General features: G+C 58.8%; 8 protein-coding genes across 9 annotated transcripts in view; 4 read left to right on the plus strand and 4 right to left on the minus strand.

Annotated features, from left to right (window-relative positions):
- Positions 1-2,419, plus strand: part of CRYBB1 (crystallin beta B1) — a 2,648-nt gene extending 229 nt beyond the window's left edge. The window contains exons 1-6 of one of the 2 annotated variants that reach the window (XM_088525047.1): positions 1-56; positions 654-813; positions 1,034-1,152; positions 1,471-1,603; positions 1,676-1,818; positions 2,239-2,419. The exon at positions 1-56 is cut by the window's left edge and continues 229 nt beyond it. In XM_088525047.1, coding sequence (XP_088381173.1) covers positions 1-56; positions 654-813; positions 1,034-1,152; positions 1,471-1,603; positions 1,676-1,818; positions 2,239-2,419 — 792 coding nt within the window. Of the gene's footprint in view, positions 57-653; positions 814-1,033; positions 1,153-1,470; positions 1,819-2,238 lie in introns of both variants that reach the window. The other variant, XM_088525046.1, reaches the window with a different exon arrangement.
- A 7,230-nt stretch (positions 2,420-9,649) lies between these two features.
- TPST2 (tyrosylprotein sulfotransferase 2) lies at positions 9,650-14,791 on the plus strand. The gene is made up of 5 exons (XM_010225610.2): positions 9,650-10,487; positions 11,735-11,933; positions 12,777-12,827; positions 13,815-13,862; positions 14,628-14,791. The coding sequence occupies exons 1-4, from the start codon at positions 9,652-9,654 to the stop codon at positions 13,842-13,844; spliced, it is 1,116 nt and encodes a 371-aa protein (XP_010223912.2). The 5' UTR covers positions 9,650-9,651; the 3' UTR covers positions 13,845-13,862; positions 14,628-14,791.
- A 467-nt stretch (positions 14,792-15,258) lies between these two features.
- On the plus strand, positions 15,259-22,740 carry TFIP11 (tuftelin interacting protein 11). The gene is made up of 12 exons (XM_010225611.2): positions 15,259-15,463; positions 15,586-15,739; positions 16,395-16,551; positions 17,045-17,172; positions 17,499-17,651; positions 18,076-18,585; positions 19,064-19,170; positions 19,395-19,563; positions 19,768-20,011; positions 20,510-20,652; positions 20,935-21,100; positions 22,299-22,740. Exons 1-12 carry the CDS (start codon positions 15,267-15,269, stop codon positions 22,652-22,654), a joined length of 2,484 nt encoding a protein of 827 aa, XP_010223913.2. The 5' UTR covers positions 15,259-15,266; the 3' UTR covers positions 22,655-22,740.
- Positions 22,741-23,713: 973 nt separating this feature from the next.
- Positions 23,714-25,963, minus strand: SRRD (SRR1 domain containing). The gene is made up of 6 exons (XM_088525130.1): positions 25,915-25,963; positions 24,909-25,117; positions 24,728-24,826; positions 24,477-24,631; positions 24,203-24,248; positions 23,714-23,938 (listed from the first exon to the last, which is right to left on the minus strand). Exons 1-6 carry the CDS (start codon positions 25,961-25,963, stop codon positions 23,714-23,716), a joined length of 783 nt encoding a protein of 260 aa, XP_088381256.1.
- An 11-nt stretch (positions 25,964-25,974) lies between these two features.
- On the plus strand, positions 25,975-37,648 carry HPS4 (HPS4 biogenesis of lysosomal organelles complex 3 subunit 2). The gene is made up of 13 exons (XM_010225613.2): positions 25,975-25,982; positions 26,111-26,201; positions 26,692-26,835; positions 27,823-27,930; positions 28,385-28,501; positions 28,627-28,721; positions 29,933-30,005; positions 30,714-30,747; positions 31,372-31,468; positions 31,902-32,793; positions 35,175-35,307; positions 35,915-36,023; positions 37,477-37,648. The coding sequence occupies exons 1-13, from the start codon at positions 25,975-25,977 to the stop codon at positions 37,646-37,648; spliced, it is 2,073 nt and encodes a 690-aa protein (XP_010223915.2).
- A 3,257-nt stretch (positions 37,649-40,905) lies between these two features.
- ASPHD2 (aspartate beta-hydroxylase domain containing 2) lies at positions 40,906-44,918 on the minus strand. The gene is made up of 3 exons (XM_088525049.1): positions 44,084-44,918; positions 42,028-42,141; positions 40,906-41,267 (listed from the first exon to the last, which is right to left on the minus strand). The coding sequence occupies exons 1-3, from the start codon at positions 44,892-44,894 to the stop codon at positions 41,158-41,160; spliced, it is 1,035 nt and encodes a 344-aa protein (XP_088381175.1). The 5' UTR covers positions 44,895-44,918; the 3' UTR covers positions 40,906-41,157.
- A 5,470-nt stretch (positions 44,919-50,388) lies between these two features.
- Positions 50,389-74,376, minus strand: SEZ6L (seizure related 6 homolog like). The gene is made up of 17 exons (XM_088525132.1): positions 74,310-74,376; positions 59,777-60,343; positions 59,320-59,453; positions 57,277-57,469; positions 56,839-57,024; positions 56,246-56,411; positions 55,745-55,911; positions 55,076-55,270; positions 54,711-54,849; positions 53,283-53,479; positions 52,662-52,856; positions 52,377-52,568; positions 52,016-52,210; positions 51,714-51,746; positions 51,213-51,327; positions 51,027-51,129; positions 50,389-50,736 (listed from the first exon to the last, which is right to left on the minus strand). Exons 1-17 carry the CDS (start codon positions 74,374-74,376, stop codon positions 50,707-50,709), a joined length of 2,874 nt encoding a protein of 957 aa, XP_088381258.1. The 3' UTR covers positions 50,389-50,706.
- Positions 74,377-89,821: 15,445 nt separating this feature from the next.
- Positions 89,822-135,019, minus strand: part of MYO18B (myosin XVIIIB) — a 51,072-nt gene continuing 5,874 nt past the window's right edge. The window contains exons 4-36 of the mRNA XM_088525050.1: positions 135,000-135,019; positions 129,323-129,493; positions 127,607-127,697; positions 124,812-125,004; positions 123,392-123,472; positions 122,494-122,641; positions 122,159-122,318; positions 121,241-121,424; positions 120,552-120,720; positions 120,341-120,450; positions 118,209-118,274; positions 116,627-116,755; positions 116,242-116,385; positions 115,013-115,102; positions 112,818-112,937; positions 112,633-112,741; positions 112,321-112,445; positions 111,490-111,644; positions 111,193-111,316; positions 110,496-110,696; positions 110,289-110,399; positions 109,451-109,555; positions 107,013-107,165; positions 103,193-103,306; positions 102,648-102,764; positions 101,869-101,952; positions 101,091-101,228; positions 100,691-100,876; positions 95,364-95,497; positions 95,086-95,127; positions 94,593-94,754; positions 90,752-92,022; positions 89,822-89,874 (exon numbers count right to left, since the gene is read on the minus strand). The exon at positions 135,000-135,019 is cut by the window's right edge and continues 125 nt beyond it. Coding sequence (XP_088381176.1) covers positions 90,753-92,022; positions 94,593-94,754; positions 95,086-95,127; positions 95,364-95,497; positions 100,691-100,876; positions 101,091-101,228; positions 101,869-101,952; positions 102,648-102,764; positions 103,193-103,306; positions 107,013-107,165; positions 109,451-109,555; positions 110,289-110,399; positions 110,496-110,696; positions 111,193-111,316; positions 111,490-111,644; positions 112,321-112,445; positions 112,633-112,741; positions 112,818-112,937; positions 115,013-115,102; positions 116,242-116,385; positions 116,627-116,755; positions 118,209-118,274; positions 120,341-120,450; positions 120,552-120,720; positions 121,241-121,424; positions 122,159-122,318; positions 122,494-122,641; positions 123,392-123,472; positions 124,812-125,004; positions 127,607-127,697; positions 129,323-129,493; positions 135,000-135,019 — 5,206 coding nt within the window. The 3' untranslated portion in view covers positions 89,822-89,874; position 90,752. The remainder of the gene's footprint in view (positions 89,875-90,751; positions 92,023-94,592; positions 94,755-95,085; positions 95,128-95,363; positions 95,498-100,690; positions 100,877-101,090; positions 101,229-101,868; positions 101,953-102,647; positions 102,765-103,192; positions 103,307-107,012; positions 107,166-109,450; positions 109,556-110,288; positions 110,400-110,495; positions 110,697-111,192; positions 111,317-111,489; positions 111,645-112,320; positions 112,446-112,632; positions 112,742-112,817; positions 112,938-115,012; positions 115,103-116,241; positions 116,386-116,626; positions 116,756-118,208; positions 118,275-120,340; positions 120,451-120,551; positions 120,721-121,240; positions 121,425-122,158; positions 122,319-122,493; positions 122,642-123,391; positions 123,473-124,811; positions 125,005-127,606; positions 127,698-129,322; positions 129,494-134,999) is intronic.

The raw sequence follows: 135,019 nt of genomic DNA on the forward strand, positions 1-135,019 counted from the left end.
CGCGGGGCCCCCAAACACAAGCCCGCTCCCTCCAACAAGAAGCAGCAGCTGCCCAGGTAAGAGCACGGAGCCCCCGGGCTGTGCCAAGGGCCGTGCCGAGCCCTGCTGAGCCTTGGCACGAGCCGTGCCAGGCCCCGTGCCCAGCCCTGCACCGAGGGCTGTGCGGAGCCCCACAGAGGGGCCGTGCTGAGCTCTGCCGGGCACCGCGCCGGGGTGCCGAGTCCACCAGGTGCCGGCGATGGGAGCAGGAGGTGCCACGCGATGGCACAGCTGAGCCGGGGTCCAGGGCAGGGGAAACGTGAGGGTGCTCTGTGCTGCCACGTTGCGGGGCAGCCGGGGGGCTGGCGCGGTGCTCCTGCATCCCGCATCCTGCATCCTGCATCCCGCATCCTGCATCCCCCTTCTCGGGGCGGCTGCTGCAAGCAGAGCTGGGCACCCAGCGAGGCGCCTCCTGCCCGGCTCCACGCACGCCAGGGCAGGCACCCTGGATCCCCTCCATGTCCCCATCCGGGCAGCGGTGCCCAGCGCTGGGAGCATCCCTGTGCCAGCGGGAGCATCCGCGCCGAGAGCCGGGGTGGCAGCAGCCCTCACCCCGGACACCCCGCTCTCATCCCGGGATTCGGTTTCACCTCTCGGCTCGGTGCCTTTTCCAGACCTGAGCTGACCACCGCGATGTCTGAGACCATGAAAACCGCTGCTGCCGGCCAGGCCGCCGAGGACAAGGAGAAAGCGGCCGCGGTGCCGGCCCCGGGCCCCGACCCGGCTCCTGTGGCCAACAGCAAAGGCGAGGAGCCCTCGGCGGAGGCCTACCGGGTGAGCGCGGCCCTGGGCAGCCCTTCCCGCTGCGATGCGGGACCAGGGATGCGGGACGAGGGGTGCGGGATGCGGGATGTGGGACAAGGGATGCAAGATGTGGGATGAGGGATGCGGGACCAGGGATGAGAGATGCAGGATGTGGGATGAGGATGCCGGATTTGGGATGCATGCAGCAGGTGGGAGCCCGCATCCCTCCTGAGCCGCCCCGTGCCCACAGGTGGTCGTCTTCGATCAGGAGAACTTCCAGGGCCGGCAGATGGAGTTCACCGGCGAGTGCCTCAACCTGGCCGACCGCGGCTTCGAGCGCGTGCGCAGCGTCATCGTCACCTCCGGGCCGTGAGTGCCGCGCGGGCCGGGCGGGCGCGCGGGGTGCCCTGGGCACGGGGCCCTGCGGGAGCCGCCCCGGCGGGCGATCCCTGCTCTTGGTTACCAGATGAGAGCACCCAGCCGTCCCCACGCACAAGGGTTCATTGGTCACTGTCACTGCGCTCGCGGGGCTCTTGCACGAGCTGCGATCGCCCTGCGCCGGGAAGCGGCACCGCTGCTGGCGCGGGAGCCGGAGCCGCGTGCGGCTGAGCGCAAACGCGGCGCCCGGAGCCGCGGCCGTGCCGAGCCCGTCTGGGGCCGCCGCTCACGCGCGCCCTCCGCCCGCAGCTGGGTGGCCTACGAGCAGGCCAACCTGCGCGGGGAGATGTTCATCCTGGAGAAGGGCGAGTACCCGCGCTGGGACACCTGGTCCAGCAGCTACCGGAGCGACTGCCTCATGTCCCTGCGCCCCATCCGCATGGTGAGCGGCCGCGCGGCCCCGCCGGCCCCGCTGCCGCGTGCCGCGCTCAGCCGCGCTCTGCTGCGTCCCCAGGAGGCCGAGGAGCACAAGATCTCGCTGTTCGACTCCGCCGACTTCAAGGGCAACAAGATGGAGATCCAGGAGGACGACGTGCCCAGCCTGTGGGCCTACGGCTTCTGCGACCGCGTGGGCAGCGTGAAGGTGCCCAACGGGACGTAAGCGGATGGAGCAGGGGATGGGGCCGCGCGTGGGACCGGGGCAGTGGGGAGGACACACGGGGGCACCGTGCACGGGGCACGTGCTCCAGTGCGAGACCTGCGGGGAGCTGCATGCCGGGGCATTGTGCACAGGGCATGTGCACGGGTGCAAGGTCCATGGAGCTGCACGCCGGGGCACCGTGCACGGGGCACATGCGCCAGTGCGAGGCCCATAGAGCCGCACGCCGGGGCACCGTGGGCAGTTCCAAGCCCCCGGGCAGCAGGAACTCCCTGTGCAGGGCCCTGTTCTGCAGCAGGGAGCTCAGTGCCCACCAGGCAGCCCCGGCCCGAGGCTGGTGGCCGCAGGGTGGCAGCGCTGGAGCCCTGCACCCTGCCTGGCCCCGGGCACGTCCCTCACGTGCCCTGCTCTGCCCACAGCTGGGTGGGCTACCAGTACCCCGGCTACAGAGGCTACCAGTACCTGTTTGAGGCCGGCGACTTCCGACACTGGAATGAGTGGTCCGCCTACCAGCCCCAGATCCAGTCCCTGCGGCGCATCAGGGACATGCAGTGGGACCAGCGAGGCGCCTTCGTCACCCCCGAGGCGCCCTCCGACTGAGCGCGCGGCCGCGGCCCGCCGCGCTGCTCCCGGCACAGCTCCGTGTACTTGGCAGGGTTTGCGCATTAAAAGCTATCGGAAGAGCGGTGCAGCCGGGCGTGCGCGGGGCTCCCGGGGACGGGTCCTGCGCCCGGGCGGCCACGGGGGGTCAGCCGGGGACGGGCGGGATCCGCGCCTGGCCCAAAGTGCCCCCTCGGAGCGCGGTGTCCCCAGCACGGCCCGCACGGGTCCCCGGCACGCACACAGATGTGGGTGCGCATCCCCGTGCAGATGCCCCGTGGCACACGGTGCATGTGCCCCACTGCGCACACAGCCTGGTGACACATCGTGCATGGACCCCGAGCGCACCTCCTCCGTGCAGACACCAATGTCACTGTGTGCACAGACCCCCGGTGCAGACCCCCCAGTGCAGGCACCCCATCTGGTGCAGACCCCGGTGTCACTCTGTGCACGCACTCCCGTGCAGCCCCCCCCCGGTGTCACCCTGCGCATGGACCCCCCATGCAGTGCAGACCCCGGTGTCACCCTGTGCACGGACCCCCCGTGCAGCCCCCCGGTGTCACCCTGTGCACGGACCCCCCGTGCAGACCCCCGTGTCACTCCGTGCAGTGCCCGGTGTCACCCTGTGCACAGAACCCTGGTGCTGTTACCCTCCGGTGTCACCCAGTGCATGGACCCCCAGTGCAGCCCCCCAGTGTCACCCTGTGCACGGACCCCCCGTGCAGACCCCAGTGTCACTCCGTGCGGTGCCCGGTGTCACCATGTGCACAGAACCCCGGTGCTGTTACCCCCTGGTGTCACCCTGTGCATGGACCCCCCGTGCAGCCCCCCCGCTGTCACTCCGTGCCCCCCATCCACAGCGAACCCCCCCCCCCCGGGTCACACGGTGCCCCCTCCGCCCCCCTCCCAGCGCGGCGGGCAGGCGCATGCGCGGCGGTGGCGCGGGGCGGGGCCGGCGGGCGGGGCGGGGCTCGGCGCCCTCGTGCGCGTGACGTCGGCGCGTCCCGCGCGCTCCGCTGCGCTGCGCTCGGGCCGGCGGCGGCGGCTCCGCTGCGGCCCCGCTCCGGTGAGTGCGGGGAGGGGGCGGCGGGGCCGGGCACGGGCACGGGCACGGGCACGGGCACGGGCACGGGCACGAGCACGAGCACGGGCACGGGCACGAGCACGAGCACGGGCACGAGCACGAGGCGGCACTGGCACCGCCCGGTGGGTCGCGGCGGCGCTCGGTGCGGGCGGGGGTGCCCGGCGCAAGGTGCCCGGTGCGGGAGTGCAGGGTGCCCGGTGCTCGGTGCCCCGCGTGGGGGGTGTTCCGTGCCCGGCGGGGAGAGCCCGGTGCGCAGTGTCCAGTGCGGGGGGTACTCGGTGCCCCGGCGGTGCCCGGTGCGAGGTGCCCGTCGGGGGTTGCCCGGGGCCCGGCGCGAGGTCCTTGGCGGCGCTCGGTGCTCGGGCGCTGGTGCCCGGTGCCTGCCGGGGGGTGCCCGGTGCGGCGGGCGGCAGGAGCGGCCCGGAGCGGGGCGCAGGGAGCCGCGCGGTGGCCGGGCTGGCAGCGCCCGGCAGCTCGTGCGTGGGCACAGGGGACCCCGTGGGCAGCGCCGGGACGTGGGGCAGTGCCGAGCGCTCGGGATGCGCGGGGCTCTGCAGAGCGGCCGCAGCCCCCGTGGGCGCCCCGCGCCCGTCTCCGCTCGCCCTTCCCGCACTGCCCCGCGCTGCTCGGGGACCCCGGCACACCCGGTACCGGCCCCCGCGCGGGCGCAGCGTGCGGCGTCGCGGCCCTTGGGGACCCCGGCACACCCGGTACCGGCACCCGCGCGGGCGCAGCGTGCGGCGTCGCGGCCCTTGGGGACCCCGGCACACCCGGCAGTGGCACCGGTCCCCGCGCGGGCGCAGCGTGCGGCGTCGCGGCCCTCGGGCGCTCGCTGGCCTCTGCCTCGCGGCGCTGCGGGGCGAAGCGGCGACTTTGGGGTCGTTTCCACAGCAGCTTCCGACTCTTTGGGAGCAGAGGCCGGAGCCCCCGTGTGAGCCGGGCTGTGACCTTGCGCGGGACGAGCCTGGTTCACGCGGCCGGGCCCTTCCCTGGGCCACTTGCCGCGTCCCCTCACGCGCTCGGCCTCCATCCGCAGCCCTCCTTGCAGCCTGGAGCCCGGGCGCGCTCCGGGGCTTTGCCAAGTGCGGGACAGGGCCCTTCCCGCAGCGCCCGGAGCGACGCTTCGCAGCTTCTCCCCAAAGCAGCCCCCTTTGAAGGCAGATGATGCTTTTTCTCTTTTTTCCCTTTATTTTCTCCGTGGCCGGTCTGCAGGGAGCGCGCAGGCGTCGCGCTCAGCCACCCTCCCCTCCTGCGGGTGCCCAGGCTGCTTTGCTGGGAAACGCAGATATTTTTTTCTTTATTTTTTAAACAAACTTGAGGTTTGGGGTTTCTCTTGTAGCAACAACCTCTTGCTCGTGGGCAGGAGCGGAGCCGCCCGGTGTGAGGTTTGCCGTGCGCGTTGGCAAAATATTTTGTTATTTGAAGATGCCAAATATTTTCTTAGCAATTCTGTGATTTCCTGTGGTGTGGCAGGCTCTGGCCACCCGCGCCAGCGGGAGCAGTGTGTGCAGGAGGAAGTGTGGGCGCTGCTGTTCTGTTTTGTCTTTTTTACTCCTTTTTTGGGGTTGCGGGAGCAGAGGCCCGAGCTCTTGCAGCGAGGTGGCTCGGGTAGCTTCGTGCCCCTCGCGCCGTCTCTGTTTTTGGCCTTTTTGTTAAGGTGCTGGCGCAGGAGGGGCTGCGCAGACCCCGGCCCTCGCGAGGCTGGCGGGGACGGGCGCTGAGCGACAAAACGGCCCCAGCGGGAGGCGAAGAGCGGGAAGGGGCTGAGAGCTGCTGGGATTTCCCTTATTTTGGGTATGGAGCAGGATAATAAAATACTAACAGCCCTGAGGCTGTAAAGAGGCAGCCTGTTGGTGCTATAAAGTCCTCGGTGGTGGATGCCCTGCTGTGCTGCTGGGACGGTGCCAGGTGTGAAAAGGGCTGTTGGCGCTCCCATAATTGCAGTATTTTGGCTGTTTTTCAGGCATGGGAAGGGTTTCCGCGGCAGGTGGCAGGGCAGAGGTGACGCCGCAGGGTAGAGGCCGGCTGGGTGCTGCTCGGAGGTATCTGCAGCACCCGCTTGACCCCCGAGTTGCGTTTTCGCAGGGGTTGGTTCCAGTTCTCATGCTTTCCTCTGGGTCCATGTCCTGCAGCGCATCCAGCTCTAATAACCGCGACCTGCTCTGCGGTAGGCGCTGCCATAGCCTGGAGGTGCCCCCGGCCCGGGCGCTGTCCCCTCCGCAGGCCGGTTCCGTGCGCAGGGACAGGGACGCCCTGGGACGCGCTGTGGGCTCCGGCGCGCGGGACGCTCGGGGCTGTGCAGGGCTCCTTTGGAAGCCGCCGCGATCCAGGTGAGCAGCTCCCCGTGGTCCCGTTAAGCACCGTGGTGGGAGCTCGTGGTTTCGGTGCTGCACCTGGGCCCTTAGGGGAAGCTGCAGTTAACAACGACCGTTTTGGGCCATGACTTAAGGAAAACAGACTTGTATTATTTATTCTTTTTTATCATAGTAAGCCTCTGTAAGCTCTGTGCTGTGTGCGCGTGCTGCTTCCCTGCTTGCAGAATCACCCGCCGACCTGCCCTCGCTGCGGACTCTCTGCAGGAGGCCGGGGCTGCTGCTCGCGGTGCCGCGCGGCAGCTGGGCCAGCGCGAGCTGGACACGATGGTCGTGTCCCAGCGTCCCGCCGCAGGTGACAGCAGTGCCAGGTGCCAAGCTCAGGACAGGAGGCGTCTCTGGGTCCCATGCTGCAGCAGAGGGAAGCAGCGCGAGGAGCAGGCGCGCATGGACGGCACGCGTGGCCCCGTGGCACTTGCGTGCGCGCTGGCCCTTCGTCCTGGCGTCGCAGCGCGTCGCTGTCCGGGCAGCCGCAGGCGTCAGGAAGGAAGTCTGCAAGCGCGCGCCGTGCGCAGGGGCGAGCGCGGAGCCGCTTCCGGAGCGCTGTGAGCAGCGGCAGCCCCTGCGCGCGGGGGCGCGGACGGAACCGGGCAGCCCGAAGGCCTCCTCGGGTGCTGCCCCGGCGAGGGCAGGCGGGAGCTCCGGGGGGCGCGCGGCTGGAGCTGCCCCAGGGGCCGGGTGACGTTCGGGCCCGCGGGGCGGGAGAGGAGGCGCCGACCTGCGGAGCTGCAGAATCCATCAGCGCTGGGGACCGGTGACGACGTCCGCGGGGACAGGACGGCCCCGCGCGTGGCTGCGTCGCGGGCGCCGGCGCGACCAACCCCGCGCTCTGTCTCGCCCGCCAGGTGCTGGCGGCCGCCCCGGTTTGGGCCTGCAGCTGGGCTAGCGGCAGGATGAGCTTCCGCGCACGGGGTAAGTGGCCAGAGCGCGCGGCTCCCCGGGGCCTGCCAGTATTTCACACACCTCCGCGGCGCTCTATTAACACCGCACGGCTCCCAGCAAGGCGCAGTTTAACCCTGCTGGTAGCGATGCGCTGAGCGTGCCGCACGGCGAGGGCTCTGCAGCGCCTCGAGGCCCCCGTTCGCCGCCGCTTTGCGCTCGCCTCCCCTCCGGGCCACGTCATCCCTCGCTCGGCTCCGTTCCCGGGCGCAGGATGCGGTTCCCGTCACCGCTGCCGCGGTGCCCTGGTCGGTGCCGCAGCCCCGGCGCGCTCGGGGCTCCCTCCTTGCTGCCGGGGCTTCCGCGGCCTGGCAATGACGGCCCTGCTTTTAAGTGCATGGAGTTGTGTGTAGGAAAAGCCACCAAACTCCCTAATTCTTACTTGAGTTGAAAACTCCTGGAGTCAGTTTGTGCATCCGGAGGGCTAGAAGATGGTTTCTGTTCAGCAAGTCGTTCTGCCTCATTATGTCATGATATTTTACATCAAAATAGCTGCTGTGGAAGAAATTACTTATCCTTGTTCTCTCCCAGACTAATAAGCCCCATAAATTTTGGAAAATTCTTAGTGGAGCTTATACAAAACACCTAAAAATAAGCTGAAGCTGCTCGCAGTTGCTCAGCAGAGCGTTGCCGAGCAGCTCGTGGGCGTCTGCGTCGGGAGCAGCGGGGCTGCCGCCGGCCGCTCGGGCCCCGTTGCTGCCCCGTGGCCGGGAGGGCGCGCGGGGAAGCGGGAGAGTCCGAATCGCAGCAGCGATGGAGAAGCTGCTCCCGCCGCAGCCGCCGGCACCTGCGTTTTGGGTTCTTGTTGCCCTGGGGCTGGCTGAGCTCAGCTGAACGACTTCCCCATATTCGAGGTGTTTTGCAGCTTCTGCTGGTGGCCGCCTGGACAGCGCAAGTAGCCCCCGGCCCCGCAGCGATTCCCGCGGGCGCCTGCGCGCTGCCCGGGCAGACGGGAGCTCGGAGCGCTGCTCCGCGCGCACCCGGTCCTGGGCCAGGGATGGTCCCTGCGAGGGACGGCACCGTCCCCGTCGCAGCAGCTCGCGGCGCACCAGAACAGGCAATTTCCCTTTTCGCCGCCCTTTTTGCTGTTCCCTGGGCGCGGAGCGCTGCGAGCAGCGTTGCTGCGGGAAGTGCTCCCTGGAGCGGTCTTTGCAGCGTGGGTCGTCCTGCGCCTGCAGCTTCCTCTTGCAGAGCTGTCCTGCGAGCCGGCCCGCCCGGCGCTGCGTGTCCGCGGCTCCTCCAGCTGCCCTCGCGTCCTGCTGCCCGCTCCATCGCAGCGCATGGAAACAGCTTCCCACAGCCTGCGGGGCGCACGCTGGAGCCCACGCGTGACGAGCGGCCCGGGACGGCAGCAGCGCTTGTTTAATGGCTCCGTGCTCAGCGCTCCACAAACGCCGCAGAGCCGTTTCTTGTTCCGAGTGATTAATGATCCAATCAAACTCCCTCGCGCTTGACTTTTAGGCAGCGCATGGGCGTGCGTGAGGCTGTTTCACCGTGGTGAGGCGCTTGGCCAAGGCGTTAACCGTGTTGCTAAACCCCGCGGAGGCAGGTTTGCTGGCTGCGCTAGCGTTGGGCTGGCAAAGCCGCGCCTGGCTGGTCCCAGCAGCGGGGCAGGTGCCGCGTGTGACAGCAGAACCGCGTCAAGCGAGGTGGCCTCGCGGTGCCGGGACGCGGAGGGCGCTCGGCCCGGGGAGCCGCGGCTCTTGCTAATGGCTTCAAAGGGCTTTTTGCATGGGCCACTGCTAAGCACGGCCTTTCAGCAGGGCAGCTTGGAGGAGAAACCGCCTTCCTGGAGCAGTTCCTTTGGTTGCCCGTGAAATGAAGCGCACGGACATCCAGTTCCTGCTGCTCTCATTCAGCTCCCGCCCAGGCCACATAATCACAAAGGACTCCAAATCCCTCGGTGACCCAAGGGGAGGATTGCAAAACCTGTGCTCCAAGTGCCGCGAGCAAGGGGGAGGGCGCGGAGCTGTGCCAGCCTCCCCGGGAGCCTTGTGCAAAGAGCAGGCTTCCTGCTGGAACATCCCACCGGGGAGCGGAAAGCCCATCCCAGCGCCAGATGAGGTCTCCAGGGAGCTTTGTGCAAGGTCAGGCCCTCGGAGGAGGGGACTTTGCATTGGCTGCATTTGTTGCTGTTATTTTTCTTACGCTTCAGATGGGTTTAGTTTCTCAAACAGCCTGTTTCATCCTAGCTGGTGATTGCTTCTCCTGGCTCAGACCTTTGACATTTGCATGAAATGCTGCTGTTTTTTCCCTTCAGCTCCTCCTCCCGGCTTTCCTCCCCAGCAGCATATGTAAAACTAAAGCAAAAGCAGAAAGGAAGCAGGCGGCCGTGGCTGCCAAGCAGCGCAGCGGGCAGGGGCAGGAGGGCTTGGGCTTCAGCTGGGACACAGCAAGCTCTTGAAATACTCGTTCCTGGTTCGGAGGAGGTAAAGCTGGGGTGTTTTTCTCCTAGTTTAATATATGCGTGATCCAAAGGAGCGACTGGATGAGGGCAAAACCAGAGCGTGCGTTAGGGACACGACTTGCCTGGCTTCTCCTGAAGTTTTGTGGAGCTTTGCTGGAGCTGAGAACCTGTGATTCCGGGAATGCAAACAATGAAGAACTAATCTCCCTGGGCGTGCTCGGAGCCGGGCTCTAATTACCTGGTGGGTAGAAGGCGCCCAGGCTGCAAGTTGCTGATAAGCAGGAGCGAGGAGGAGGCTGGAGCGGGGCCGCGTGCCGGGAGGAGCCGGGAGCCTCCCGGCGCCGCCCTCACGGGATCTGCTTCTCCCGCAGGCGCACGTGGGCCGGAGCGCTCGCCGGGCCGCCGCTGAGCCGGCGCCACGCGGGGCACCATGCGCGTCACCGTGCGGCGGGCGCTGCTGGCGCTCGGCTCCGTGGCCGCCCTCGTGGTCACGCTGCACCTCGGGCAGCAGGTCCTGGAGTGCCAGCAGGTCCTGAGCGAGCGGCGGCACCGGCTCATGAGGCCCGAGAACGAGGAGCTGGTCATGGTGGACGCCAACCGCGTGGAGTACCGCTACAGCAAGGAGATGCCTCTGATATTCGTCGGCGGGGTCCCGCGGAGCGGCACGACGCTCATGAGGGCCATGCTGGACGCGCACCCCGAGGTGCGCTGCGGCGAGGAGACCCGCATCATCCCCCGCGTGCTGGCCATGCGCCAGGCCTGGTCCAAGTCGGGCCGCGAGAAGATGCGGCTGGACGAGGCCGGCGTGACGGACCAGGTCCTGGACGCTGCCATGCAGGCCTTCATACTGGAGGTCATCGCCAAGCACGGCGAGCCCGCCCGCTACCTGTGCAACAAGGACCCTTTCACCTTGAAGTCGTCCGTCTACCTGTCCAGACTGTTTCCCAACTCCAAATTCCTCCTCATGGTCCGAGACGGCCGCGCGTCCGTCCACTCCATGATCACGAGGAAGGTGACGATCGCGGGCTTTGACCTGAACAGCTACCGCGACTGCCTCACCAAGTGGAACAAGGCCATCGAGGTGATGTACGCGCAGTGCCTGGAGGTGGGGCGCTCCCGCTGCCTGCCCGTGTACTACGAGCAGCTGGTGCTGCACCCCGAGCAGTCCATGCACGCCATCATGCAGTTCCTGGGCATCTCCTGGAGCGACGCCGTGCTGCACCACGAGGAGCTCATCGGCAAGCCCGGCGGGGTGTCTCTGTCCAAGTGAGTGTTGCTGCTTTGCAAACAGTATTTTCATTAGACAAAGCGGGGCAAGGCCAAAGCTGGGGGGCAAGGATTTGTTGCTAATGTTTGGGCGTAGTTTTCAGGGTAGCGCATCCCCATTTGTTGCACTGGCTTTGCTTTCTTAGTAAAACACAGCTTGAGTATTAGCAACATGTTGTATCCAACAGAACAGCTTGTTAGGGGAGGATTATAAGAGCAGGTGACAGTGTTTTATTCATCTGCTGTTGACAGTGTGGAAACAATTTTGGTGTCTAATTTGAAAAGAACTGCTTGCTCAGAAACATGAGCTTTTTAGTAGCTCTTTTTTTCCACCTGTCCTCAAATATCTGCTCAGAGGATTGCAGTTCTGCTGTTAATGAATCGTTTTCAGCAGTTAGCACTAGTTCTTGCCACATTTGGTGCTCATATTGCAGCATAAAAGAGCTGCCTCCTCCCATGGCGACGTGCGCCGCGGCTCCCCGGCTCTCCCGCTGCCTCCGCTCGCGTTGCAGCCGGCGCTTCCTTCACGCAGCTTCTCGTGGCCATTTCATGCTGCGTTATCTTTCTGGTTGGAGGCTTAAGTCTAAGCTTGCACTAAATGGTCGGGCGCTGCGTGGAGGCAGCGGAGCGGCCTTGGCCACGTTCCGCCCGCCGGGTGTGCGCAGGGGGACGTCCTGGTGCCGCCTTTCCTGCGGGGCCGCGCAGGGCTGCGCTCCGGAGCGCTTCCCGCAGCCGGCGGCGGCAGGGCCGTTCGCTGCCGCTGTCCCGGGACAGCCCCGCGCAGGCCGCTGGCCTCGGCTCTGCTGCTGGGCGCTGCTTTGGGCCTTGCGTGGCCTTCTCGGTGGCCAGCGGCAAGACAAGGGGTCATGGTACAAACTGGAACACAGGCAGTTCCACCTCCATGTGAGGAAGAACTCCTTTGCTGTGAGGGTGCCAGAGCCCTGGCACAGGCTGCCCAGAGAGGCTGTGGAGTCTCCTTCTCTGGAGATCTTCAAACCCGCCTGGATCCCACCCTGTGCTCCCGGTGTCCCTGCTGGAGCAGGGGCTGGGCTAGTTGCTCTCCAGAGCCCTTCCAACCCCAACCATTCTGGGATTCTGTGGACGCAGCAGCACTTGATCCATGCGTGCATCTTGGGCATCCTGCGGGTTGTTAACTGAGCTGAACGTTTCTCTGAGCATAACACACATGTGAAATCCAGCTGACAGCAACTGCAGTGTCTTGTGTCTATTTTATGTTTTTTTTGCAGGATAGAAAGATCGACAGACCAGGTGATCAAGCCTGTGAACCTGGAGGCGTTATCCAAATGGATCGGCCACATCCCGGGGGACGTTCTGCAGGACATGGCCCACATAGCGCCGATGCTTGCCCGGCTGGGCTACGACCCGTACGCCAACCCGCCCAACTACGGCAACCCGGACCCCTTGGTGGTCAACAACACGCACAGGGTGAGCGGCCGCGCTGGAGCAGAGACCCCCGCGGCCGCAGCGGGGCTGAACCGAGCCCAGGGAGCACGGGCGAGACGAGCCCTCTTTGGGGAGGCACTGCGTGACCGACAGTCCCGCTGAGGTTACTTTAAAACAGAGATAGTGCAGTGCCTGGGCGGCTCGAGCCCGGGGTGTTCCCTGTGCTTTGTGGTGGCATTCGTGTCTCCTCCTGTGGCCTGTCCCTCCCGGACCCGGCCCGCTCTCGGCACCGGCCGCGGGCGCTGGGTTGTCTCCATGCACAGCCGCTGGCTCTGGAAGGCCAGCCTGGCCGCGGGAGAAGGGCTGGGGTCGGGACGGCTCCGTGCGGAGCTCCGCGCGCTCCCGCTGCGCTAGGGCAGACCCGGCACGGCTTCCCGGGCGCCCTGCGCTCCCAGGCTCTGCTCTCCGCAGCTCCTCCTCGCTCCGTGCGTGCGCAGAGCTCCTTCAGGACACATGTTTTGGATGAACATCTTCTCCCAGAGGGCTAAGGGACTCGTGGAGTCTCTGCTCTCCTCTCTCCAGTACTTCTTGGCACAAAATTAGTGTGATGCTAAAGGCCTAAATACTGCCCTTTTCCATATTAAGGAGGAATCTGGAGAACCTGCTTTTGTCAGGCCTTTGCACTCCTGTCTTTGCTTAGAAAGCCATTACAGAGGAAACCTCCAGCTCTTTCCCCACTGTCAGTGCGATGCAGAGCACGTGCCCATCGGGGGTCTCCGCTGGTTCAGATGCACTGGGACAATTCCCGCAGGTAGTGAGGGGACGTACGGATATCCCTGCAGCCACTGCTCAAGAAGGGTCACTCTCGTTTTGCCTTTTCCGTAGGTTCTGAAGGGGGATTATAAAACACCAGCCAATTTGAAAGGCCACCTTCAGGTAAGAGCGTGCCGCTCCCTGGGGCTTTTTGCTGGTCCCCTGCTCCCACCATGGGCAGACGCCGCCCGGGCAGCCCTCCCGCAGGGAAATCTCCCACCCTGCTCCCCTCATCAGCCCGTCCAGGCCCCTTCCCTCGTGCTCTGCACCGCTCCCTCCCTCCACGCTCTGTTTTTTTTGTGTCGTATCTTGTCCCACAACATCCTGATGGTATCTGGCGTTGCTCAGAGCCTGCTTGACGTGTCCATCACCTCTCCTGGCCTGCTCCTGCTTATGGTTTCTTGCTGTGGGGCTCTGTGTTCACTCATGGGACTCATGCACTTTCTTCTGTTGCTTTAAAACCCTTCCCACCTGCTGGCTGTCCCTTAGCTCAAGGCTTTCACCATCCTGGGCCTGGGCCTGTTTAGGGAGGCCATAGCTTATCTAAGGCAGAAATCATAAATACTTCTTCTGGTTCTTGAACTTGTGTGACTGTTTTCAAGTGTTGAACGTATGAGACTCCCTCCTCATGTACCATGTTTGAAAACAGTTGATAACGCTCTTTTAGAAGGCAGAGCAATCCAACAGCCATTGCACTAACACTCCCCAAAACAGGATTCCTCACTCGTGCAGAAAGTGCTGCCCCTGTGGACAGCAGTGGCAGTAGGTTGGTGGTGGGTGCACTGCTGCAAAGGCCCCGGCTTTACCCGCTCAACGTGCAGGATTCCAAGGAAAGCAGCGGCTGATCTGTGCTGAGGCCCGAGTGTCACACGGGAAGATGCACAGCCAAAACCCGGGATGAGCAAACGGGGCCGCTGGTGGAGCGAGCGCCTTGGTTCAGGCCCCGGAGCCGGGAAGGCACTCGGGATCCAGGGATCCGCCGGCTCGCTCGCAGCTGCCTGGTCTTCTCCGCCCGGAACGTTTCCCTTTCCTGCTTCTTTGCATGCTGGGGATGTTCAGAGTAAAACCTGGTAATGGAGCCTGATCCTTCTCTCCTCTTGCTTGTTCTAGGTGACTCAGAATACATCGTCCTTTCACTAAAAAATTAATGATTTCCAGGTAAGTCCTTGCATCCTAATTTGGGACTTGTGCAAACCTGCCTGCCTTGCTCCAGAGTTTGCTTGTGTTTTGTTTGCTCTAGCGTTTTGCTTGTAAAACTTCTGTTGCCTCCTGGGGCTGCTGCAGGCACGCTGCGTGCGTGCATGATCCTTCACGACCGCTTGAGGTTTTCAGGGCGGTACCATGAGATCATTTGTGAGAAGACGTTTTTCTGAGCTCCGAGAGCGGGCTTACTTCAGCAAAGTGGCAGCCAGGCGTTTGGGGGAGTTACTGCTGCACCGCCCCGCTGGGAGCGCCGGGACGGAGCACGGAAACGCGCAGCGGTGCCGAGCAGCTCCGCCGGAGCCTGCCGGGATGTGCCCCGGCATCCGGAGGGGGATCCCGCGTGCGCCGTCTGTGCGCTCGGGAAAACACGGCTGCAGCCCTGGATTTCCGCTCCACAACCTCTGTTAGGATCTCGGGTGTTTTTCTGTTTCTCTCCTCGGGTAGCATCTCTGCTAAACCGTAAATGAAATAATTTCTTTCTAAAAATGAAAAAATGAACTTTAAAGATTGCTTTCTATTTACAAACAGTATCTTGTGCTAAAGCTGAAGCCTTGGGTAAGGATGGATGGTGCATGACCAATATCCTGGAGCTGGGACTTAGATACCCATCACTTTTATTTATTTATGTATTTAACGTAGCTGCTGGTTTAGGGCCCAGCCGCGTGTTTGCTGCGTTCATTCTGTGTGCTCTTCTCAGGCTGTGTGTTTCTTGCCTTCCAGAAAGCTGCAAAGGGCCTTACATTGTCCGGCAAGGAAGAGTTTGCAGCCGCAGAAGCGGAAATCTGTTCTCCAAGCATATTGCTTGCTAATACTATTGCCAAAAGGACTGCTCCACGAGGAATGTATTTGCATTTATTTGCAAAGGCCAAACGTTTTACACTTCCAGCACCAGTGCCCACCCTTTCCCGAATGCTCCGTGGTGAAGAACATCTGTGGACCCCGCTTTTCCCCCGGACTCTCCCAAGTGCCACGGGAGGGGGTTCCGTGCCGGGCTCCATCCCGTGTCCTGTGAGGCTGCTCCCCGTGCCCGGGGCTCTCGTGCCCGGTTCTTGTACGAGCCCTGCCCCGTTCGCGTGTAACTTACAGAATCTATTTAAGAATTAATATATGCTGCCCCGGTTGTGCCTGGCTCCCGTGCGGTTACGGCGGCGTTTAACGAGGCCGGGGGCGGGCGGGGAGGGAGCCCGGGGCGGCCCGGGCCCGGTCGGTCCTCCAGACCATAGAGGAGCGGCAGCTGCGGCGCCGGCGCGGCCCCGCCCTGCCGCCGACCGGAAGAGGAGGGCTGTTTTCCGGGCGGCGGGCTGTGGCGCCGGGCCGTGTCGCCGCGGAGGGGCCGGGGCCCGCAGCGACGCCGCCGCCATGTCCATGTCGCACCTGTACGGGGCGGAGGGCGACGATGGCGTGGAGATGGAGAGCTTCGAGGTGTCCGAGTGGGACCTGCACAACGAGTTCAACCCGCACCGCCAGCGCCACCGGCAGAGCAAGGAGGAGGCCACCTACGGCGTGTGGGCCGAGCGCGACTCGGACGACGAGCGGCCCAGCTTCGGCGGCAAGCGGTGCGCGGGGCCCGGCCGGCCGGGCCGGCACGGCACGCAGCCGCGTGCAGCTACACGCGTGGCCGTGCGTGCGCACACGCGTGCGCGCGGCGCGGAGCTACATGTGTGCCCTGTCCCTGCAGCTCCAGGGACTACTCGGCCCCCGTGAACTTCATCAGCGCCGGGCTGAAGAAATCGGCAGCCGAGGAGATGTCGGAGGAAGACTCCGACGAGGACGAGAAGCCCGCGAAGCAGGAGGAGGCCCCCAAGGAGTTTGTGCCGAAGAAGTTAAAAACGGTGAGTTTGCCAGGGTTCTTCTTTCAATTCTGTTTTGGGCGTTTATGAAGTGACAATAGCAGCAAAGCTCCTGAAGGAATAATGGAGTATTTGAGAGAGGGAGAAGTGACCGTAGACCAGGGAAGTGGCGCTGGGGGCGGTTAAAGGACGTGTTTGCTGTGTTTTTATAGCTGTGCTGGTGTAGTGTTCCGCGTCCTTGGGAATATCGCTCCTTTGGGAGCGCTTCTATTCTAGTCTCATTCATTTTGACTACCTGAGGTTACGCATGAAAGCAGCTCCTGTTTTACTTCCTTTCTTTCAATTATTAAAGCCCCAAAGGTTGATTTCTTTCTGCAGAACGAGATGATTGCTGTGTTACAGATTAAAAACCAGCCCCTGCTTAGGCCCTTCTGTGCCGTGGAGCACAGAAAGGATCGGTAGCAGTCGCGGCTACGGTCACTGATAAAGCCTAATACTTGGCATCTTATCTGAAAAGCTCTTAAGTGACAGGCTGTTCAACTGTGCACAAAGGTGGTGCTCTGCCATCGTGAGCCAGAGAAACAGCAGTGCCCTGTGCTGGCAGCTGAGACTTCTCAGGAGGCTGCCTTCGTTTTGGGCTGATACATGCCAGACTTGGTTATTGTGTTGCCTTACAATGATTGTTGTGTTTTAATAGGGGGGTAATTTCAAGCCCAGTCAGAAAGGCTTTGTAGGGGGCACCAAGTCTTTCATGGATTTTGGAAGCTGGGAGAGACACACGAAGGGAATTGGGCAGAAGCTCCTCCAGAAGATGGGTTATGTCCCCGGAAGAGGCCTTGGGAAGAACGCACAAGGTACCGTGCTCGCCTGTCTGGGTGTGTTAGCTCGGAGCTCAGGGCTGGGTCCGACAGGGATCTGTAATCCTCAGGGGACCCAAAGCTTCGTTCTCACTTGCTGACATCTCTTGCAAATGATGAATCCTTATGATAAAATGCAATTGTGTTTAACTTGCTGTTTTCATTATTTTGTATGCGAAGAAGAAGGGAGATAAAATTTCAGGCGTGGCCAGTGCAGAATTGAAGGAGATATTAATTTATGTGGTGGAATGAGAAGGCAGTGGATATGTGTGTGAATGGTTTTCTGCCTTTTGTCACTCTCTGCACAAATTAATTATTTTTATAGTCACTAAAAATTAATATATTTGTAATAGACGCTCTAGTGCAAAAAGTGGAACGTGAGGCCAGGTGACTATCTGATAGCTTGCTAAAGTTCCAGTAAGAACAGCACTTTCATACTTTCCCAGTAACTAAACCATGACCTTTGTGCCCTGTCTCCTGTCCTGTGCAGGGATTATCAATCCAATTGAGGCCAAACAAAGAAAAGGCAAAGGAGCCGTGGGGGCCTACGGCTCCGAGAGAACCGCCCAGTCCCTGCAAGACTTCCCCGTCGTGGACTCGGAAGAAGAGGCTGAAGAGGTGTGTGTGACTCCTGCTCTAGCTCTTCTCGCTGTTCTGTTGCTTTTTATGAAACTTAGATCTAGTATCAGATTCTGTGCTAGAGAAACCTTTCAGGCCAGTTTTAGGTAAGATGCTAGAGACATAACGCTGCTTCATGTAGATTGATTTCCCCTTTTAACGTAATGTTCTTTTCATAAATTCTGGCTCATTTTAGTCAAGTAGTTTTGCTAGAAGTCCCCCAAAATAAATGCTGTTTGTGTCATTCCTTTTTCTGTAGAAGATAGATCAATTTGTGTCATGACAGAGAAGCAATCTGCAACCTCCTACTTGTTTTTTTTATTTAGGAATTTCAAAAAGAGCTCAGTCAGTGGAGGAAGGATCCTAATGGAGGAAAGAAAAAACCCAAATACAACTATAAGACAGTAGAAGAATTGAAAGCCAGGGGTAGGATCAGCAAACAGCTCTCAGCACCTCAAAAGGAGCTGTCTCAGGTCAAGGTAAGGCTGACAGCCTAAGTGATGGTATCTCTGGAAGGTCCATATTAGTACTGTGAGTGCTTTCTAGCTGCTGGTACTCTTGGTGGTTATGAGAGTGAGCTGTCCACAACCTCATGAAAATCAAAGGCCTCAGACTTATCACCAAATTCACCAAATCATTTAACACTCCACTGTGGCACTTGGGCTGTGGCGCTCGCTCACAAGCAACCTTTTGCCCTCAGGAAAATGTAAATTAACTCAGAAGTATTTCAGTGTGAGTCAAGTTTAATTGTCTCACACTTGTCCTAAATTAAATATGTGTCCACTTCTGAAAGCCCAACTGTGCATATTATGATTAAGGTACTTGAAGATCTCAGAAATCCTAATTTTCAATTTAAACTTGAAGTAAGTTTTTTAAGACTTGCTTGTTCTTGTTTGTTGGAAGGTTATAGATATGACAGGCCGTGAACAGAAAGTATATTACAGCTACAGTCAAATTAGCCACAAGCACAATATTCCAGATGACAGCCCTCAGCAGCCACTGGGCAAAGACTTGAAGCCCCAAGGATTTGCCCTGCCCGAGCTGGAGCACAACCTGCAGCTCCTCATTGACATCACGGAGCAGGAGATCATCCAGAACGACCGGCAGCTGCAGTACGAGAGAGACATGGTTGTCAACCTGACCCACGAGATACAGAAGATGTCCGAAGTCCTTTCCCATGAGGAGAGGGCAATTAACAATCTCAGCAAAGTCCTGGAGATGGTGGAGGAGTGCGAGAGACGGATGCAGCCCAGTTGTGAAAATCCCCTGACCCTGGATGAGTGTGCAAAGATTTTTGAGACGCTCCAGGACAAGTACTATGAAGAGTACCGGATGTCTGATAGGGTGGACTTGGCAGTAGCAATAGTTTATCCTCTCATGAAAGATTACTTCAAGAACTGGGATCCCCTCAAGGTGTGTATTAGTTTGATTTCTTCATGGTTTTGAGTTGATGGCTGGGCTGCCTTTATTGTTTTGACTCCCTCCGCTTCTTGCCCCATGTTCTGATCAGAATCTTACGGTAGAGTGAAGTAAATGTGTCCAAAAGGTTGATCCACTCTCCACCACTGCCCCAATACTGCTTTACTTTTTGGCAAAGGCTGGAAGGCCTGTCTTTGAAGTAGTCATATATGTGTTGTCTGTGCTTTGTGCCATTTAGCCTGTGATGAGTGAAAGAACCTGGGCTCTCTACACTTGTAGAGAGTGTTATTATAATTCCATAAAGTGGGATTTTCCTCCTGTGGGATTACTGGTAACTGCTACAAGTGTCTGGCTTGCCTTTTGGTGGCAGATGAGTTGGGTGGAAAGCCCTGTCTCGTGAAGCACGCCAGCAGCCTGCTCTTTCTGGATACCAGCTGAAATTAAAGAGGTCCCTGCCTTATATCATTTCCAGGACTGTACATATGGCACAGAGATTATAGCCAAGTGGAAGAGCCTTTTGGAGAACGATCAGCTGTTGTCACACAGCGGGCAGGATCTTTCAACAGATGCTTTTCACAGGTAAATAACATGAACTGTACTTGGTGCAGCCTCCCCAATGCTGCTTCCTTGGAGATGGAGGAAAAATAGATGGGTGTGTGCTTTCTAAATTATTCTCTCAATGTGACAATTAAAATGCAGCTGTCAGCTGTATAAAAGAAAACAGCTTTTAAATAGCTATTACCCATTTGGTTTATTTAGGCCTGAGGCTATAGTTTTAAGCTCAACTTTGCTTTTTTTCCCAGACTCATGTGGGAAATCTGGATGCCGTATGTCAGAAACATAGTGACACAGTGGCAACCTAGGAACTGCGGATCGATGGTGGACTTCCTGGACAGCTGGGTGCACGTTGTTCCTGTGTGGATACTGGATAACATTCTGGATCAGCTCATCTTCCCCAAGCTACAGAAAGAGGTGAGATGAGGGGGCTGCTTTAGGATGCAGCGGTGCTCTGGGCCAGTATTTCAGCTTAGCTGACCAAAGCTTACAAACTTCTGCTGTGTTGCGCCTGACGATATATTTAGCAGTCAGTGGGTTGCATTGCACTTCTTTCTGCGTCTGGCAAAGGTTATTGGTGAAGGGATAGACTTACTTTTATCTTTTCTGTTTTGCCTCAAGGTTGAAAGCTGGAATCCTCTGACAGACACAGTCCCAATCCACTCTTGGATTCACCCCTGGCTCCCCCTGATGCAGGCGCGATTGGAACCTCTCTACTCGCCCATCCGCAACAAGCTGGCGAACGCGCTGCAGAAGTGGCATCCCAGCGACTCCTCAGCCAAGCTCATCCTGCAGCCCTGGAAGGATGTCTTCACACCAGGGTCGTGGGAGGCTTTCATGGTCAAAAACATCGTGCCTAAGCTAGGTGAGACAAGCCAAACAGTGTGAATTTCTTGAATCAGCTGGTTGCCAACTTCCCCTTTACTTCTGGCAAAGATACATATTAACCAAGTTGCTGGTATTTTTTTGAAAGAATATTATTAATTAGTTTAAAGCAAGTTTGCACCTGTGTTGCTATTATCGTGTTTTTTCTTTTTTCTTTCTCAAGACAGGCATTTTCGAAAAGGCCAAGTACTCTGGTGATTCTCAGGAGTTTTTGTCTTATTTCTGCAAGTCAGTTGAGAACAGGAATAAGATGAGAATGAATAATGTCTGGTAGCTGTTACTATTCTAAGTTTCTCAATGCTGGCAGCAAATTGCTTCCATTTCCAGCAATTCCATATTGTTTGGAGGCAGGGATTGGCTAAACAGTTCCAAAATCTTGAAGGTCTTTTTATGTAATATTCGGTACAACTGCTCCTCAAGTCATGTGTGTTGCCAGTTACAGTGCTTTGAGCTCTAACTGCCCTCCCTCTTTTCCCAGGGATGTGTTTGAATGAGCTCATCATAAACCCCCACCAGCAGCACATGGATGCATTCTACTGGGTCATCGACTGGGAGGGAATGATTTCTGTCTCCAGCCTTGTTGGGCTGCTGGAGAAGCACTTCTTCCCTAAGTGGCTGCAGGTGAGAAACAATCAACTGTGAGTAACTTTTAATAGGCTTGTTTCACAGCAGAGTCTTTTAGTGACTTCTGCTCAGTAATTGTTGCCCCAGTACTGGAATTCTGCTGTAAAATGTAATGATTGCCACATAGCTTCATACCCATCATATTTCAGACTGCTTCCTAAGGCTGGCACAGTCCTTTTCTCAGTACTGAGAGCTTGTTAGTAGGCACACTAAATGATAACGAGGGCTTTCTCCCCCTTCTCCGTCCTGTTGAATTTGATCTTTCATACCGTTTTGCAGGTGCTCTGCTCTTGGCTAAGTAACAGCCCCAATTACGAAGAGATCACAAAGTGGTACCTGGGTTGGAAATCCATGTTCTCAGACCAGGTGTTGGCGCATCCCTCGATCAAAGACAAATTTAATGAAGCTCTTGATATCATGAACCGGGCTGTCTCTTCTAGTGTTGGTAGGTGGCTTATTGTTGCTTCTCCCTCTAAAGCAGCGTTTGGTTCCTGTGAGTCTGTCTGTGTGTGTGTGTGTATATGTATGTATAGACTTGCTAATCAACATTTCATCAGCTCCAATGAGCAGGAAAATTGTAAATGCTTTTTACCTTGTTCTGTCCATAAGTAGCACCTGCAAGGTGTTGTTAGTAATTGTCTGCACTTCACTGAAGCAGAAACAGATTTAACAGAGTCCTGGGGATTGGTTGCCTCTCTCATTAAGCAACTGATTCTCTATCTGTATAGTCTGAATACAGTATATTTTATCACCGAGTCAATCACTGACACCACCGGAGACCATCATTTAAAATGCTAGGTTCTGAAGTTCTCTTTTTTTTTTTTTTTTTCCCTCCTTTTGGGTGAGATACTGGTTCTTCTCCTTAACTTCAGGGCATTGCCCACCCTTCCACAGGCCTCTCTCTGTGACTTAAAAGATCACTGGGAGTTTGCTGGGAATTGAACTGTATAAAAAGGGGGAGAAATGCCTGAAGGAGAAGAAGTATCTAAAATGTGTTATGCCCTCAATGAATGATTTGAATGTTCTTCTAGGAATTTGTTGTATAGTGTGATGGAGAATCCAAATCAGAAGCATAGACTTGAGGCAATCCTTTTTTTAAGGTGTTAGTTGTTTTTCTCTAGTAAAAGGATGCAATCGCAGGCAAGCATTGCTCAAAGAGGAAATTATCCGTTACAAAATTTCTGGCATGGCCCTCAGGGCAGCCACAGAGTGAACGGAAAGTGAAACACTTTTTGATGAATTGCTTCCTCTTGCCATATGCTTTGTTTTGGTAGCAGCCCCTGTTTGTAACTCAGAGGTGGTGTGTGGAGACCTCAGGTCAGGTTTTGTCTTTAAAAGGTGGGTTTTGTTCTTTCTGTTGTTCACATGTGCCCTTTGTAAGCAGCAGCACACAGCTCCTCCTCTGCTGTGCATCTCAGAGACAGATTGGGGGTCTATCAAATCCTGTTGCTCCTTACCTAACGAGTCTACACCCTGTCAGTGCTAACACTGTAAAGCTAAAGGAGCAAGAATGTCTGAAAGGAGCCTTCGAATCCGAATGTACTTCACGGGATTTGAATCTTCCCCTGGGCCTGGCGTGTTCTCGCACCCCTTGCCCAGGGCCTGGTGGGGGGCCCCGTTTTCACCCGTCTTCTCTCCCAAAGGCGGCTACATGCAGCCGGGCGCGCGGGAGAACATCGCCTACCTGACGCACACGGAGCGCCGCAAGGACTTCCAGTACGAGGCCATGCAGGAGCGGCGGGAGGCCGAGAACATGGCGCAGCGCGGCATCGGCGCCGCCGCCAGCTCCGTGCCCATGAACTTCAAGGACCTCATTCAGACCAAGGCGGAGGAGCACAACATTGTTTTCATGCCTGTGATTGGGAAGCGGCACGAAGGGAAGCAGCTCTATACGTTTGGACGGATTGTGATTTACATTGACAGAGGAGTTGTATTTGTACAGGGAGAAAAGACTTGGGTGCCAACCTCCCTCCAGAGTCTCATTGATATGGCTAAATAAGGGCCCTGCTTTGAACTGTGAAGGTTATCTTGTTTTAATGTAACTCTCTTAGAATAAAGAAGTTACAAATTTGTAAATAGATGAAAGCTCAGCTGTGTGCCAGGGTTTTTCCTTAAAGCTGTTCAGATGGCACCAACAGGTAAAACTGCCTGTGGAAGTTGGTGCCAAGGAGAAAGGAGCAGGTCTGACACGAGTGTAATTGCCAGCACGGATACGGATCCAGTGGGCGTCCGCTCACCTCATCAGGCAGGTGAGGGTTGAAGGCCCCCTGGAGTCACTCTCTGCTCGAGCAGGGCTCTTGCCGAGCCCACCTGGGCAAGGGCTTTGTCACGCTGAGCATTTCACAGCCTGCTGCCCCCGAAAACCCTTACCCTGGTAAGGTCCCTCACCCGCAAACAGGGAGAGGCCACGCGGTGCCGCTGGCACCGTCGGGCTGTTCTAAACCCTGCGCAAGTCTGGGCCCTGCCCCTAACAGCAGCTGGAAGGGAGGTGATTTTTCAGTATATTCATGGAACATGAACTGTGGGAAATGCAGTAGTGAGGAATCATAGCAGAGATGTTTTTTTTTTAAAAAAAAAGGCTTTTTTCCCATTTTCTTCCTTCCCTCAACTTCTGTGAAGAATTGGGCCTTTCCCTTCTAGAAGAGCTGTTTTCAGTAGCATTGGACAGTTAAAGTTCTATCTTGGCCTCACATGAGGTGTTTTAAGCCTGCATTTCAAACTGGGTATTATCACCTCAAACTATAACTCCCTCACAAACAAATATCCCCTTTTGGTTACTTCAGACTGTAAGAAGTACAGACAAAGGCACTGAATTGTACAAAAGAATGATCATTAAGTGACATGAGTGGTTTAAAACAGTCTTTAACTGAGCTTGCTGACATTTCGAGTGAGCGTAAGCCCAGAAGCTCCCAAACACTGCAGTTAAGTGTACTGCATAATCGCTTTACAGACAAACCTGCCCCCGAAGGTCGGTTTTCGGGTGCCGAGGCCGGTGCCAGCGCTGGAGCTCAGCCCGGCGCGCGGAGCCGCGGAGGGAGCGGGGACGGCGGCCGCGGGGCTAAGGCTGCGGCGCGGCGGGACGCGGGCGGCTGCCGCCCTCCTCCCTCCTGATGATCTCCAGGTCCTCGCAGTCCTCGTACGTAGGCTCCTGCACGAACTCCCAAACCTCACCGGAGAGTTCCTTCAGTTTTTGCAAGGGGAACCAGTGGATGGAGGTGTCGTTAAATGTGTCTGTGTACTGAGGGTGAGTTGGAAACGCAATTTCCTCTGTCCCTTTTAAGACCTAGGAGTAGTTGAAGACAACAGTTAGTTACTGGGTGTGTTTCTGGAAAGTTAAGATCCAGAGAAGATGAGAACAGTACTAAGCTAACCAAAACCCATGTTTGCAGAGTTATGTGGATAGAAAGATGAGCATAGAGAGATTCATCGCTGTACGAGAGCAGTGAAGAAATGAGTTTTTTAAGATTTTTAATTATAATTCTTGTTTTTTTCCTCATCAATAGGTGTTTTGTCACTGTGAAATATTAGCATTTATAAAGCTTCTTACCTTTGCTATGTAAGAATAATCTCTCTCCAGGATTCTTGACAACAGCCTACCACAAAAAAAAAGTAAACTTGATATTCTTATAAGACGGCTTCCCTCTAAACAGGAGTAGGGGGTAGAAAAGAGTGTTGATGGCTACTTCGTAGTGAGGTGAAACTAAGCAAAAGCTCAAGCACTGTGTGAAAATCGAGGTCGGGCACCAGAGCGGAAGGCAGCTGGGAGCGGGCGGGCGGCGGAGCGCGCCGGGCGCAGCCCTCGTCCCCCAACACGCGCCTACCTCTCCTCGATGCCGCGGAAGCTGTTGCCGATGATGACCACCCTGGAGAGCGCGCCCAGCGCCCAGTTGCTCCAGAGCAGGTTGTTGTAGAGCGCCTTCCCGCAGTGGATCATGTAGAAGAGCGTGGCAGCCTCCCCGACGCGGTGCTTCCCCTCCTGCGCGGCCAGGGGCTGTGGCTCGCACCTCGCGCCCGCCCTTGCCCTCCCGGGCGCGGGGACGCAGGGGACACGGGGGACACGGGCCGCGCTCACCTCGTTCTCGGGGAGCAGGCGCAGCCCCAGCTCCCCCAGCAGCGCCAGCTCCTGCTCGGAGAACGCGGGGTCGAACACGAAGCACTGGCTGGGCGGCACCTGCGGGGCGGAGCGGGGGTCAGCGCGGGCCGGCCCGGCCCGGCCCGGCTCGGTTCGGCTCGGCGGGCAGGGGGCTCCTTACCCCGAGCTCGTCCAGCAGCAGCAGCAGCAGCGCGAGCTGGCGGCGGGCGATGGGGCACGAGCAGAAGCGGCCCAGGCCGTAGCCCACGCAGCGCGAGGGCAGCTCCGCGCCCAGCGCGTCCCGCACGGCGCCTGCGGGCAGCGGCAGCGTGAGCGCCCGGCCCGGCCCGGCCCGGCTCGGCTCGGCCCGACCCGCCGCTTTCCCCGCCACTCACCGGCACAGGCCGCCCAGAAGCCGGAGTGCAGCAGCTCGTCCCTGAGGGGGCAAAGGCGGCGGTGAGCGGGGCCCGGGTGCGGCGCGGGATGGACCGGACCGGAACGGAACGGAACGGAACTCACTGCGCCTCCCGCAGCCGCCGCGCGGGCGCGTCCTGCCCCGCCGCCCGCCGCCGCCGCCGCGCGCCCGCCGCCGCCATGGCCCCGCGCGGCCGCCGTAGCGACTGCTCGGGGAGGCGCCTCGCACCTGGGCCCTCCCGCCCCGCATGTCCCTGCGCGGCCGCCGTAGAGCGCGCGGCGCCGTGACGGGAGCCGAGCGGGGCCGCGGGCGGGAGCGGCCGGTACCGCGGAGCCCCCCGGAGCCGGTCCCGGTCCCGGCCCCCTCCATGGGCAGCCCCGCGGCGCCGCGGCCCGCGCCGTGGTGAGCAGCGCCCGGGCCCGCCCCGCTCCCCTTCCCCGGCCCCCACGAAGCCCCGGGCCGAGCCGCGGCCTCCTGCCGGGCCGGGCAGCGGCTCGTGCTCGCGGCCCGCCCCGAGCTGTGCCCTGTTCCCCCGGCTCCCTGCGGGGGGGATCGGTGCAGGAGCGCGGCCGCCGCGCGGGGGCCCGTCCCGCGCTCGGGCCCGTCTGGCCCGGTTACCGTTTAGTAAAAGCCCGAGGGCTGCGGCCGTTCGGGCTGCACGGAGGTAACGAGCAGCGACCCTGTGTGCTCAGGATAGGGGCAATCTTACAAACCCCCATTTTCTTCCCCTCTTTTTTCAGGTGTGGAATCAGAGGGATTATTTTAAACATACAAAAGAGGCCAAGTTTATTAGCATGGGACCCCGTTAAAGCCCCTTTCATGTCTGAGGGAAATGGCTATGTGGGAACAATGCTTTTGTTCTCTTTTAACCTGTATTTTTTGGTATTTCTCTACCTGCAATAATAAAAGAGAAAGAAGTGTAGTGGTTCCCCAACATGAACATTTCTGCCCTTGCTTTGCTTTTATAGGTGGAATTACTTTTTCCTTTACGATGGTTCAAAGGTTAAGGAAGAGGGAGATCCCACAAGTGCTGGTATTTGTTATTTTTATCCTTCTCAGGTAATTCCTGCTTTTATTCTAGCACCTGTATTGCTTGTACTGATAATCCCTTTGATGGTTCCAGGCTGTGCCTGGGATAAACATGTATCCTTAAAAGCTTTAAGCAAAGTCCTGCAGCGAGAAGCAGGTGGAGCGAGGCCCCTTTCCCAGGCTGGACGGGGCTGTGTTGTCCTCCCTCGTGTTTGTGAGCGCTGCTCCCTCGGATCCCTGTCCGTGGAATCACCCAGCAGTGTCCAGCCCGATCCGTGTTGTGAATCCACCCCAGCGGTGACAGGCTGCTCTGGGCTGCTCTGGGCCCTTGTCCTCCTGCAGAATAAACAGTCCGGTTATTTTTTTTCCACACAAATTTCCTGTTCTGCTGCATTTGATTTACGATTGACGTGTTTTTGTAATCATTTTTAAGTGAGTGCAGTAGTGATATTTTTCAAGTCCTTAAAAAAATAAATAAATGAGCGGTTCTCCCGTGCCTTTTCTCCCCGGTGTTCAGCAGACTCTCCCCGAGCAGCAGGAGCTGCTGTGCGGGCAGATCGCAGGAGTGGTGCGCTGCATCACGGAGATTTCCGGAGCTCCTCCCAGGCTCGTTCGGCTGAGAAAGCTCAAGTTTGCAGTCATCGTGGATGGAGACTATCTGTGGGTGAGTGCCAGAGCTCCGGAGGCGGCGGAGGAACTAAAACAATGAGAAATCCCAACTATTTTGTTAAACTAAGAGGGCTTTTTTTTCCAGGGTATGGGCCTGCACACAAGTAGACCTGGGGAGAGCTAGGGTGTGAACTTGCAATGCACAGCTTTTCATTGCAAGGTAACTTGGATTTTGTTTACCACAGTGTACAAGCATGTGTAGTGGCAGTTATTTCAGCTGTTCTGTGAAAAATAGCTTGGTGTCCCTCACTTATGTGTCCACACCAAACATATTTTCTTAAAATGTACTTGGCAATGGCTACAAAATGTTGAGATCTACCTAACTATAAATGTCTCTGTGGGCTCTTGGCAATGACTGGAAACAAGTCCGTGTACCATAGTTTAAAATAAGGACTCAGACTGCAGTTTTGTAGCCTGACTGCTCTTCCCCTCTAACCCTCAGTATCCCCTGCTGCAGACTTTATCAGTGTTAATAAACACGTAGCCCGTAAAGACCAGTGCGCAGCATAGTCTTGCCAAAAAGCCCAAACCATCCCCTGGAAACTAGACCTGTTCTGTGCTGTTTGGGCTTGCTTAGTTCTCAGGAGCAGAAGGCTCTTGAACTTCTGTTTCTTCCTGGCAACTCAAAAGCTAAATGAGGCATCCTGGCCTCTGTAGATAGCAGATTAATTTGAATACTTACTTTCAGGAAAATGCTTTTAGCTTCTAGAGCACTAAGCTAGGTCTCTAACATCTGTGATGGGAAGGGAGTGTATCTAAAACTCTGGATTTCCACTATCATTTATTTTTCCTGTTTGTGACAAAGCTCCTCCATGGATATTTTTGAATTTGCTTTTTTGTTATGTTTGTGAATATGGGTGACATTTGCCTGCCATAGAACTGTTTGTTTGTCTTTTAATATCAATTTGAAAGAATTGTTCTCACCTGCTGGCCCTGAGTTGTGCCTGTAAACGTTCTTCATTCCTGGTTTTCTGTATTGAAGGTTCTGGGCTGTGCTGTTGAGCTCCCCGATATCAGCTGTAGGCGGTTTCTGGAGCAGCTCATCAGCCTCTTCAGGTTTTACAATGGACCCGTGTGCCACGCTTACATGGTAAGGAAGGATCCACACTGTGATGCTTCAGGCCAGGAAGAGCTCTTGTCACCACCCGTGTTGGCCAGGCTTTGTCCAGGAACACGTGTGCTGGCTTGTTGCCTTGTGCTCTGTCTTTCTACTCACAAGGGTCAGAGCAAACTCACATTTCAAAAACTGGGACCAGGCCCATCCTCCTGTTACACTGAGGCACTGCAGTCATTTGCTGTCTCCCTTCTGTGCTGCTGTTCTCAATCTCAGGTGATGAAGTTCTCCTGGTCCACCCTTCAGCTGGCAAGTCCCATAACACAGAAGTTTCTGAGATGTTCAGTCTGAAGACGTTCTGTGTCCTCTTTCTCCTTATCCTCATACGAGTTTCCACTTACAATTAATGTCCCAGATTGATTGTGTCTAATCATCCTGAATGCATTAGGGACTGTGGTGTGACAGCCATATGGATTTTTCTTGTCCCCAGGCATTTTCTCAGGAAGAGCTGAGCAAGCAGTGGGACAAGTATATCGAACATATCCAAAAAAACACTAATGACCTCCACAAGGTTTTCAATTCTCTTTGGAATCTGGACAAAACCAAGGTAAAAGCCTGTCCTCTGTTGCATCTAACTCTAGGCTTGCCACAGGGCTAGTGTTCTTGCTTTTATTTGTTGCTTGGAGCATTTCCAAGGACTCTCTGGCTTAACTTCTGTTTCTCCCTACCCAGGTGGATCCCCTGCTCTTACTGAAAGCCGCTCTCATCTTACAGACCTGCCAGCGCTCCCCCCATGTCTTGGCAGGCTGCATTCTCTACAAAGGCCTGTAAGTGACCAGGCATTGCCCGGAGGGTCACAGAGGGCTGTGATCCCAGAGAGGGAGCAGAGCAGGGGCACTTGCTGTGCAGGCAGGGCTGTTCACAACTGGTGGGAACACTGATGAGTCAGGCAGTGCAGACAGACCCTGTCTGCTGGTGTATTCCAAAGAGGGTGGATGTTATCTCTGTTCATCAGCAGGAGAAACTGAAGCATGAAGAAATGTAAGATTTAGGTTTTAGTAGGTATTCTGCTATCTTTGGCGTTCAGTAGGACAAGAAGACCTATCTACTTAGGCCCTTTAGATGGAGGTAACCAAGAAAATTAAGTTTAGAGTACACATGAGCAAGTTATTCAGGCACTAACTTTGTTTCTCTTGAAAGGTTGAAGGGTGCTCAGCAGAAATGCTGGCTCCTGAGCTTCCAGTGTGCCAGTGTTTACATCAGTAGTAACATAACTAAGAATGCAGGGACCCGATCCTGGCAGATTCTAGTGCTTTAGACACCTTTCACATTTTACTTTAGACTCCCCAGAGTTGGGATCATCCTTGGCTTGTGAAATACAACCCAGGCACGTTTTGGTGTTGCCAGGTGCTTCTGCCCTTTTTAGGGAATGGAAGTCTCTGAGCTGCAGAGCTTTCCAAATGCTGGGAAGTACAAAGTGCTGCTGCAAAAGCTCTCTGCAAATCAGGATAAAACGTGTGAACATTACTCTTTTCTCCTCCTTGTGTTTTCTTTTCTGTCTTGCAAATTCAGTGCCTGTGGTTGTGTGTGTGTATGTGTGTATTTTTTTACTGACATGTTGGCCAGGACGGCTATCTATGCTGACAGAAGTGATGTAGAAGAGTGAGCCAGGATTTCCCACAAGAAATGTTGACTTTATTCAACACAAAGATTGATCCTAGGCAGCTGAAGACGCTGCAGATGTGGCATTGCACCACAGCAAGGAGGGCCTTCAAGAAAGGCGAGAAATGGGAGATTCTGAGAATTTCTTGGCAATAGCACTCCTGAGAGCCTTTCAGGGAATCTACAGAATATGGAGCTCAGCAGGATGTAAACGAAAAGACCCAAGAACTCCTTTGCATCTCCTTTGCTCAGGGTGCTTGGAGCTGTGCAGTTGGAGCAGCCCTGCTGCCCGGGCCTGTCCTGAGTGATGATAGTCTACAGCTGAGCTTAAAAAAATGATACTGTGCTCATGAATTGCTTTATTTTACTCTTTCAGGATTGTGAGTACCCAGCTGCCACCTCCTCTTACTGCCCAAGTTCTCCTCCAGGGCAGTGAATCCTCAGGCGAGGTATGGTGCTAAGCAAATTCACTGCACACAGATGCACACTGTGCGAGGGGCTGTTCACACATACAGCGTTTGCAGGCAGTTGCCAAGAACAAATATTGTTGCTGACACTAGAAGTTTTTATGAGCTCAGATTGAGTAAGGTTTCAAGACTTCTGCGCTAGGGATTTGCTCTTTTTTCCTCAGTCCTTCAACTACTGAATTCAGAAATTCTCTGTTTGATTATGTTCTTACTCAGATTTGCATGTTTAGTAGTAAATGTTTGTAAAAAAACATCTAAAAGTGACAGAGTGGATCAGTTCTCATTTCCATTAAAAGTCTTAAAATATATATATATATATATATGTGATTTGAGATCTTCTACCCCCCCCCAAAAAAAAAGCTGTTAAGATATAGGCATAAAAGTCTTGACACTGTCTGAGAGGAGAACGGTCTAAGCTTGTGTACCCTGAGTTGGCAGTCATGGCAGTTTGTGATATTTGTCCTTGAGTTGAGCTGTACTGGGAGAAGTCCCCTCGAGTGTGAGGGCTGCATGGAGAACAAGTCATCACACAACTCACTAAACCCACCACAGCATCTGCTCTTTGCTCTGGTGTCCCTGTGGTCCCTGGGAGAGCTCCTGTTGTTCCCTGTGCGGATAACGGGGGGAGACGTCGGGATAGCGGGAAGTGTTGGCTCGTGCTGCAAAGCTGATTCTTGGCTTTTCTTCCAGAGCGAGCCTGGAGGTGAGGAGCAGCAGAAGCCTGGTGAGCATCCAGCTGCAGAGCACTCACTGCCAGGAGCACAGCAGCAAGCACGGGCAGCTCTGGGGCTGAGTTCACTCTGCAGGGAGAGCATGAGCTGGTTTTCTGGGGCTGGTGTCAAATCTCTTGCTGAATGTGAAAATATATTTTTGAGGGCATTGCTGCCTCTGGCCAGAGAGTGCCAGGGGGTGTTGTGGTAGCCACAGCTAGTTCCTTCGAGCAAAGGGGTGTGTTCTTTGGGGCTTAATCATGAGTTTGCAGGTTATCAGTACACCTATTTTAACTCCAGTTCCCTGTGTGTTTCCTTGGCCACTGATGGCACCAAGAGGATGGGTGACTGGTGCTTTGACTCCAGATCTTCACTTGACATGTTTTAGCATCACTTTATAGGTATGCTGACAGGATGGTCAGCAAAAAACAAGCAAACAGACAGACAAAATTCTAAGGAAAAGTTGTTAAGTGGATGGAAAAATGCTGTCTAGTCAGATTTTGCTAGTTCCCAGAATGACCCAGGGTGCAGAATGAGAGTGTCTTCATTCAGGCGCCTTTGCACTGATGAAATTTGGCTTTTGTTTGTTATGCAGGGCCATGTTAATTTAATTCCTCCAACCTCCATTGCTCTTCCAGATTCTCCATTGCCGCCGGGAGTTCGTATCATTCCGGTTTTCCTAACAGAAGATGAAGTCTCAGTGCTCCGAGACTTTCCAGTAGAGTGGATGACTAGGTAGGAAATGAACTTGAGACGTGAAGAAGCAAGTGATCTAACATGTAGCAGTGTGTCCTCAATAGCTGTTGTTAATTGCTTACTCTAACACTAATTCACACTCTATTGCCTGGCTGTTAAGGCTGCCTGAGGCCTTTTAGGATGGACAAAATTGGTGGTATCTACTGTTGTGAAGCAGCCTAAAGCAAAACTGTGTCTCAAGACCAACTGAGATGTTCTGTTGTTGCTCAGTTCATTGTGCTCGGTTTAAAACCCTTGTGCGTTGTGAATAAGGGAGCAGTGTTGCAGGGGGTCCATGCATGAGGCTCAGGTTTTTCACGGGGTCAGAACTCAGCCCATTCTTTGTTGAGATAGTTGTGCATTGTAGCAGTGCTATTAGTGACTCCAAAGAGGAGCTAATCAGTAGTCTAATCAACTTTTCATCTCCTTCTAGGTCATCCGTGTCCCCAGCAAATCCTAAAGGAGGAAAGGACACTCTCTCCTCGCAGGTAGCCTCAGAAGCATCAGGGGTTCCCGAGTACCAAGACCTGAATAGTGCCTCTGTTCCGGGGTCCCCCGAGCAGGCTTCGAGCGCAGATGCGGCGCTGGCGGGCGGCCTTGCAAACACACATGCTGTGAAGGACTTCCCCGAGCCTGAAGCCAGCACCAAGAATTCCCCAAGTGCAGAACAGAGCCAAAGCCCAGAGCTGAGCAGAGGAGCATCCTTCTCATCAGAGACACACCTGGAAGAGCTGCCAAGCGCTTCCAAACTCCAGACTGCTGAGTATGCTCAGACTGCGGGTCCATCCCTGGAAGGCTTTTTCTTTCCAAACCCGTATGTCCAGGAGAGTCAGAGCACGGGGGAATCCCTTGTGGACTTTGCTATTAAAGAGCACAGTTTCCAAAGATGTCCTGCAGCCAGTGGCAGCCCGTCTATTTGCTCTCCTGTTCAAGAACCAAGCAGGAGGAAGTCAAGTGAACAAGACCAGCAAGAGACTGTCAGGCAAAATAGTATCCCTGGAAAGAGCAGCAGTGAAACTGGTGGTAACGTCTGGGGTTTGAATCATCCAGATTCTGTGCAAGCAGAGCACGAAAGCAGGATTCCGATGCCTGCCGCAGACGTCCAGGAGAGCCTGCCCAGGGACACAGCAGAGAGCTCGGGCGGCAGCGGGAAGCAGGACCCGGCTCCTCGGGTGGATGTCCCGGGAGCTCAGGGCAGCGGCGCCTCGGGCAGACAGAGCAAACCAGTCAGCATGAGCTTGTATGTTCACTGCATTAAGGGGCTGGTGCTCTCGCTGCTGGCTGAGGAGCAGCTCAGAGGGGACCGGAGCTCCATTGAAGATGTGGTAAGCAGGAACATCTTCCAAACCTGCAGATATTTCTCTGCTGCTTGTCTTGTGGCAGTGGTGTGCAACAGGGCTTAGGAGTGAGAAGTGAGCGTCGAAGCTTCCTTCCCATCCCTTTGCTTTGTGGTGTGAAAGGCAGGGCCATTTGGCTTAGGGGTAGCCTAAGACAAAAGATATCCTGGAAGTTGTTAGGAAACGTTAGGCAACAAGCCTCAGAGGTGAGAGCGTTATTGCAGATAACTCCCACAGCCTGTCTGTTAGTGCCAGTACTAAGCAGCACTCTCGAGCAGAACGTGTTGATGTGACCCTGAGACAGCCCCACAGGTTGCCACAGGCCTGTGTTGTATTGGGGATTTGCAGGGAAACCCTGTCAGTTTTACAGCGGCGTTCAGAAAACAAGGTTTGTTGTGTGTTGCTTAACCTCCGCGTTGTGTGTCGCAGCTTCTCACTCCGGAGGCATCGGTGAGATGTGTGTCTGGCAGCAAGCTGCCAAGTGTTTCCTTCCCAAACGCCTGTCTGGCTCTGTGAATCCCTATCCTGCCGCTCCTCGGCGGTGCTCCCCAGGGAAGCGTGTTAGGAACCAAGGTGCAGGGATGGGCCAGGACAAGGCAGGAGGGCTGCGGCTGCCGCTCGGTTTGCGCAGGCAGCGGCTGCCGCGCGGGGAGGCCGCCCGCCCCAGCCTCCCCTGCGGAGCCGCCGCCGCCGCTGCCTCAACCGCAGCTGAGTCAAAGCTGCAGAGGCCTCTCTGATGTGCCAGTTGCCATAGGAACAACCTCATTTCTTTAACCGTCAGGCTGGAAGGTGCAGGGAGGCTCCAGCTAATGCTGCCTCCCCGCATTAGCGAGGTTGCAGCTTTTCCCTCTGAGCTGGTGGTGCTGGTGTCCCCGTGCGCAGGGGGTGGCACTCGTGCCGTGCCGCTGCAGGGACAACCCCAGTTTGTGTGCCCGAGGGGGCCCCCGTGCCCCTTCTGCCCGTGTTAAATCAGCCGGTGACACTGGCACCATCTCAAGCGTCCCCTCTGGTGGGGAAGGAGAAGAAAGAACGTGCGTGGGTGGCAGTTGGCATTCCTGAGAGCTAAGGGTCATTTTTATTTTACACAGAAGCTCAGCTCCTCTCTTTTGGACAGAGCGGCCCTGGGGATGCCCGTCTTGGTTCAGCGTGGCTCCCTGCTCGCCGCAGGCACACGCTGCCCGGCCTTTCCTCCCGTTAAATCCGGGACTAAACCGTCTCGAGGCAGGGTGGGCCCATCCTGGCTCAGTTTGCCATTCAGAGCGTTAAGCCTTGAGATTCGCTGCATAACACTGGTACACTCTATTTCTGTTGTTAGAACAAAAATACAATCAAATTTCCTATTTATATTGCCCCAGTTTTCAAAAATCCTGTTCAATTCAGGCTTACATTTTTCCAAGCGTGCTGTCTTCGCTCGCACACAGCATTGCTTTTGATCTCGTTTTAGCAAACCTTCCTCGTACACAGTGTTGGCTGTGGCCCTGCCTCTGTTCCCGCGTGCTCTCTGTCCCCCAGGATGGCTGTTCGTGCTCTCCCGGGCGGCTGTTTGTGCTCTCCCGGACGGCTGTTGTTTGTGCTCTCCCGGGCGGCTGTTCGTGCTCTCCCGGACGGCTGTTGTTCGTGCTCTCCCGGACGGCTGTTCATGCTCTCCCGGACGGCTGTTCGTGCTCTCCCGGACGGCTGTTTGTGCTCTCCCGGACGGCTGTTGTTTGTGCTCTCCTGGCAGCAGCGGGCTGTGAGCTCCCAGGTGCTGCCGCTGGCGTCATGGTGCGTTTGCGGCAGGGCCTCAGCTTGTCTGTTCTTTTGTTTCTCTTTAGATTAAAAATGACCCTCAGCTCTCAGGGATGTCCAAGCTCAGTTATAAATGATGTTGGTCGAATGCTTTGAGGCCCCTAAATGACACCAAAGAAGGGTAAAATATGCTGCTTGCGCTGCTAAGAACAGCAAGAAGTACAGCTCGTCCCCCGGGAAAGCGGTTTCTAACACGGACTCTCACTGCAGAGCAGAAGGGCTTCCAGGCTCGCCCCGTGCCTGTCTTCAGGTCTTATCCCCTCATTACACTGCACAGGAAGAAAATCTGCTCTGTGGGCAGCAAGGTCGAGGGTAGGGGAGGTGATGCCGGTGTGCTGAGTTGAGGCTTGATCCTCTCCGGGGCTCGGGAAGGAGCGTGGACAGGCCGGGATTACGGAGCTAAGCTGCCTATTCCGTGGCCGGGCCAGCTGTCCTCAAAACTTTTCAGGCTGTATTACACTTTTCCGAACCCCCCTTACACTGACCCGTGCTTCTAGCCCAGCTCTCAGCCCTGAGAGCCCTCTGCAATTCCTTCTGGGAAGTATCTGCTCTGACGCTTGTCTTTTTTCCCCTGTTTGCAGTACCATAGCAGTCTGGCTTCTCTAAATGGCCTTGAGGTTCATCTAAGGGAAACTCTGCCCAAAGACTCCTCTTCTTCTGCCAAGACAACGTACAGTTTCACTCACTATGACTCCATTCAGAATGTGCTCACAGGTAAGTCTTCACCTCGCAGAAGAGCAGTCTTTTCAGAAGAGGGAATGGTCTGAGAACAGGGTTTGTTGTAACCTTCTCTCTTGATTCACACACTGTTTCTGAAACATTGCCTGTAAGTTAGTATAACTTATCCTTATGGAGTGGCCTGGGTAAAGGCCCTGCTGAGAAAGATTTGTCCTGTGTGAGTCCGTAATCTGCTCCAGACTGCTGATCACAGCTGTAGTTTGGACCGGAGCCAGAGGCTCTTTGGAGATGGAGTCTGGGCAGCTGCTGCTTCCATGGACACGTGTGTCCTGGGGCTCTGCTGCCGTGGCCCAACGCAGGGCGGCAGCGCTCCAGACCCCAGTGATTCCAGGCTACCCTGGGCCTCCCTTGTCACCCCGCTGGTCTGTGCACCGTGGGGAAGAGGACACCAGGCTTTTTGTTTGCACGTGGCTGAGCAAAATCCCAAATGTCATCCATGTCCCACTGCGGCTTAGGTACCGCCCGGGCTCTGTTTTCCTGCAGTTCCTGGACAGCCACAGCCTCGAACTTTCCCTCGACAACAAAAGAGGGCAGCTGTTTTGCAGAGGGCTTCTAACACCTCCTCTTTATTCCTGTTCTGCAGCCAACCTGCCTCCCACACCCGGCCCCATGGATCGACACTTCCTGAGAGCTGCTATGCTGATCCACTCGGACTTCAGCCGCTTTCCAGATGTTTCGGAAATGTTAATTAGGTAAAACCCTTTCATAACAACCCCCCTCTTCCAGGCACAGGAGTGTGCTGTACCCCACTGCACAGGCCGGGGGGAACCCCTTTCCTGAGGCTGGGGGGTCTGGCGTGTGCTGTCACCACGTGGCTGTCCTTGCCAAAGGCCGCTCATGTCCCGTGCTCCCTCGTGTTGCCCTGTGGAGATGGGCAGCGGGTGTTTGTCCTGCAGGCTCATCAGGGTGGCACCCACACCAGTGAGTGGAAGACGCAGCTCGGTTGTGCCAAGGGCTTGGATTAAGATATAATGTTAGAGCATTGCCAGTTCCTGGCACCATAAGGTTCTAAGATACAGTTTTAAATATAGCTGTTCCTAATAAATTTGTGTCTCGGCTGGGAGCCAAAGGCGCCCAGAATTGGCAACCTAGATTTTGTTTTCTTGCACGGCGTGTTGGGTTGGAAACACGCTGTAATGTGCATGGCAAACTCAATTGTACCGCGCCAAGCGAGATGGTCTTATCGCAGCCGGAGCCCTTGCACGCCCAGAGCTGAGGCTGGGCTGGTGCTGCTGCTGCCACCCGCTCTGCTGCGAGGCCTCCCACCGCCCGCGTGCTCCAGGCTCTGCTTGTTTGCCCACTGTGCGCTGAGATAAGGGCGACTCTGGAATTAATGTGTTTCACTTCGCTAACACTGCTTGCCAAGGGAGTGTGAATCATGCACTTCAATGCTGGAGAGCTCCTGGTTTAGTGTTAGATTCACTGGCTCTTTAAATTCAGGACTGGGTAAGCTGACATATTCTGTGTTGCCCCAAAAAAAGCAGCTTCGTGTGGGAATCAAACTGAGTAACAAGATGACTAAAACCGCTTTATTTTATGAAGAGTTGTCACAGAGGGTTGTTGGCAAACATATCAGTTCCTGCTTTCCTCTGTCAAGGAGAAATGCAGGGTCCTCCGCTTTGTTCCCTCCCCCTCTGCCCAGAGTGGTGATTTTTAGTAAGTGACTTCAGGCGTTTTGGTTACGGGATCTCACCCGTGTCTTGGGTTCGTTATCCATGAGGCTAAATAAGCTCGGCCCGTCCTGCTGCACGGCGCCGTGCCGGGCCTGGCTCGTGGGCAGAGCCGTGGGCGCCTTCCCTGCGGGAACGGGGGGCCGGTGCCTCCGAGGCTGCGGCGGTGCCGGGGCCCGGCCGCACACGGGGTGGTCACGCCGCGGAGCGGGTTGAGGAGGGTCATGGTTTCCCTCTTAGGATGCCAGGACTCCTGAGAAAAAGGGTCTGGGTCCCTTCTGGGAGCCCCTTCTGGCAGGGGGTTGCCCATTTCGGCTCTGTGTGTCTTTGCTCTGCCGAGGTAGTCCTGGAAGTCCCTCAAGCTCGTTGGGATGGCAGTGCCCAGCCCTGGGTCAGTGTGTGCTGTGAGTAGAAGGGGATCTTGCACAAAGGGATTTCTTGCTGCTGACTGTTCCTTTCTTTGCCGTCCTGCTAGGAACGCCTCCACCGCCGTGTACGCCTGCCGTAATCCCGTCCAGGAGACCTACTTCCAGCAGCTGGGCGCCCCGCTCCGCAACTCCGGCGTTCCCAACCCTCACGACAGCGCGTTCAGCTTACCCAGCAAGGCCAAGCAGAAGCTGCTGAAGCACGGGCTGAACCTGCTCTGAACTGCACTGAGGCCTGTGCTAAACGTTAGTGCATCTCTAGTAAGCAGAACCAGAGCTAGTTATCCCGTTGGAGGCTTTAGGCTCTCTGCCGAGTCCATGGGGTCTCCGCTCTGCCTTGCTTGGTGAGGGGACCCCCTCGCTGCCCTGTGCCTGCAGCACGGTTTGTGCTAGTGCAGAGTGGCTGTTAGCACTCACCAAAGAGCGAGGAGAGAAAGCAGCTGTGCTGGGACACTGGTTTGTACTCGCTGTGTGTCCCCGTTCAAGCTGCTCTGCCCTCACAGGCAGAGCCTCCTGCCTTAACCTGAAGGAAGCCCCTTTCCTTGCTCTAAGCCACCCCGCATGCTGGGGCACTGGGCAGTGTTTGCGTTCAGGGATGTCAGGCAGACACCAGTGCCTTCGCTTGCCCTGGCCTGACTCGGGCTTCATTTACACCTCTTAATCTACAGCAATGATCCCCTGCCACAGCCTAATTCCTTACCTTGAATTAACAGACTAACTGGAACAGAACAAGTGCTGCAGAACTAATCATCCTCTCTAGTAGCTCTCAATAGTTCTCTACTGTAGCTGAATCCGAGAGGTCCCTGTCCCTCTGTGCCTGCTCAGAGACTGTGTGGAGCCCTCCGGCCAGGGGCAGGAGGGTGCTGCTGCCAGGGGGGCCGGCACGGCATGGCCCTGCATCCCGCCCGCTCTTGGCCTCCTGCTCCCCCTGCTCACAGGGGTACTGGGCTGCTGAGGACCCTGTTTCACCTCCTTGCGCTCTCGCCGCTCTGTTTGTCTGTGCCGTGTTGGCAGAAAAGGCAGCCGGGGGCTCCCAAAGCCGATGGGATGAGAGAGGCTCCCCAGCTGCTCCGTGGCCGCTGTCTCTGTGTCCAGGGAGCGCGTCCCCTTTCCGCAGCGCGCCGTGGGGCGCTGAGGGCGGCTCAGGGGGGCTCATTTGCCATCTGGCAGCTCCGCGTGCCCCACAGGGGCTGCAGGTGCAAGCGCAGCCAGCGCCGCAGCTGCAGGATGCAGCGGAGTCCCCGGGACTCGCGTGTGCGAGGGCAGAGTCCCGCGTGCTGCTGCTGCCCTCAGCCGCGCTCCCTGCTGTGGGAGGTCGACCCACGCGCTGCTCCTCGGCTCCCCGGAGGGTTCCACGGGTTGGAGCACGCTGGAAGGAGCCCGTTCGCCGGGATTCCTGGGGGAGCTGCGGGCGGACGCGCTGCACGGGGCCGCTCTCCTCGGGCACGGGCAGCCCCGGTGCACGGGGTGTCCCGGGAGCAGCTCCAGGCTGCCCTGCTCTCCCAGGGGGGATCCCGCCGGCTCCTCCCTGCCTGTTGTGGGAAGCGGTCGTCTGCTCTACGAGGGAAAACCAAGAAGTTGAAAGAAAAGCCTGGAAGGGACAGGAGGGAGTTTTGGCACCGCAGCACAGCACAAAATAGATCATTTTGCCTGCTGTCTTCAGAAATCTCCTGCTGCAATCTGCTCTGCCGTCTGTCAGAGCGGAACTGCTGGGATGGCTTCGTTTTATTTTACTTCTTGAGCTACATCTGGTCACCAAGACCAGCTTCGGTGCTCCGAGTGTTGAGAATTGTTTTGCAGTAGCACAGCCAAGTGCTCCAGGCCCTCCACTTAATGGCTGTGCTTTGCAGAAAGGATGTTTAGATGCTGCTCCTGCTCGTGCCCAGGGAGGGGACGGGCGGCCGCGCTGGCCGCGCAGGAGGAGGCTGCCTGGGGCCGTCGTGCTGGGCGATTCCTCACGCTCCCAAACAGGCCCTGTGTTCTGGTGGGGCTGGGCACTGCTTTCAGGCAGCTGCTTTCAACAAGTCCTGGCCAATAGTGCATCCCCGATCACGAGCTCCAGAGCTCCCTGGGTGTCACTGCAGGGACCTGCACGCGTTTCCCAAAGCCAGTTTTGGGAAGAACGTCCTGTGGGCCCGGTAATGTGCTAACAAGCAGGCCCTTGTGCCAGGGTTATCGGGGATAGTCCCTGCTGCCCTGGGCACGGGCAGCGTTTCTGAAACCTGTAACTCGTGGCAAGTGGTGGGACTCGCAGCAAAGCACACGGACTAGAGGAACGTGATAAACACGGGCAGAATGAAAGCTGATATTCCCAACGGACTGCTGGGGAGGTCCCGGACAGAGAGGCTAAAAGCGGTCGGGACAGAAGGGGACGGAAGCGCCAAGGCCCAGATGTTTTGGAGCAATTGCCTGGCACGTCCCTCTGCTCGCCCTGCGCCGTGCTGGACAAGGGACGTGGAGCAGGGACCTCAGCAGCGTGGGGCGAGCGTGGCCCTGGGCAGGACAGGCCACATCCTTGGGCTCTGCTTCGTGCCCGGGTAGTTAAACATGCAGGCAGAGCCCACTCGGTTTTCAGCACAACTCTTTATTGGTAATCTTTGCTTATCCACTGTATGAATGTAACCAAACTGTAAGACAGTTAACAAGCCAGCCTGCCTCCCCAGATCCCGTAGTCAATGTGTAGAAATCATGCACTTCAGATATTCTGTAACAAGACAGGTGTAAAAAATATTTCAGATGTATTTGAAATCTCTGCCTTATCTTGCAATCTGATCACTGAAAAATCTGTATAGAAATCTGACGGGAAGGGCGGCGCGGGGCCGGGGGACGCGCGCCGGGGTGGCCCGTTGCAAAGCGGCCCCGCAGCCCCGGGGACGCCCGGTGGGAGCTGCTGCTCTGTGCTGTGAATGTCCCCGCCAACGAGCCCTCCCGTGCAGCGAGGGCCCAGGAGCTGCCCCTCTCCGAACGCCCGCTCCGCTGCGGGAAAGGAGAGGACCGGGAAGCAGAGGGACGCGCGGCCTCCTCCCTTCAACGTCCTCGTGTGCAGGCAAACCAAAGCCGCGCGCTGCGTTTCCAAACAGGCCTCCTGCCTCCGCAGGGGCTTCCCAGCCGCCAGGGGTGGAGATGGAAGGTTGCAGGTAAAGCGAGGGGGTTTGGGCGGATCGGAGAGGCCTTTGGTGAGGGTGCGGAGCAGGGCGCTCCCCGCTGCCCTGCTCCCGCTCCCGGCCGCAGGGAGAACGCGGGAAGCGGCATTTCGGGGTCTGGGATGGTTTGTGCAGGCAGAAGGGCCAGGGCTGGCGCGTGCGGGACGTCCCGGCAGCCCCGCGCATGCTGCAGAGGAGCAGCCCCGGCCCTGGGCACTGCGCTCGGAGCGCGGCCTCGCCGCGCTGCTCGCCTGCGCTGCGGTTTCTGCCCGTGCTGTTCGCTTGATGTCCACGAGAAATTTTACATTATTACATTCAAACATACGCCCTTGGATGGGTTAGTCTAAGTCTGAACACTGCAAAACACGGTAGCAACAAAACATGTACTGCAGTAGTACTGCATCTAACCACAGAGTGAAAATAATGCACCGTCATGGTGAGAGGAATCCCTGAAGCGGAGGATGGACAGAGAGAGATGGGGACTTGATACAACTGGAAGTTTCCATTTACAAGGGCGCAAGGGCCCGAGGCTGCCCGTGTGCGAGAGCTCTGCGTGCGGCGGGAGCCGGCGCGGCAGCGGCGCCGCGCTCATCGTCCCGGAGCAAAGATGAAATCGAGGGCCTGGCGCTCGGCCGCTGCCACGTTGGGGTGCCACAGATCCACCATGAAGACCACGCGGGGACCCTCCTCCGGGGGACCTGCGTGGGACACGACGAGCGCGGTGAGCCCCGGGACGGGAGCGCAGGTACGTGTGCTGGTGACGGGTGGCCGCGGGGGACGCGGGGCCACGCGGGACGTGGAGCCGCGCTGCTGGCGCGCACCCCACGGAGCGGGTCCCTCCTGCAGACCCATGCGCCCCGGCCCCGCGCTGCCTTTTGCAGCGCGTCCCCGAGGGTCCCCGGGCGGCTGCGCGGCGCCCCTGGGCTCATTGTCGGAGGGCAGCTCTCCCTGCAGCCCTGCATGGACAATGCAGCGGCTCCCCTGCAGCCCTCGTGGGCAATGCAGCAGCTCCGCTGCGTGCCGCGGCCTCCCCATCCGCACGCCTTCCCCAGATCCATGGCAGAGCCTACGTGGGAGCAGCAGCTTTTGTTCTCCCGCTCTCTTCCCGCGTTCCCGTGAGTAGAGCAGCTCCGCTGGGTGCTTTTATGGCAGCGGCAGCTAATGCCGGCTAATCCAGGCGCAGCAAAGCGCCGAGCTGCCCCTTCGCCCTGCAGCGCTGCACGCTGGGCCAGGAGCTGCCCCTGCCCGAGGTGGCCACGGGGACGTGGGGTGGCCCAAGCGGTAGGGAACGGGGTCCTCGTGGGAGCTGCGACCCCGCGCAGGGGGTGGCAGCGGGGAGCACTAGTGCTGCGGGGTGCCCGCCGCGCAGGAGCCGCCTTCCCCGCGCGCCGCAGCCCGCGCCGAGCCGAGGGCGCCGCGCTCCGACCCGCGGGACCGCGCGGAGCCGCCCGGACCCACCTTCGTGGAACGCCGTGTGCAGGAAGGAGTCGTCGAAGAGCAGGCAGCGGCCCTCGGCCCAGCACTGCGGCTCGCCGCCCACCACCAGCTCGCAGTTGCTGGGGGTCTTCAGACCTTGGGGAGCAGAGAGAGGGGCGCGAGGGGGTGAGGCGGTGCCAGGGGGGCCCCCTCCCAGCGCCCCAGCCCGGCCTCGCTGCCGACCTGCAGAGCCAGGGGCTGCTGCCGGGCACGAACCGGGGCGCAGAACCACGGGGCTGCCCTGCGAGCCGAGCCCGGAGCCGGAGCCCTGTGGCCAGCACGAGGACGGCGCCTTCCTGGTGCATTTTTCTGGCTCCAGGGCCAGGGGCGGAGGCAGCCGCGCTCTTATCTCTCCCCAGCGCTGCTGCAATCACGCTGCAAGGCTGCATTAGCAGGAAAACGCTGCACTGGCCCTAGAGAAATGTGCTCAATCCCTGGCTCTGCCACAAGCTCCCTGCTTGACCTTGCATCGCTCGCGTCGCCTGCCTTGTCACTTGGTCACCCACCCGGGACGCCGCACGTGCCCTGCCTGCCCCGCACCGCGCGCTCGGTCAGACTGCAGCAGCCTTGCAGGAGACGCTGCGGAGGGGGACTCCACCAGCAAGGAAACAGGGCCCTGCCAAGCCAGGCCAGGGGCAAGGGCGGATCCCAGCACCCTGCGCATCAGGAATGTCACCCACGGAGGACATCCAAGGCTGACGGAGAGCCCAGCTGCCCGGGGGATGCCCAGGTGGCTGAGGAGGGGTCGAGGCTCCCGTGCCAACGCTGGAGACACGACTGGGAGCAGCTTCCAAAGCGCTGCCCCAACCCCGCGAGCGCTGCAGGGGCTCCCGACTGCCCAGCAGAGCCGGGTGCCTCATGAGCTGCTCAGGTTAGAATTATAGAATCATAGAACCATAGAATCGTTCTGCCCACATGTGCCCTGAGACCTGCAGAACCCGAGCCCTGCAGGAGCCTCCCGGCCAGGGGAGCCCGGAGGAGGCAGCTCGCAGTGCCCAGCGGGTCCTCGCAGAGCCTGTGCCCTGTGGATGCCATCCTGGCCCTCGGAGATGCTCCATGCGGCGCCTGCGCTGACAGCAGGTGCCCGCAGCAAGGTCCCTGCTGGCCTGTCCAGGTGGGACCGGCTGTCACCTGCGTGCAGCTGCATCCTGCGGACACCAGCACCAAGCGGAGGGTGCGCTGAGCCCACGCACGGCCCTTGGCGTGTCCTGACACAGCACAGTGTCCTGGCAGGACGCGGAGCACGCAGCAGGGACACGAGAGGATGAGGGGCCGATCTGCACCGTGAGCGCCCTGTGCCGCGCGCTGCAGGCCGGGGAGCACCCTCTTCCCACGGCACCGCTGCGGGGAGGTCTCGGTCCAAGGCAGCCCCCATGCGCTGCGCTCCGGGGAGACGCGCTCTGCCCCTCGCACCCGCGCAAACCTCCCCGAATCGCTCCGCACGGACCCGCCGGCAGCTCCCCGGGCCGGGCAGCTCCCCGGGCAGGGGAGCTGCATCCATTCGGAAGCCCGCGAGTCGCTAATAATCAAATGGCAAGTCGAGGCGGGGTGTGTTTACCCGAGCGCAGTTGGCTGAACACTTGCTCGGTGTTTGCCAGCAGGGCCCGTGCGGTTCCTCCCCCGGCGCGAGCCGCGCTGCTTGCAGCGCCGCAGACTCGCGGCCATCTGTGCCGCGTGGGCACGGCCGGGCGGGCGCAGCGGCGGCTCCTGTGGAGGGGATGTCCCGGGAGCGACCGGGACACTTGGCACGGAGGTGGCACGAGGCCCCTCCGGGGCAGCGCTGCTCCCTGCTCCGTGTCACTAGCAAAGCACCTCAGCGCCCAGGTGAGCGGGACGAAGGCGCTGGGGGCACCTCAGAGCTGCAGCAGCGTCCCCGGCAGACCCCATCCCAGCACGGGCTGGCTGCAGAGACGGGGGGTTGTTCAGCGACTCTGCAGCAAAAGCAGCCGCGTCGCAGCCCCAGGACGAGCCGCTGGCACCGGGAAAGGGATCGCAGTGCCAGCAAGAACCCCCCGCGGCGCTGGGACCGGGCGCTTACCTAGGTGGCAGCGGATGCGGATGTTGGTGGGGCCGTAGTGCTCCGCGATGACGGTGCCGGGGCTCAGCATGGAGATGCAAGCGTTCCCAAAGACGTTGTTGCCAATGCAGGTGCGAAGGCTGCCGAGCAAGCGGTACGTCCGTGGGCATTTCCTGCAGTTCCTGGGCACGCACATGCCCTGGTTCACCAGGTAAAAGGTAAACCACTCGCCGCTGGGCGTGCTGTTCATTTTCCATCCTTGCGGGAGGCTGCAGTTTGAGAAAGCCTTGTAGAGGGTCTCAAACTCGCACAGGATGGTCTGGAAGTTGCGCTCCAGTAACTCCACGTCGTGCTTTTGAGCGTCCCGCGAGAAGTAGGGCACGGTGGGCAGGTCCGGCAGGAAGAAGACCTCGGGCTTCTGGATGGAGGGGCGGCTGCTCAGGTAGCGGCCCTGCTCGCGGATGCCCTTGTGGATGCGGCCCATGCCGGACCAGGAGTAGCGCTTGGCGTATTCCTGCAGGTTGTGGTAGAGCTTCTGGTTGAGGCCGTCGCTGTGCGCGCAGCGCACGCACTCGGGCGCCTGGCAGTACGCGTAGCCGTTCTGCAGCCCGTTGGCCTCGGCGCCCTGCATGAGCGCGTTGACGGCGGCGCCGTAGGCGCGCGGCTGCTCGCGGCCCACGTGGTAGCAGTACCAGACGAAGAGCAGCAGCAGGCAGGCGACGGCGGCCAGCGCCGTGGCGTCGCAGTCCCGGATCGACTGGATGCCGCTGGCGATGAGATCCCGCAGCCCGTCCAGGGAGCAGCTCCACTCCGTCAGCCACTCCAGGGACATGGTGGTGCGGCGGCGGCGGGCGGCGCGCGCGGGGGCCCGGCGCTCGTGGCTCTCAGGGGCACCCGCAGCATGCAGGGCCCGCGGCGCAGGGCTGCACGATGTGCCCAGGGGCCCCGTGGCCCCCGGCCCGCCCCGGCGATGCCCCGGGGCTGCTCATCCTGCGTCTGTGGGGGACAAAGGCAGAGGCGTGAGGGAGCGGGGACGGGACGGGCACCCCTGCGCCGCCAGCACCGTCCCGAGCAGAGCCAGGGCGCTGGCACCACATCCTGGGCAATATCCCGTGCAACGCGGGAGGCTGTGGGGCAGCCCGGCCCAGCGCACGCTCTCTGGTGCCTGTCGAGTAAACGGTGCCCGATCATTCCCGGAGCTAATCCCAATATTCCTGTGCCCCTGCAGAGGGGGAGGCTGGAGTGGCCACGGAGCAGAAGACTCTATGCAGGAGGGGCACAGGGAAGGATGCCCAGGGAAGGGGGCAGCTGCTCCATCATCTCTGTGCACTGGCTCGGAGCCACCGCAGGGGGATCCACTAGAGAAGGCGTCCACCCCCCTGCCCCCGGGCTCCTCATAAGGGCCCATTTCCTATCGATTGCAGTGGCGAGGTGCCCGAGCCGCCCGCGTGCCTGGGCAGAGCTGGGCACCGGCACGGGAGCCCCGGGAAGGAGCTCCAGCTGATAACAGGCAGCAGCATCAGTGCAAACTAGCGGGATCGCTCCGGGCCGGCGCTAAAGTTGTGCAGGATGTGGGAGCGAGCGGCAGCGCCAGGCAGCAGCTGCGTTACATAATGAAGCCCGAACGCCTCGATGCAGCACAAAGTTCTGGTGCTGCCTCTGAGCAGCGGCGCTCGCCGAACCGGGGGCTGCGGCCAGTGCGGCGGCCTCCCCGCGCGGCCCTCGCGCCCGCTCGCGTGCCCGGGCTCTCCTTGTGCCGGCAGGAGCGGCGCAAGGAACCTCCCCGGATAACCGAGCGCCGGGGTGAGGCACGAGGCGGCTGTTACTACAGCGCTGGAGCGCGGCCAGGCACGAGGGGCTCCCGCGCGGCCCGCGGCGGCTGTCACCGCGGCCGGGATGGTGGCACCCAGCGTGGCGGTGTCACCTGCTGCAGTGCTGTCGCCAGCGTGGCGGTGTCACTTGGCATGGTGGTGTCACCCCGCGTGGCAGCGTAACCCAGGATGATGGTGTCACCAGCGTGGCGGTGCCACCCAGCATGGTGGCAGCATGGTGGTGCCACCCGGTGCGGCGGTGTCACCTGGTGCGGCGGTGTCACCTGGTGCGGTGGTGTCACCCGGCAGGGCAGTGTCACCGGCGCGGTGCTGCCTGTCGCGGGGCCGATGCCGAGCCCCGCCTGACCCCGCCGGGCAGCACCGAGCTCCGATCCGCGCGGCCCCCGCCCCGGGACTCCTTCTCGTCCGCCGCCATCGCCCCACCGAGCCGAGCCGAGCCGAGCCGGGCCGAGCCGGGCCTGGCTCCCCCCCCGCCGCCGCGGTACCGACCTGCGCCCGGGCCGCTCCGCTCCGCTCCGCGCCGCTCGCCGCGGACCACAACTCCCAGCAGCCCGAGCAGGAGGGGCCGCCGCCGCCCCCGCCGCCGCAGCCCGAGCCCGAACCGGAGCCCGAACCGGAGCCGGAGCCGGGCCGGCCGCCTGCGGGCCCGGGCGAGGCGCCGCCGCCCCGCCCTCCGCTGCGGGCCCGGACCGCCCCCGCCGCCGCCCCTCGCCGCGGCCTCGGGGCGGCGCGCTGCGCCCGGGCGGGGGGGCGCTCGGCAGCGCTGCGGCTCCCGCCGGGCAGGGACGTTTGCTCGGGAATTCCGGTATCCCGGGAGGCAGGGAACGCTGGTTGGGGGTGCTGCGCCCGGCGGTGCTGAGCCCGGGGGTGCCGGTCCCGGCAGTGCCGGTCCCGAGGGTGCTGGTCCCGGGGGTCCCACACGGCAGCCCTTGGGGGCCGGAGGCGCTGCCCACCGGGATATGAGCACCCAAAGGTGCTGTGCAAGGTTCAGGCACTTAGGGATGCTTTGCCAAGGACGTGGGGGTGCTTGGGATGCAGCCCCAGGATGCGGGAGATGCCGGCCCCGGGCAGGCAGGGATGCAGCAGCTGGCATGCGGACACCTGCGGAATGCAGGTCCGAGGGCTGCGGGGGCTCTTGGTGGGGACAGAAAGGCAGGAGCCCCTGTGCTCACAGGCACCTCCTGCCCTTCTGGCTTGGAGGGCCCCTGCACAGGTAAATCAGGGCCTGTCCGCTGGCACGTTGTCCGGTCCCCTGCCGCTGCTGGAGGTGTCCCCTGCTCCAGCCAGGGGAAGATCAGGACGGAGGATCCCGGGAAGGGAGCAGAGGGGGGATGTTCAGCTGCCATCAGAGCATCACGAAGCCTCTTTGGGGAAACCCGTCACCCCACGAATCCCGTGGCCTGTGGGGAGCTGGTGGCAGAGCTGCCCAGGCCACGCTGCAGACCCGGCCATGGGGACGGTGCATGGGCTGCCTGTCCTGGGGGCTGGACAAACATCCCTGCCCGAGCGCTCCTGGATGCGCCGCACGTGTGAGCAGATGCAGGGCAGGCTGCACCAACTCCAAACATCCACGGCAGCCCCGATACCCGTGCTCTTCAGAAGGAGCCCGATGCTCCACACACAGACCCACGGGACCGCATGGAGCAGCCGCTGGCGCCAGGGTTTGCTGTGAGCCGCAGGGACAAGCGTGGGCGCTGCAGAGGCACCAGCTGCCACCAGCCCGTTTCTCCAGCGGGCAGGGCGCTCCTCTCTGGCTTGTCTGGCCCTCCCAAGGGCCCAGCACTGCTGTCTCCCCATATGGTCCCTTTCTAAATGGCTCCTGGATGCTGCCAGGCTTCGGCATGGTGGAAGAGGGGAAACCAGTGCTGCAGGTTGGCTGTAGAGCCGCTAGGATCTTGATCAGTTTGGGCGGCCCTTAACACCTCTTAAGGGCTGACAGAGAAGTAGTTTGTCTCGAGCCTTCCTGCTCCCTGTGTGCTTGCTGGTTCCCGGCCCATTCCCCCACTGGCACAGGCTGATGCCACCAGACCCAGGGGCCTGGCAGTGCCCGTGCACAGGTCCAGAGCCCCCTTCACCAGCCGGACCCATTGCCCTCGGTCTGTGCCCATGCTTGGTGCCGGGTGCCCAACGCGTTGCGCTCTGCCTGCCCCAGGCTCTGCGTGCTGGCTCCAGAGCAGCTTGTCCCAGCTGCTGCAGCCCTCAGCTCGCTCCCTGGTGCCTGCAGAGCTCGGCGCCCACCGCAAGGCTGCAGGACCATCCCACGCCGGGATGGCCTGGAGCAGCCCCGGGACGCGCTGGGCACGGTGCCGCCCTGGCAGGATCCCTGCTGCGCTCCGCAGGAATCCTCCCGAGGGGCTTCGCTTGCGTCTCGGCATTCGCCAGCCCCTGCGCTGTGTCCCGGGCTCTGGGGAGCCCTGGCCCTGCCGCCGTGCCGGGCACGGCGCGTCCATCGGCTACGTGACCACGCGACGGCTCCCGCGGGCAGCGGGCACCGAGCGCCGTCACCGCTGCGCCCGGCAGAGCCGCGCGCGCCTCCGAGTGGGAGCTGCGGATTGGCTCCTGCTCTGCGTCACCAAGGAGAAAAGGGAGCATTGAGGGTTTTTTTTTTTTTTCCCCCTTCATTTCTATTCTCTCGTAATCTCTGTCCAAAAATAACGTGAGCTCCCTCCCCAGGGAAGCTGCGCTCGAGCCTTGGCTCCCTCGCCCTGTGCATTAGCCTGACAGCTGCTAAATGAGGCGCTTATCTCATGTCACATCATAACCGTTTACCCAAGCGCGGCTGCAGAGCCCGCGACGCCTTCGCTGCTCTGGGGGGTGCCTGGATGCACCGGAGCTCCCAGGGTCCCTCAACAAGGTGGCAGCTTCGTGGGGACGGGCCCGTCCCCCAGCACGGTCCCGGTGGGGGACTGGGCGTCACTGTCCCTCCAGCCCCGGTGCTGGGCAGGTCCCTGGAGCGGTGCCTTGGTTCCTCGCGGAAAGGCGGGTCCGGGAGCAAAGTCCCGCAGCAGCAGCTCAACTCCTGCAGGCTCCTGGCGAGCAGTGTGGGGCGCGTGCACATCCCTGCGTGGGGATGCGCTATGGGGGTGCTGCATGGGGATCTGCATGGAGACCCTGCACAGGGACCCTGCATGAGGACCCTGTGCGAGGACCTTGCATGGGGACCTGCACAGGAGCCTTGTGTGGGGATGCTGCCTGGGGACCCTCCATGGGACCCCTCCATGGGGACCCTGCACAGGGAGCCTCCATGGGGACCCTGCGTGGGGTCCCTGTGGGGCTGGGCAGCCGCAGGGCCGCCTCGCAGCAGGGTTTGCTGCCCCGCTGTGGATCAGTCCTGAATAACCAGCGCCACGAGCGGCTGCTCCGGCTGCCGGGGAGCCGGGAAAGCCGCAGGGTCCATCCCGGCAGCGCTGCCTCTGCAGCGGGTGCTGCGGGCCCCGCCGGCCCCGAGCCTGGTGCATGCGCTGCAGGCCGGGCTGCCGCGGTTCCAAGGCTGGGAACGTCTTCCAGCAACCAGAGATACAGAGCGGTTCGCACTGAGCTTGCACCGAATGCTAGAGCTTCCCATGGAAGTACTTCATCATGTTCAAAAATATTTAATCCCAGCAATTTTCACATTGTTCTTATAAAAACAGACATGTATGAAGGGATGAAGGGAAATGAAATGCTTAGTACATTTTTGGCACACTTTTTTTCTGTTTTTTTTTTTTTTCTTTTTTCTTTAACCTTTACAAATTACAAACACACATTCGTTGTTTTTAAAGGAAAAAAAGAACTAAGTCTTGACCGTACACTGCAGAGATGCACTAACCATCCCTAAACTAAACTGGGCGCAGGACGTCGTGGTGCCAGGTGGCCTTTGCGAGCCGAGGGCGCAGGGAGCCGCGGGCTGTGGCCGCCTCGGCTTTGGGGCCCGTTTCTCCCGGTGCTGCTGCCCTGTGGCTGCTTCTCCTGCAGCCTTTGCCCGGACCAAGCAGAGCTGCAGGACTTTGCTCCTGCACCCCGGACTGCCGTGAGGCTGCAGGGGATGCGGCTGCGGAACAGCGGGCGCCGGGATGGGCCGAGGGCTGCAGGATGCACCAGCCAGAGGCTGTGGGATGCGCCGGGGCGCGCGCGGGTGCCGGCGCTGCGGAGCATCCGCATGCAGGGATGCGCAGGGGGTCCCGTTCCGTCCCGGTGCCTGGTGAGGCCAGCCCGGCTCTCGTGGCCGCAGTGATGCAGACGTGATGCAGGAGAAGCTCCGCACTCGTCCCGCTCCTGCAGCGCCGCTGGGTATCGCCTCTCCATGCAGGTCCACGTGCGTCCGCCCGCTCCAGCGCCGCGGGGAAAGGAAGCGGCTGGAGCTGGTGCCCGCCGCCCCTCTGGACACCGGCTCCGCGCTCTGCACTCCGGCAGCTTCCCTGAGACGCTCCCCTGGCCCCGGGTGCCCGGGCCGGGAAAAGGCGCTGGCAGCAGCGGGACACCCGGGAACAGCTCTTAGCAATCACTTGCAGGCGCTTGCAACGGAGACGTTTTTAATTCTTAACAACATAAAATCTGCAAAAATCCCTGTGCATGTGGGCAGCGGCGGGGATGTCTGGCCTGGCGCCGGCCACACTTGCCCCTCTGGCCCCGGCTCCCCCGCGCCGCACACCTCGCGCGATTTAAGTAGAATAAATACAGTGAAGAAAACAGTAAAACCTTCGGTAAAGAGGCAAAAGGAAAGACAAGAGGGTCCGGGATCCAACCAAACTCCACGCAGTCTCTGGGTTAGTTACGGAGGAACATCTTGAGAGCAGGTTAAGCTCACAGCCAGCGGCTCTCTCCTCGCTGCCGTTATATCGAAACCTCGTATTCCCGCGTTTCCTGAAAGTAAGGAAAGCCATTCTAGGGATGCAGCTGGGTGTTACCCTGGATGAAGGTGCAGCTCCAAGCACCTTCCCAATGCGCTCGCTCCCAGAATGTCTTTTCCCTGCTTTTCTCACGAAATGCGCTGTGCATTTGCAGCCTGCAGGCCGCATGCTCGTGCGCCTGGTGCCGCTGGGCAGCGGATAATGGGAGAACCCAGATAACTGGCACCACCTGGCAGTGCTGCCCTCACCAAGGCCCTCCACGGCCGGTGCTCAGATCTGGCTGGTCCCGGGGCCACCACTCACCCCTGTCTCGTAGATCGGGTTGTCGAACTCCGTTTCCACCGTGATCTGGCTGTACGGATGTGAGTACATGAGGGGCAAGCGGAGGCTGGAGTAGTACCTGCACCTGGGCGGGAGACGCCGGCGTCACCAGGGCCACCCCGGTCCCCCCCGCCCCGTCCCTGTCCCCGTCCTGGCGGCGGCTCCCACCTCGTCACGTAGATGTACGCGCCCCCCAGCAGCAGGGAGATGATGAGCACCGGGATGAAGATGGCTAAGGCCATGTTGCCCCCCTCCAGCGAGGTCTCTGCAGCGGCTTCTGCTACTGGAAGGACAAGGATGGTCCTGCTGGTGTTTGCAGAGCTCCCGCGATGCTCCTGCTTGTCCCTGTGGCCCCGCGCATGCTCAGGCTGCCCGTGCAGCCCGGCTGTCCCGCTCCGGCCCCAGGTGAGTGCGAGCGCTGGGGTGCGGGACGGACGGTGCAGAACACTGCAGTGTGAGCACTGAGCCAGCACCGCTGCTATGGCATGGCACAACACGGCACGACACGGCACGGCACAACACAGTATGGCATGGAAAGGCACGGCACAGCATGGGACGGCACAATATGACATGGCACAGCACGGCATGGCATGGTACGGCACCGGCACCGTGCACTCCTCGGCACTCTGGGCTGTGTGGGGACCTCAGCCGGGCTCTGCCCTCACTCACCTTCCAGAGCGTGCTCGAAACTGTCTTGGTTCACTGGAAGAGAAACAGGGAATTACCGGCAGCTCCAAGGCTGAGCAGCTCCGCGCTCAGCCCTGCTCAACACGGATTTGCTCTCCAGCCTCTGGCCACACGGGAATGGCCAGGCCCCGTGCCCTGTCCAGGGGGTTGTTGGGACACCAGGATGCAGCAATGCACAGATCTGGGGGCATGGGGATGAGGGGGGCTCAAGGATGCAGAGCAGTGGGTATGCAAGGACACAGGGATGCGAGGACGCAGGGATGTGGGGACGCAGGCAGCGGCACCTTTGCACAGCGGGAGCGGGCCGCTCCAGTGGGACGGCTGGCCCAGGATGCACTTGATGGTCACCTCCCCCATGAGCTCAAAGCCTTCGTAGCACATGAAGGTGAGCGACTCTCCCGGCAGGTAGAGGCGCTTGTAGAGGATTTGGTAGCCGTTCTCCGGCAGCCCCGGGTTGTCGCAGGCCAGGGACTCCTCGGCTGAAAAGGCAGATGCACCGCGGTGAGCCCAGGGGTCAATCCTGATCTTGGAGCCGCGCAGACCTTGTGCGCTGCACGGGGCTGGCCAAGGTCTTGGGAGAGCCCTGCGGCTCCGCACGGCAAGGCCGAAGCCGCGCAGCTCCACGCGGGAGCGATCCCAACTCACAGACACAGTGCGGGAGCCGCGAGGTCCAGATGGGCGTCCCGGTCTCGCGGCTGTAGCAGGTGAGCAGGGAGCTGCCCTCCAGCACGAAGCCCGGGTTGCACGTGTACTGGATGGTGGTGCCCACCAGCAGCACCGGGTCGGAGATGAGGCGCGTGGAGTGCTCCACCTCGCCGGGGTCCGTGCAGTACATGACTGCGGAGCGGAGCGGGCGCGTGAGCGGCGCCGGGACGCCGTGCGGAGCGGGGACGGGATGCGGCGGGCGCAGGGGCCGCAACCGTCACTTACTCTTCTCGCAGAAGGGAGGGTCGCTGCTCCAGCTGAGGTCCCACTGGCAGGTGAGCGTGTCGCTGCCCACGATGTCGTAGCCCGGGTCGCACTGGTAGGTGATCTTGGCGCCCCGCACCAGCTCCGTGTGCGACGTGGTCTTCCAGCCGTTCTGGATCTCCGGCAGGTCCGAGCAGGAGTCGTTGCGGGAAACCTCTGTGGCCAGGGAGAGACCCAACGCTGTCACCCATCGGAGTGCCCGGCACATGGCTCTTCCCTCCATGCCATCCCGGAGCAGGACTGGCAGCGGGGCCTCATGCACCCATATTGCCTGCAGAGGCTTCTCCTGCCCTGCCGCTCCGCATTGCACCGGGCAGAGCAGGCAAACAGGCTCCGAAAATGCTGCTGCTGCCTTGCAGAGTGAGCCTGGAGAAGGGGACACGCACAGGACACCCAAGCGCTGACCAACCCCCAGATCCACAGGGAGGCTGGGATTTCTCAACGGGAAATAACGTGGGAATGGGAGGAGCATCAGTGCCCCTCTGTCAGTGTCCCCACTTCCAAAACTGGTGGCCGCAGATCACGCATGGCCACACACTGTGCCTCCTGAGCCATCCTGTCCGGGGCTCCGCTCCCACTTACCTACATAGTTCATGATGAATCCCTGCCCCTTCCCAAAGACGAGCCCGGCTGGATCTGAGTGGAACTGGATGGTCAGGTCGGGGCTGGAGGAATAGAGCTTCTGGGGGCCGCTGCTGCCCACGAACTGCCCCAGGACGCGGGCGCTGAGCTCGTCCCCGTCGTAGATGGTGAGGATGTCGCTGTTGGTGATGTTGAGGCTGCAGAGCAGAGGGTGGTCAGGGAGCACCGGTGCAGGGCACATGGGGACATGGACGCCGGCACCTACTGTGGCATCCCCAGCCCCATCCCCATCCCAGGGCTCCATCCCAGAAGATCCAGTAGGGCTGAACCAGGCGCTGGCAGAGCCACCAGCTCTTTGGGGCAGCAGTGCCAGTCCCTGCAGGGGAAGGGGGACGCCAGCCCAGCACTTGTGTGCAATCCTTGCAGGATGCATTCCCCTGGGATGCTCTTCCCACATCACCTTCTATCACCCAAATGGTTAAATTGCTGTTTGGGGGGTGCGATCTCTGTGGAGCCAGAGGTCTGGTTGTCCCCAGCATCAGCGCGGGGGCCTTGTCAAAAAATCCGGGCTGCTGCTGGTCGAGGTGCCCGGGAATGCGGCCGGCAGCCTCTCGCCAGCAGAGAGCAGTGGCGGAGCAGGGATGGAGCTGGAGATGCTGCAGGCTCTGCACTGCGCTGCACTGCACGGGCTGCAGCACGGCCCCGAGGGCCAGCGGGGCCGGGGGGACACGGGGGACCGGGGGGACAGCAAGGACTGGGGCTGGAGAACAAGGATTGGGCTTGGAAACAAGGATTCGGGGCTGGAGAGCAGGGATTTGGGCCTGGAAACAAGGTTTGGGGGCTGCGGCACCGTGTCCCGTGTGGGGCAGAGGGGCCAGGACTCTGCAGGCACCGCTCCAGCTGTGCACGCACATCTGTGCTGCAGAGGTGCCGGGCTGCTGCAGCCCGGCTCGGAGACGCCAGAGCTGATCCCCCCATGTTTTATTAAGGATGTTCTTGGAAGGCGCCCAGCTAATCCCCTCAGCGAGCTGACATTTGTAGTAAATCTCTGCTTTCTGTCAAACATGATTTTCTCGGTGACATTTATGTTTGATGACTTCGGATCGCATGGCCTGCAGTTCCGCTCAGCCCCAGCCCCCGCCAAGCTGCCGGCGGAGCACGGGGAGCTCTGGCTTGTGATTTTTACAGAGAGCTTTAAATCCTTGGTGGCTCTAAGCCCACACTTGAAAAACAGGCTCTTGTGGAGAGCCCCGAGCAGCACAGGGATTGCTCCTCTCCACATCCACTGCGTGATCCCCCCGATGCACGGCCGGTGCTGGGGGATGGAGCTGGAGCCCCACGTGCACAGGCTTTGGATGCGGTATAGGGAGCGGATAGCGGGAAGCAGGGGGATGTGGAGATGCCGCGGAGGTGCCCGCTCCTACTCACAGCTGGATGTCCAGGAAGAGCCGCTTCTCCTCGCCCACGTGGACCCTCCACATGCAGTCCTCTCCCTCCGCGTAGGGCTCGGGCCAGTTGGGGGACAGGATCACCCCGGCCGCAGCGCTCAGCTCCCCGCCGCACATGGCTGCACGAGCAGGGCAGACGGGCTCAGCCTTGGCCCTGGGGGCTTTCAGGAGCCCCGTGTTGCTCCGACCTGACCTGGCGCTCTGCATCGCCTGGCGCAGCCCTCTGCATTGCCCATGCAATGCCCTGCACCGCCCAATCCAGGGCCTCGCACTGCCCACGTAGCACCCTGCATCGCCCATGCAGCGCCCGACGCAGCACCCTGCATCGCCCGGCATCGCAGTCACCTCGGCACAGCGGCTCGGTGTCGTTCCAGTACGGGTCCCGCATGTTGACGCACTCGATGACAGCGGGGCCCTGCTCCAGGGAGTGCCCCGGGTCGCAGGTGAACTCCACCGTGGTGCCCAGGTTGTACGTGGGGTCGGACGTTGTGAAATTCCCGTTCTGGATGTAGGGCTCGTAGCAGTGACCCCGCTCAAAGGCTGTGAGGGGAAGGATGGGTCAGTGGGACGGGTGGCGTTCGTGCCCTATCCCTGGTGCCCCTTTGCTGTGCTGGGGGCTCTGGTTTGGCAGCCCTGTGCCCGTGCACACCGTGCGGCGCGCAGGCTGCTGCTGCAGAGCCTCTGCCACAGCATCTCTTACAGGCAAGCAGGATTAACAGCAGTTTATCTGCCCTGAGCCGCACAGGCTTAGCCTAACGCCGCTCCCGCGTGCCACCTCCGTAATGCACTTGCTGCCGTGCTGGTATTTACAGATTCTTAAGGAACAATCCTCCCCGAGCCCAGGCTAAGCTTGCCCGAGATGGGCTGCATGCACCTGCACCCACGGGGCGAGCAGGGGCGAACGCGGCTTGCGTGGAGCGAGCGCAAGGCGCACGGCAATGCAACCCCGGCAGCCAAGCGGGACGCGGGGCTCGTCCGCGGGGCAGCATCCCGACGCGGCCGCGGCTGCGTCACCTTCGAAGCGGATGTTGAAGGCGGTGGCGGCGGCGGGCTCGGCCGCGGCGAAGTCGATGCGGATGGCGGCGCCGTCGCTGATGACGCCCTCGAAGGGCACGCTGTCGGCGCGCAGCGAGTCGTAGAGCACGGCCGAGCGGTTCGTGTGGCCGCTGTACACCACCATCCTGCGGGAGGGACACGTGCCATGCGCTCCCGCCCAGCCCGGCGCCGCGCTCCCCAAACGCAGCATTGCACGGAAATTATGCAAAGAAAAATTTGCCGGCCGGATAAGTCTCTTTTATCGCGCCATAAACAGGCCTTTATGCTTTGATTTTACTACGAGCCATAAACCTGTTTTACTGCCTCTCGCCAGACTGAATCTTTAACGCTGTTTAAGCACCGGCGCTGGCCCCGTGGACACGAGCCCTGTGGCCACCCGAAGTGGCACTCTGCAGAGAGCAGCAGCCAGTGGCGCTGGCTGTGGTCACCCAACGGCACCGAGCCCGGCCGTGCACCCACCTGTCCTTCTCGTCCAGCAGCAGCTTCTCAAAGTGCAGGTGGAGCTTCTGGCCCGGGGGGGCCTCGATGGTCCACACGCAGGCCATGCCGCCGCTCTGGTTCCCGGGGTAGCTGGGTGACAGCACGCGGCCGATGGTGGCATTGTGCACCGTGCCGCCGCAGGGCGCTGCAACGCAGGCAGCCGCGCCGTGAGCCGGCGCGGGGGCACGTGCGCTCCAGTGCAGCATTCCCGCTGGGAACGGCGTCCGCGAAACCACAGCGGCTCCGCGGAGCTGGACGGAGAACCAGTCTCTGCTCTCCTATGCGCTGCACTGTCTGGACCTCTTGCTTGGCTTTACATGCACATGTCTGCACCTACGTGTGCATGAATCTGCTAACACCTGCGACTTGCTTCCTCTCAGCTGCCACCAAGCAGAAACTCTGTTGTCCACCCAGTGCCCACCCGGGGCGACTGCCCCATTGCAGCCCCCAGCACTGGGTTCCCCCTCCCCAGGGCTCTCTGCAGCTCCCAGCACAAGGAAATCTCTGTGACTCCTTTTTACCTTGGGGATTCCCATTCGCTCAGCCCGCATGCCAAGTGAAAACGACTCTACCTGAACAGATGGGCTCGGGGCTGCTCCAGTGGGGCCGGGAGGCGTTGATGCACGTCAGCACCCTGGGACCCTGCAGCTCGTAGCCCAGGTGGCAGTGGAATTGGGCGATGCCACCCGAGTGCAAGTCCATCACGGTGACGTCGCCGAAGTCGGGTCTCCGCGGGAAGCTGCAGCTCAGCATGAACACTGCAAGGACACGGCCACGTCAGGGCACTGCGCGGCCACTCTGCAACCGGCCACTTCTTACCAGCACCCCCGGTTTCTATTCTAAAGAAAGAATTTACTGGCAGTCATTTATTCTTGATAGCTTTTCAAGAGGGAAATGGATGTTTGCAGGAGGAGCTGCCTGCCGGGAAGAGATGCAGAGCAGAGCAGGTGCCAGGGCTGCAGCACCGCTGCAACGGAGCCCAGTCCCCTCCGTCCCCGTGCGACACCTACCCTGGTAGTGCAGCTGGAAGGTGCCCGGCGCCTCGTCCGGGAAGGTGCGGAAGTAGACGGAGATGGTGTTGGTGGGGCTGCGGATGACCTGGCCCTCCACCAGCAGCGTCTGGTTGGCGAGCAGCACGAGCGCGCCCGCGTCCACGCCGCGGATGGAGAGCACCTCTCCTTCCGACAGGTTCACGCTCTTCACCTGGGGACAGAGGGCAGGAGCGTGAGCCACGGCAGAGCGGGGGGCACCGACCCGCAGCGATGGCTCCGTGTGCACGAAACGCCCCCGCGAGCGGCGCCGGGGCTGGACGGAGCAGGCGCGCTCCTGCCTGCAGGAATAGCGCGCGGGAAAGGAGAGCATCCCCCTCTCCTCCTCCTTGGATGAGCTGAGCGAGCAAGGAAAACTGAGGCAGGGAGACGCGGAGCCTGAGCACCGGGACACTGCACAGCCCCACGCATGGTCCCAGGTGCTTCCTCTCCTGCTGGGTCCCCACAGCCCCTCTCCAGCCTGGCAGCACCACCCGCCGCGCTGGCACCCCAAACACGGTGTTTCTGCAGGCACTCGGCACCCCGTCACGCCAGGCGGCTTCCCTGGGATCCCTCCTGGCCACGGGGGACCTGAGGGGACTCCAACGGCAAATGCATCTAATTTGGTCACAAAAGGTTTTAATTATTATTTGGAAAGTAGCTGGGAAGTAACCTCACATTTGCATTTCACGTCCATTTAGTGTAATAAATAGGCTGATATTCCAGCAGAAAGACACTCATCAGATCACTTGTTTCCTTAAGTGCGTGAGGACCAGGGCGCTATATGTAGCGTGCGCCAGAGCGCTGCCTGCATCCGTGCGCGCCCGGCGACGCTGCAGCGCGGGGGGCTCAGGGCTGCCGACACCGACCGTCCGGGAGGAAACCTCCTGGAGGCAACTGCACCCCTTGCCAAAAGCCAAGATTTTTCAAAAATAAGAGCAATTTAACTAAATACTTCTAGAGCCATCAGGCCCGCAAGGCTGGCAAGGAGCCTCCAAGTGAGGGCCCCGTGGCCGGGAGGTGTCTGTGGGGCCGGAGCGCTTCCCAAGGCAGGTCCGGGAGCAGCACGTGCAGCCCTGCAAGCCTGGGCCATGGCCAGGGGCGCGAGAGCAGATTTCCATGCAAAGATGGAAAAATCCTTGCGTGCAGCACTATCTCCTCTGCTGGGCTCATCACTGTATATCGTACATGACATCTCATGCGCAGACTAAAGAGAGGAAATAAATCCACGGCGTCTCGCTTGCCAGGGATGCTATTCCTAACTTCCCGGGGACATAAATCTTGCCGCTGCTGCTGTCGTCTACGTGGTTAAAAGCTTTCTCCGGCGCTCGCGGCGGCCGGCAGCGGGGGAGGCCCTGCTCGCCGTTCCCCTTTGGATACGGCACGCACGGCACGGAGCGGCTCTGCGCGATGCCTGCGGTTTGAGGACGTCGCACTCCACCGCTGCGTCCCCGAGCCCTGGGAGCGCCGACGCGGTGCAATGCAAAGTGCAGAGGGTGGGGAGACTCATTTTATGCTCCATTAGAAGCTCGGCTTATAGCAGAGCGAGGTCAGGCAAGTTAACAGCGGAGCCGCTTGTCTTCAGCACCCCGTGGTTTTGGGGTGACAGCAGTATTGCCCTGCAAAAGGGCCCGGGATGTGAAACTGGCAACGCTTGTGCTGCTGCCACTGCCTCACTCCAGCTCCCAGGAAGCCTTCCCGTGCCTCACGGTGCCACCAAGGCCGACCTGTGCCATGGGCTGTCCACACGGGTGCCGAAAGTGACTGCAGCTACCACTGTGCTAATGCACGCTCTTAATTGCACAGCTTAACCATTAGTGGGTTTTAATTGGATGCAAAATGTGGCACGGGGACAGCTCCAGAGCAGAGACGGGCTCCAGCCCGCAGAGCGGCGGCAGTGACCTGGGCGAGTTTGGAAACGCGTCGGGGACCAGCTCAGCCTTTCGCAGCCCGGTTCTCGCCCCCAGGATCAGCTCCCGCTTGGAGCAGCCACATTCCGCGGAGCCCGCGGGCGCAGGGACCCACCTGCAGCTCCACTCCGTAGCCGGTGTAGACGGTGACGTTGTAGGTGCACTCCAGGAAGCTGTGGCGCGGCAGCGGCGGGTAGTCGGTGGAGTCAATGTAGCCCTCGGGCTCATAGAAGCTCATGCTGCAGAGAACTGGAGGCAAAGCCTGTGTCGGCCGCGGCCGGGCAGCCCGCTCCTTCCACAGCCCTCCTGGCCCCACGGAAGGGAGCGATGCCTTTCCCCCCACACTGGTGGGGCGGCCGCAGCGGCTCCGCTAGGGAAAGTCCTGGCAGGAGCAAGGGAATGGGCTGGGTGACCGCGTGGACGTGTCCGGTGTCACACACGGTGACCTCGGCATGCTCCAAAACCCGCTCCCTGCCCGGCCGGCTTTCGTGAATCCCGAAGGTGTGACCGGCACTGCTTCCAGCATCCGCCATTCCCGGGCATGCCGGGAGCCTCCTGGCGGGTGGCCCTACCTGGGCTGGGCTCCGTGGTGGTCACCGTGGTGGTCACGATGGTGGACGTGGTGGTCTCCTGGCCCTCGTACCACGCCGAGCCCCGGCTCCTGCCCTCGCTGCCGCTCGTCCCAGTGCTGCCGGGGGCTGCAGGGGCCGCTGTGGACGGGGCGCCCTGCGGCTCCGCGGGGCTGGGGGTGGCTGTGCCAGCGCGGCCGCTGTCCTGTCGTTGCGGTTCGGCCGAGGTGCCCGTTGCTGCCCGCGGCTCGGCCGGCGGCCCCGGGCTGGCCCGCGCGGTGGCCCCGGGTGGCCCCGGCACCGTGGCTTTGGGCCGCGGGTGCTTCCTCGACGCAGGGACTTGCTTCACAGCCGGCGGCTTCTTCTTGCCGGGCGCAGCTGCTTTGGCATCAGCAGGCACCGGCGCGACGTGGCCGCGGGTGGGCTCTGCCAGCACAGGGATGGGGACAGTGGTGGCAGCTGGCAGGAGCTGGGGCGCTGCTCCCGGGGATGGCGTGACGCTGCCAGCGGGAGCATCCGCAGAGAGGACACCGGAGCGCGCGGGGCCCAGCGCCGCCTCCGAGCTGCCATCTGCAAGAGGAGGGGAAAAGCTGGGCCAAGCGCGGGCATGGAGCTGCTGTGCAGCCGTGCAGAGGGGCCGCTGCACTCCCCGAGCACTGCCCGCTTGCTCGCGCACAGCGGCTTGGCAATGGGGAATGCTCCCCCTTTTGCATTTTATTTCCCACCTGTGGGTCTGATGGGGCTGCAACCCGCAGGGTGAAATCAGCCCTAACTGCCAGTGCCTCTCCATAAGACACAGCGTAAAGTGCAAGAGAACGGAACCAGAGAGGTTTTCCATGGAAACTGCAGTTGCTAGGGAAGGCACTCAATATGGTTTACTTAAGGACTGAGATTCCGGATGCCTCGTTCCCCCCGAGCACCCTGGGGTCTGCATCCGTGGAAGGTTGTAGGACTGGATGCAGTGGGGCTGGATGCAGTGGGATTAAATGCAGCAGGGCTGGATGCAGCAGGGCTGGATGCAGTGGGGTCAGATGCCCCAGTCCTGGATGCAGTCGGACCCAGCAGGGCTGGATGCAGCAAGGTCAGATGCAGGAGGGCCACGTGCAGCAGGGATGGATGCAGCAGGTGGATGCAAGCTGCCTCGCTTGCATCCAGGCGCATTCCATGCAGCACCATGCCATGGGCCACTCCAAGCCACGCACCTGCAGCCTCTTTGCAGGACCCAGCGCCGGGAGAGCGCAGTTGCCCTCTGCCTCCCCAGCACCCCAGAGCCATGAACGCTGCAGAGCCACTAAACCCAAAGCCAGTGCTTGTTTTGCAGCTTGACTCGGCTTCACACTTTCCACGTGCTGCTAATTGCAGCTGGGCTGATGAAAAGGAACAGAGGAACTTTTTGATGTGCAAAGTGCTGTGCGGGGACAGGTTGGGGTTATTCTCGTGGGGAGCACAGCTCTCCACGGAGTTTAACCTGCTCTGTGATTTTCATGCCTTTGAGGATTTGCTTCTGCTATTTTAGCAAAAGTTTTGCAAAAGGAAATAAGTGACCATAGCAACCTGCCTCCCGCTCAACTCCTGCTCCTTTGCAAGCCAGATGTTCTCCACCACTGGAGAGCAGGGAGGATGGGAGGGGGGTAAATGTGCAGGGCTGGGATCCTGCACTGGGGCTGCCGACACGGACCGGCCATCAGGGCCGCGGGAAGGAGCCTCCCCCCAGACGGGAGCTGCCTCGGCTGCTTTATCCCCTTAGCCGTAAGCGCTAATCCCTAATCTCGTTGCAGCTAATTGCATGAGCACGGGCAGGATCGGGAAGCTCATCCGCAAGCGGGCGAGCGCCAGGGAGGTCGGCGGCTGTGGGATCTGCTGGGTGGGAAGGGCTGAGCTGGAGGGGCCCTGGCTGCATCTGGAGCTGCACCATTCCAGAGGGCAGGATCACTGGGATGCACTGTAACAAGACACAGCTGTGCTAGGACACAGCATCACTGGGATGTGCCGTGCCAGAGCAGAGGATTGCCGGGATGCAGCATCACTGGGATGTCCCGTGCCAGAGCAGAGATGCACCGTGATGGGATGCAGCATCACCGGGATGGGCCGTGCCAGAGCAGAGGACTGCCGGGATGCACCGTGATGGGATGCAGCATCACTGGGATGTGCCATGCCATGCTGCCAGCTGGGAAAGGTGACTGGCAGCATGGAAAAGTCGCCGCCTTCCCTCCTGGCAGCCCTAGCCCCGCGCAGCCGCCTAGGGCAGCTGGCGTCTCTGCCCTCTCTCCTGTTAAACTTTCCGCACAACTTAAAAAATTAATTCCTTAATTAGCAGCGGCTTGGTACGTTCATTAGCTGATTCCCCTAGCACATCAGGAGACATTTCACCCATATCGCCTGCAGCCATCGACACTGCAACCCCTGGCAGCTCCTTGCCACGCGCCGCGCTCGCTCCTTGCTGGAACACCCAGTGCCTCGCTCGCTCCTTGCGGGAATGCCGTGCTCCCTGCCGGCACCGCAGTCCCGGCACGGCCAGCAAGGCCACCCGGTGCAGCCGGTGCGGGAATGGCAGAGGCAGCAGGAGCGGCAGCGTCCGGCTCTGCCCGCGCTGCTGTTTGCAGAGGGACTGCAGGTGTTTGACCTCAGGATGATCTGTTAAAACAGCTCTGGATAAAGGGAATGTTGTTGGGATGTGGATGTTGGGATGTGATGACCCTGCGTGTGCAGGGGGGTTGGACTAGATGACCTCTAGAGACCCCTTCTAACCTTAAGCATTCTATGATTCTGTAATTCTATGATTCTATGCACAAGTTTTGTATTATGTCACTTCATCAGGAATGAGCACGGTGTGGAGAGAGGGATGGAGGAAGGGGATAGGGAAGGGGATGGATATGAGGATCAGGGAGAGTATGAGGATGAGGTTGGGAATGGGAGTAGATGGCACAGTGCAAGAGCAAACATTAATGATGTCTTCCCCAGGCACTCATGTTAATTCAGCCCTCATGCATCAGAGACATGAAAATTTCAGCTTCTAGAACTCGAAACTGCAGACAGAATAATATCAATTAACACTGCGTTATGGATTAAATAACCGATTAACAGCGTTAAGCAACAGAAAACACTTTGATGCGCAGTTTGCGCGGGCAGCCCTTGCCCCGGCCGCCGCGCGGGCGCTCGGAGCAGCTCGGCTCAGCTCCGCACCGTCACCTCCCATGCAGGTGTCCTGCTCCAAGGGCCTCCCAGGACGCGGCAACGCAAGGAGCCCTTGGCAATCAGCGGCGCTTTTCAATTAAGCTGGCGGCAAAGAGCCTGTTTTATCCCAGGAAGCCTTTGAGGGCAGCCGAGGGGTGGAAGCAGCACGTTCAAAGCGCGGGCAGGAGGAGCCCCCCGGCCGCCCCGTCCTGCACTGCTCTGCTACGGCACGGGGTGATGCTGGAGCACCCGTGGGGCTGCAGCGCGGGAGCCCAAGCTGCAGCAGGGCTGGAGGCACCAGGCGCTGCAGGGCGCTCCGAGGGGATCCATGCAGGAGCCCGGCAGGCTCCCGTGCTGCTCCGGGAGCCCGGATCAGCCGGCAGCTGCCTGCGGTGCAGCTGGACAGGTTTAAAGGAATTAGGGAAAGAAGAACCGCAAATGCTTGATAAGAGGGTGCTGATCTCATCATAGAGTGCTGGGTTTGCTGCTCCAGGGGCTAAACCGGGAGCAGCGGTATTGCCGGGATCCCATTGCTAATACCAATGCTATTGAGTGCTCACTACGAGGACACGCTCGCGGGCTGCCGCGGGACCGCGCTGCGATTGCCCAGCCCGGAGCCACCATCCCAACGGGCTCCACGATCCGATTACACCAAAAGCCTTGCGGAGATGGAGGATGCTGGTAACAACCGGAGCCAGGGCCTGCACCGCCGGCCAGCCTGGGCTGCCGGGATCCCGCTCCAAGAGCCATCCCTGCCGCGATGCTCCTGCCGGGACAGAGGGGCTGCAGGGTCTGCATCCCTTTAAGGTCAGGGAGCAGCTGCGGTTGCTCTGCTATAAATGCAGACCCAGGTGCTAGGGCTGTGTTTGGCCTTGGGGCTCTCTGTGGGCATTGGCTGCTAGGGCTGGACTTGCTTCCTAGAGGGATGCCTAAGGCGCAAGGTAGGTGACCAAGGCGAAAAGCCACCGGAGCAACATGAGCGCTGCAGGGAGCACGGCCAGGGCATCTTTGGGCTTACTGGAGGCTGCTGCTCACAGGCCATTTGCTTCCTTGTTGTGATGCTATTTTTCTGTGTGCGTTTCCCTGCCCTGAGAGGGCTGCGGGCTCAGCACCAGCCCCATGAGGACCGGGGCCATCTCCAAATAGCCCTGAGAAGCTCTTGCAGTTGGGCAGCAAGAATGGAGTTTGTGCATGAAGCAGGGCTCCAAAAACCCACATGCTGGGTCTGTCCGTGTCCTCCCCCACAAAGGGGATGTCTCATTTTGGCTTCAGCATTTGAAACGTTTTCACCTTTAAATCTTGGAGAGGGGAAAGCACCTGAAGCAAAAAAAAAAAAAAAAAAAAAAAAAAAAAAAAAAAACAACAGCTTTTCCCTTTCAAAATGCCAAAGCAGAATAATGCAGCCTAGAGGCTTTAAATGCCTTCTGGAGAGGAAATTTGGAACCTGCTCTTTCCTGCAGCTACAATTGCAGCAAATGGAGATTTTTCTAATGGAAAAAAGTTTCCTCCCGAGCATCCTGACAGCTCAGCTTATAAGAAAATAAAATAGTAGCATCTAATCAGCACTGAGTCACACGTGTGGGAGCGCGGAGCAGCGCAGCCGCGTCTGCCCATCGCATGTGGCGCTTTGGCTCCGCTCGCGCACGGAGGCTCTTTGTGCCGCCCGCAGCCGGTGAGGGCGGCGCAGGAAGCCTCGGAGCTGGGTGCCAGCCCAACGCTAGTGCCGCAATCAGGGAAAATGGAAAATAATTCCCCTACAGCTTGATTTGCAGCCAAGGAAGGATCTGCAGAGCAGCCGGGATGGGCGGCGTGGAGCCGGCGGGCAAACCCGCTCCAAGCCCTGCTGCGGCCCGGCGCTCGCGCCCCAGCTAAGGCTGCCCATGAGGAAGCCCTGTCTCTTTGCACCCTCACGACAGCTCTTTGTGTTGCAGCGTGGCTCGCATCGTGCAGGACAGGTCTCGGTCCCTGCTGATGAGGGTCATTGCGGAGGTGCACGGAGGGACATGCACAAGGATGCACGTGTGGTCCTGCGCAGCCTGTGCCCATCTGAAGGAGCTGGTGCATGGGGAGGTGACGCTCACCCTGGGTGCTGGGTCCACCAAAACCCCCTGCCCACCTGCAGCGCTGCCCCTGCCTGGGGTCAGAAGCAGCCTCATGGCTGCTTTGGGGATGCATTTGCTAATGCCACAGACACTCCAGCAGCCCTGGAGAATTCCTGCACTGCATTAACATGCTGTTGAATTGGCCCTGCACAGGGCTTTATTTACGCTAACAGGACTGGTCTGAATATTTTATATTAAAATTTACATCTGTGTCACTAAATAAGGTTGCCATAGAAACCCCTAATGTGGGGTGAGGATGTCGCCAGCACCCTCGGAGGCGGCTGAGCCCAGACCGTGGGTGACTTGCCCAGGAAGGAGCTCCCTCCTCCCCACCTGCCCACTGGGAGGAAACTGGGTCTTCTGGCTGCTCTTTGGGTTACAGATGGAGCCTCTTCTGTTCCTGTGGTTCCCTGCAGCCAGCACTGTGGGTACCCAGAACCAAACAACCTGCCACTGGGCAGCAGGGAACGGTTAGGAGATATTCAGCCACGAACATCCAGAAAGGAAAAGGTTAATGGTGACTATAGGAGCTGATGGTCTCTCCGCCTGGCTATAAATCATTCAGCCGCCTCTCCGGGTTATCTGGTGTTTGCAACCTCTTTGCTTTGTTCTACCTGTCTCGAGCGCATTCGCTGCTCGGTTTGATCCCGCTTCCGTGCGGGAGCGGAAAACACGAGGTGACAGCACAGGGCGACGCGCCGGGCCCCAGAGCAGCCCTGTGCTGCAGCCTTGTCCCCTGCCACCGCCCCGGCCGGGCTGCCTCTCCCTGCCTTGCAGCCTGCATCTCCCTGAATGAACTGCCTGGGCAGGGAGCAGCACTTTGCAAAAAAAAAATGTTTTTCTTTGCACGTTTTCCTCCACTGGAGGCTGTGCTGAAACCTCCCTGCTTGCCGTCTATTGCTGCACGTTGCCCTTGAAAAGACCCCTGTTGCACTCCTCCGAAACGATGCAGCTCTGGAGCCTAATGATTCCTGACAGATTGCGCACGGTCCCGCTGCTAGCAATCAGGAAGGCAGGAGAAGTGTTGGCTTACTGATGGTTGTGGTTATTGCAGTTATTGGCCTCCATCGATTACAGCTCTGCGCGTGCCGCGAGGCTGCCGGGCCGGTGCCGGCGTTGCCATTCTGCGTGGGAAAGGTGCCCACAGAGGATGCTCGACTCCCAGAACCACCTAAGCGCCCGCTGGGCCGCTCGGCTGAGGTGCTTCGGCTTCTTGCAGCGCTGCCTCCTGCATGACTTAACTTTCCTATTACAGAAAGCAAGAAGCCGGGCTCGGCCCAATCCTCCTCCTGCCAAAGCGTTTCCAGCCCCGGCAGCGCGGCTGTTTCCCGGGCTCAGCCGGAGCAGCTGTGGCTCTGTGCAGGATGGACATCGTGGCACCACAGCATGCCCGGGGCTGGCATGGACACATGGACACAGCCGGCTCCGGAGCTGAGTGCCCAGGACCATGGCACGCTGCCCTCCCCAGCCCTTGCATTGGGACATGCAGGATGTGCTGACATTTCTCTCATTGCTCACTCAGATGACAACACCTTCCTCCCTCTCCCTAATAACTCTTTAAATAGCAAAGCAGAAAACAACAACAAAAAACTTATTTTGTTCATTAATTGCAGCTGGATTGATTTAAACACAAGTCCCTTGCTGCCAACCTGCCCCTACGTTTCAGGAGCAGAGGATGTACAGGGAGCTCCCAGGGGAAGTTTTGCACTTAATCCTCCTGGCACGGAGGTGGATACGGCTGGTAATGGCACCGCGCTGGTTTTGGTGCTGCCGAACAGAAACCGTAACTCCTGATGCCAGAATTGAACCCCAGCGAAGGGGCATTGCCTGACGTCCCCATGTCCCTGCAGCACTTTGTGCGGAGCTCCCGACTCCAGCTGGATGTGAGATGCACTGGGAGAGCTCCGGCCTCCTCTGCTCCTGGTGGGCAGTGGATCGGCAAATTATAAAAACTAGTGGGTGCGCTGGTTTGGAGCAGTTTTTATTGCTGCCGATATTGTTTGTGCTCCCGTGGGGCCACGGGTGTTTAATGCACTCCGGCAATGCACTGTGATTGGAGTAGTTGCACTGGGGACTCCAATCTGTTTTTAAGGACTGTTTTCTCGAGGCACCATTCCCAATGCTCAGGGAAGCACCAGCAGCCACCCAAGCAGCTCTGTGGCCCCAGGAGCTGCCGGGTCAGGCTGTTCCTTCCAGGAAAGGCTCTTGGAGCTGATACTGCAGTGGCAGCAGGACGATGACATGTTGAGGCAGAGGCACGGGATTCTTTCGGAGCTGGATGCTTTTTCCACAGTTGCCTCTAACTCTGGGCTCAAAATTCTGAATTTAAGCAGTGTTGCCTGCGCTGCTCTTTAGTGTTTGATTAAGGATGCGATGCGGGATGATGCAGGAAGGACTTTGCTTGCATGCCCAAGTGTGATGCACGTGGAGCAGAAGCACAAAAGCTCCTCTTGTGCCCTGTTAAACCAGCTCGGAGGGTTTAAGCCACTTGAGCGGATGCTGTTTGCTACCTGATTTGTGCAGCAGGACAACAAGGTGCTGTGAGCGGTGATGCCACTGCACCCTGCCAGCGCTGAGCGTGGCCAGCAGCCCCCGGCTTTTCCCCCAGCCTCTCTCCCATCAGGAGCAGCGATGCCTCCCCCTGCACAGGCTGCAGCCGGCCCTGAGCATGGAAACCCATTTTGCATTTAGATGCTGCAAAGACGGTTCTGTAATGGAAGGGATGGAAAGCTGTGACCCCGGGGGAGCGGCTGGTCCCGGCTGGCCGGCACACGGTGCCGCAGCCCGCGGCTCCCTGCCCGGCCGTGTCCGTGCGTCCTCGCGAGCCCACAGAGCCCCCGCCGCCGCGTCCTCCGGCCGCCTACGCCAGCAAGTGCCGCTGGCAGGCACCGGCTCCTCCGCGCTGCAAACAAAAGCTGAAAGGAAGCCTTTATGCTCTTGATTAGAGAGCTTGAAAAGTTTGCTTCTAATGGAGGCACTGATTGCATCCGAGCGCCAGCTCCAAACCCCCTCACCGGAGGGCTGCTCTGTCGCGGGCGCGATGGCTGCACGGATCCTGCGTGGCAGGACGTGCTCAGGGACCTGGCGTGGGCTGCGGTCCTCATGCCACCAGCACCCGCTCACCATTTGGGGACCAAGAGGTGTTTTCTCTTGTTATGCCACGAGTGCTGCTCTTGCCCATCAAACCAGCTGGAGGCTGCAGCACCGGTGCCATGCAGAGGTCTGAGGGGCACAGAGCTACCTGCTAAATCCTACCCTCAAATACAACGAAAAAATGTCAGAAAACAGCACTTCTATTACAGCCCAAGGCAGTCCACAACACACTGTGCATTGCTGGGGCCCGTGTGCCTGTTCAGTTTGGGGGTGATTTGCAGGCGCTTTGGCTCCGCTCTGCCCCACGGCAGCTGCGCCCTGAAACAGCTCCGGGCTCCTCGGAAGAACAACTGGAGGACAACAACTATGGGGGAAATTTTCTGCTGGGGAAATTCCCAATACGGCTCCAAGGGCAAACAGAGATGTTTTCCTGCAGCGGTGCAAGCCGGGAGCCTGAGCCCGGGATAAAAATAAAGCGGGATGCGGCAGCACCTTTCCAATGACATTAGTTCCAGTCGTCTCCCCGGTGATGCTTCAGCCCTTCTGCTGGCTCGGTACAAAAGCATTAGGAGTTGCATTTTCCTTCGCTGCTCTGTCGGTGCTGCGAGATGTTTGTGGAGGTGCCGCGGGCGGGATTAATGCCGCGCTGTCGCCTCGCTTGCTGATGGGTTTGTAAATTCAGCTCTGTTGATTTGTGCTCTCAGTAAATTGATAAAATCCTCTTTCCACAATCTAATACACCGTTTAGAGCTCGCCAGGGTGTTAGACCTCATCGGCTCACATATTCATGTAAATATACCGCCCAGGAGCGGCTCATACCACGTTGCTTGAGGAACGGGGCTGGCAACAAGGGGTGCAGGGAGCTGCCGTCCCTCTGAGCCTTGTCCCTCCTGCACCAGTGCTTATTACCAGGTGCGGTGACATTTAGAGAAGATGGGAGCCAGACCAAGACATTTCATGGCAGGGAAAGATATGGAAAAGACAAAAGAGACTCAGTGCAGCAGTCCCCACCACAGCGTGATGCTGGGAGGATGGACGGCTGGATGGATGGACGGATGGATGGATGGACGGATGGATGGATGGATGGACGGATGGATGGACAAACAGGATTTCCAAGAGCAGGACAATAGCTGTGTAACACTGCACTGCCCCAAGCAGAGCACTCTCCTCTCTGATCTCCTCTTTTGATTCCATTGGCAGGATTTCCCATTCTTGAGTTCAGGCCTCCCCTCGGGCACATCCCTGCAGCGGAGACCTGCTGTGTTGCAGTGCGGAGGCACTGGGTCCCACCAGAGATGGAGGCACTTGGGAACTTCACCAATGGAAATGCAGGTTTCTGTGAGGAATAGCCTGATTTTTCCCAAAATTGCATTTAAATCACTGCCAGAAAAGGCATGCTTAGATTCCCTCCAGGTCGTCACAGAGCCACATATCCAGGTGGGAGCTGGAGAGCATCATGGACATGGCAAGAGGGATGCAAGAAGTTGCTTGCTGTCCTGCTGCAGATGGAGGGTCTCAGCCATAAAGTGCAGCCAAGCGCCGATAATCCATCTTAAAAAGTTGAATGGGAATTCCCATCAAACCGTAGGTATTTTAAGGTCCATGCGTGCAGCTCCATGCACCACTGCTCACGCCGGCAAGCGAAGATGGCCTGCGAGCACAGAGCCCATGGCGCATCCCTGGGGATCGTCCCACTGCTTTTCCTTCCTTCGCGTTCTGGATTTTTGGCCTCTTCCATGCTGGCTCCAGCTCTGTTTCCTAGACGAAAGCTTGGCACCGCGGATGGCGCCTCCGGAGCTCGCGCTCCTCCCGGCTGCTCGCACATTCCCTCCCCGCGGCTGCCAGGAGCTTGGCTTCAGCTGCACAAAGTTTCCCTGTGCCTCCCGGCTCTGCCATCTGTCCCGCTGGGTTAGAGCCCTTCCCTTCCCGCACTCCTTGCGGAGAGGGGACGGAGCCCACCCCGACCCGGCACTCGGAGCCATCCAGCATCTCCCCAGCCTTTTCCTGCCTTTCGGACGGGCCCTTTCAGCAGAGGGCTTGCTCCGAGCACCAGAACAGCATTGATTCCTCTTCTCCATTGTCCCAGCGTCCTTCCACGGAGGGACAGAACCCGTGACGGGGACGGCTCTGCTTCCCAACAAACGCCACCGTTCTGCAAGGCAGCAGGAGGCCGCCTGTGCTGCCCGGCCGCAGTCTGTCCCACACGGTCCCCTCATGGCAAAGCTGCCCGAGGCGGCTCCAGGTGCCCCGGCCCCGGGAGGCTTCGCATGAGCATCCTTAGCAAGTCACTTATTAACAAGGTGCAAATATAGACAGACAGACAGACCTCTAGTGGCCTCTCCTCTGAAACAAGGGGCCCTTGGGCACATCAGAGGAAAGGAGAGCTTTCCAGAAAGCATTTCTCCCTCGTTTTATCCCGGTACTTGCAGACTGAGCTGGGGCAGCCGAGCTCCTGTGCCACTGTCAATGCCCGGGTGCATCCCGTCCATGCACAGCTCAGAGGCATGGAAATGGGTCTGCAGATCCGGCCATTTTTCCCTTTTGGGAACGGCTTGGAGAAGTCTTGCAAGACGTTACACCTGGCAGCTGAGCTGCAACACTCAGTGTCAGGACAGCTTAAAATCCCGCCTCGCTCCCCTGCAGCCTCTCCAAGCCTTGCAAGCCATTTGTCCCATTGCTTTCCCCTCCTTGCCACCTCTGCAAGGAAAGCAGCCCCGGTGCCACCAGGACAATTTGGGGCCCTTTGCAAGGTCCCGATGGCACCGCAGGCCCTCCCGGACTGGCCACGCTGCTCCCCATTGCCCGGCACCGTCGCTCACCCTGATCGGCTGCAGCAGCGGGAGCTGCCGTGCGCTCCGCGTTTCCTCCTTCTCCAGACGTGATTCCGAGCTCCCCAAAGATCTGTGCATTGGCAGGCTCCGGCTCCAGCCCTGTAGCTGCACATTATGCTAATTAAAGTAGCGCCTGTGTTTGGTAACAGGATTTCCTCGAAGCGTATTTTACTGCTCAGTAATCGCTCTCAAATGTTTGAAAAATAAAATCACGCCAAGTAAGTAACGTTGGGATTGCTCACGGAAGGGTTTTTCTCTGGAAACCCAGAGGAGCGGAGGATGCTCCCTGCCATGGCACGGGCATGGAACACCCTGTCCCGTGCCCAGCTCGCTTCACCGTGCGGCTCGTGTCATTAAAAATAAACTACTCGCATAAAATGGGACAAAGAATGATGTGCAGAGCCCGGCTCTGGCCCTGACAGCCACGTGCAGTCCTGGCCCTCCAGAGCAGCAGTGGTCTCTGTAAGCCGACTGTAAGTTGTTTGGGGTGCCACTTTTGACTGAACTGTTCTATAGGTTGCATCTTCAAACCCAAACATTTCCACTAAGTCCCTCCATGAAACATCACATAGAAATAAGGATTTGTGGCACTTCGGCATCTGAAAAATGTGCATTTTAAATAGTAACTTGATATATTCATAAAGGCAAAAATACAGAAGGGGGTTAATAGATATTAATCCTATTTTATTGCTGCTGCTCTAGACTTTACCATCTCTTTCTATTAAGGAAGGTAGGAAAAAAAAGCAGACTGCAAAGCTCCGATCCCTCCTGATCAGACACATTCCTCCCGTGGATATTTGGGGCCCTGCAGGCTGCTGGCCGTGGGCTTCCATCTCCTTTCTTGAGATGACAGCACTTGGGTGCCGCTGCTCACAGGGAGAGCTCGCTGCAAACTTGTTGCAGACCCCACTCTGTTTTAATTTCTGCTGGATGTGACATTTTCTGGGGAAAAACCTCCGCGGTGCCACGTTTCCTGCAAGGCCAAGTGAAGCGAGCGCGGCCGTTCGCTGCAGCCACGGCCTGGCCAATGCAAACAACCCGCAGGAGACGGAGCAGCGCCCAGATGGCGACAGGGCAATGCAGGGTGCGCCAAGGCCCCCGGCCTGCGGCTCCGCTCCCGCCGGGCGCCGCAGGGTGGATGCTCCAGTCTCAGCACAACCTCTAGTGGACACAGTCCTCATCACTGTGCGGGGCGACGGACCAGCCCGCGGCGCTGTCCCGGCACGGGGGCTCCGCAAGGCTCCGTCCTCGCTCCGGGCTTGTTTGGGCACCCGGTGGCCCTGCTGGCAGCCGGGCCCTGCTGCTGCCGCTGCCCCGGCCCCATGTTGCCTTCTCCGCTATTCACACTGCATTCACACTGTGCTGCAAAAGCTGCCTATTCAGATAAATGCACTCGTGTGTCCTGGTGCTGGTTTCCTGCGCAGATTTGCTTGCAGAGGGCTCGGTGCTCATCCCTGCTGCTGGTCCTTGTGTGGAAGGTGGGTGTAAAACGGCGCTGAGCGGGGCAGACTCTCACATCTCCTCCCTGTTGATCTACACGAATCCACCAGTGCAAAGCACCGGAGAGCTATGGGCAGAGCAGCCCCAGAGGCAAGCGATGCAGGATCCGCGGCCCCTGCATGCGGACGGGACGGCGGAACGTGGGTCTGTGCACGGTGCGAGCTGGCCCCATCGCCGCGCGGAGCAGAGGGCACCGCTGCAGGAGCGCTGCCTGCAACCTGCGCGGTCGAAACCCCTGCGGCCGCCGCAGCCAGAACCTCAGGGTTTTGCAGCAATAATTCACTGAGTCTTGCAAAGGGTCAACGATCTATCAGCTTCTTCCCTGCCAACGGAAGAGGAGCGCAGCACACTGTGTTCTCCTAGCCTGGGATTTATGACAGACTGTGCGTGCCGGGGCCTGAATCCTGCTCCGGAGGAACAGGTCCAGCGCTCCCAGTGGTACTGAGGCAGGGGGGCTCCCTGCTGTGCTTGGCTGCTTTGCACAGCCCGGCTCCTGGCCCCGCGGCACGGGCAGTGCACAACACGGACGTGCCTTGTAGAGTCCGGCCGAGGTGGAGAAACAGCCCTGCCGGCTGCCACTACTGCCTGTCACCGACTGTAAACAGAGGCTGCAAGTTTGATTCCGGATTATCTACCTGGATGTTCACACACAGAATACAAACGCACGCACGGAGGAGAGAAAATGCCACCATCCCTCTGTGTCTCTTTTGATTTATTACCAGAAAGAAGGATAGATTCTAGAAACTGTCTGAAGAGCTGGGTATGAGACCGAGACATCCAAGTGCTTTAATGCAGCCTGAACTAGCCGAGCCAGGAGCCCTGCCTGGTGCTCCCGACCCCGAGCACTATTAATCTCTGCTCAAGCACCAAATCCGTCCTGGAGGTCACTCTCCCCGGCCCTGCACAAATGCTGCAGCACGAGCCGACACCGGCCTCTCCAGGGCGTCCTCTGAGCGCGCGGCGCTCGTTCCAGCAGAGCCGTCAGCGGCAGCCGGTGCCTCGTCCGTGCAGCCTGCCAGGCGCCGGGACCCGGGGCAGCATCACATTAGCCATCCTTTAGCACCACGTTTGCTTGCGGTGACTTTGTCAAGTCACCCTCCAATGAGTGCTGAAACCTATTCTTATCCCTGCCATCATGGTGGTGGGAAGGAGAGGGAGCGGAGCCGCGCTGCGACGCGGAACACGTGGAATGAACCCACGGTATCCACGAGCACTGCCGGTGCCAAGGCAGCGGGACGGGAGCGTCCGGGGAGGCCCTGGGCCCGGCACCATGGCCTGGACGGAGCCGGGCGCCCTCCCTGCGGGAAACGGGAGCAGGAGCGAAGGGAGGGGGGCGCGTTCCCCCCGCGCTGCTGCGCCCCGGGCGCGCTCCGGAGGGACCCCCCGCCTTAAACCGGCCCGGGGGGTCCCAGGGGACTCGGACGGACCCCGCTCACGGGGGTCCCGGCTGCTCGGGGCGGCCGCAGCCCGAAACGGTCAGCCCCGCGGTGCTGAGCGACCGCCGTCCTGCCGCGCACGGGACCGCCGGATGCGGTGCTGGTACCGGAACCCGTGTGGACGCAGTGCCGGTACCGGTGCCGACGCCGGTGCGGCGCGGCCGGGCGCGCGGCGCTCCTGCAGCGCCAGAAGTTTGAGCCCGGCCGGGAGAGCAGGAGAGGCGGGCGGGGGCCCCGCGGGCACCGGGCGGGGGTCGTCGGGCAGCGGCGCGGCCGGTTCCAGCGGCCCCTTCCCGCCCCGGGTCAGGCCGCCCCCCGGCCCTGCGCGGCCGCCCCCTCCCCTCCGCGGCCGCGCTCGGCGCTGCCGGTGCCGGTACCGGTACCGCGCTCCGCCGCTTACCTGGGCGCGCGGCCGCGGGGCTGCCGAGCAGCAGCGCGAGCAGGCAGAGCCCGCGGGGCCCCGGCATCGTGCGGCGGCTCCGCGGTGCTGCGGGCGCGCAGAGCGGGGCCGGGCCGGGGGCCGGGCCGGGGCTGCCGCCGGAACCGGAGCCGGAGCGGAGCCGGGAGCGGAGCGGCGCGGAGCGGCGCGGGGCGGGCGGCGGGGGAGGGCGGCCCCGGCCCCCGCGCAGCGCCGCGCGCTCCGGCCCCGCCCGCGGCCCCCCCGGTCCCCCCGGCTCCTCCCCGCCCCCCCCGCAGCGCCGCGGCCGCTCCTCGCGCCCGGTCCCGCGGCCCCCCCCTGCCCGCGGCCGGCCCGGTGTCCCCCAGCCCTCCCGGCCCGTCCTGGCCCGGCTCTGCTGCATCCTCTCCCGCTCCGGCGGCCCCAGCCCTTCCCACCCCCGGCCCCTCTCACCCCCAGCCCCTTCCCATCCCCTCTCACCCCCAGCCCCTCTCACCCCCCATCCCCTCTCACCCCCAGCCCCTTCCCATCCCCTCTCACCCCCCATCCTCTCTCACCCCCCCAGCCCCTTCCCATCCCCTCTCACCCCCCATCCCCTCTCACCCCCAGCCCCTTCCCATCCCCTCTCACCCCCCATCCCCTCTCACCCCCAGCCCCTCTCAGCCCCCCACCCCCTCGGTGTCCCCGCTGCAGCGGCTCTCCCCCCAGCTCCGAGACCCCGGGCTGGGCTGCGGTGCTGCCGTCCGGGGAGGACGGAGCTGCTGCAAGGGCTCCCGGCCTGCACGGAGGGGCCGTGGGCTGGTCCTGCTGCGGAGCCAGCAAAGCCGGGCCGGACCCCTGCTCCTGACGAGGCGAGGGGGAGGCTGTGCTGTCTGCAGACGCCCTGCAGCACTCTGTATTGCCAGGTGCCACCGTGGGCCGTGAGGGGACACCAGGATCTGCTCCACCACAGCAAGCAGAGGGGCAGAGTCCCTGGCTCCTCACTTGCAGCCAGGACCATGGGGACCTGCTGCCCGCTCAGCCAGGCTGGTCCCTCCCCAGCCACCACCAGCTGCAGGAGCCGAGGGCTTGTGCAGCCCCCTCGGAGCCCGTCAGCACCCGCAGAGCGATTGCACTGACTTTGATCGGTACAGGAACGGACATGCCGCTCTCCAGACCACAGACGCGAGCCCTGAAATGTTTACTGCAACCCATCTCCCCGCAGCGCCCGTCCTCCTGCCCTGCTGCCTGTCACAGCGCGTCGCCGGAGCGGTGCCATGGGACATGACATGCGTGTCAAACGCCGCGCGATCCAGGCCGGCACCCCCGACGCCTCGCTCGCTCGCCGAGGCCGCCCAGCGACGCGTCCCCGCTACCTTTCCCAAAGCAATTTCACTGATGTGGTTTCCTCAGCAACAACAATCGCTGTCCCTGCGAATGCCACCGCGCAGCACACGTCGAGTCGATGCTGGGCACGGGTCCTGCCGCCTTCTCAACGCCGGCTCCGGCAGAGCCGCCTGGCCTGGCCCTGCTGCAGGAGGGACACGCGGCTGGCGGGGGGACAGCAGCATTCCCGGTGTCACTGCTGCCCGATGCCACCCAGGAGCAGTTGGACAGATGGCGAGAAGGACAAAATAAGAACAGGAAAGACATCACCAAGAGGTGCAGGGTCTGCTTTAACACAGTCGTTTTCATATGCCCGGTGGGAGATGCTTGTCCGATGCCTGATGCAGCCCCTGGCTCCGCTCCCCTGGCCTGCGTGGAGAGGCCTCTCGTGCACCAGGTCAGCCCTCTGCTCTGAGCTGTTTTATCGTGTTCGTTTGCATTGTAGTAAACTCCTAAGATAACCAGATAATAACATCACTGCCATGGTAACAAGGAGGGAAAAAAGGAATAACTAGTGAATTTGTCATGCAAAAAGGCCCACAGAACGGCAAGAGCTGTTAGTGGTGCAGATAGAGTGGCCAGGCTCCGAGCGCAGCTCATCGGGCTGGATTAGCGAACGCGGCCGCTCGCAGTGTCGGATCCCAGGGGACACGTGGGCAACGAGGGTGGGTGGCACCGTGGCCAGAGGGCCCCGGTGCCTGCGGCAGCCCTGCCGGGATGGTGACACAACAGGGCTCTGCCTTGGGGCACGTTTTCGCCAGCACTGTCCCGCGCAGGACATAGCACAGGGAAGGATGCTCCATGCCCCTTTGGCAGGAAACTGGGGCCAGGAACAATTTATTGGTGAGAAAACTGGGAGAATGTGAAGGAAATAGTGAGCTGCATCCCTGGAGGCTGCTTTAGTGGGCATTGCTCTAATTAACGCTGCATTAATTGGCATTTACCTCAGACCTTTGATTAACAGTGGAGAAAATCAATAAGCACACTAAAAATTCAGATACGTTTCATGGCTAATTTTTATTTCACATTTTAATCTTGTATTAACGTCAATCTTAATTACCGTAATTAAGTCAGATGCGACTTAGCAGGAGCAGTTGGGAGATAAGAGCCGTTAGCGGAGGCTGGTGCTGCCGCGAGCTGGGCCCAGGCTCCACAGGCATCGCACCCATTGCATCCAGCGTATCCATCGTATCCATCTCATCCATCGCATCCATCGCACCCATTGCATCCATCGTATCCATCTCATCCATCATATCCATTGCATCCATCGCATCCATCGCATCCTTCCTGTCTGTGAGTTGCTCCGACTGCAGCCCCGGCCAGGGGTGTCCCCAGCAGCAGCTCACTCCTGCGCTCATCGCTTTGCCCTGGGTGGGAATAAGGGCTGCACCAGGATGGAATTCCATTAAACCCTGTCCTGCAGCACCTTGGAGCAGTGCGGGCTCTGCTTGAGCCCCGCGAGGTCCCTGCTGCGGCGCCGCTCGCTCGGGATGGCTGCTGCGCTCTGCCCCAGCACCTTGGCATGCTCTGCGCGAGCAGCTCCCCGGCCACACGGAAAATCGATCCCTCATTTATTTTCCTCACAGTGATGCAACCGCTCGGCAATGCCGCATTTGCTTTGCAGTTACAGCTATTGATCCAATCCGTCCTCGGCACGCTGCACCCGCCGGGGCCGGGATGTGCCAATCCTGCCAGGCCCACATGGATGGGGTGGCCCAGAGGGGAAGTCCTTGTTCCTCAGCAGCAGCAGACGCCTTTGCACCAATATTGCCCATCTGCCTTGGACACAAATTCCACATTATTCCAGGCTCAACCCCTACTTCCCTCCCCAGCAATGGAGGCTTGGACCAGCTGGCAGAGCAGGGCAAGGCCCTGGCGAGCGCTGCCAGCTGCATCCTTGCAGGGACAGTGGCTCTATGGCACTGCCACATCTGACAGCCACATATTGACCTTCCCCACAAATGTGCAAAGAAAAACACCCGCCTCCACGGCACTTGCTGTCAATAACTCCCTGCTCTGCTGAGGCCTCCTCGTTTGTGCCTCTGGTTTCTGGGTTTACTGCAACATTGGTATTCGCTCCAGGCCACTGCTGGCAGTTATTTATTGCATCCCATACAAATTGCAGGATAAGTTACTCCACACCAGACACTGTAACTGATACAGCAAACTGAATTTGCGAATTCATGAGTGCACAGAACTCGCGTTTTCTTGTCTAATAATTTTTCTTTGCAGAATGAAAGGAAGTTTTGTTGCAAGTTCCTAACAGGGAGACAAAGCACCGCGGGGCTTCGCCGTAAGTCTCAGCTACTTCTCGCCGCTGCCATTTCCCCTCATTTATTGTAACAGACTTGCTATTTTCTTTCAGGAGATGTCCTGGATTTCTCCCTCCTGCCAGGGTCTCTCCAACCCTGGCCCCAGGGGAGGGAAGCTAAGCCATTTGGCCCCTCAAATTTGCTCATTATCACAACATTAAAAGCTGTTGCAGGGCAAGTCCCTTGGGTTGGATAGTCCCTGGGATACCAAGGAAATCGTAGGGATTCGAGCAAGCGCTGATATTTGAGTAGGGGAGCAGAAACGCTTGGGCAATGCTGGCTTGGGCAAGGCTGACAAACGGATAGAGAAAGAGCAAAATCAGAGAAATAGGAAAGGAGAAGAAAGAACAGATTACAATTAGCAATTAATAACTCTGGTCTTACGGAGAACAGCTTTTAGCACACGAGCTGATTGCAATCTTTGGAGAGATTATAAATTCAATGGAGAAAGGCACCCGATCGGCTGTTACAGTCCTTAGCAATCCCTGTGCTGCAGTGCGAGCAGCTGTCCTGGAAAGCAGGACGATGCCGTCGCGATACAGGGCATCTCAAGCAGGGTATGAACAGGCTCGTTCAATAGGGACTCATCTTCAGCAATAAGGACTCATCTTCAAATGAAGGAATTAGTAGTGAGTCCTTCAGGACGGGTGCTTAATTTGGTTCCAGCCTCACATTGTCCCTTACCAGCTGCAGGTAAATATAAAATCACTACTGATTAAATTTACAAGTGGGAAATTAGCAGGATGGCAACTCCTGTTGAGCTGCAGCGTCGCACAGCACAGTCCGGATCACAGCGCGGGATGAATTATTCAAACGAAACGTATTTTAACATGTCAAATGACAAATGATGTGCCAAGAAGTAAAGGACCTGTGCAGGGAGCAATGGGCCCAGAGAAGTGCCTGGGTGGATGTTCAGGTCTGACAGATTCGAGAGCCTCATTGCACCAGCACATCATGACTCCACCAGGATTTTCCTCCTGCTTTAGATGCATTTTTTCCTTTCTCTAGGTGTGTGGCAGATTCCAGCCTGTGCAAGAGTCCAGAGCCACTTCATCCCTTGCAGAGCAGCCTGTGGTTCTTTATTCTGGAGAAGACATCAGCGAGGTTTTTCTAGAGAGCTCAGCAACCTCAGGCCCAGCTTGCACTGTATCATCGCACAAACACAGTGCTATTTATTACAGGGCATTTTTGCAAAATAAGATTTTAGCCGTGTGAAGCTATTACCTGCTCGCTCTGCCTTTACGCCACTCCGTGTGTCACAGTGATGAGGGGCCGGTGATAAAGACACCAGCAGTCACTAAGTGCTGCCATATAAACGTCTCTGCTGAAATAAGAGCCCTTTCGCTCTCCAGCACCTGCTTCGGGGCTGCTGAGAGGGTTTTGTGGAGGCCGTGGGGCTCCTCATCGCTCCCTACGGTCCCTTCTTCCGCGGGGCTTTGCTCCAGGGCGCAGAGCTGCGAGTCCCAGGGCCGGCCGGGCTGCAAGATGTGGCACAAGCTGAAATGAGATTAACTCAGGTACTGCAAGCACCAGCCACCTCGTCAGAGAATCCCTCTCTGCAGCAAATGCGAATCTTTCTGCCTAGTTTACTGTGTAATGGTGCCCATTAACCCTGTGCTCTGCCTGCTGGCAGCGGGGGGGCCGGGGGCTTTGGGCAAATGTTTGCACAGGGAAATGGCCCTGCAGCTGAGAGCGCCTCGTGTGTCTCCCACTGCTCCAGCACACTGCGAGCAGAGCAGAGCGTGAGCTTGCACACACAGCTGGGAGCGCTCACCTGCAGCCTTCACGCGCAAACCGGAGCGTGCGGCTGCAGCCGGCATGCACAGCTGGGAGCATTTCACCTGCAGCATGCATGCACATTGTGGAGCACATGGCTGCAGCCAGCATGCACAGCTGGCAGCATTCACCTGCAGCATGCATGCACGGTGCGGAGCACATGGCTGCAGCCGGCATGCACAGCTGGATGCATTCACTTGCAGCATGCATGCACAGAGTGGTGCGCGCAGCTGCAGCTGGCATGCACAGCTGGGAGCATTCGCCTGCAGCCTGCATGCACAGAGCAGAGCATGCAGCTGCAGCCTTCTCCTTCGAGAGCCCCCGGCCTGGCGCACACCTCCCTGGCAATGGTTAAGTCCCCGGTGCCCCAGTTCCGGCCAGCGTGAAGCCACGTGTTTTCGGACATGCTCTTGGCCAGGCGCTCGGCTGCTTGGCAGAGGGAGGCAGTTGTCATGGAAGGGGTTGCAGGCTTGGCCTTAGCCCGCTGGGAAGGTCTCTTCAGACACCCGGCTGCACCCGTGACACTGATGACAGTGACAACTGCAGCAGGACGGAGACTTTTCCCTGTCCACATTGACGCAGGAGACGGCGCCTGTTTGGCGTTCGAAGCTGGGTAGCCGGGGCCTATCCATCTTTTGGCACCCTTGGATCCGGCACTGCCTCCCGTGGGACAGCGTCAGGCTGTGCCGCTCCAGGGAAGCAGCAGCCGGGGATTGAGCTGCAGTGAGGCCCGAGCTGCTCGTCCCTTCTCTGGGGAGTAAGGAGGATGTCATCTGTCCCCAGGGAATGACACTAAATATGGAGGTAATTCTGTTTCCAAGAGCTAACCCCGAGCAGCCGTTACTGCAATTACTCCGCGTGGCGCAGGATGATACTCCGTAATTACTGAGCGCTTTCATCTGGGGAGCTCGGAGTACGCACTCATCAAGTAATTAGGCTCTGCAGCCGGCTCCAGCAGCCGCGCAGCGTGTGGCGATGAACAGCCCCTCTCGTGGGACCCGGCCCTGGCACCGTGGGGCACAGCATGGTGACGTGCGGAGCCCTGCCATGGTGCACTGTGCCATGCCATGCTGCACCGTGCCATGCCATGCTGCACCGTGCCCTGCCATGCTGCACCGTGACATGCCATGCTGCACTGTGCCATGCCATGCCATGCTGCACCGTGCCCTGCCATGCCATGCTGCACCGTGCCACACTGCACTGCAGCATGCCATGCTGTGCCATGCCATATTGCAGAGGTAAGGTCATGGAAAGCAAGTGGTTCATACATGGAAACCGGAGGAAAGCTGGAGAGACGAAATAAAACCCCTGTCTTTTTTTTTTTTTTTTTTTTCCTCCCCCAGAAAGGGTGTAAAATACTGGAATTCTTCTTGGATTTTTCTTTTGCTAAGATTTTTGGCATTAGAGAAAACTGCCTGGTTGGAGGTTGGTGCAGACCTGCCCCTCATCCAGCCTGGCTGACAGCACCATGCTGGGCAATTATTTCTCTTTAAAACAGATTTTTCATTGCCTTGAGCTATAATTTGCAGGAGCAGCTTGGAGTACTTGGGTGGCGGTGGGGGCTGCCCCTGCTTGCGGGCCCATGTGGCAAAGCTGTTTGCCAATTTGCATCCAGATTCCTGCACCCGCCTGGGCTCTCGGCAGGTCCGTGGCGTGGATGCAGCTCCCTGGACGGCCCCTGCTCCCTGCCAGCTCACGGGCTGCCCACGGTGATGCGGGTTAGTGCAGCCGTCCTCGCTGCCACCCGCATGCGGGCAGGGGACAGGACAGGACGAGGGAACGGGCCAACCCCAGCAAACGCGGCGTGTGCCGGGGCCGCAGCCAGCGGAGGCAGCGCCCGCTGCGGGATCTGCGTAATTACGGGGGGAACGGCCTGTTCCCAGACACAGCTGCAGTTGTCTTAAACCTCCCTTTTATTTCTCAAATTAGCCTTGCTGCAGCCCTCAGAAGGGCTCCGCTCGCCCCGCTCCCATCCGCACCGGCTCTCCCGGGTCAGGAGGAGGGCTGAGCGGTGTCTGCTCTGAAGGGTCCTGTATCTCCATGCAACCTCATCCGAAGTTTGGGAAGCAGGAGCCAAAGCCTGTGGCCTCTGGCAGCCCCGACCAGTCCCGTGCGGAGGCTCCTGCTCCCTGGGTTGACCTGTCACCTGTACGTGCCAAGCGCGCTCGCGCTGTTCCAGGGCACCCCGGCTCGCAATGATCCTCTGTTAATTAGTATTCAGTACTTTGGCTTTCCTTTTAATGAGATTTTTCTGTGTGAGCTGGCCCTGCTCTTGCAGCAGTTGTTAGGTGAAGAGAGAAACAGCAGCAGGGTCAGATGTGCGCGAGGCCGCGCGGCGCCTGCTCCGTCCCCATCCACGAGCCCGGCTGCGCCCGGGCCGGCACCGCAGACCCTGTGCGCACAGGGGTCGGCAGCCGGGGCTCCCCTCCGCGCTCAGCTCTGTCCTGCACCTCGTTACAAGTCACTCCTGGCGTGTTCTCCCTTCCATTAGCTTTTTTCTTTTTTTTCCCCGCTCCAGAAGAAGGTCTCCATTTCCTCCCAACTGCTCTAATTCCAACGGTGAGACATGGGTGCTGATGAGCGACGGGGATTAGCAAGAGCTGGGAGGTTCCTGGCAGAGCAAGTGGTGCTTCCCGGCAGATCCTGGTGCTGCGGGGCTGGGATGCTGAGCCCAACCGATGCCGTGGTGCAGAGAGCAGCCGTGGGCAGCCCTGCCTTCCCTTGGAGCAACAGTCCTGTAAGCAGGGATCTTGTCCGGATATGGGAACACTTCCCGGCAGTTCCAGCCTTTGCGGGAATTCTGCTTTCCAAGCGTTGCTCTCTGCTTTCCGCTGGGTGCGGAGCCGTGCCGGGGGTCGTCCTCCCACGCGCCCAGCGCGCTCCTGGTCACTCTGTACTCACCTGCTCCGTGCGGTTGTGCAAGGTGGTGATGCAGGACATGCGTGGGAGGCGGTTTGCTGGTAGTTTGCTGTTTTTGCCTGAGTTCACGCTTTTCTTGGCACTCTTGAGTTTGCTAAAGGTCCATAGGAGAAGCAGGTTGTGCCCAGGGGTGCCTGGAGGAGAATTTTGGTGTGTGACTGGAGCAGCCCTCACCTTGCAGCACTGCGAGCTCGTGCTGGGTGCGCTGCGTGAAGGGCGCCTCTCTGTTGTTGCATGACTTTTCCCTCCCGTTACTTGCTCCGATGGGAAGGCAATTGGCTCCTTCCCCGGCCTCATGGCATTTCCCCCCCTGCCAACTCACACTGCCCCATTGGTGCTTGCAGCCTGGTGAAGCTGCCCTGGATGAACTTCAGGGTCGCTTCCCAAAGCGGGGAATCACCAAGCAAGTCCATGAGGTCCAGCAGCATCCCGGTGCCTCGCGCTGGCAGCATCTGCCTTCCGGGTCCGTGGCAGCTCTTCACCCTGGTGGACCAAGGCGCAATTGCAGCTTAGTCTAGAGGTGCTTCGGTGAAATGAGATGAAAATTTAAAGGCAAAATGAGAGCTCAAGGAAGGAAAGAGTCCTGGCCCCTGAGGAGGGAGAGGCTGCTGGGCAGGAGAAGCTCCCTGGCTCAGCCCAGACCACGCTCGGGCCGAGGTCTTGCCCTGCAGGAGTCTTAGGTGCTTAATTAACCAGCGCCTGTCAAAAGGCACCGTCACCGGAGCCGAGCGCTGCTGTCGACAGCTCCGCTCGCTGCCTGCGTCACACGCAGAGGTGGCACCACGTGTCCCGTGTGGAGTGCGGGTCAGGTCCTTATCCAGCCTATTTCCATGGGAATGTGTTCCAAGGAATGACGGGGGAGATCCCCTCCAGGGGCTCCCCATGTGTGTTGATTTTGAGGCCTTTCTGCTGGTGAGCAGAGCCAAGGCGGAAATCAAACCGGGACTCTCCTTCCCCCAGGAGTTCTTTCTTCAGGCTTCGCTTGGTGCAATAATGAGCCAATCCATCTCAGGAGGCCCCAAGTACTTATTAATTAATGCAATGATGGGGTGATTTGGCCATCATTAGAGCTGTCTTTCAGAGGGAGGAAGAGAAGCACGTTCCTTTCCCTTTCTTCCCAGCCAGTGCCTGGCTTTCTGGTGCACGCTGCTTGGTGCTGGCGCTCCAAGGTATCCCCGGAGCACCTCCATGGAAGAGCCAAGCTGGGAGAGGCCTGTGCAGGTCTTCAGGAGCAATATGGGACAGTGTCCAGCGATGGAGAAAGCACTCTTCTTGCTGGAGCCTCCTGAAGCCCATGGGATAACACAGGGCATCCCAAGACGGGACCAAGCTGCTCTGGGGAAGGCAGGGCTGAGCTTCTTCTTGCAAGAGCTGCTTCCTAAAGCTGTTGGGAACATCCCGCTCATGGCGGGGTCCTCAAAGGAACGCGCCTTATTGCCAAAGAAACGTCACCTCCACCACAGCATCTCCTTTGCCCGGCCCCCGGCAAACTGCGGCAGAGCCGCCCTTGGGGCTGGGTCCGAGATGGAGCAGCTCCCACTGGGAATCTGGAAGTGAAGGCGCTGATTTTGCCACAGCCCTTGCTGAGTGATGCCAGGACTGCTGCGTGCCGCAGAGCTGAGCTCGCCGTGCTACTGAGCTGGGTAACTTGGTAAATTAAGCACCATCCAAGAAAAATGCGTTTTCATATAATTTAGGGCAAAGTCGTAATCAAGAGATGCAAAATATAGGCCATGCTTGCAAACTGGGAGCTGGTGTCCCAGAAAACTCCGTCTCTGAAAATAACGCAGAAACTGTAGAAAAGCAACAAGGAGCCGGTGCTGGCGGAGCCGCTCCGCGGCCGCCCGCATCCCGCAGCACCGGAGCTCAGAGCGGGAATAGCCCAGGAAGTTAAAAAGCAGCTGGGTAAAATGGACAGGGTGAGCAAAGGAACGAAGGAAATTCTGTGAGCGCTGGGAAAAGCGCTCCAGAAGGAGCAGGTGGGAGCTCGGTGTGTTGGGCTGAGCACAAGGAGGATCCAGCCGTGCCTGATCCCGGCGCGAGACCTTCCCATGGATGGATCCGGTGGCTCTGAAGGGCCCTTTAATCCAGCAGGGAGAAGCAGACCAGGAGCTAGTGCTGAAGCTGCAGCCAGGCACACTGGAATTAGAACAAAGGACACATTTCTAATAAATAGTGAGGGTAATAAACCACTGGAACAAATTGTCAAGGGGAAGCGGTGCTTTCTCCCTCACTTGAAGTCTCCAAATGAAGACAGGATTTTTTTTTTTTTTTCGAGAAGCAGCTTTGCTCGAGCACAAATTACTGGGCTCAGTGCAGCGGTGACCGCAGGGATTTCATTGCCTGTGTGCGGAGGTCAGCGCCGACGGGGCCAGCCCTGCGGCTCCGGACACCGCTGAGCTACTGCTCACCGTGCCCAAGGCTGGAGCGCTGCCCTCCGCTTCCCCACGCGCTCCCGAGCGCGGAGCCCGGCCTCTCCTCCGAGTGCATCAGCTCCAGGAATGCCGGCAATCCCAGGCTGTGCCCTAAAGCCCTTCCAGTCGGTATTCTGTGAGTAAATAAAAGCAATTCCTGCAACACCTCCATGCTCCTCCATTGGTGCCGGACAGCTTCGAGGCTCCGTGGCTGGGTTTTCCCAACTGGCAGTGTCATTTCCGTGCACTCCAGGATCTTTCCCAATGGACCGCAAGGAGAGTCCCTGTCTCGTGCCCAGCACGGGCTGCAAAGTCAAAGTGGTCACCCCTGTGCAGCTGCTGCTAATGCCTCTAAACCCGGCCAAATCCCTGGGATTTGCATCATGCCGGGCCAGGAGCTGCTGTCGCCCCGGCTCGGAGGAGAGGGGCTGCGTTCCTGGCTGATCCTGGCAGGTTTTGCACCGCCTCCCATGTCGTTCATCCGCGTGGCCCGGGTCCCTCCATGCTCCGGCAATGGCACAAGCCACAGTTATAATGTCCAACTTAAACCTCGTGCTTGTAGAAGATGCAACTCGCTGCCTGTTCGCGGGAACCCAGCGCCGATTGCTTGGTGATGCTGGGAGCTGCATCCGCCAGCAGCATCAAGCGATTGCTCCAAGATTAAGCACTTCCATTTAAGCACATTTTGCACTTTTTTTTTTTCCAGTTTTATTAAAATGTGAGCTACACTTCCAGGTAAGCAAATCCCTTTTGCAACTGTAAGCACACTTCATACAAATAAATAATTTAACTTGTTAGGTGTCTGCCACTGGCAACATTATTCCAAAAAACACGTTGTGAGAGCAGCACTGTGCGCTCCAGCCCGATCCCGCCGTGCCAGGAGCAGCTCCTGCGGCCGCCTCGCGCTCACCCGCGCTCCGCGAAGGCTATGCTGTTGCAAAGCAATTAAAATGCACGCACACCAAAATCTATGATTGCCATCTCCAATATAACAAAAGTTTGAGTTATTTTAACACATTAGCAAAAAAAAAAAAAAAAAGGCCTAAGTGTGGTGCTCTGCTGCCCTTTGCTGAGCCCGCTGATGCCTGGCCTCAGCGGTCCCCACTCCTCCGGGCACAGCATTGTGCCCTGGCCTCGGAATCAGCACCCAGGGACAGGAGCATTAACATTCCTTGCAAGGACCATTTGCAGCATCAAGAATTTATCCCAGTTTTGGGTTTTACATTGTTCGCACAAGTGATGTCTGGGCGGATTGAATTTGTATTGCCAACGCGGGAACTTTGCCATGGGAATGCAAATGAACTTCACACGAGGGATTCGCTCCTTTTCTCCTCTCCTTCGGCAACCCCTGTGCTTTGCAGGGTCCCATAACGGCAGCCTGTGGCTCCGGAGAGGTTCCTGTGCTGGAAACGACTCTCGCCAGCTGCTCTGCAACGTGCGGCAGCAGCGCGAGGCCCTCTCCCTGTAATTAAGGTCTAGCTGCTCTTTCAGGGCTTTAACTCAAAGAAATTCATCTCTCTCAGGTCGCAGGAGCAGCCTGACTGTAACTAGCTCAGGAGAAACCCTCTCCTCGATGCGCCCTGCACTGCACCGTGCGAAGCTCCTGACTCTGCTCCGCCGCGGCAGCTCCACGGCACCTGCGGGAACATCCCGGTTTGGAAAACGCAGAGCCCGGCAGAGACACTCACCCTCTAGCAAGGGATTAGGGTGAGCAAGGGTGATACGGGTGAAGCCCATATATTGCCTCTGTGCAAAGGCAGCGCAGGGCGATGCACCGGCCGCGAGCAGGGGCTTGCACGGAGGATCTGTGTCCCTGGGGGTTAACACTGTGTGGATGGTTTGCAAAGATCTGCACTGCCCACCCGCAAAATGCGGCCCTACCTGGGGCTGGTTCTGCAGCCCGCAGCACTGCTGCCTCGCAATCAGGTGTATTGCAAAACTTAGCTCTGCCTCCATACGGGCAAATCTATGCGAGACTGAGCTTTAAAAATAAAAGAAATGAAATTAAATTATAATAAATTAACATAGTTCCAGAAAAAAAACCTGTCAGTGAGAACCAGAAAATAGAGGGAGAGTGATTAGGCTCTGTATACTGTATATGCACTGCACACTGCTTGGTGGATATTCGGCTTTGCTGCGCAGCCGTCCAGCCCGCGGTGCAAACCGGGAGCTCGTGCGGGGCCCCACTGGCTCCTGCTGGGCTGCAGCAAGGGTAAAATTCAGCCTTAGCCCAGGCAGGACGGACCAGCCCGAACCTGACAGATGGCCCTAGATCTGCCAGCCCTGCTCTGTGCAGAAGCACGAGCGACGGGGAGCGCGCGGCGAGCAGGAATCCTGCTGCCTCCCAGGCAGCCGAGCGCGTCGCCTCCGGCTCCCGGCCCTCACCGCGGCGCCAGGGCTGGTGCCACGCGGAGCTGCGCCAGGGCCCTGTCCTGCTCCCACCTTGCCTAGGCACGTGCTGTGGTGGCACAGGGCAGCCACTTGTGACCTGGCCAGTCCTGGCCATCGGCCACAGGGCCCCTCGTGGATTTTTTTAATAAAACAGGTGCTCTGAATATGCCTCTAGCGGAGGGAACTGCCAAGCCAAAAAGAAAGTCCTGGATTTTTCAGCACTAGATTGAAGGGGAAAAGTCCCTTGGGAAGCTGAGAGCTTTTAAGCTGTGCGTTAAGGGCTGCTTCTCTGTGCCTAGCAGTCATGCAAGGATGCAAGCCGTGCAAGTTGTGCAAGCCATGCAAGCTGTGCAATCCATGCAAGCCGTGCAAGTTGTGCAATCCATGCAAGCCGTGCAATCCATGCAACCTGTGCAATCCATGCAACCTGTGCAATCCATGCAAGCCGTGTAGTCCATGCAAGTTGTGCCAGTGCTGACAGCCCCGGTCCCACTGCTGGCCCCAGCTCCCTGCTCCACGTGCACGGCAGTAGTGATGCTCATTGCCCTCAGCAGAGCGTCCTCGCCTGCCGGCTGCAGAGTCAGATCATCCCCCACTCATGACGTGAGTTAGCAACAGGGCAGCTCCACATGCATGCAGAGCAAACAGGCGGTTCGCTGCCAGTTTCAAGGGCAAAGGATCCTCCAGACGCTGCTGGAGACGAGCCCATGCAAGCAGCGATGCTCCCTGGCTTGTCCTTAAAGCCTGCACAGAGCCATTTCAAGTGACAGAGCAATTTCCTCTGTGTCCTGCAAAGCAAAAGCAAAAGCAAAAAAAAAAAAAGTCAAAAAGTCAGCGTATTATGCACAAATCTGCCTGTCTTTTGCAAGTTTAAATATTAACAGCTTAATGTTGAGCTAACCGGCCGCCGCAGCACGCTGTATTAATTCCAGAGAAAAAGCTCAGTGTCAAAGGAATCATCTCTACTACAGTCACCAAATAATAAGCAATTTCTGTAGCCTTTTGAGATTACTCTGTTATTTGTCTGTAGTAAATTCAGCTTAAAAATGAACTGCAGACTGACACCTCGTCCTGCCAGTGGCTGGAGGTCGGGCTTGGAAAAACCTGTCGTTGCCTCCGTGGTCCTTCCCCTCCCAGTATCATTGGGTTTCTCTGTGTGTCAGGGGCTCGGCCACGCTGTGTTTCTTGTGCAACACGGAGCCTCGGCTTAAAAAATGCTACTTTTGGGCCAATATGAGGGATGGGACCCAATGCACCACGGATGCAATGGCAGGCCTTTACAGCACACACCAGCGCTCACTGGCAATAGGAAAAGCTCCGGAGTATTCTGGGGGCTTCTTCCTCATGCCATGGTAGAATCCCTGGATTTTTTCTTCAAATATACTAAAAGAAACAGCCCTTCCTCCCCCCTCGAAGGGCAGGGGTTACGCAGCACCAGTCTGTCTGCTTCAAGGGAAAAAAAGGTTGAAAATCCCAAACCTGCAGTTTCTTTGTAGGGCTGAACCAAGAGCGCAAGATTTCACATACCCAGGGAAGAAAGGGCTGCCAAGGCACTGCGGGCACAGGGCTGGAAACACCTACCAAATGCCTTCGTTCTGCTTCTGGAAATAGCAGGGTCATTAGGAAGCCCCTTTTAGACTAATTGGAACTATTTTTCTGCACTTGCTGTCCTCTTCCATAACGCGCATCTCATTCAAGAGCGACCCCGGCGCTGGGGCTGGGCCGCTGCTTCCGATGCCGTCTGCCTCCCAGCTAGCTGGGAGAAACTGCTGGCACGGTACAAAAGCCTACGGAAACTGCTGATGTGCACCCAGATATGACGGGCTGGCATTCATCTGTGACAAGGAAAACGCTTCTTGCTGCAAAGGTTTGGTTTAAATTAGGAACGAGCGTGAAAAATCCAAAAAGCAAAACAAAAATGCTGAAACTTGCCCCGTTTGCCTTTTGAAATTGCCGATGCCATGAGCATGCCCTGGCAGGGCCAAGGAGACTGCGCAAGGGCCACACATTTTCTAGCTAGGGAAATACCTTGACAAGACTGATAAACAGGGGGGAGGCAGGAGCAGCAGGCGCTTGGCAATGGCACAGCTCCGGGACCGCGTGTGTCCGTGTGGAAAAGCGCCCGGCGCATCGCGGCTTCCAGCCCTCCGGCTTCAACGGCCCTCCCACACCACGGGGTGGAAGGATGAGCAGAGGCTCAAGTCAAAGAAGCAAATATTTTATTTTGTAAAAACCAAGCAGACATCTGCAGTCAGCATCAGCAGGCACCGCACCGGCGTCTGCCGCGCCACTCCGACGTGTCCCAGGGCGTCTGGAGCCCGTCAAAACCACGGGCGCATCTGTCTTCAAGAGGCTGTGAAATTATAAAAGCTTCAGGTAGGGTCTCAGCTTCTGGAAATAAAATATAGAAGGAAAATGTATAAGCAGAGAGAGTCCTCAGCATGCAAGGGCTGCAGCTCGGGCTCCAGGTTTTGGGGTTAAAGCAAGGAGCTTTGGTGCTCCTCCAGCTCCCTGCAGTGTGTCCTTCCTCTGGCCAGCAGGACCCAAGATACCAGCTTGACTTTTATAAAAACCAGTTCCTGAAGCCAAGTGACCATAAGAGCAGGGTGTCTAAAAACATAAGGGTCTCATCGCTTGGAAAACCACTCATGACTTTGGGGGATTCACTTCCAATCTCTGCTTAAACTGCATGTCCCCTATTCGATGCTCTGCCCAAAGAACAGCAAAGACATTCGCGAGCTTCCCCAGAGCACGGAGAAGGCTACTACCATTTACTGAAACAAAGCCTGGCAAAAGTGGGACATTTCATTATGCAAATTTTCCTTCCCAGAAAGAAATGTTTTATTTACACGTGCTCCTTTCTTGCATTGGCTTAGTCAATTTGGTCACAGCTTGACATCCAGCAAGTTACTCTAAAGGCAATGGTTGTACAAAACGTTTTTCTAATCTATTTTAAACACTTAATTACAGTTGCGGCGCATTCATTAGGGCCTTTGCTTTCAAACCTGGATTGAACTAATAAATCCTAATTCTCCAAGTGTCGGTTGTAATATGCAAGCCGGATCCGAGCAGTTGTCAGAGGCGGTTGCTATCCGCGTGCCTGCGGCCAGGCCCTGCCTTGTCGGAGCGGGCGACCTTGCGCCGCTGCCAAATGAGCCCGGCACGGGGACGGCTCCGGGACCGGCTCTGGTGGATGCCGCTAGCGGGGAGGCCAGGCAGGGTCTCGCACGGTCCCTCCGGGGCAGATCTGCTCTTAGGGAACTCTTACCTTAGTCCTTCCCCAGGTATTTCTTCATGATACTATTTACATCATCCTCCTTGCCTTCGGCCTCGGCTCTGCGCGGCTCGCGGGGGCTCTCTGCGGCCGCGCTGCTGCACCCTTCCCCGTCGGCTCTCGGGGGCCGGCGCTTGATGCTGTCGGCGCTCCGGAAGGACCGGGCCGAGCCGGAGGACGAGGAGGCGTCCGAGAGGTTTCCGGAGTCCTCCTGGGCGCCCGGGCGCTGCCTCGACGGGGTCTTGATCCCAGGGGTGTCTGCGGCGGCCTCATCTTCAAACCGAACCGTCAGCGGCCTCTGCCCGTCCCGCCTGTCCCTGCCGGGCTTGGCCAGGCTGCTGGTGGAGCGCGACTTCCGAATCGCTGGCAGGAAGTCGTCAAAATCCACCTTGGTTCTCCGCTCGTAGTTGAGGCTCGGTATCTTCCAGGTGAACGGGTCGCTCTCCTTCCCCTCGCCCGCGTCGGCGCCGAATCGCCTGCTCTGAAACACCAGAGGATCCTTCCCCACGTCGAGGTCTCCTCCCTCCTCCAGCGACGGCTCGAGGCAACTTCTCCATGACTTGAGTCTCCAGGTGCCGAGCGCCTCTGCGGAGCTCGAGTTGTCCATGTTCTGCAGCAGCGAGTCGCAGGAGCCAAACTTGGAGACATGTTTTAGCACCGGGGAGCGCGCGGGCTCCGTCTTCTCCGAGGCCGTGCCCTTGAGGATGGAGGAACGGATGGGGACGGGGCTTCCAGGGGCTCCGCCGCTCTCCCTCGGCTCGCTGGCTTCCAGCTTCCCTGGGACGTCATCGGCCTCTCGGAAGGTCCTGCAGCGCCGCAGGGTGGAAGCACCAGTCGTTTGGTAGATTGGCAGGGGAGAAGCGTCACCGAGTGCCAGCGCTCCCGGCTCGTTTTCTGCTGCCCTTTTCCTCCTCAGCTCCTCCACGTACTCGGAGAGCGCGAGCGAAGAGCTGGGCAGCTTCTCTTCGGCCACCGAGGGCAGCTGCCTTCTCGTCACCGCTGGGGACAGCGGGCTGGGAAACCTGCCCTCCGGGGCGGGAGGGCTCCGTCCTCTCCCCGGCGAGGGAGAAGTGGCTCCTCGGCTCTCCCACGCTCTTTGCTGGCTCTCCAGCTCCTCCTTGTCTTCCGGAGCTTTTCCATACTCCCGTCTTCTAGCACCGAGCAAAGGACTTGCAGCCTTCACAGCTCCCGCGGCATCGACGCTCCCCACGCTGAGCGATGAAGCTGGACGGGCCGTTTCTGGTTCCTTGACATCTCTGCTCAACCTAAACAACAAATATCCACGTTAGCTCCAGTTGCACCATTTCCAGCAACAGCAATGTCACGGAGGACGGGCGAGGTGAGCACTGAGAAGCCTGTGTTTGCATGGCAATCTCTGATTAAACTCTGGCTGTTGTGCCAGCAACACTCATTTTTTTTATCTCAAAAACCCTGAGCAAACTGAGGGGGTTAAATCCACAGCAGACAGTGCTCAGCACAACCTGCCTTAGCTCTGCCGAGCCAACGCGTACCTCAAATCCTGACGGATTGCAGCAATATGTAAAACCTGCCCATTAGCGAACAACTGAGGGGAGCGGGAGCCACTCGGAAAGGCCTCCAGGACCTGGGACCGGACACGTTAGCTCGAGGAGCCCATCCTATCCAAAGGTCCTAGCACAGCAGCAGAGCGCTGGTCTTGCCTGCACGGCTCCAGCTGGAAGCTCCCAGGGGCTGCCCTGCGCTGGAATGGAAAAGCTCCCAGGATTTGAATTTTGAGTGAAACCAGGATTTGAATCTGCCTAACAACTACAAAGGAGGAGAGGAAAAAAACACACAAAGAGAGCAAGGTGCGGGTGGGATGCGGGATGCGCCACGCCGCCTCCGTGCCATCCCGCAGCTCCCAGGCCACCGTGCCCAGACGGAGCCAGAAACAGGGGCCACGCGGAGCTCCAGCAGCGCCCGCGAGCCAAGCCCAGCTCTGCAATACGCCACAGCAAATGACATACAACAATAATTAGTGAAGATTACACAGCAATTAACATGATTACAATTATGCTAGTTGAAATAATTTATACAATAAAATCCGCGCGTGCATTGCGGCACACGACCAGGCGTGCAGGCCTTTCCTCGTGGCTCAGAAACGCGGCCAAGGCGGCCCCATTTCAGGCAGGGACAAGAAATTGCCCAGATTTCTGGCAGATTTCCGTGTTCCTGTCCATCCGTCCTCTGCAAGAGGGCACCCAGACTCCCAGAGAAACGTTTGCTTTTCTCAAAATGATGTTTTAGAATAAACGGGGCAGATCCCACCAGCCACGGTGCAGGATCTTGAGCAGTGCAAGGACGGGCAGAGGATGGCTGGGATGCAGCAGGAATGTGGGTGCTGCCAGAGCCTGGGATGCAGCAGGAATTCTGGAATGCAGCAGGAACACGGGGTCCTGTGCATCCCTGCTGCACCGCAGCCCTGGCTGCTCTGCTGCAACCAAGAGTTCCCGGCCCGGCACCAGGCAGAGCCAACACATGAAGTTCTCAATTTGCTTCCTAATAAAAAATCTGATGGTTTATTCCAACTCAGCGGTGTGTCATATTTATGGAGACTTAGCTTTGCTGCCCAGCATTTTGTACAAGCATTTAAATAGCAGGGAATTAAAGAAGCCGTTAATCAAATCTCTCATTTCTATGCACTACACCGCAGATAATAGCCTGAGATCCTTTTCTGCAGCTTTTGACAGCTGTTTGTTCAGGAAATATCCCATATGTAGGACTGAGAGGCAACTGCGAGGAAGGTTCATTTGTCATTGCTGGGTGCTGGGTAGGACGAGGCATGGTAATAAGGAGGAGCGCGTTCGCTCAGCTCTGTTATTACCTTCCCGGGCTCATCCACGGCTTGTTTGCATTTCGCAGAGCCTCCTCGCTAATATTTCCATCCTAGATTAGCTGAAGCCAAATGCAGCTACAGCACTGGGATTTGCAATTTGCCTTCGCACGAGCCTCCGGGAACGGCCAGATTGTCACATTATTCTCAGGGCCGGGTATAAATGTTCTATCAGAATAGCCACAGTCGGTGCAGCAAGTTCTTTTTATTAGTCCCTGAGCTTACATATTTGCCCTTTTATTATGAGCCCAGTGCACTTCAGCTCAAGAATATGATGGAAGCCGTAACTACCGATTCACCGCTGCTCGGTTACGATCAGAGCCAGATCTTTTGGACCAGCCCTCCCAAGAGGCACCCAGGGCCCGGACAAGCCTTTCCCAAGGGGATGCACAGTGTAATGGGGCACCCCTGCCACAGGGTCCCACCGCCACCCACACGCAGGTCCTGTCCTGCCCGGCTGGCAAGGGACAACTTCAAAGTGCCCCAGCACCTCCAAGGGGGCGGCTGTTCCCTGCTCTCCAGGCAGCGGGGCCGTGCGAGCCCTTGGGCTGCACTCCTGCTCGCCTGCACCCTGTGAGCAGCACCATCAAAACTGGAGTATTTCACATTAGAGTGCATAAATGCACCATCGGCAGCGAGAAAGGGAGCGTGCGGCGTGCAGCTCCTCCGACGGACGGCGTTGTCTCTCTAAACCACCCCTAGAGAACACATCAAGGGGCGCTTTGCTGCTTGAAGCGCACTTTTGATGTGGCGCCTTTCATCTGCCACCCCACCGATTCCCTTCCCGGGCTCGAGGCTTCGGCTCCAAACGCCGCAGCCTCCCGTCGAGCCCCCTGGGCACATCCCGACATGGGCCAGCCCCAAAGCCCGGATCGCCCTGGCGCTCCTGCGCCGACTTGGTTTGTCACTCCAGAAGGAATACTAAGGAATACGGCAATTCCGTTGTAAGGGGCCCTGCCGTGCTGGGCCCCGCCGGGTTCTTACCTGAGGCTGCGGACGCTGCTGGCGCCGCCGGAGCGCGCGGAGATGCTGCCGGCCGCGCTGCTGCCCACCGGGGAGCCCCAGGCCAGCGCCGAGCCCAGCCACGAGCCCACGCTCTCCGCCGGCTCCAGGCTCAGCACCGAGCCCACGCTGGAGCGCGCGTCCCTGCGGGCAGGACACGCTCCCGTCAGCGCCGGCCCCGCGTCCACGCTGCCCCCCGCCGCTCTGCTGCACCCAGGAACCCCCCGTGCTGGGATTCAGGGAAGGGGAGAGGGAGGGCAGCGCTCCTGGGGCAGTGGGGAGAGCGCAGCCTGCACAGTGCATGGGCAGGGAGCGCGCCCAGCATTGCATCCGCACACCCACCGCTGCGCCCGTGGACACTGCGCACCCCAGGCCCCCGGCAAGCACGCTCGAGGCAGCCGCGAGCCAGTAACGCATCTCACAGCCACCCCAACTCCCAAGCTCCAGCGGGCTGGCATGCTTAGGGCCCACTTACATGTCTCTCCTCGAGCAGAGCGACTCCCGGGCTGTTAGCACACTGCAATGGAGGAAGGAGAGCTGAGTGTTACACGTGCCCACTGCTCACATCCAGCGCGCCCACCTTGGACTGAGGGGCTGCAAAGCTGCTCGCGTTAAGCGTAACGATCTGCCTGATTGGACCTTAGTGGTGCTCGGGGCACCAGAGCCGCAGGGTCCAACCCAACGCGCTGCACGGCCAAATACCCCGCGGCCGCAGCGCCTTCTGCACGCGCACGCAGCGGGCCGCAAGCCTACCTGTCGGCGTCGCTCTCGTCGCCGCTCTGCACCTCCTCGAGGGCCGCCTGCAGGTCCGCGATGCGCCGGATGGAGGTCTCCAGGTCGGCCTGCAGCGCCTGCCGCACGGCCGCCAGCTCGTCCACGCGCGCCTCCTGCGCAGGGGCCACCGTCACCGCGCGGCCCCGGCCCGGCCGCCCCCTCGCCCAGGGCTGCGCGGGGACCCCGGGGCTCCCTCCCTGTCCTGGCTTGGTTGCGCACAGGGAGTCACTTGCAACCCACCCCCCGTGAGGTTTCCCTGGGGCAATGTCCCCAGTGCAAATGTCCCCCAGCGCAAGAAGGAAGCAAGCGAAGCACCCCCTCCTTGCCCTTTGTGAGCTGGCCACTACCCTTTTAATGGGATTTTACATCTTTTTGGAGCCTGGTGGAAGGGAATCTGTCTCAGAGCTTTGCAACTATCACAGGGCAGAGAGGAAAAGAGAAGGGAAAACAGGGAGGAGGGAGATGGGCGCAGGCACAAGCTGCAAATGCAACTTGATTGAAGCTGCCAGATGCAAAATCACCGTCTCGGCGGTGACGAGGCCGGAGCTGACTCGCGGCGCGGGGGCTGCCGGGCTGTCAGGGCGCATCAGGAGAGCCCGGGATGCCGGCAGGAGACGGGAGCCGCAGCGGATGCACAGCACCATGTAGCACCATGTGGCCAGCGTGGCAGGAGCGCCAAGCTGGCAACGTCCTTCCTGCAATGCAGCCCCCAAGGCCTCTTCTCCCTCCCTCAGGGCAAAGCCTAAGTGAGGGAAGGAACCATTTCCCTTTGGAAATTTCTCCACACTGGCTCAGGAGCAGCCTCAGGGATGTAGAACAGCCCTGGGGACATGGAGCAGGACACAGGGATGCACAGCAGGACACAGGGACATGGAGCTCAGTGCTGGCCCTGGCGACCCCATGGCTGATACCTGTGCCCAGGACCTCACAGCCAGGGAGTGAAGCAACCACTAGGAGCAAAGCCCAGATCTCCAACCCCGCTGACAACTGCTGAACGAATCCCTCAGCTGCAGGATATGGTGCAAATCAAGCACAGTTCACTGGCTGCATTTCATTTCCCCTCTGCTCCTCCACCGATAACCGGCAGCGCGGGGCAGGAGGGCGGCCGCGCTCAAGGGCACGCGGGCGCCTCGCAGCACCCAAGCCCTGTCGGGAGCAGCAGGAGCCCCAGTGCTTCACCCGGCCGAACGGGCCGTGGGCGCTGCCGCTGCTCCAGAGCGGTGCCCACCGTGTCCCCGCCTGGCCCTGGTCAGCAGGGTCCCCCGTGCAACCCGTCACCGCAGGCAAAAGCCTCATCCTGCCCTTTCCTCCCAAACTCAAACCTAGCTGCCGCTTTCTCAAGGAAGGGAATGGTTATAGGAACTTAATTAAATTGCCAATGCAAAAAAAAATCACCTTCATAACGTAAAGTGGCACCAAGCAGCCCAGCACCCGGCCGCTGCCGCCCCAGCGAGCTGCTGGCACCTGCAGCCCTTGGGGGCTCAATCTAGATGTAAACGCAGAAGCACCTTCCCCTTCCAACGCAGCAGCGGGTCCGGGTGACGGCACCTCTCCATTTGCCTCACAGCGGGTGGGTTTTGCATGCACCTCCAAATTGGGCTTGTAAAACCCATTTGCTTAATTTCTATTTCACCTTATTTGGTGAAATACCTCGTGGGACACTAGCGTGGAGCATCGTGCGCCCGACCCCGCCGCCGTCTTCACATCAGTTTGGGCTCTGCCATCGCAACACAACCTTTGCGCACTCACACCCACCTGAAGTGTAATCTAATTAGCGCAATTTGGGTTGCCTCTATTTGAATAATTTAGCATACACCTGCAGCATTCATCAATCATTATTATCTCTAATTAAGTAATTAACTTGCAGGTTTCCCAAAACTTTGAAGTAAGGGGATTTCTGCTGTGGAAGTCTCAAGGGAGACAAGGTTAGTGCCTGCGTCTCCTCTCGCCAACACCAGCGTTGCTGTAATTGGTGTTTGCACCACAAGTGTTGATGATTTCCTGCGGAATTTACTGCTTTAATGACAAAACAGCCACCACCTGCCTTGCACAGGCTCTCAGTAGCACCAACATGGCTTTTCCCTAACAGATTCCCTATCACCCCTGCTCACATCCAAAGCCTGGCTGCTTTTGATGGTAATTGTAGTTACATTTAGCCAAAGCCATCGACTTTTAAAAAAGAGCAGTTCCAGAAGAGAGAACCGCTGGCGCTGAGGGATGCAGAGACATCAGAGGATTTCTTCCCACCCTGGCGAGAGCCTTTACAGCGGCAGGGGGAGGTGGCACTCCTGCCTAGGGGGATAAACAGCTCCTATTTCTTTTGTCAAGTTCACTGAAACCTTTAAAGCCTGCAAATGAAAAAAAGTTCATAAATGTTAGACTGTAATACGCTACACTGTGCTGGACTGCATGGTGATAACGTGACTGTAATCATGAAGGACATCTTTTATCACAGGAACCATAAAAAAGGTTATATACACTGCGACTCTTGCCTTAGAAAAACTCTCATATGCAGAATATTTTAACACCTGCACTTCAGTTTTCAGTAAAATGAGTTATTTTTATGCTTACAATTTCCGCAGCTTTGTTAAGGGAACCCATCTTTAAGGTGAAGTTTGCATGTGCTGACTTTACGGGTCAGCGTCTCCTCTCTGCCGTAACAAGGCAAAGTGGGGAGCACCGTGGCAAACCTCTTATTCCTTAAAATAATATGAGCTTCCTTAGAATTATCATCTGTTACTTGGCAGGTAACTGGAAGAATTACTGCTTGGAGGGTGGGCTCGGTCCTGTGGGGCTGTGGGCAGTGTGTGTGTCCCACCTCTGTCCTAGAAACCCTTCTGCAAGGAGGGGAGGCTCTCCCTGAAGCTCCGACAGGACAAGGCAAAGCGCAGGGTGGCTGTGGGCGCTCAAAGCAACCCCGTCTGGAGAGCCTGGCTGGGAGGAGGCAGCTGGAAAACACCCCAGGGCTTCCCCATGTACCCGCTCGCAGCACAACCCGGAGCCCGGACCGTGCCCAGCACCCCGGGCATCCGACCGGCACCGCCGCGCGCGGGTCCAGCGGGGCAGCCGTGAGGGCAGCTCGTCCCAGCCTGGTTTCCCTGACCCATCCGGAGCCCGTGTGATCCCGAGCTCCGCTCCTGCCTTCCCTGTGCCGCACGCGGCGCGCAGCATCTCCAGCAGCTCCTGCAGCAGGGCAAGGCTGAGCGCGCCTGCATACCTGATGCGATAAGGGAGCAGGGCTTGCTTTTAGGCTCCGGAGGATTTAATCTAACTTGGAAATCCATCTCTCTGCTCTTTCTATAATTCAGCTCTTGTGGGGCACAAGGGGAGCAGGCAGCTGGGTCCAGCCTCTCATGCACCGAGCGTCAGCACAACAGCGAGGAGCAGGCGCAGGCGGAGATCCAGCTACAGCTCCGAGGAAGACACCTCGAACATGAGACAGAGGGAAGCGAGACCAAGTGCTACCAGCTCCAACAGAAAACATACAGCCCTCGGTGTGACGGCACCAGGCCTGGAAAGCGTTCAAAACTCATTCTTCTCAGAAAATCCATGAGGCACAGCCATCTGCCCGGCATCCTGCTCCCCAGGCTCCCGTCCCTTTCCTGTGTTTACCCTGCTTTGTGTGAATGTCACGGGGATGAGGAGGCTGCTGCCTCCAGCCGCCCGGAGCGGCTCGGAAATGAGGGAGGGAGAAGCGAAGGCGGCTGCCTGGGTGCAGTGTCCATCTCCCATAGCCGTAAAGGGTTTTCAAGGGCTTCTCCACTGCTACACATGGGCCGGGACCATCGCACAGACCCGGTATCACTCCTTACACACAGCTTCCAAGTCTTAGGACTTCAGAATATCCGAACATCAACCCAAATCTGTACAGCGAATACTGCATGCCGCACTCAAGGCTGCCCATCAATCTGCACCTTCCACTGCAAGCCCAGGGCCTCACAACTGTTTATTCAAATAAATAAATAAATAAATGCGAGGTGCAGACCTAGACTTAAGTAATGTTAAGTGAATAATTCATGCAGTATTTATAATTGATGTGAGATTTAACGGGAGCTGAGCTGTAAGTGGCTTTCTATTAACTATTTATGCTCTCAGCCAGCCACTCGACAAGGCCAGCCGGGCTCGGAGATCACAGCTCTCCCGCGATGTTTTATTTAAGTGTATTAAGAGTCCACGGAGCCTGGGGAACGGCTGGGAGCCGCTGCCGCCCCGCAGGGCCCCAAGTGCCGCAGGAAACACCGGGAATGCCGCGGAGCGGAGCTTGCTTTGGGGACTCATCCACGGCCCTTTCCTTAACTTCCCCCTGCCTCTGGCTACAGCACATGCCGGATAAGCCCAGATATCTGGGAGTGTGGCTTATGCAACAGCCCTTCAGTACTTTTTTTGGAGCTTCTCTTTTTATGGGTTTGTTCCAGGGAGGCATCTCTAAAATCCCTTTCAGATTTCTTGGAAAACATCAATTGTGAGAACAGAAGCATGATAAGAAGACCAAGTACCTCCGTGATTTACATTTCTATATGAAACATTCAAAAAGCTTCTAAAAATATATGCGCAAACACAAAAAAGGCGGTTAAAAGAATCCATCCACATCCTAGTAGACAGCACATCTGTGTTTCAAAACATTGCACTTCGAACAAAGCTGCAGTAAATATACAGCTTGCACAACAGCCACAGCGGCGCTGCTCCGGCGGTGCCAGCGGGAATGCCGCGGGAGCCGGAGCCCGGAGCCGGGCGCCGTCCGGGGCCACCACGAGCAACCGGGGCTCGCCAAGGAAAGCTGCTGCTTTGGAAATCTTGGCTTTTTGGAGAGGTCCCTGGTGCAGCGAGCGCGGCGAGGACGGCGCGAGCTTGGGGACCGGCAAGTCATTACTGCTAACACACCGCGCTCTTCCGAGAGCTGGCAGCCTCGGGGGAAAATGAATGCTGAAATCTACTTGATTGGTAAATAAAAGATTATTAATAAAATAACTGCTTCTAGCATGGCTGTAATCTTTCAATTACTGCTTGGAAGCAGCACTTCCGTTTACTAAAATAAACGCACCGTGGAAACAAGCGCGCGTAGATGCAGCACAACGAGAGCCGATCTATTTTTGCCTCGCGCGGGATGTGCCTGGGCCCAGCGCCCACGGTGAGGGACAGCTGCTCAGGGACTTCTTGGGGTTCGTTAGAGCCAAGAAATCAAAGCCCCAGGTGAGAGAGGGGAGCATGGATGTGAGCACCCCCATCCCGTGGCGGGGTCCAGGGGGCATCACCCATGGCCACTGCAGAGGGGACGGCGGGGACCCAGGGTGGCAGCAGCCCCTTACCAGCTCCATGCGTCGGCGGCTGGACTCCAGCTCCCTCTGGACCAGCTCGTTCATGTCGGCCTTCATCTCCTCCATCCTCATCTGGTAGTACCTGGTGTTCTCCTTCTGCCGCGCCTCCGACTCGGCCGCCTTCTCCAGCTCCTCGCCCATCTTGATGATGCTGTCCCGCAAGCGCAGCACCAGCACCTGGGCAGGAGCGTGGAGATGTGACAGCAGCTCCCGGCTCTGCCGTTACGGAGCACACGGAGCCGCACGGAGCGCACCCCCTGCCCGACCCGCCGCTGAGGCTAAGAGCTGGTTAAAGCATGCAAAAAGCATGCAAAAACAACCACCACGAAGCAGTGACACATGGGGACCCTCCACCCGCGCCGCAGGCGGTCCATCCCGCGGCGAGCGGTACCTCGAAGCGCTTGATCTGCACGCTCTGGAACTCCAGGCGGTTCTGCAGGTCGCAGACGCGGGCCTCCTGGCGCCCCACGAGCGCCCGCTCCACCGTGGCGCGTCCCAGATGCGCCAGCCTGGCCTCCGCCGCCTGCAGCTGTGACGGAGCCGGCGGTGAGACCCGCGGCCTCCCAGCACCGGTGCCCAGGGGCTCCCTCGGTGTCATGGGCACTGGGGGCCTCCTATAGCCACATGGGTCCCATGGTGGTGATGGGGCTTCCCACACTCCCCCTCCAAAAACAAGGCGAAGGTGCCAGACCTGGCACAAGGCTGCAAGGCCCTAGGGAAAAGCCAGAGGCTTCCCAAGGATTCATCTGTGCTAAGGCTGTGCAATAAACACATGACACTGAGGTGTGTTTTTTAAGGAAAAACATCCCAGTGAGCTGATGAGGCTGGCACCCGCCTGCAGCCAAGTCTTTCCTTTGACCCTCACCAGGACCTCCAAAGCCGACCACCCTGTCCTCAACCCCAGCATCAGCCGGACTCCTATTGATATGCGACCTTGCTCAATAGGAATTTGTTGTCTTTTATCTGGCCTATCTCTAAAGCAGCATCCGTCCTGCACGGTGTGGGCACGTCCTCCTCCTGATCCTCGGGCAGCTTAGCCACGCTCCAGTAAAGCACTTAAGTTAATGGGATTACTCATGTGTTCAAAATTAAATACACGCGCTCCAGGACTGCCGCGGCGGCGGCGAGCAGGAGCGCTGCCCGAGCGAGGCAGCGCCGCAAGGACTCACTTTCTCTTGAAGACTTTGTTTTTCTTTCTTTGCTTCTTCCACCTGGGTCTGCAGCTCCCGAATCTGGGCGATATCTGTTGCAGACTGAGGAAACAGAAATGTCAGCAGTGGAAGCAAAGCCAAGAACTTGGAGCAAATGCCACAGAGAAGGGTAATTTTGAAGGCTTGGTTGTGCCTAATTCTAAGCAGGGGGTGGCACTTCCCACACACCTATATCACAAGCTGACTGAAACAGCTTATTTCTACTGCCTGAATGCAGCTCTCCTGACTTTGGAAACCAGTATTTGTAGATTAGCTCAGAAACCATCTTGCCAAAGTCATTTCTGCCCTGAAGGTCACACCAGATACATATTCCAGGTCCGTAACACCTCGCAATGGGGACCAGGATGCGGATTTTGGCACCTCGCAGGCCTCCGCTGGGAGCCTCCGCGTCCTCAGCTCCGCTCCCCGTCCCCAGGGAGGGCCCGGCAGCGCGCGGGGAGCCGCAGGGCTGTCAGCTCCTCCTGAGCAACGCTTGAGAAAACAGTGGAAGAAGAGAATCCAGGGAGGGATGCTAGAGGATTTCCTAACGACAGAAAATATGATCAAGGCATCTCTGGAAGGAAAAGTCAAAACCCACGAGCCGGGGGAGACAACATGGGAGACATCCCCTCCTCCTATCAAGGCCTTGTGGTGTGGGAGGCCCCTAAACCCTGCTAGGGACCCTCATGGCTCCATGAGTTTTCCAAGATCCTCCCTAGGCAGGGATGCAGCAGAGGCTGCCGCGCGTCGGGTCCCACCTGGGCGATCAGAGCCTTGTGCTTCCCCATGAGCTCGTTGAGATCCTCCTGGTCCTCGTCAAGGCGTCTCAGCAGATCCGCTCGCTCGTGCTGCAGCTGGTAGAGCTGCTCCTCGAGCTGCCAGGGACAAACCGGGGCCACCGTCAGGGACAAACCGGGGCCACCGTCAGGGATGGCTCCGCGGCCGTGCCGGGCGCCTGGGACCCTCTCTGCTGGGCTCCGGCGCCTCCGCGGCCCAGAGCCCGCCAGGGAATTCTCTGCTTTTCCACCCTTGCCAGCTCCGCGCTCCTTCATCGTGTCGGAGAGGGAAACGGTGCCAGGGCGCTGGGCATTGCGGATCTGCTGGGGATCCGTGAGGGCTGCTGCACACCGGGAGCGATGTTCTCCCTGCACTAAGGCACCCAGAACGGGACTCTACGTGATTTAATGTGGCTCTAATGAAAAAAACACTAGGCAGGACCTCCCCCCACATCCTTTAAGCTGAATCTGCTGATTACAGTGACCAACCCCTGGCTGCCCCTATGGGCCGCGGCTCTGCCACGTACCACGTTCTTGTTTCGGCTGAGGGTCTCCAGCTCCGTGTGCAGGTTCTCCAGCTCCAGGGCCATGGTCTTCTGAGCCGCCTGGGCCTCCGCACACCTCGCTTCGCTCTCTTCCCGCTGCGAGAAACGGAGGGAGACGGGAATTACCAGAGCGCTCGGCCTCGGCAGCAGCCGCGTGCTGATTCCGTCGCCTCCCTTGCCGCACAGCCCTGTCTATCCACGTTTCACTCCTGGAGCATCTTCCCCAGGCAGTGCACTAGGAATCCATGCTGTTTTGCAGGCTGCTTCTGTCCTGCAAACAAAACTTCTCCTTTCCCATGGCCAGGGATGTGACAGGGACACCGGCAGGGCTGGCACTGCTTGGCCACACAAGGCTCCCGGTGTGAAGCACCATCCTGTCAAACACCAGAGTTGGCATCTCAAGCTGCAGATCCGCTCCTGCCTTGGCGCTGCCATGCCGAGGTAGAGCTGGGATCATTAATTTGCAAAATTAGGTGCATTACATGTAATTCCTGATTAGAGCAATTCGTGATTCGGAGTTTGCAAATGGGCTTTTCATGTAGTACAAATTGCGTTCCCAAATACACATCAAACATCACATTTATAAATGCTAATTTTCTCTCCGTTTTTATAGCCCAGCCGTTAAAACTGCAAAGATCTTAAGCAGGCTACAAACACGTGGAGGAGGCAGCGTCCCCACAAAGACGTCCCGCAGGCCGTGCCGGGGCGCACGACCTCTACCTTCGTGGCAAGCCCTGGTCCTCGCCTCTCTGGCTCGGGATTCTTCCTTTTCCTTAAGAAAACAGAACTAAACCCCTCCATTTGCTCCTTATTCCCCACTCTGTGTTTGTCCTGACCCATCAGCTGCGCAGCCACCTCCTCTTTGCCTGTGGCCTTGCTGCAACCCGTCCGGACGAGCAGGGGAAGGAGAGCCCAGGCCTGGGCGATGGGAAGGACCGTCTGCACCCCCAGGGGTAGCGGGAGCCACCAAGCGCCACGGGGAGAGCCAAACCCTGCTCTTTTTAGGCCGAAAGAGACGGTAACCATCTCTTTTTGCTCCCTCCCTCAAAACAGGGGCCGAAGGAACACTGTACACAGAGCAATCGCACTTCATTTCCCTCCACCGTCTGGGGCGACAGAGACATACTCGGGAGAGCTAAGTAGGCAATTTGCTTCCTGGGTGTCTGATCTGCAGAGGAAATTGAAGTCATTTTTCCCTAGAAGTCAAGGACTCTCTGCAAGGCGAGACCCGTGTGCCGATGAGCTGCCCGGGGCGCTGCGTTTGCCCCCAGGATGCTGCAAAACCCCATGAGCAGACGAGCCTGGTGCCGTCACCGCGGGGCTGTCACCCCATGCCAACCAAACCAAGGGAAGCAACAGCCTCCGGCACCCGGGCTGCTGCGGGGGCAGTGCCAGCCCAACGCGATGGCCCCACAAAACCCAAAGGTCTAGCACGGATGCACTTCGCAGCTCAAAACCTGCAAAGCTGTTATATGAAATTACAATCCCGTGTCCAAACTCAGCCTGTTTGGATGAATTATCTAGTCAATCTATTCATATATCTGCAGAGCCTCTTTTATAATGACACACATGTCCTGCCTTCTTCCGCAAGCTGAAAAATAGCCTTTGGATTTTGCATAAAGCTCCGGAGCAGTTACCAAAATTACCCAAGCAGTAGCTTGGGGGAGATGCTAAAGGTCACAGATTTCCAATCTGCATTATTACTGCCACTACAGAAGGAGTCTGGAGGGCAATAACTGAGCCCTTCCCAGCTTTCCCTTCCAAAGGCATCTGTTTTCCAAGCAGCCGTATTCCCATTGCACACCCACAGCCCCGGGGCATCCAGGATGCAGCCTTGGTGCCGGCGCTGCTGCGCTCCTCACCTTGGCGAACAGGGGCAGCCGACACGGTGCCACGTGTCCCCGAGCAGGGGACACGGGAGCCACGTGCTCGGCATGAAGTGAGCCCTGCAGTGCCAGGTAGTTTAACACAGACAAGTCTATCTGCAGCACCTCTCATTAAATGCCAGCTTCCCTTTTGCGTTATGTAATGGAATTTTCCCACTTGGGAAGAATAAATTGAAATTCCCACCCCAAAAAATGCATAATGTATGAACTGATGAACAACATTAGTTTGCCGCGCTACACCATCTGTTAAATACCTGCGCAAAACGCATGCTTCAGACTTATTAAGAAACAATGCGACACTTCAAGACCATATGGATTTTGATTAACAAAAATGTAACATTTTAGCAAAGTTTTTCTTCTCGCAGTGATTTGTGGGCTGCTGTGAGCAAGTATTGGATTCAGAGAAGCGCATCATAAAGGCCATTAGAAATCATTGCCATTTAAGCAATGGTATAATCACGAGGCTCCTCCATTGCACAGAGTCCCAGGGCTCGCAGCATAATCAAAACTCAATATTCCCAATATCAAGGCTTTTCTCCGCTCTTGCCAAATGGGCAGATGGCACCAGCAGGCCATTGCGGGGAGCAATGAGAAGTGCAGAAGCACCTCGCACAAGGCCGGCTCTGCGAGGGGCCGCGTGGCTCTGAGCACTGCAGCGTTGCTCCCCAGCAGGACGTGGCCGCAGCAGGGACGTGGCCACCCACGCGTTGCCCCTTCCTTGGTGGCCGCCCAGGGACTCCCCGGGGGCTGCCCAGAAGCAGGAGCCTCCAAGCAGCAGCATCCTGGCTTTGGCACTTGCTGGTTTGAGATGATTCCCCAGAAAGAGCCCAGCTTTACTCACTGTCACTCAGGGTTATCTCCACCCTGAGAGCCACCAGGGCCAACGCAAGCCATAAATTTGTGCATAGTTGTGTTTTTTTTTTTTTTCCTTTCCATCTGAAAGGTTAAGGGGATATTAAAGGCCTGGCGAGGGCCACCAGCAGTGCATGCTTCCGCACGCTTGCTTATTCCTTCGAAGTGGCATGTGGAAGGGTGCCCTCGGCAGCGCCACCTCCCTGCTCCGGACACGTAGCTCCGGGCTGGCCGCCCCTTCCCGGGCTCCGCGGCGCGGCGGGGAGCAGCTGCGCTCCAGATGTTACTCATCCCGGACTATTATCCCGATTACATCTGCATCGCCTTGGCCTGGCGCCTCTGGATCACCTGCCTTGCAGGGACGGGAGTGTCACGGAGCCGCCTCGCCGCCAGCCCGGCCGCAGCCCCGGCGGGTCCGGAGCATCCGTGCTGCTCCGTGCCCGGCTCGGCAGCGCCCGCCGCGCGCGCAGCATTTCTATGACAACGCGTGCTGAAGGCAGCGCCGCCGCTCTTGGCTGGCAGGGAGATAGCGAGCGCGCCGAGCAGACGGCGATTAACGGGGGCTGTGTGGGAAAAGGGAAAAATACTTCTTCGCTCTCATCTTAATTAAGCAGAAGTAGTTCTTTCAAGAAAGCCCTCGTCAGCACAAGAGGTGCTTTGCAGCGCCGGCCGGAGCTCGCTCGCAGCACCACTCGGGTCACGAGTTCTGCAAGCCCCCCTCGCGGCCTCCCCTCGATCGAGGGCAGCGGGGGCCGGGCGTCCTCTGTGCCTGGGCACCACTGTTCGTCACAGGGGGTATGGACAGCATAAACCACCGTTAGCCTCTGCTGTGCACAAGCAAACGCAGCTGCGGTGGGGGAGGCCGGGGAAACCTCCGGCTTTTCCCAGAGTTTTGCACTGTGGATTTGCTGGACGCTGTCAGGAGCGCCTTGCTCAGGGCACCCACTCCTCCAGCCCCTCCACAAGCACTTGGGAGCCCTCAGAGGGCCCTGGGCAGCCTGAGTGAGGCTGGCACAGAGCAGGGCACCCGGGTGAGCGGAGGGTGCCCGCCCGCGGCCTCCCACCTGCTTGCGGGCTCTGTCCAGCTCCTCCTTGCTGGCCGGGGCGCCGGGGCCAGCGGTGGCCGCCAGCAGCAGCTGCACGTCGGCCAGCAGCGCGTGCGTCCTGCGCAGGTCCCGCCGGAGCCGCTTCTCCACGTCGAAGTCCCGGTGGCCGATCTGGAACGGGGAGAGGAGCGCGTGAGCACCAAGGGGATGTGCGAGCCCGGCCCTGGGATGCTCTGCACGGAGCGGGGGCTGCCGCCAGCCTCGCTCGGCCTCCTCGCAGGAGTCCGGGGCTGCAGGGCGCAGCACAGGGCCAGCAGCCACGGTCCCTGTCCCGGCTTGGGCACACTGAGGGGAAATTACAACCTCCTGGCGCGTTGTCAGGGCATGGAAGGAAGGGTAAAACCACCACAGCTTACTGGGGGAAATCACAGGTTGGGGAAAACACAGCCAAGGGCACAAGGAATTGAGCCCGAAGGAGCAAAAATGCAAAGCAGCGCTCAGCAAGGCTTCAGTAGGAATTGTCTGCACATCTCCCGGGCAGAGCGTGCAGAGGCTGCACCGGGCACAGCCGCGCTCCGGCCCGGGAGGCACCGGCTGCTCCGCACGGCAGCGCCGGCCCGGCCTGCACGAACCATCCAGGGCGCCGGCGCCACTGCAGCGGGAGAAGCCTCTGCAGAACAAGGTAGGAAGCGCGTGAAAGAAAACAGAGCTCTGCGCTACCCCCTCAGACGGCGAGCAACCATGGTTACGGGGCTGAAAGAGCTAGAAAGCCACCAAATAAACAGGGACGTCGTTCCAGTGCTTGATTTCAAACTAATTGAAGCGTGAGAACATTCTCCATTTAGCCCCATTTCTGCAGCTCTTCTCATCTCAAACCTGTTCTCCTATTTTCTGTTCCCTGGCAAAAATCAATCGCGCAGATTTGCCCCTGCAACCTGTTTCAGAGCCTGCTGGCGCCTGCCGCAAGCGGGAATGGTTGGCATCTCCTTTTCCTCAATTAGTTTTCTGAATGAGGCTTTTGTTTCCCTCTTTTAATGAACTGGTGTGGAGCAGCCTGTCCATGGTAAAGCAGACCGTGCCGGTGCCCACAGTCCAGCGGAGCAGTTTGCTTTCTCCCCTGCCCTTCGCTACGCTCCGTCCCGGACCCCGTCCCACACCGTTCCCGGCACAGCTCCGTGTTGCTGCAGCAGAGCGGGTGTCTTTGCCTCCTCCTGCAGCACTGCAGCTGCTCTCCAAGCTGCAAAGCAGAGACTCGGGACAGGAGGTGCCTCTGAGATCTCCAGCTCCGCTCCGGCAGCTCTGTTCCCCATCTCCCTGCCCCGATGAGCCCGCTCCGGCCCCGCGGAGCCGTCGCGGCAGCTCCTCGGCACGGGCTGCCTTTGCCGGGGAGCTGCCAGCGCAGCCGCCCTCCTCCTCCTCCTCCCGCTCATCCATCTTCGTTTGCCTTCTCTACCAAACATGAGGAACGCGTCGGGCTGAAAAGCAGTAATAATAATATCCTGCTTTCATACAGCAAGATTTATTCTGACAGTTACCAAAACATTTTATAAACCCAGAACTGACGGGACTTTATGGATTGGCCTCATTAGGCCATTTCGTGTCTACTTGAAATATGCCCATCATCCCAGCGCTGCAAAGCTCCCAAATGCGTCTGATTTAATGAACACATACAATTGCCAGACATGGCAAAATCCAGGCAACTTGTGTCAGTGACCAGAGGAGGTGGTCATTAATTACTGCAACTCCAGATAACGAGCTCCTCCTCTCCTGCACATGCAGCCTGAGTTGCAATGCAGCAGAGGCAGCTTGGAGGCATCAGCAAAGGAAGAGCCCAAGGGAGGTGCATCGTGCGCTGCAGCAGCTGGCGCGCGACACGGTGCTAAGCGATGCCCCTCTGATGAACACTCTTCAGCGAGGCTGCATTCAGTCCCTTGCCTTCTAATTTAACACAGAGCAGCTGTGTGTGCCCTCCCTATTACAGGCACTTCAGTCACTGCCATACACACATTAACAGTGAAAAAGGATTTGTTCAACAAATGTGTTGGGGACAAAATTCCACAGCAAATAGCAGGGCCTGACAAACCGCTTTTCTGGGTAGATGGTACTGCTCCAGTGTTAGCTGTGTTTAGTTGCACCCTCTCAGGAAAACAGCATGGAAGAGTGGGCGCTTCCCTGCCTCTCCACTCCCGGAGAGGGGGAACAGCAGTGGGGAGCAGTCCCTGCTGCAGGAGCCGTCCAGCGCGATGCTTGCAGCGCCCAGGCTCGCCCGCGCTGCAGCGAGGGCTCAGCACATGTGCAGCGGGACGCGCTCGCCTGCCTGCATGTCCATGCGCAGCCGCGCGCCCCTTCCCACGGGCAGCGTTCCGAGCGGTGCCGCAGTGGAGCAGCTTTGCTCCCGCGCGTGCCGGGGAAGCCCCGGCTGCTGCAGGACGCGTGCGTGGGCTCCAGCCTCTTACCTGCTCACACAGGGTGCCAATGAGCCCTTCCAGATCCTGCTTCTCGTGCAACACCATCTGCTTCTCCTCGTACTCCTGCTCCAACTGCATCTCCAGCTGACGGAGCTGCGCGCAGGAGACGAGCATGGATCAGGCGGGAGCACGGCCGCCCGCACCACGGTCCCCGTGCCCCTTCGTGCTCCGAGCTCTGAGTGGAGCCGCTCACTAAGCCCCACAGAGCTAATTCCCTATCCACAGGCAGGCCTGCCTCGGGCCCAATAGCAACTGGCTGCTACAAAGCAGCCCAGGGACCTCCGGGAAACTGGGATTCATGTTTGCGGCCACCAGCCTCACGACCTTCTCAAAACCTTGTCAACAGGGTGAATTCTGTAGACCACCACTGAAATAGAGCCCTGGCCATCTGGAGCAGGTGCCCTTGGCCTGGCTCTGGCTCTGCTCTTTAGGAATGTGGTGCCTGGGACTGCCAAGGGTTTGAGGCCCCGTTTGCCCAAATCCCTGGAGAACAGGGCCTGACATCTGCCCAACACCTGGGATTTTGCAGCACCCGGAGCAAGTAGAGCAGTGGCCACCAGCGACTGAGGGCTGGGAGAGGAGCGATTAACCCCGGGAGTTTTTCTCTCTTCTCCTCCATCACAGACAGAGGGAGCACAGGGAAATCCATCTCCAATCTAGCACGTCTGTTGCTGGAATGAGCCTTGGGATGAAGGGGACCGTGGTGCCAGGCAGGAGGGCCGGAGGGAGCCATGCTGCCCAAAGCAACCGCTGTTCCCAGGTCTCCGTCCTGGACCCATGGACCTGACCCTGCCCCGTCCCCACCCCAGCTCCGGCGCATCCCTACCCGCCGCTGGCAGGACTGCCGCACGTCCTCCAGCTCCTCGTCCTTGTCCTCCAGCTCCTTCTGGTGAATCTGCTTCATCCGCTCGATCTCCAGCTCGAGCCGCTGGTGAAGCTGCAAGAGCCCCAGAGCAGCGGGTCGGGTCGCGCGGGCGCACGGTACCCGGGGCAGCGGGCGCGGGGTGTCGCGGCGGTGCCGCGGCACCGCTACCTGCTCCAGGTGCTCCACGGCGGCCGTCTGCCGCGCCAGCTCCTTCTGCTGCTCGCCGGCGCTGGCCTCCAGGTCCCAGAGCTGCTTGCGGAGGGCGGGCACGGCGCGGGCGTCGCGGGCGCTGGGCGCGCTCAGCTCCTCCACGCGCCCGGCCAGCTGGGCCGCGCGCTGCGCCAGCCCGCGGGCCTCCGCCTCCTTCTGCTGCGCGGGAAGCACCAGGCACGTCCCCACGGATGCCCACCTCCCCTCTCGCCCCCACGACGCGTCCCCTCCTTGCATCCTGCAGCACCCGCTGCCTCCCTCCTGCCCTGCGTTAAGGAGTGACATGTTTGGGGTGTCCTGCTCTCCGCTACCACCCACCCGTGTGGATACCGGCCCCACATCCCACGGGATCAGCACCGGGTGCAGTTTTGCACAATAACGGTGTGGGGGACGTGGTGGGAATCAGGGAGCACCTAAGAGGCTAAGTGGAAGGATTGGGGCTCTGCTTGCAAAATGCCACCATGTTTCCTTCTAGTAGAGGATGCTGCTATTTAAACACACCAGGCACATCCCAAGGCTGCACTAAAAGAAATTAGAATCAAGCTGCCTGGTTTGTAACTGATTGTCCCTGATGAAACCGCCAAGATAACGGCTTTGTCCTCAGGGCTGCGCGGAGGCTGCAGGCGCGCAGCAAAGCACCACGTTTCCCTCTCACCTCTAAGCTCTGCTGGAGTTTGGCCATCTCCCATCGCATGCTGCTGTTTTCCTGCGTCACCTTTTCTCGGAGGCTCTTCTCAAAAGCAGACTCCCCCAGGGCCTGGGCCAGCTGCAAGTCAAACCTGCACGGGGGAGGACGCCTCACCCTCCTGCCGAGCGCTCGGAGCGCGCGGTGGGGCCGTCCCGAGGTGGGAGAGGGGACCGGGACGGGACAAGGAGCTTCCTCTGCACCCGCTTCGTGGGGGCCTTCCCGGGGCAGTGTGAGATGCAGAGAGGGCAGCGGGGCCGCACTTACTTCTTCTGCTTCTTCTCCAGCTCGTGGCTGCGGCTCTGCTGGCTCTCCGAGAGCAGGCGCGTGTCCTCCAGCTCGCAGGCCAGCCGCCGGCACTTCCTCCTCAGCTGCTGCGCCGCCTTCTTGGCGGCCTCGTAGGCGGCCCGCGCCTCGCCGAGCTGCGGGCACGGGCGGCCGTGAGCGGCCCCGCGAGCCCGGGCACCACACGGGACCTGCCCGCGAGCAGGAACGGCTCCACGCGCCCTGACACCCGACACACTGACCAGGAACTGCCCCGTGTGCCCTGACACCCAACACACTGACCAGGAACTGCCCCGCGTGCCCTGACACCCAACACGCCGACCAGGAACTGCCCCGTGTGCCCTGACACCCAACACGCCGACCAGGAACAGCCCCGCGTGCCCTGACACCCAACACGCCGACCAGGAACAGCCCCGCGTGCCCTGACACCCAACGCGCCGCATCTCTGCGCACGCCAGGCTGTGCGAGACCAGAGCATCTCCTCCCGTTGCTGTATGAACGGGATGCCCACACTGGCCGAGGGGGAATTAATTCCTCAGGAACTGCAGCACGAAGTGCTGAGCTGCTACAAGCAAGGGAGCTGCCACCCTAGGGAATGACTTTAAATAAGCAAAATTGGTAATGAAGCCTGTAATTCCAGACTAACTATCTGGAAGTAAATGGGCTGTGTTGCATTACCCGAGCTCCTAAGAATAGGCGGCTTTTCTATCACTTGTTAATGCACCATGAACAACGTGCCTTCCTTTACTTTGTCCTTCCAGCACCGGCTTTGGGCACGGTGCCTCCCACATGAGCAGCCCCGGCCCCGCTCACCTTCTGCTCCAGCTCCGTCCTCGAGCCGCGCTCGGCCTCCAGCCGCTCGTCCAGCTGCGCCAGCCGCTTCCGCAGGAAGCCGATCTCCGTCTGCGCGCACTCGAAGCGCACTTGCCACTCGTCCCCTGGGAAGGCAGGGACATGCGGGCTCGGATGGCTGCCTGGCCCGTGCATTCCTGGTGCATCCCTTCCCGTGGTGCTCCTCACCCCAGGCAGTGCTGGAGGAGCGAAACCTTCCTCCTCCACACCTTAGCAGCCTCCTCATCACGTTAGGGCTCAAAATGGGTCTAAGCACCCTGTACATGCCCCTACCTCCGCCGGAGCCGCTCAGCTTCATCTCACGCAGCTGGACCAGCTGCTGGGCTTCTTCCAGCTGCTTCTCCACCGACTCCAGTTTCTTCTGCACTTGGTCGTGTTTGCTCTGGCAGTAAAAGCAAGGAGGAAGGAAGCGGTGGCCCAGGGACACCGGTGCTCGCGGGGGGCATCGCGTTCCCTACCTGCAGCTCCTGCAGCTGGCGCGCGGCCCGCAGCCGCTCGGCGCGCTCCCCGTCCAGCGCCTGGCACGTGGCATCGCCCTTGAAGCGCTCGTCCGCGAGCTCCGTGCTCAGGTCGATGATCTGCGCGCGGGAGGAGGCAGCGGTGAGGCCGGGGGACTCGGCTGCACCGACGCGGGGCCGGCGACCGACATCCGCGTGCGCCACGTGCCAGGATGCAGGGATGGGCAGCGGGTCCCTGCAGCCCCCGCTGGCCGCGGGCACCCGCCGCACGCTGCAATCAGGGCTAACGAGGCTCCCGCGCTCCTCCGGCTGATTAGCATGAAATTTCATTTGAAACAAAAAGCAAATTAATGGAGAATTGAATTATTAATCCAGAGAATTAATTGCACTTTTTTCAAAGTGGCTGCGACCCCTTGAATCAGGCTGAGTTGGTCCATCCTCATGAGGGATGGCGGGGCTGCAGGACCAGCATCTCTGAACCAGCCCTCACACCTATGAAGCACCCAGAAAAGCAGCTCAAAGCAGGAAGCGTGCAGCCCTGAAATGGCTCTTCTCCCCCATCTGATGCCACCTGCCCAGCTTGGCTGCTCCTGCTGGGATCAGAGCAGGAGTCAGAGCTGGAGCCTCGCACGCCAGGGTGCTAAGAGCAACCTCAGGGAGCTCAGAGCAACCTCGGGGTTCCCGCTGCTGAACAATCCCCTCTCCTCACTTTCCTCTCCGGGACTGTGCCCGAGCCCGGGCACCCACAGCGGCCCTGGACACACAGAGCCCTGCCCGAGCCCCCGAGTCCCTTCCGAGGAGCAGCGGGCGGCAGAGCCGCTCGTCCCAAAGCGGAGCCTCCCCGCTGCCCCTCGCTGCCGCCGCTCGCGTGGGGCCACGCGCGACACCGGGGGAAAGGCCGGCTGCCTTCGCTGCAGGCGTCCTCCTCGTTATTAGCATTCATTCTGTTAAACTAAGCCACTTCGGGTGCCTGTGGAGGTCACCACGATTGCAATGTGGAGAGTGTAATGAGAATATGATATATTTGTATATAATTTCCTATTCTCATTAGAGCCTTTGTCAGGAGAAGGGGCTGCATTTGCACTGCCATTTCTCAGCCCACTGACACTGCGGTGAGCCAGGGCAGGGCCGGGCGGCCCTGCTCCCTCCTGCGGCTCCGGAGAGCACGGGCCGGGATGCAGCCGGGAGCACGGCGCTGGGATCGGGGCCGGACAAAGCATGCAGGCAGCTGCACGGAGTGTCAAAATCCTTAGGGATTCACGGGGACAAACAATGAGGTTATCTCTGGGGGTGTCACCCCATTTGCCAGGCCAGAGGTGCCCGCAGGGACGCTGGTCCCAGCGCATGGACTCGGCTCCTGCAGAAGCAGCCTCCGAACACGGGTGCTGCTGGCAGCTCGGGCCCTGCGGCTCCCTCCTCCTCACTAATCGCTGCCTCCTCCGCGCGCAATCAGGCGCTGCGGTGCGCGAGCTGCACCAGGCACGGGCGGCCGCATTAGCGGCCTCAAAAAGAAACAACCGCTGTGCGGCTTGAACGGCGGCGAGCAGCAAACGATGATTGCGCCCCGAGAAACAGCCCTCTCCGCCCCGACCGCTGGGCAGAGAGCGGCAAAGAGCTGCCGGCTTCCCACACGGGCACGGTTCACGCCTGCAACCTGGAACAATTAATCACCGGGTAAGGAACCTTCTCTGGTGATTAGAAACAAAACAAAGTGCTCCGGCTGGTGGAGGAGCACTGATGCACGGCCAGGGGCTGAGGTTGCCAGCTCCAGTGCCTCGCTGCTCTGCCGAGGCCGGGGAGAACCGCAGCGCTGGAAATGGTCACAAACTGAAGCACCAAAAGTTCCACAGGAACTTAAGGAAGAATTTTTTAACAGTGAGGGTGCCAGAGCACTGGAACAGGCTGCCCAGAGAGGTTGTGGAGTCTCCTTCTCTGGAGATCTTCAAACCCGCTTGGACGCAGTCCTGTGCCACGTGCTCTAGGTGACCCTGCGTGTGCAGGGGTTGGACTGGATGATCTCTAGAGGTCCCTTCCAACCTTAAGCATTCTGTGATTCTATGAAACTCAGCTGCAGGCGCGGGCGGCTAGTCCTGCTCGAGTCCTCGCAGCGCTGTCCTCAGCCATCCCCACGGGGCTGTTTCCACCGCATTCCCGGAGGGCCCTGCGCGTGCCCCGGGGCAGCTCCCTGCCCTTACCTTGCTTTCCAGCTTCTCCGTGTTCTGCCTGAGCTCACTGCATGACTGCTCTGATTTTTCTAGCTTTCTTCTTAGTGCTGCCAGCTCCTCCTGGGCAAAATTGCAAGAAAAAGAAAAAGATTTTGAGAGCTCCAATATCCCCAGTTTATTTACGAATACATTGTTTTCTGTTAAAACTAAGTGGGAGAGACATAACTGCCTTATTAAAAGAATTTACCAGGCAGATTTGAAGGCTGCTCGCTGCAAATTGCTAGGACTCTAACTCCTGACATGAATTTTGTTGGAGGGAATGTCAGCTTTGGTGTATGTACACCACATTGCACGAGAGAGAAGCAAAGCTCAGAAGCTTGGGATGAGCATCCAAGCGTCTGAACTTTGCTCAACAAGCGTTCCTCGCGACGCTGGCAGGCTACCGGAGCGGGGCAGAGGCACGTGGGCTTCTGTGGTTTCCTTCAGGCTCCTGGCTGCCGTGCTGCCCGCTTTGATGTGCAAGCACAAGCAGAGGGTGCAGAGAGGTGACAAAAACAGAGGACAAGCGGTGGCGGCGGGGCAAGGCAAATCTTGAGAGGGAAACGCACACTTGGCCAGCTTTTATTTTGTCTGAATCAGGCTAAAAACATCTTGTTAAAACTTCACTAAAGCAAGAGGAGGAGCAGGAAAGCCAGGGAAGATGGGCCAGGAATTTGGCGCAGGTCACACACTGTGAGAAAGGCTGAGAGGTGGCTTTCCAGGCCAGCAAACACCCACTAAAGAGTCTCCTGTCACCGGTTTCAGCTCTGGTAGAAGCAAGCACAACTCCAATGACATTCCAGATCACAGTCCCTTATGTCAAGGATGGACTTGGCTTGCTCATCCCAAAGACTGATGTGGGGGACAGCCAGCAAAGGGCTTGGTGTCCAGAGCCCAAGGGACTGGTGAGTCGGGAGGGCACCAGGACAGCCACATCCCTGGAATGAGGCTGGACCATGGGACACCTGCAACCGCCGCTCCAGGGAGGGAAGGGTGTTATTTCTCCCTTTGTAGCCCTATAGGACATATTACTCAGGGCAAAAAAATGCAGTGCTAAGAACATGAAGACTTCTGGATAGCCAGAGTAATGCTTCCCTTGGCAGCAGGTACCTCCAACTTGACTAGTCTGCTAAGCAGTGCCCCAAAATCATCCCATCCCATCCCGTCCCATCCCGTCCTGTCCTGTCCCGTCCCATCCCGTCCCGTCCCTGGGTACATACCTCTTTGGCACGGAGCTGATCTTCTGCAACACTGATGCTGAGCAAGGGCCGCACACGGCTCATGAGCTGCCACCAGGGCCAGTGGCGCACAGCCTGGTAGAGCAGCAGGTTCTTCTGGATGCAGCGCACGGCCAGGCGCTGGATCTGCAAGGAGTCGCAGCTCGCAGCGGCACCCAGCCGTGCAGGGAAGGGCCAGGCTGGGCTGCTCGGCCGGTTCCACGGGAAGGGACGTGGGGAGCCGGCAGCGAGCGGAGGGAGCCGCGCGGCATCGGAGGGGACAAGCTGCGCGACACGGGTCACCTGCTCCGCGCGGTGCACGGGGCTCTGTGCCACCGTTCAGAGGTTACAACAAGCATTGGGTATTCGTGGCCCGAGGGATAGATACCTTTAGCTTCTTGAATTTCTGCCGGCTGAGGAAGCCCTTGCACGCTGCCTGCAGGAGGATCATTTTTGGGGATATCAGCTTGTTGCGCTGCTTCTCCAGCCTGGAGATGACCCCTGCCTTCAGGAAAACCTAGCAGCACACAGGGGCAGTTAGCCACCCTCGAACAGGGTCTGTCACCAGCATCCGTCCAGCCAGGACACCAAACCCACCAGTCTGTCCCCAGCCCCCTCCAGTGTCCTGAGCCACCGTCACGGGGCCAAACACGGCCCTGCAGAGGTGCCAGCTGCCCTGTCCCCCTGGTTTCCTGGGGACTTCAGTGCTGAACACCCCTGTCTTTTCACTGTGCTCACACTGGTCATGTCTCTTCTCTTGCCTTCCCTTTTGACATAAGCACCAACCACTCACAAGAGGTTGTACGTCCTTGAAACGTCCATGGGCCACTGCGTATCTCCTACCCTCTGCAAAGACCACGCTGCTGCCGCTGCCCACAAAGGCATTTCCAGCAGCACACATAACAGCAACGGAAAATGGATGTGGTTTACAATGGGAAGAACAAAATTAACCACACCATTTTCTTCATCTGATCTTGCCATAAAGACGCTATAAACAGTAGAGATTGCTAATGCTGTTGAATTTAGCCCACTATCGATCTTTCAGAATGTAAGATGTGTCTCAGGCGCTGCCTGCTGAAGCCCTTGGGATGTGGACCAATTGCTCCCAAATATTGTGCACCATTTGCATAATTCAGTTTTAATAAAAAATAAAGTATGTTTGCGAACCCTGTGGCATACTTAAAGAGCTGCATTTTAAAGATGGCAAATTGAATCAAAGCACAATTCCAGGGAAATTCACTTTCTTGAGATAATGCTATGATTGCTTCGCCACCTATTTGATTGTCTCATTAATGTCTGTATTAACTTCACAAGCCAGTGAGTTTTAGAAGCTAGTACAAAATCAATGCTCAAAGTGATGGCAAAACTAACTCCTATATAACAAGAAGTAGCTGGAGCTGCTATCACACTATTGATTAAGTACAAGAGTTTCATAGAAGAGATAATTGCAAACTGCAGTACACAGGATGAAAGTAAGTTATGCTGCTTCACAGAACTGCTCCATGAATTCCATCTTTATAGACTCCAGGAGCTAAACGCTAGCATGCATACAAAATTAATTTTTCTTTGAGGTTATCAGCTTTAAGTTCATATTTTGTTGCTGTGACAACTATTGCATCTGCAACTGCCCATTTCAGCAGCCTTTTAACCCCAATCCATTAAAGACCACGAGTTTCCTAAGCCCCATTTAGTTCAGTGGGAAATCAAAGGTAATTAGGTACTTAAATGCCAGTAGGAGCCGGGTTTCGATGGTTAGGTATGTAGTTTACCCAGGGTAATGCTTTCAAATGGGGCCTGGGAGGTTCCTCCTCAGTTTCCACCAGGCTTTGGTCCATCAGCCAAAGCTCTGCAGCACGGGAGATGCTTCTCCTCGTTTGGGGAAGCCCGGGGTGACCGGCAGGGCCTGGCTGGGGACGACTGTGCTCGTACGCACCGAGGGCAGCGGAGAAGGGCTCGTTCTTGCCCCGTACCTGGCTGCGTCCCACCGCGATGCTTTTCTTCTCCAGATCGAGCGCCTGGAAGAGCTCCTGAATGGCCTGCAGAGAGGGAGCACATCAAGGCATGACACGGACCGGCCGCTCGCACCGCCCCGGGCCCAGAGCAAACTTGAGAAATTCCGAAATAAATATTTTTTTCCCTCAATTTTTCATTTAATTTGGGAGCGTGAGCAATAAGATCATCCCTATAGCCAATAGAGACCAACCAAAACACCCCCCAGTCCTCCCAGCTCCTGCCTGATTTCCAGCCACAGTAACTGCAGCCCGTCTGCACATGGCAGTGATCCTTGATGGAGAAGCCCCGGATCTGCCCAGGGTCCCGCACCTGAACGGAGCTTTCATTAAACTTAGCTCTTTCTCAGGCTTGCAATGAAACCGCCGTCCATGTGCACTTCTCCAGTCTGGGATTTATTACAGAAATATCACTGAGAACCCTTAAAAGATATTGGTAGATCTCCTGAGACATGCTACTAAACAAAATATTAGCCCAGCAGCTACTATTTTTCTCGAAAAATGTGTTACATTGACAAGTACACTCCACTACTTCATACATTCCCAAGATACTTGTTTACTAAGGGTGGGAAAAAAAGACAATTCAGTTTCCAGCAAGCTGTTGTAGACGATTTTACCAAATCAGAGATTTTTAGAGCACAAAATGAAAACAAATGGCCGTTTGCATCTGTGACTTCCCGCGCTGGGAGCCTGGCGCACGGAGGAGCCTCCAAACCAGCTTCTCAGCCACGAGCACTGGTTGGAAAGGGCTTTTTGCTGAGGTGGCTTTGGAAGGACACGGACGGGGATGTGCGGGTGCAGGAGAGGGAGATGCTCCCGGCGTGTGTCCCAGGGCGCTGCCGGGCCATCCTGAGCCTGCATCCCCTCTGCTCAGGGAACCGTGCGACAACGAGCTCCAGGGAGCATGGGATTTTCCAAATCTCCTGCTTACACACCGCTAACAGGGCCCTCCCTGCCGTCTTACAGCGTTTAATAACAATATTGACCTTTTCCAACTGTCAAACTTGTCTTATTATATCCCGAGGTCTTAACTGCGTTTGCGCACGCTGGCTGGTGGTTTGCACCACGGTGCACGTGGCTGTGTTTAATCCATCTCCTCCTGGCTCTGCCCACCCCAACACTTAGCAGCTTCTGCACTGCCCATTTATCCAGAAACAAACAGAACCACCAAGAGCTAAAACCTTCTACCTCGTTTCTGAGCTCTGTCAATCTGGAGGGTCAGCACGAGGCAAGGAGACACCTCGGAGCCCTGGGGATGCTCCATGGGAAGTACCAGAGATCCCATCTTGGATGGGGCGAGGGATGGGCAAGGCAAAGGGAGTTCATGGGCACAGTGTGTGCAGCCCTGCCCTGCAAAACCAGCCCCATGAGGCTGGCAGCACCGGAGAGCTCTGGCGTCTGCCTGCTCCAAGCAAGCAGGAATTTCAAAACCATTTACTTTTGAGTATTTAAAAAAATAGCAGGCTTCATTTCCAGGTTGATTTCTCCAAGTCCTCTCCATGGTGCAGTGATGCCAGCAAACACACTACACGAGCAGCAGCCCAGTCCTGAGGGGCACTGAAAGCTTTGCTGCTATTCCGGGAATGGCCCTGCAGCAGCCGGTATCCCTGCCAGGCCCAGCGGGTCAGCCTGCACCTCCCTGCACACATTGCTTCTCCATCACTCCTAGTTCCTGAAGATGGTTCTGCACCAGGAACCCCCTGGACCTGCACTCCCGCTGTCCCCACACAGCTCTGCGGGCTGGCACCCTCGTGCACAACTGTGCAGCCCTGCAGCCCAGGGGAGCTCTGTGCAAGGGAGCATTGCCCGTGGCTGCCGGGAGGCTCTGGAGGCTCCCAGACCCACAGGCAGCAGCTCTGTGGTCCCTGAACATGTCAGGATCAACACGGACCTTGTTTCACCCCTGGCACCAAACAAACAGGCAGGGCTGGAGGCGGGAAGAGGCTCCACTAGCAGTGCAGGGACAGGACGGCCAGTGCCACACGCACGGGTAACACGACTGCCCGAGCAGGGCTGCGTGTCACAAGGGAGCTCCAGTAATTGCTCCCAATTGCACAGCCTGGATCGCTCCCAGCACGCGGCCCCGGCCGTACCTTGCTCTCGTCGGGCACCTCGTAGGCAGACATGTGCCTCTTCATCACCTCCGGAGCCAGCACCTGGAAGCGGCGCCGGAATTGCGCGAGGGGCAGCCGATCCGCGTAACCTGCACAGGCGGGAGGGCAGGAACGTTTCCGGGGGTCGTGCGGACGCCAGGTCCCGCCGGCCCGTCCTTTCCCGGGACGGAAGGCGCGTGCGCAGGCTCACCCGCGCGGTGCAGGCGCACGGCGTCCAGCAGCTGCGCACCCGCCAGCTGCGCGCGCAGCACCGGCACGTCCAGCCGCAGCTCCTCCTCGGGCGCCGCGGCTCCGTCCCGCGGCACCAGGCAGTGGATGAAGTGCAGCTGGGATCTCTTGAGCAGGTTTATGAGCGCGTCCTGCCGGATAACGGAGATCGGCAAAGGCGTCAGGGCTGGAGGGAGTGGGGTCGCACGCAGGGGCGGGTGGGGGAATGGGGAACACAGGGGTTGCACATGGGGGCAGAGGGGCCAGCGCTCTCTGCCCAGCTGGGGGTTTAATGGGCAAAAAGGAGCAATTCTCAGAGCACTAGAAATACATCTGCATAACCAGGAATAGCAGCTTGTGCTGCAGGTGTGGGACTAAGAGGCAAGTCACAGATACCAAGCAGAACCTTTCTTTACATTGTCAGGAAAATCAGTTAGAAAAATGCAACAAGTGGGTGTATTCTTGCAAGGGCTTAGGGCTACAGAGCAGGGGAGATGCAGGGCCCGGAGGAGGCCTGGCAGACCAGTCTGCAGAGATTACGGCTTGTCCTCAGAAGAGGACTCAGGCGTCTCATTACCACTAATGCCAGCGGGAGCCTGGCACACAACTCGCACGGCGGGCGCTCCGCGGCATCGCGCCCCGTGCAGCCAGGCACGTGCTTGGGGCGCTCACCACCTGCAGCCTGAGCTGGGCACACACGGATTTCCTCTTCACGGCAGCGAAGCTGTTGGAGAAGGTCTTCCTGACGCAGCCGATGCGCTGCAGGGCCGCCTGGGAATATCCCTCCAGGCCTGTGACGGAGCGACAAGCCAAGGGCGCTCTGGACCGGGGCAGGAACAGATCCCTCAGCGCGTTCCTGTCGGGAGCGAAGCAGAGAGACAAGGGGGACAGAGCTGCAGCTGCCGGGGCCTGGGAAACCCTCTTGGCAATGAGGTTAACAGTCCTCTGAAGGGGAAGCAAAAGGGCCCTGTGCATCCTGGCACTCCCTGCAAGGCCAGCCCAGACCCACCAGCACCAAGAGCCCGCAGAGGGCAGGGGGTGCAGAGGCACCTTTCCCTCTGCCGCTTACCCCTGCCCTGGGCACCGAGCTGTTCGTGGTTATTAAAACTTCCCTGAACTGAAGCCCAAACAAAATGAGCTGAAAGTTGTTAAACAGAAGGTTAAATTTACGGTGAACATGAAGATGCCAATAGCGGCTTGATTGCATTTCAACTCCAATTTAGCCTGCAAGGTTTCCAGCAGCACGAGCACGAGCGGTCGCTCGGGGAAGCTGCCCTTGGTGGGCAGCATCTCGCTGCTGGACACAGCCACGCGCCGACCCGACCGCCCTGCCCCGACGCAGGACGGAGCCTGCATGGCCCCTGCTCGCCCTGGCGCCCGGTGCAACCTGCTCCAGCGCAGGGAGAGGCAACGGGAGCAGCGGGATGCCGAGCTCCTGGCCAGCACCGCACTGGTTATTCCCCTTGCTCGCCAGCAAGGCGAGCGTCACTGGTGCTGCGGGGAGCGAGACCCTGGGCAGTGCAATCCTAACAACACCCCTGAGCCTCGGCGTGCACTTTAAACACCCCTATGCCCTGCACTCTTACTTACACCTTGGACTGCTGCAGGACCTTGATGGCATTTTGCGCAGACAAGTTGAGTTTGGCTTTGCTGACCCAGCCGGTGAGGTCGTAGCGGACGGGGTCTGTGCCCAGCTGGTGGAGGATCTCAAAGTGCAGCTCCTGCTCGCACTTGCGCACGTAGCGATCCTCTGCAAGAGCAACACAGCAGCAACGGGAGCTTATGGGGCAGTAGCTGTGGGGCTGCATGTGCAGAGAGGTCTGCAGCGGTTGCATGAAAAGGGTTTTCCTGGGCTCGGTCCTCCTGGCCCTGCAAGGCAGCCAGAAAGCCCAGGGAGCTGCCGAGCTGCCCCACGCGTCCCTTACCCTCCAAGTCAGCTCCTGTCTTGGCAAAGTAGGAGCAGAAGCGGTCGAAGGCAGCGCTGTCCCCAGAGCCTTGAACCAGCGCCTCCTCGTCCAGGATCCACAGCAGCCCCCGGGGCCCGGCCGCTGGGCTACCAGGCAGAGCCTGTGGCTAGTGAAGGAAAAGCTGCTCAGGGCTCGAGAGAGGCAGGGAGGGCGCGAGCTCTGGGAAGGGAGGCAGCCCCTGCCCAGTCGGCTCCCTGGACCGGGCTGGGCAGACCTGGCCTGAGGCAGCTGGAGCTGCTGGGCCGGGGCTCTGGCCACCACAGGGATAAGGGATTTCTCATTTCCAGGTCACCAGTCCGAGTCCAACCTGGGCGCACATCTCGCAATTCAGCAGTGGCTCTTTGGCCATCTACGGAAGACAAGTTGGGCTTGGGCGGCCAGCTGAAACCCGCAGCATCGAGCGGCACAGCACGTCCCGGGCGCTGAGCACGGCCCCGGCAGCGCTGCCCTTCCCGGGCACAGGGAGCAGCGCTGCGAGCCCTGCCTGGAGCCCCGCATCACCCGACGGGATGAACAGAGCTCGGGAGAGACAGGCTGGGGCAGCAGCGACCCTAGGACATGCAGAGCTCATCCCAGGGGCTGTCTCTGCGCCTCCACCAGCACTAAAACGTGCTTTAAAGCACCAAGAAGATCCCGGTCAATGCTTTAAAACACCAAGAAGATCCCGGTCAAGGCTGTACCCTTCCCTCTAACAGCCCTAGAAGCTGCTCTGCTTGTGCCAAGCACATGACGAGGGATCACAAGACATCCCTCTGCCTCCTGGCTCTGCTGGGAGGGAGGAAGGTGCCTGTGAAGTGCCGGAGCTACTAGCATGGGCAGAGCAACAAATTACCCTCTGATTATCAGGACAGATTACCTGTGATGGGTTCAGATCGAGGACAGACAGCGTGGCCCTTGGAGAGAGCTCTGGAAGATCAAAAGACACCTCAACATTTTCCTGGAAAACATCAGTTAAACGTTCACTTCAGTCACGGTCTGACACATGAAATCCAAGAGGAGAGGCACTTGCAGACAGGGGAAGAAGGTGCTTCCCGCTCTGCGTCGCGGGACAACATGGGCTGAGCAGCATTCCCGGCGGGACCGCTCGGAAGCGGCGCAGGGCACAGCCGCGCTTGCCGCCGCGCGGAGCGCTGTCAGGACCGCGGCGCTCACAGGGCTTTGCAGCACTCCCGGGTGTGCCAGACAAGCTGCATAAATAATGCATGTGGAGAATACGGAGGAAAAAAAAAAAACCTGAAGATTTAACAAGAAAGCATCGAGAAAATAATCAATTATTTAATTTGCAGCTTGAGCGCTCCCCACTGTCTTTGTTAAATTCCCCTTTCCGAGAGCAGAAGCGCAGGTCGAGCGCTGCGCTGCCCGGCTCGGGGTCCTGCAGGGGCTCACGAGGATGCCACGTGTGCCGGAGCCGGAGCAGAGGCAGCTCCACGAGCAGGGACCCTCGGCACACGGAGCGCGCGGAGCACGCGGCCTCCCGTGCCCCCGTGCAAAGCAGGGATGGAGGTTCAGCGACACGTGAAGCTTTAATCCCTCTCCGTAGTAACGCAGAGAGGCTTTGTGCGGGGACTCATGTCTGCACCCTGCGCGCGGGCCGAGCAGAAACGAGCAGCAGGCTCTGAATCCCACTCGGCACCAGGCACCGCTGGGGCAGCGCTGTGAGGAGCCCCGCGCATCCCGCTCCGGCGCACGGATAAACCCATCGCGGGAGCCTGGAGCTCCCAGCAAGCACCAGGCACCTGCGGATTCCTCATTGCCGAGGAGCACACGTGCAAGAGCCAGGTGGGAATATTCAGCCATGCAAATTCAACTACTTTTCCAAAACCAGCAGTATTAAAGTACTCATAATAATGCCTAACAAGCTTGTGTCTGTTTACAGAACTGTACAGCAGTTTATTGCTGGAGTAGTTTACCATTTTCCTATTAATTCTCTATGGAGCACCTGCAGAAACTTAGCAAGAATTCAGCTGCACGAGCAGAAGGGTCCAAAGCTTTCGGAGCTGGGGAAAGCTTGCCCGAACAAAAAATGCCCAAAGGAGTCTGGCCTTTCTAGCATGCAAGGAACAGATCCAAGATGCATGCAAGATGCAGACCCAAGAGGTCTGGGGCAGCCTTGGCTCCAGACCCCCCTGTTTGAGCTCCTCGATGGTGGCCACCACTGCAGGGGACGAGGGCCACGAAGCCACATGCAAGGCTCGTGCCTCTGGGGGCAAGCGGGACACCGGGGCTGTCACCTGGCCGGGAGCACAGCCTCGACACCTTGGCAAGCGGCCCCTCACCTCTTTGTAGCGCTCCATTTCGGAGACGAACGCCTTCTCGTAGAAGAGGGCCCGCAGCCGCTCGTGCACGTAGTTGTGACAAAGCTCCTCGAAGGTGGCCGCGCGCTCCCGCCGCTGGTGCCGCGGGTTGTGGAAGCCGGGGGTGTCCACCACCGCGATGGAGCCCACGGAGAGGTGCGGGGACGAGAAGGACCTGGGGACACAGCCGTACATGGGAGCAGCCTTTCCCGGAGCGCCGCTGCCTCCCCAGCGCGCGACCCGTCACGGGCCCCGTTCCAAGCGGTCACTCCAGCACCCGTGACCGTCCCAGCACCTTCCACCCACCCGTGTCCCCAGACCTGGAGCACTGACCGCCACAGAGCACATTTTCCTCTCTCGCCCCTTGCAGCCTGGTTTTCACCCACATCTTCACTGATCTACTCAAGCCTGGTGGCTTCTCCTTGCCTAGAAGAGCCCGTCTGGCATGGGCTATTCCAGCCTGGCCTAACGAATGCTTCGTTAATGAAACGATGAGATGCATCCCCTTCCGCGTTCGTTCTTGTCCTGACACTCTACTTATTTAAAATCCTAAATCTTAATCCAAATGCATTAGGTTCAACAAAACAGTTGATTTGAAAAGTGGCAAAACCGGCCTGTGATGCCACCACTGATGACAAGGTGAGTTTGCAAAACACGGATTGTAGGACCATGACATACATGGTTTTGTACAGGAGAAAACTGCCGATCTTTAGTTCGTGACTAAATCTATCACTGGAATTGCTGACAGTAACAGGTATTATCTGAGGAAGAGGCAGCAAGCTGGTTCTTGGGAGAAGGAGAGATGCTGCTCACAACTCTTCAGATGCTGCTTGCAGCCACTCGCAGAGCTGCAGAGCAGAGCTGCAGGGCAGCACAACCCTGGAAAATCCCTGGGACTTTAATCCACGGGCTGCGGAGCTCCCGGGCGCTTCCCAGCGCCTCCTCCTGCGCAAGGACGAGGTTTTAGAGGATGCATTTCTGCTACATGGCACAGGCCCCCAAGGGTCCCTGCACCCCATGGAAGTACAAGGTTGAATGGAGGAACAACAGCATGTTCAGGAGCTGCTTAAAGACTCCGAAAGCACAAGGTTGAATGAAGAAACAAAAATATACTCAGGAATCGCTTGCAGAAATTCCTATCAGCACGTTCCTGCAGCAGCACCAGCGTGTGTGACATTCTGGCACTGCAGAAGCTGAAAACGATTCGTGTTCACAATCATTATCAGCTCACTGAGGAAAATAACATTTTCCTGACTGCATTGAAACATCTGTTTTCACTTGGACCGACACAATTTCTGTTGCAACAGTTAAAAGGATTTGTTAGGTCGGCTTGGAAAATAAAATCAGGAAAAGCAAAGCAAGCTTTATAGGGAAGACAGGACGTAGGACATACCTTCTGAGCTAATGCTGTATTTCAAGAGAACCAGCAATATTTTGCTCTTCTGCTATTGCTGAGACCTTACAGTAATTCTTCTCTGAAATCTGCTTGCCATAAGTTGAGTATGCAAGTGTAGGCTAAAATAAGCCTGTGACAATGACACAGAGTATTTCCAATCACCAGATTTGATGTGGATGCTGACTTGGAGGATTTGAGTCGCAAACCAGAGTTAAGAAAACTAAATGGGAACCTGGTTCTTCTCTTAGCCCACTACTAAATCACTCCATTTGGGTAGCTCATTTCAGGTTTACACCAGGCGAACAGGCAGACACCCGACCACAGAGGATACCCGTCCCGTCCTGCCTCTTGAGTTGGAATGGAGAGCAAGGACGTGCTGCTGGGATGCCAGAGCAAAGGAACACTTGCTGAGCTTCAGCAGTCCCCAGACAACGGCACACAGACTGATAAAGCATCCCTGGTGCCAAAGCGTCTGATTTTTGATGTTTTGATCCTGTCTTGCAATCAAGCTTTTATCGAGAACCCATTCCTAGCAAGCATCTGCCTGCTTCACCATGGGAATCCCCGACTGGTTGGTTGCTCTGTACATACTGGTAACCTTGATTTCAATCTGCAAAGTCACATCTATTATTAATAAGTAAACAAGCTGCATCTCTCGGCGCTGCAATGCTCTGATTTCAGCTGCTCGGTATTTACACTTACTGTGCTACCTCCTGGGAGACGAGATTAGTGGAAGCATCTCCAGAGCAGAAGCATCTGACGGAGGTGTGTGCTGCAGCAGAAAACGTGCTAATCGGCTGCCAACACCGCGGGCATCCCATGGCCAGGGAGGTTTGGCTCCCGAGGAGCCGGGAAGGCTCCGGGCCAAGAGCAGGGGAGCGGGGAGGCTGCAGACGCGTCTCACTGCAGCAAAAGCCTCCACCTCCAGAAAAGCCAGGCTCGCAGCGGGCAGCGAGGCAGGGCAGCCGAAGGATGCGGCGCCGGGATGTGGTGCCGGGATGCGGCGCCATCCCTGCGCACCGGGGAGGGCATCGCGGCACCATGAGGGCGCCCGGGAGAGAAGCAGCAACCTGGCATGGGGTGACGCGGCCAAAGCCAGCAGGGAAAGGGCAGGGAGGAGGGATGGGAGGGCCTGCGGCAGGGCTGGCACCTACTGCTGCTCACTGGGCACTGCTGGTGCGCGCTGCCAGGCGCGCTGGCGCGGGAGCCCACCGCAGACCCCACAGGCAGCAGCACTGATATTTTCAGATTACCCTTCTGCAGCAGGCAGCGCTGCCCACTAGATGCATCTCCCCATCAAGACTGCTCTTGGCTCAGGCCAGAAGGACACACGAGCCACGAATGTCACCAACCTGCCCTTTTGGCCCCGCAGCGCCCGTACCTGTTGATGAGGGAGACGAGGACAGCGAAGAGCTCCTCGTAGAGGCCGGCAGCCATGCCCTCCACGCACTCGGCGCCCGTCATCTTCGGCCCTAGCGTGCGCAAAGAGAAGAGCAGCAGAGACAGCGTCAGTCCCCGCGCGGCGCCCGGCCCACGGTGCGCCCATGGCGGCATCGCCGTGGCTCTCCGGGCAGGACAACCTGCACTGCCCCTCGTTTCTGCCTGGCAGCTGCTACATAACTCCAGCTACACCAGCAATCAATACCCAGGTGTGCATCTCCAGCTCCTCTAGTGCTGCTGGCCTAATTCATATTTAAGAAATAAATCTTTGCTGTATTAAGGGCCAGGGCTGCAAGTTCTTGCTTTTATCAGCGCGGCCTGCAGCAGCCCAGCTGTAATTCAGTCACCAAGGTCTAGTCTGGCAGGGAAAGGCTGTCCATAAAGCTGGGCAGTATCTGCTACGCTCCCCTGGCACGTGCTGGGTCTGCAGCTGAAAATCAGCTCCATGCATCAATGCGCAGCGTGTCCTGGTTCTGCAGCGGGCAGCACGCGGCACCGCGCGCGGCAGAGCTCCAGCCGGCTGCATGGAGGCGTCCTGCCAGCTGCCCTTTTGCTGTCTCTCTTCTCCCTTTTAGTCCTTCCTCTTCCTTTCCTGGGGGAGCTCTCCAAGCCTTTCCCGCTCTTTCTTTCCCCGAAATCCCGCCGGTTGCTAGGGAACAGGCAACCTCCCCGCGCCCTCCACCACCCGGCTGGGCTGCAGCACGCGCCGGGAGCCGCGAGCCCTGGCTGCAAACGCGCGCGAGGGGAAGCAGATCTGCAAAGAAAACATGGTCACAAAAGGGGAAAGAAAAAGCGTGCACGTTGGAATTAGGTTGGTGCTCGCTGTGAATTGCTCTCGCTGCCCAGACAGCAGCAGCCAGCAAAATATTCTCGTGCCTGAAGTGAAATGGCCTCTGTGTTCTGCTTAGACGTGCCTGATATTTGCCCCTTGGCAGCTGCTCGCTGGTGCCGACGTGTCCCCGCGCCGTCGTGGCAGCCCTGGCACCGCTGACGGCGCGGGCAGAGGCGCGAGCCCTGCACCGTCACCGCGACCTCCTGCCCCTCTGCTCAGCCCTGGTGAGGCCACATCTGCAGTATTGTGTCAAGTTCTGGGCCCCACAGGACAAGAGGGATGTGGAGCTGCTGGAGAGAGGCCAGCGCAGGGCTACGAGGATGATCAGGGGCCTGGAACATCTGCCCTATGAGGAGAGGCTGAGGGAGCTGGGCCTGTTCAGCTGGAGAAGAGAAGGCTGAGAGGGGACCTGAGCAGTGTCTAGAAGTACCTCAAGGGAGGCAGTGAGGAGGATGGGGCGGCCTCTTTTCAGTGATGGCCACTGATAGAACTAGAGGGAACAGCCACAAACTGAAACACCAAAAGTTCCGCAAGAACTCGAGGAAAAATTTCTCAACAGTGAGGGTGCCAGAGCACTGGAACAGGCTGCCCAGAGAGGTTGTGGAGTCTCCTTCTCTGGAGATCTTCAAACCCGCTTGGACGCAGCCCTGTGCCACGTGCTCTAGGTGACCCTGCGTGTGCAGGGGTTGGACTAGGTGACCTCTAGAGGTCCCTTCCAACCTTAAGCATTCTGTGATTCTATGATTCTGTGACCAGACCTTCCCACCCCCGGACAGTGCCGAGCACAGGAGTCCCCCCGCGCCGCGAGGAAGGAAACGCGGGTACCTGCAGGCGCCTCCTCGGCCGGGGCCGGGCGGCCGCCGCGCGCCGTGACCTGCTCGATGATCTGCTTGAGGTGGTGCTTGAAGACGGCCGTGGTGAGCTCCTCGAGCTCGCAGCCCAGCGCCGCGGCCGCGCGCGCGGCCCACTCGAACTTCATGAACTGCTTCCTGCCCACTGCGGAGAGGGGAGAGAAGTGGCGGCGCGTGGGGACCCGCTGCAGCGCGGGACGGGCACGCGGGGCAGCGCTGCAGCCCGTCCAGACGTGCCCTGGGAAGGACAGATCCGCCTGGGCCTACGCGGCCGCGCTGGCTGGGGAGACCTCTTATTAATCAGCAGCTCCTTGGGCAGGTTTTAATTATATCCATCTCCACGAGAAATCCCGGCCCGCGCTGGCTAACGGCACCCGGACTGTGCAAGGGGTCTATGGGCTCCCTGCGACGGCAGCCGCGGGCTCCGGACACCAGTGACCAGGTCCTTCGTTCTTGTTCCCTCCACGGCATCCTGCGGGATGCAGCACCCAGGGGACACCAGGGACGCGTGGTGAGAACGCCCGTGGTTGGGCTGGGTGTGGGAGCAAAGCACAAACACCATTTTCAAAGCACAAACACCATTTTCAAAGCACAAACACCCTTTTCCGCGTATTTCAAAAGCTTCAGCGGACAGAACTAGCAGATGTGTTTATGGAAGCTGACGGGATTACGACTCAATCCCTTAAAATCCAGGCTCACTGTGCTCAGCCCCACCAGTGTTCGCTGTCCCCGTAACCCAGAGAGCAGCACTGCTCGCGCACCCTCCGCCAACAGAGCCGACACGCACTTCCAAAGGATATTATTTATATCCAGCAGAGTGATTCCAGCTTAATGATTAAAATCAATGGGGAGACAATCCACAGGATAAATCCTTTTACGGACCCAGGCATGAAAGTGGCTCTGGCGGCAGCCAGCTGGCCCGAAATCAGGGGCGGCAGCGGAGCAGGAGCAGAGGCGGCCGCGTGCGGACACCGCGTGCGCTCGGGCGGCGACGCACGAGGAGTCGGCCCCAGTCCCGCAGCAAAGACCAGCCCGTAAAATAAAGCAGGGAGCTGCCCACGACAGAAGGGATGGAGCAGGAGGCGGCCGTATCCTGCGGCCGTATCCCGCACCCGCAGCGTGCTGGACCCGGAGCACTTTCCCATCGGGGAGCTGCGTCGGGCTCCCATCAGTGCGAGCAGTCCCGAAACGCTGCCTGCGTGGGGGGCTGCACGGGGCTGTTCCCGGAGCTGCTCCGCAGCTGCTGAGCCCTGGAGGGCTGGACGGATCCCAGGCCCGGCCCCGCCAACGCCTCTCGCCACCCTCCCGGGTGCCGCTTCTGCCCCGTGCCCCCGCGCCCGGGGCGAGCGAGGCCAAGCAGCGTTTCACACTCCATAAAATATAAATAGCAGCAGCAGCAGCAGCGTGCGGCCGCCCAGGGTGTAATCCGACCAGTGTAAAACACGCCAGCTTCAACACCTAAAAGGTAATTGCTTTGGCACATCTAATATTTAAGAGAAGCCATATGAAAACCCAGCGTCAGCAGCAGGGGATCCTGTGCCTGCAGCTGCAGGTGTCGATGCCGCCGTGTTGGCCGCGCTGGAGGGGACGGGGCAGCGCCGGGGTCCCCGGGGCGCCCACGCAGGGACCCTGCACCGGCCCACGGGCCACGAGGAGCTGCCCCCCAGGGCAAGGAGCCCCCAGAGCTTTTAGGGCTCTCTGTGGCCCGCGGAGCGGGGACCTCGGCCCCCCTCGTCCCAGGATCTGTTCTGCATCGCGCCCTGCGTCTCCCTGCTCTGCTCTTCCCTTTGCTTTCTTGTCCTTTACGCTGCTAATGGGACAAATAAAGAAGCCATTTGTCCCTCTTTATTACCCTGGGTGGGGAATGGAAAGAGAGGAGGTTCCCTCTGGCTCCAACGGCTAATTTATTTGTCTTGCGCTAAATTCTCCAGTCTATTCTCTGTTGACCCATTGTCTGATGGATGACATATTAAGGCCTATATATAACAAAGCGAAGAGCTGGGTAATAGCATGATTAAAGAAATCTGCCATTCTGGCTGCATTTCCCCAACTGTCTGTAATAAAGATGTCAGAGCGCTGAACAGATAGTGCCATAACTTGCCGCATGCAGAGCCCGTCCCACCACGGGAACAGGCAGAAAAGTCCACACGAAGGATAGTCAATGTCAGGCCCCACGCTGGATCCCAACAGCCTGTTCCCTGCCTGGCCGAGCCACGGGCTAGGATGCTCAAAATACAAATCCCAACAAATCTCCTTGTTTCTGCTGCTTTCCTGGGCCCTTTCTAGGACAGAGGGATGTCCATCAGCAAGAGGGGGCAAGAACACAATGTCTTGCTCCTGATGGATCCATTAAATGGAGGTGGGAGTCCCAAGGATGAAGAGTCACCCCAAGCCCGTGGGCTGCCCATCGGCCTCCCCGACACCAACCAGCGCCGCAGGGATGGTCACAAAACCCCTCGCAGAGCAAGGGCCCTCTGGCAAAGCCCAAAGGCGGCTCTGCCCTCGGTGCCGGCGTGCGCGGCCCTGCGATGCAGCCCCAGCTCCAGCTGCGCGGCCGCGCGCTCCTTCCTGCCCTCCTTTCTCATGCCTGGGAACGGAAACGCGAGGCCGATACCTCCAGCTCCAGCGGAAAGAGATGCAGAGAAGCAAAAACAGGAGCGGAATCAGCTGCAAGAGAGCCCAGGAGCCGCCGTGCAGCAGGTTTGGCACAGAAAGTCCTGAGCTCCAGAGGACAAGGCCTGGCGCATCCTGCTGGTGAGGGGTGCGTGGCGGCGGGAGCCGCGCGGGCAGGAGCTGCCGAGAGGAAAAGCCGGGGATGTGTCGAATCCCAGAGTCGCTGCTCCATCAGCAGCCAAGCCTGGGATCCATGGAATCCCAGCGTCGCTGCTCCGCCAGCAGCCAAGCCGGGATCCATGGAATCCCAGCGTCGCTGCTCCGTCAGCAGCCAAGCCGGGATCCATGGAATCCCAGCGTCGCTGCTCCGTCAGCAGCCAAGCCGGGATCCATGGAATCCCAGCATCACTGCTCCATCGGCAGCCAAGCCTGGGATCCATGGAATCCCAGCATCACTGCTCCATCAGCAGCCAAGCCGGGATCCATGGAATCCCAGCGTCGCTGCTCCATCGGCAGCCAAGCCAGGGATCCATGGAATCCCAGCATCACTGCTCCGTCGGCAGCCCCGGCACGGCCGAGCTGGGCTCCCACATCCTCACCCTCCCAAGCACAGAGACACCCACCAGCAAACTCCAAACGGTGCAGGCAGGTGTTGGAAACGCTGCAGGGTGCTGGGGGAGACGGGAGGGAAGAGGACGGAGGAGAGGAAGGCTCCCCCATGGAGCTGCCCGTCATCCGCGCGCGTCTTTGCTCCGGGGCCGCAGCCCACGCAGCGGTGCCAGACTGCGCCGCGCTCCGGATGCTCTCAAAATAATAACCAGCTACATCCCACACACCGTGCCGGCTTTACCGTTTGTTTTTCCCTCTGCAGCCATGACCACCCCAGGGACAGATATATTCGTCGTAAAAGGGAAACTCTGAGTCAGTGCTAATTATGGATACGCCATTCCCGCACCCTTTTAGCAACACGCAGTAATGAAACATTAAGATAAATTTGGGCATTGGGTTTTGGTGGAATTAAGAGCAAAGCGTTGTTTCCACTTCAATTACTGAAAGGTCTCTACATCTCGAAGGCTGCAAAACAGCAGCTTTGAGGTGGGTTCTGGGTTTCTGCCAGCCCTGCCGAGGATGCAGGGAGTCCCTGCAGCCCTGGACCCGGTTGGGATGTACCCGGTGAGCTCCCGTTCCCATCCGAGGATGTTGGGACGTGCCCGCTGAGCTCCCCTTCCCATCTGAGGATGGCCCCATCTCACGACTTGGCTAATCGGCTTCCAGCCCACCTGGAAACTCCATCCCCACCACCTCAAGGGATGTTCAAGGGGATTTTCAAGGGGGTTTTGTGTCCCACAGCGTCACACGTCACGCGCGGGCTCTGGAGCAGCAGCAGAGCCAGCGCGGGCTGAGCAGACCCCGGCTGTGCCGAAACCTCCCTCCCTGTTACAGAGCTAATGAATAAATGAAAATACAGCACACAAAAGGAGCAAAAGCACTTAGGTGAATGGGTACCTGCGATGCCCTGCTGGCCTCTGCCTGTCAGGCTGCTTTCCCACAAAAGGAGCTGCTTTAACACGTTTCAAAGGCAGTGATAAACGCCGACACCAGAACAGAGCAGGCTTTTGAAATTCAACCTTTTTTTTCCTTGCTGTTCTTCTAGCTACAAACTTGTTTTCCACTCTCAGCCAGTGAGAGACAGTGCTGGTCCCCCCTGCTTCAAACAGAGAATGTGACGAGATGATGCAATGAGCAGCAGAAAATAACAAGAATATTTAAATGGCAGCGGGGCCGCGACACGGAGCGCGCCGCGTGCGGGGCCGCTGCTGCCGGGATTACGATGCCGCCCGGGTGCCTCGAACGCAAGGGAAAAAGCGGCGATGGAGCTTCCTTTGGTGAGATTTCAAGGAGGATTTTGAACTTCAAAGTTTATAAAAGGGGAAGGGAAGAGATGGCTATCAGGAGACAGGTTTAACCACATTAAAAGAGTCATCGCCCCCACTGAGACTTTTGCTCCACGCAGCTTTGATCCATTTTTCATCCGTACTTCCTTTCATTTCTCCCCTTTTGTTGACACATGATGGGGGAATCAATACGCGAGCGCGCAGCCGAGACATGCTCTGGTTGTTAATCCTGCACCCGAGGCAGCTCCGGAGCCACAAGCCCTGCCCGTTGCTTCCTCTCCCTGTCCACGCTGAAATAGCTGCCACCAGATTGTCCAACCTAGCAGGGCCCTGGCCCTCGGCTGACGCGTGGGATGCCCGGGACAGAAGGGCCGGCTGAAGTTCACTGCACACATTCCCTCAAACTGAAAGTTGGAGTAAATCAGCTCCGGTTATTACATGAGTAAATTCAGAAGCCAACAAGAGCCTTCCCGCAATGCTCTGGCCTGAGACAGCAGAACTTCTTTTAGCAGCTGGAAGGGCATTAGGGGAGATGGGGCTGGAGGAAGGAAGAGCCAGACAGAGCAGGGAAGAGACAACACACTTCAAATGAGGACAATATTCACCCTTTTAAAGTAATTAATAAATGATTAATGGCAGAAATTACCATACGATGCGTTATGACATGTTGCAGAGACATTTTTAAATGTCTGTGCCTTAGTTTATAGCAGGCTTTATGCAGCCCTCGTAAACTGAAGTGTGTAAATCAACGTGGCTGTCTCTAAAATGGGTTAGAGCGTATCTTAAAATAATTTATAAGGGATAAGGCAATTTCTGCAAGACTGTATTAATAAAGCCTTTATAAATACAATCTTTACCCAGACTCATCCTATCATAATTCAGTTACTGCATTAGACACTCAAGAGAAGATTATGGCTACCTGCAACCTCCCCTTGCGCGGGCAGTGGGGACGGCGCAGGCCGGAGCGTGGAGCAGACGCCGGCGCGTTGGAGCGCGCGGGGACGTGCCGAGCGCCCGGCAAACCGCGGGGAGCACCGCGCTGCTCCGCTGCACCCCGCTGCCTCCGCCTCCTCCTCCTCCTCCTCTGCGCGTGCTGGTGGCAGCAGCAGGGACAGGGTGACGCGGGACGCGGGCTGTCCTTACCTTTGCAGGCGCCCGCAGCG

The sequence above is a fragment of the Tinamus guttatus genome, unplaced genomic scaffold (assembly GCF_059628265.1).
Source record: "Tinamus guttatus ecotype Peru unplaced genomic scaffold, ASM5962826v1 Tinamus_guttatus_pri_ptg000223l, whole genome shotgun sequence".
Lineage (NCBI taxonomy): Eukaryota > Metazoa > Chordata > Aves > Tinamiformes > Tinamidae > Tinamus > Tinamus guttatus.

Coding starts and splice junctions, on each gene's coding strand:
- TPST2 (XM_010225610.2), top strand. CDS start 9,652: ATGCGCGTCACCGTGCGGCGGGCGCTGCTGGCGCTCGGCTCCGTGGCC. Junction 11,934..12,776: donor TGGTCAACAACACGCACAGG/GTGAGCGGCCGC, acceptor CCTTTTCCGTAG/GTTCTGAAGGGGGATTATAA. Junction 12,828..13,814: donor ATTTGAAAGGCCACCTTCAG/GTAAGAGCGTGC, acceptor TGCTTGTTCTAG/GTGACTCAGAATACATCGTC.
- TFIP11 (XM_010225611.2), top strand. CDS start 15,267: ATGTCCATGTCGCACCTGTACGGGGCGGAGGGCGACGATGGCGTGGAG. Junction 19,171..19,394: donor TCAACAGATGCTTTTCACAG/GTAAATAACATG, acceptor TTTTTTTCCCAG/ACTCATGTGGGAAATCTGGA. Junction 20,012..20,509: donor AAACATCGTGCCTAAGCTAG/GTGAGACAAGCC, acceptor CTCTTTTCCCAG/GGATGTGTTTGAATGAGCTC.
- SRRD (XM_088525130.1), bottom strand. CDS start 25,963: ATGAAAGGGGCTTTAACGGGGTCCCATGCTAATAAACTTGGCCTCTTT. Junction 24,827..24,908: donor TGCTGCTGGACGAGCTCGGG/GTAAGGAGCCCC, acceptor TCCGCCCCGCAG/GTGCCGCCCAGCCAGTGCTT. Junction 24,249..24,476: donor TTCCGCGGCATCGAGGAGAG/GTAGGCGCGTGT, acceptor TTTTTGTGGTAG/GCTGTTGTCAAGAATCCTGG.
- HPS4 (XM_010225613.2), top strand. Junction 26,836..27,822: donor TGGATGGAGACTATCTGTGG/GTGAGTGCCAGA, acceptor TCTGTATTGAAG/GTTCTGGGCTGTGCTGTTGA. Junction 30,006..30,713: donor GCAGTGAATCCTCAGGCGAG/GTATGGTGCTAA, acceptor CTTTTCTTCCAG/AGCGAGCCTGGAGGTGAGGA.
- ASPHD2 (XM_088525049.1), bottom strand. CDS start 44,894: ATGTCCCTGGAGTGGCTGACGGAGTGGAGCTGCTCCCTGGACGGGCTG. Junction 42,142..44,083: donor CCGCATCCGCTGCCACCTAG/GTAAGCGCCCGG, acceptor CTGCTCCCCAAG/GTCTGAAGACCCCCAGCAAC. Junction 41,268..42,027: donor GCACACGGCGTTCCACGAAG/GTGGGTCCGGGC, acceptor TGTCCCACGCAG/GTCCCCCGGAGGAGGGTCCC.
- SEZ6L (XM_088525132.1), bottom strand. CDS start 74,376: ATGCCGGGGCCCCGCGGGCTCTGCCTGCTCGCGCTGCTGCTCGGCAGC. Junction 55,912..56,245: donor CTGCTGGACGAGAAGGACAG/GTGGGTGCACGG, acceptor TCCCTCCCGCAG/GATGGTGGTGTACAGCGGCC. Junction 50,737..51,026: donor ACCCGATCTACGAGACAGGG/GTGAGTGGTGGC, acceptor CCTTACTTTCAG/GAAACGCGGGAATACGAGGT.